Source organism: Melanostigma gelatinosum (genome assembly GCF_949748355.1).
Source record: "Melanostigma gelatinosum genome assembly, chromosome: 13".
NCBI lineage: Eukaryota > Metazoa > Chordata > Actinopteri > Perciformes > Zoarcidae > Melanostigma > Melanostigma gelatinosum.
In genome coordinates this window covers 17250820-17369947 of record NC_136646.1, presented here as the reverse complement: position 1 = coordinate 17369947, position 119128 = coordinate 17250820, and the positions used below count along the sequence as shown (strand labels likewise).

The 119128-nt window shown below is 43.1% G+C and overlaps 8 protein-coding genes across 12 annotated transcripts; 5 read left to right on the top strand and 3 right to left on the bottom strand.

Annotated features, from left to right (window-relative positions):
* Positions 1-1386: 1386 nt before the first annotated feature.
* Positions 1387-13103, top strand: gprc5ba (G protein-coupled receptor, class C, group 5, member Ba). Of its 2 annotated transcripts, none has more exons than XM_079281292.1 (4): positions 1387-1611; positions 9797-10828; positions 11064-11185; positions 11899-13103. In XM_079281292.1, exons 2-4 carry the CDS (start codon positions 9799-9801, stop codon positions 11941-11943), a joined length of 1197 nt encoding a protein of 398 aa, XP_079137418.1. In that variant the 5' UTR covers positions 1387-1611; positions 9797-9798; the 3' UTR covers positions 11944-13103. The 2 variants fall into 2 exon arrangements, with proteins under 2 accessions (XP_079137418.1, XP_079137417.1); XM_079281291.1 differs by having other exon boundaries at positions 1387-2046.
* A 4024-nt stretch (positions 13104-17127) lies between these two features.
* iqck (IQ motif containing K) lies at positions 17128-27776 on the bottom strand (the record flags this gene model as incomplete). The annotated part of the gene is made up of 9 exons (XM_079281544.1): positions 17128-17357; positions 19972-20083; positions 25999-26083; positions 26322-26399; positions 26552-26604; positions 27109-27206; positions 27304-27433; positions 27516-27631; positions 27725-27776. The coding sequence occupies 9 exons, from the start codon at positions 27774-27776 to the stop codon at positions 17128-17130; spliced, it is 954 nt and encodes a 317-aa protein (XP_079137670.1).
* Positions 27777-28880: 1104 nt separating this feature from the next.
* On the bottom strand, positions 28881-53517 carry sun1b (Sad1 and UNC84 domain containing 1b). 4 transcript variants are annotated; one of them, XM_079282393.1, is made up of 23 exons: positions 49371-49504; positions 47184-47281; positions 40024-40218; positions 39397-39665; positions 38836-39108; positions 38571-38705; positions 38144-38272; positions 37382-37465; positions 36449-36559; positions 36189-36308; positions 36018-36111; positions 35452-35510; positions 34665-34849; positions 34115-34390; positions 33918-34010; positions 32973-33061; positions 32703-32847; positions 32312-32614; positions 32106-32190; positions 31376-31491; positions 30921-31088; positions 30758-30850; positions 28881-30664 (listed from the first exon to the last, which is right to left on the bottom strand). In XM_079282393.1, the coding sequence occupies exons 2-23, from the start codon at positions 47264-47266 to the stop codon at positions 30548-30550; spliced, it is 3222 nt and encodes a 1073-aa protein (XP_079138519.1). In that variant the 5' UTR covers positions 47267-47281; positions 49371-49504; the 3' UTR covers positions 28881-30547. The 4 variants fall into 4 exon arrangements, with proteins under 4 accessions (XP_079138519.1, XP_079138518.1, XP_079138521.1 ...); XM_079282392.1 differs by lacking the exon at positions 49371-49504 and adding an exon at positions 47688-47855; XM_079282395.1 differs by lacking the exons at positions 47184-47281; positions 49371-49504 and adding an exon at positions 53399-53517.
* A 1253-nt stretch (positions 53518-54770) lies between these two features.
* Positions 54771-55668, top strand: LOC306786697 (uncharacterized protein; the record flags this gene model as incomplete). The annotated part of the gene is made up of 5 exons (XM_079281543.1): positions 54771-54856; positions 54960-54995; positions 55104-55256; positions 55338-55456; positions 55546-55668. The coding sequence occupies exons 1-5, from the start codon at positions 54787-54789 to the stop codon at positions 55666-55668; spliced, it is 501 nt and encodes a 166-aa protein (XP_079137669.1). The 5' UTR covers positions 54771-54786.
* Positions 55669-57573: 1905 nt separating this feature from the next.
* ccp110 (centriolar coiled-coil protein 110) lies at positions 57574-69948 on the top strand (the record flags this gene model as incomplete). The annotated part of the gene is made up of 13 exons (XM_079281049.1): positions 57574-57738; positions 58564-58696; positions 64943-66139; positions 66278-66399; positions 66596-66764; positions 67031-67140; positions 67995-68111; positions 68253-68354; positions 68435-68551; positions 68962-69035; positions 69162-69227; positions 69311-69370; positions 69873-69948. The coding sequence occupies 13 exons, from the start codon at positions 57574-57576 to the stop codon at positions 69946-69948; spliced, it is 2508 nt and encodes an 835-aa protein (XP_079137175.1).
* Positions 69949-76634: 6686 nt separating this feature from the next.
* LOC306786689 (alpha-2,8-sialyltransferase 8F-like) lies at positions 76635-82868 on the top strand (the record flags this gene model as incomplete). The annotated part of the gene is made up of 7 exons (XM_079281535.1): positions 76635-76771; positions 79479-79553; positions 79678-79752; positions 79966-80110; positions 81998-82110; positions 82220-82312; positions 82391-82868. The coding sequence occupies exons 1-7, from the start codon at positions 76671-76673 to the stop codon at positions 82866-82868; spliced, it is 1080 nt and encodes a 359-aa protein (XP_079137661.1). The 5' UTR covers positions 76635-76670.
* Positions 82869-92830: 9962 nt separating this feature from the next.
* LOC306786696 (alpha-2,8-sialyltransferase 8F-like) lies at positions 92831-97053 on the top strand (the record flags this gene model as incomplete). The annotated part of the gene is made up of 7 exons (XM_079281542.1): positions 92831-92844; positions 93124-93198; positions 93323-93397; positions 93611-93755; positions 95815-95927; positions 96037-96129; positions 96208-97053. 7 exons carry the CDS (start codon positions 92831-92833, stop codon positions 96683-96685), a joined length of 993 nt encoding a protein of 330 aa, XP_079137668.1. The 3' UTR covers positions 96686-97053.
* Positions 97054-105037: 7984 nt separating this feature from the next.
* LOC306787301 (nuclear GTPase SLIP-GC-like) lies at positions 105038-115899 on the bottom strand (the record flags this gene model as incomplete). The annotated part of the gene is made up of 19 exons (XM_079282416.1): positions 105038-105083; positions 105168-105246; positions 105982-106063; positions 106290-106423; positions 106542-106650; positions 106941-107064; positions 107265-107419; positions 107536-107673; positions 107985-108100; positions 109167-109254; positions 109342-109435; positions 110051-110253; positions 110372-110578; positions 111795-112022; positions 112121-112334; positions 112917-113010; positions 113708-113741; positions 114115-114230; positions 115896-115899. 19 exons carry the CDS (start codon positions 115897-115899, stop codon positions 105038-105040), a joined length of 2265 nt encoding a protein of 754 aa, XP_079138542.1.
* Positions 115900-119128: the final 3229 nt, after the last annotated feature.

Sequence of the window (119128 nt, the reverse complement as noted above, 5' to 3'; positions counted from 1 at the left end):
GATAACAAAGATGATGAGAACAAGCATGGTATTGGTGATGTACAGCCTGAGCCTGTCTGCTGAGAAAATGAGAGCCATTCATCTCCTCAGTCGTCCTGTTACGAGTAGAGACCTCTCCCCTCCTCCTCTTCCTCCACCCCCTCCTCCCGTGCTGTCACTCTGAGACTGCACCTGTCAGATTAGTCTCACACCCTCAGCTGCCACTCCATATAATACGCCTCCTTACTGCCCAGAGCCGACATGTCATCTCACTTTGCATGTATTTATGTGTGTGAAAGGGAAATGGGGGGCGGGTGCAGGCAATGAGAGGTCAATCCCATGCAGAGTGTTTGACTGGTCATTGATTCTCAGCTCATATTGCAGCAGGATTTAGCTTTTTACCATTAACAATAAAGAGAAGATTAACACCCACAAGCCACTGGATTATTTCCAATTCGATAAAATGAGCGCTGAGAGAGTGGATGTTTGTATCTCCATTGTCTGATTATATTTTAGACCCGTAGCATCATTAGCAATACCTGGTCAGAGGTGTCATGGCAGCCATGCTTTGCTCCTGATTGCCAAGTTGGTATCAATTTTGGGGCCCACTGCAAATTGTGACAACATTGCCATAGATGACTTCCACTGGCTCACATGCACCATTATAAAGACAGGATGGAAGCCCGGGGTGGGGGTGGGGTGGAGGTAGTGGGGGCCCCACCATTGAAAGCCTCCCTGGTGGATGGACTGAAGCAGCTGAGGCGACAAGCATGTGACGAGGGGGAGAAATAATAGGCACCACAGCGATTTGTGGCTGTGTCAAGTAGCCAGAGATAATCAGAGTAACCCAGAACAAGAGGCTGGAGCACTTTCAAAATAAGAGCATCACTTCGTAAAACGAAAACGCATCAGTTGCAGAAGAAGGGGGCTGGGATTTGTGAGTTGACCTTTTTCAATTCAACAAATAGTAGACTGTAGTAAGGTCCTCACTCCATGAGTATGATGCCGCTGCTCAGCAGGTGGGCCCTCCATGAAGCACATGGTTGTGGTCCCTAGCTCTGTAGGCTATCATAGTAATATATTCACAATAATAATAATCTTAATAACTTTATTCTGAAAGATATTCCCGGAAATAGAGTTGTAATAGTACAACTTGACACTGTATTGGCTTATTTTCTATGATTTAGCGCAGTAAACCAGGCAAAAACAATGCCAATATCTGGAACTTTGCAGGAGTCCAAGCTGTGCGTACAGCCTGTTACACTGACATTATGGTGAAAGATTTAGGAGGTGTGCGTATGCGCGTGTGTGTAAGAGAGAAAGACCCGCTGTGCGCCTCGAGGGGATATTTATCAAGGTCCCCCCCCCCAGTCAGGCACCAACTCATTTATCTCAGAGTAAAGCAGTTAAAGTGAGGGAGAACAGACAGGAGTCAGTGGCGGCTCTGGTGAGCTGTCACTTTCTGTGTGTGCGTATGTGTGTATGTGTGCGGAGAGGGATTATCAGTACGCGCGTTATGCGGAGCGCAGTTTTGGTGATGCACTCAGTCGGGAGATGTGCAGCAGGGAGCAGTGAGCGTCAACTCGGACATTAAGCGGCATATTCAGCGCGGTAGCAGGAGAAAAGGATCCGGTAGGTTTGGTGGCACCGACTCTGCGCATTACAGGATTTCGACTCATTGTGTGTTTTATTTATTTGTGATGAATGCTCCCTTATTGGTGCAATGTGAAAGTCAAAGATGCGCACCGCTGAACAAAGGATTTAGGGGGAAAAGAATCCCTTCCACATTGTAATCCTGAAACTCTGGTGTGTTTGGTCCATGTCCATTCTGCCTCTGAGGACAACAGACACGGGCTGAATACTCGGGTTGCTCTGCTGTAGAGCTGGAGCAAGGGGAATCATCTGGACTTATCGCGTACGAGTCCATGTGGATGGAGAAAGAATACGCAAACACAGCGAGCGGGGCTCATTCCGAAATGTGACATTTTTACTTCCCCAGTCTCCCATCAAACCTGACATCTGTGCATCTGCCTTCGCTCTCGATCGGATTTGTTTACGTCGATTAAGGTACGTGCTGCCCACCATGTAGCCCATGGGGTATTGATTAATGGGGGTCGGGGAGTGTGATACCCTTGTGGAGATGGTGCGCGTGATATATATTCAGTGGTTAGGACTATTTTAGATGAACCCACAGGGGATCGGTTTATTTGAATGCATCGAGTTTTGTTGCAACAAGGCTGTTTCGGGGCTTATTGCCATTGAGGTGGTAAGTTGCACCAATGACAGCCCGGGAAGAAAGTCGATGTCGATGCACCAAATGCATATGTGTGTGAGTCCAAAAGGGCATTTCAGACATAAATGTATATTTACGCACAGGGCATGCTGCAGAAATGTGTATTTACACCCAGGGATTGGCACATATGACCCCAAAGGGCATTCGCAAAAGCCATGTTAACCTTAACTAAAGACATGGAGGACTTTGACCTGTGTGATATTCAAGGACTTGACTGGCTGTGCCACAATTTTCTCACGATTTTGAAAACGTTGGTCTCCTTTAGTAGCTGCGCCTCCATTTGCACCCCACAATACACTGGGATATTTTGGGAGTGTCAATCACTCCACCATTCTTTAGTTTAGAGGTTAGATGTCATTCTTTATATTTGGATCACACACCTCAGTAACAATGGTCTTACTGCTGCTCCCTCAAACAAACACACTCTTCTGGAAGCCCCCAGGGACCCTCCCATGTGGCCAGTATTGTTTAGAGTGAGAGAGGAGGGGGGGGGGGGTGTTTGCATTAAAGTGCTCCTTAGGTCAGCTAAAACCAAGGGTGTCCCTCCCACGCCGGCCTCATAAACAAAAGAAATTACGCTTAAATGGGCACTTGTGTCCAATTAGACGAAGAGAGTTTGTATGGTAATGGGGGTCAATGCGTGGATTGACCTTCTGTTGGTCAATAGATAGATGATACATGAGCCTTGAGTCTCCGCCAGTTCAGTATTTGTGTACTCAGAAAGCTCCCGGGCCTATTTTGGAGTGTTCTGTTTTCCATCATTCATCGATATTCAGCAGAGTGGAGCTGTTTATTCTCAGGCTGAGCTTTCATGAGTTAGTTTGCTTCCTCATGGGGAAAGAGGATGCCAAAGTATCTCCTCAGGGCTGATGCCATATGTAGCTTGTTTCGATGGTTGTGTGTGTGTGTGTGTGTGTGTGTGTGTGTGTGTATGTGCGTGCGGCCTCTTTATGTACGCATGACACGGAAACTATGAGCTGGATTTGCACATACATGGGAGCTTCCCTGGTTCTCCTTTCATGAACATTTGTGTTCACACATCCACCCTCCTCCCCTCACACACACACACACACACACACACACACACACACACACACACACACACACACACACACACACACACACACACACACACACACACACACACACACACACACACACACACACACACACACACACACACACACACACACACACACACACGCTCTAGGCACAAGGCTCACTCCAATTCTTTCTTTGCACATCCGCCTGTTCCTTGTTTCTCCTGCTCCTCTGATTACTATCACACTCTCTAACCAAATCGGATCTCCCTGGGCTCCTGGGCTCACCCCCATCACTGTATCTATAATGAAAGATGCACAGTGACGTCCCAAAGAAGCAAAACACACACGACACCGGAGGTCAGTGGCTCTGTTTCTGGTTGCTTTTTTAGGTTTGGAATGCCTTCGCATCTGACCGATCACACCCCAATCTGTTGATGTAGGAAGAGGAGGGGGAAGAAGAAAAGGGAGGAGAGGGAGGGGTGTACGGCGCTGGCAGTGTTAATTGTTAAGGCAATTAGCATATGGTCTTGCTGTGAGCCTATAGTCACATGGTAATGAGGTCTAATTAGGATGGTGATTGTCTGAAGAGGCTGGGGAAAATGCTTCCACTGTCAGTTTGTTCGTGCTGACACCCAGGAGGCCGGTGAAGTGAATGGACAACCCTTTTTTCAGCCTCGTCACTCAATATGCCTTTCCATTTGGCTCTGCTACTCCTTTGGCTATTTTTTTCCTGAAACTTGTCCTCACTAACTCCTTTTCAATATTTTAGCAAACCAATACGTCACGCCTTGACGTCTACCGCATTGCTCCCCTCTTTCTTTCTCTGCATCCCCTTTTTTTATTCCCATTTTTATCTGCCACACGAGGGATTGGTGACGTCACTCTGCAAGGTTAGAGATTTCGAGAGATTGGAGACTGAAGCCCCTTTCACACATCGCACTGCAACCTTGAAATTATTCAGACATTGGTCCGAGAAATTGTACGAGAGAAGTCAAGACGAATCAGATCCTGCAATGAAATGTATGGTTGTTATGTATTTCATTTGAAGTCGGAGCTGCATGTATTCCTTTGCATTTGTTCCAGAAAAAAAACATCTGATAATCGAAGTTATTGTTTTCAAGCATCTATCTATTCATGCGAAACTATATATTAAAGGTCCAGCTGTGTTGTCAGGTCGGTTTATGTCAGCAAACCTACACGAGAGATTTTTCTTTCTCAAAACGCTGACTTGGAGTTGTTTTGGCTGTGCTCTGCGTAGGAGGTCTCTGACTGGCAAGGAAGGCCGTTACAAGTCACAAGTTCAGGGATCACGACGACAATGTGTCCTGTCAAAGTATCCTTGAGGTAGAAAGAGAGAGCTATCTTTTTTTGGATGAGCATCCAGCCTAAAAGTATGTCCACATAAAGCTCTTTTTCAAATAAAGCTTCTCCAAAACTCCAGGGAGGATAAATGTTAAATGCCAGCTTGGTGACGTCAGAAACTCACATGTAAAAGAAGCAGGAAAGAGATTTGCCAGCCAACCAGCTGGTCAAATTGACACATGAATCAGAGAAGAAGATATATTTCCGTAAATCCGGATCAGTCTGGACTCAAACTCTAGGAGCAACTTAAAGCCAATTATTCTCACGCAAGACACTAGAGAAGGTCAAGAGAGCTTAAGACAGAAGAAACAACAATGAGTAAAAGACGAGTCTTAGATGCCGCCAATGACAAACGCAGCTAGCAGAGCATACAATCTTATTCTGAAGCGCAGATGTGTTTTTAATCCAAAGTAAATCTCGTATAATGAGACAGAACATCCAGACAGCCCGGGTTAATTTAACATGTGTGATATCTAAGGCCTTACGTAATCCCAGCCACTGATGCAAGATGTAAATTGATGCGCTGTCGGAAAAGGAGAGGTCTGTTAGTGTTAGACGAGACGGTGGATAAGGCTGTAGATTCTCACAGAGATCACAAGTCCTGCAAATGTCCTGCTCACCTCAACAGCTGGATCCGTTTGTTCCAAGACACACACACACACACACACACAAACACACACACACACACACAAACACACACACGTTCTCTGTCAGTAGCCTGAATAAAACAAAAGTGGGGCGGAAAAAAAACAACTAAGAATTGAAGCGAGTCGTCAACGCAATAATCCTCCCAATTATCAGCACGGTAATTAGACAGCATCTGCTCGTGTGCTATGTCTGATAATTAGAGGAGAAGGTAATTGCACAGGACGGCTCGCTCGACTCCCCCATGCCTGCCTATTCAAGCCTGGAGCACATTTGAGGGACTGCAGTGCTGCACATTTGCACTCTCACGCCTATATTCCTGCTGTGTGTATAAGGAATGCATGCTGCATACTTGTCACATTCAGCTTTGTGTGAGAATGTGTTGCCTTCAGATGCATAAATACATGCCGCCAAGCTGAATGCTATATTTACATGCAACTAGAGCCAGCGCACATGGGCATCGCGCCAGCTTGAGTGTGTTTTTGTGTGTGAGTGACATGTGCAGCGTGAATGCATGTAACATGTGCACCATACAAAACTGAGATGGACCCCCGAGTGACGGAAGGCTGCTTGGCCGAGAGGAAGATGATGCCTTAGAAACAGCAGCCATGCAGCAGAACTGGCAGGAGCTGGATCCTTACCCAGTTACATAAGATACACAGCAAGAATAAAGACAAGGGGGAGGGAGGGTGGCGAGGAGGAAGGGACACAAGGAGGGAAGAAGAAGAAGCCAAAATGGAAGGAAGAGGGATGTGTTTGAGATTAGATGGTGGTGGGGGGGGTGAAAAGAAGGAGAAAATGTGGGGAGAGGAGGTGTGTGAGGTGCATCTTTCACAGCGCATCTTCACATGTAGCAGAGAGATGAGACCACTCCGGCTGCTCTGGAGGAGAGGTGGCATTGCAACCGACAGAATAGAGGATTTTAAATGGAGGGGAGGACAGAAATGGCTGCACGGAGCGGGAGTGACAGAGAGAGGGAAACATGTCTTGAAAAATGGGACGGAGGGAAAGGGAGGATGAGACGGCGGCAGCATCCTCTGTGCTGAACAAAGCGGAAGGCCAGGGGCTCTCTTTCTCTTTGCACATTACTCATATTAGTGAGAAGCAGGGAAGAGGACTCAAGTGTGTGGCGTGTGTGCTGTTAGGTGTGTGTTATGTACTGTGTTTGTGTGGTCCTCTGTGTGCATCCTTCAGCTCACCAGTCTGCCAAGTCCCACTCAAAAAGCAGCCTGAGCGACCATGTTCACAAGAGGGAGTTTCTGTGTGAGAGCGTGAGTGAATGAAAAAGTGGTCAATCACCAGTGTGCACAAGCTCCTGTCTCTGTGTCGCTTGTCTGCGCTGTGCGGTTTCACAGGCTCTGTCATTAGGAAGTGGGACAAAGAAGACGAACAATGAGCTTTCTCTCTATTCCCGTCATTTAGAGATGGGGCGTAACCATGGTTATCACTAGAAAAACAACATGATAAGGAAAAGAAAGCATGCGTTTATCAGGAGTGCGTCTGTTTTTGTGCAACTTCTTATGGTATGCGTGTCAGTGTGTGTAAAATACTCCAGCAGTGTGTGTTTTGTTTTGGTGTGTTTTGGTGACTCATCCTTCTTTCAGCACTCATTTGATTGATGTTAATGTAGACCAATAATAACCTGCGGCAGTGAGCGGCTGCAACAAGGCGGTGAGGAGACGAAAGGAAACGGCAGGAAACAACGGAGCGAAGAATTCTTGTAATGAGGAAGAATTCGGAGGTTGTAAATCTCTGAAGGATACATGAAAGAGCTCGAGACAAATTAATATGCACAAACACACACACGTGCATCTTTCACTGTTATGCCCTCTCGGGTCTCACAGGAATAAATAATGATATTTCACAAGTGGTAAACAATCCCTGTCTTAAAAATATACATTTTTATATGGATATTAGGACAGAAACATCAAAAGCTTGTAAATAAATAGATGGACCTATAAGGAATATCTGTTTGTGGACATGTTTGTGTTTTTATGTGGAGATTTGGGGAAGAATTTAACCCCTTGATATAAAATTGCCGTAGGGATTCTCTGAACAAATATTGAGAGTTCACTCAGAAATAATTTTAATTGAGTTATTAATAACATACACAACCCTCTTTGTGCAAAGGTACCTGTAATAGAACATCAGTGGTGGAAGTCCAGATCCTGTACTTCAGTAAAAGTACCAACACCACACTGTAAAAATACTCCATCGCAAATAAAAGTCCCGCATTCAAAATGTTACTTTAGTAGGAGTATGTAAGCAGCACTATTCTCATTATTGATTAATATGCTGATTATTCTATCGATTCATCGATTGATTGGTTTGCGATCTTTCAGAAAATAGTGAGAATTGCCCATCACCATCACCAAGAGCACCATTGACACCAAAATGCTTGTTTTGTTTGACCAACAGTCCACAACCTCAACATGTTACTGTAACGTAAGACGGTAAATCCTCACGTTTGAGAAGCTGGGACCATGACATATTTGTTTTCAAAAAAAATGATTAAGCTGTTATAAAAACAGTTTTAACTTTCTATCGAATGACTAATCTGTTAATCGACGAATCGTTTCAGCTTTAAATTCGTAGGTAATTCAATTTATAACAGTGTATCATATTTTATAGGCTCTTAATTTGTAAACTGGTAACTATTGGTGCACTACAAAGTTGCGTGAAAGGAAGATACTTAAAAGTTCTCTATACAGAAGTCAAAGCATTGCCTCTCAACGGCGATCAACATGGAGACAGTTGGGTGGACGGCTCGCAGCAAACAGTGCACGAACAGTGCAATCAATGGCAACAATGCTGACAGAGCTAACAGTGTTAACCCGAGGGGGATCCGGAGGGGTGGGCGCTTGGCTGCAGCGATGGTGACGCCGGTTGAGACGCCGTCATCAGCTGTAACAGTCGTACGAGCACAGTGCAGAAAAGGGGGCCGTCAGCGAGCAAATGGAGCACTGAAAGGCAAGCGCGGCCGGTCAAGAAAGCACAGAGAAGCTCAGATTACAACACAGAGAGAGAGAGAGAGAGAGATCATTCTCTGCTCAGGTAGATATATTCCTCCATGATATCTTTACAGAGCAAAGAGCTGTTATATTCATGCAATGAACATTGAATTTAGCACCTTGAACCTACTACATCAGATTTGCCCTCAAGTACAATACTAGAGTAAATGTACTTCACCACATTCCACCACTGTAGCAAAGGTTGGATGCAGTAAAGTGACAGCTCATACAATCAAAACCAGGTCTGGTCAGAGTATATTTACTGCAAGTCAACCAGTCTTCCGCCCTCTTCTGTCCTTATTTTCCTCATGATAAAATAAATTAGAGTATCTATTCTAAGCGCTCTTTCTCGCTGCCCCATTTAATAAGCTACATGCTGGAAGGGATGTGTGTGACCTGTAGCCCTGGCTGGTGTGTATTTAAATCTAACACTCTCCCCCTGATGGCTAGACCACGCAACTCTCTCTGACTTACTGGCACGGAGAAAGAACATGAAGCCAGTGTCCTTCATGTGGTATGTAAATATTGCGGTAAGGTCTATTTGTAGACCCCGGGAGATTTTTTTAATGTCAAAAACTACAGCTGACATAAACAATCCAAAGAGTAGGAGCGACTAGAAAAGCGTGTTCGTGTTCTTTGTACAAGCCCGATTGTTTGACACACTAATGGATGAGCCAACTTGGAAAGAATTTCTGAAAGCTTGGCGACGAAGTGGAGAGACATGTTGACAGTAACCTGGAAGAATGACGCCTTGTGTGTGTGTGTGTGTGTGTGTGTGTGTGTGTGCGCGTGTGTGTGTGTGCTGCTTCACGGTGGCTTTTATACACAGATCAACTTCTCAAAAGCACACAGCTTGTCAGGTGAAACGACAGCGCCGATCATCCCAGAAAAAGACCTGAATAAAACAACAGAATGCGTATTTGTGTGCATGTGCGCGCGCGCGGCTGTCTGACAGTTGCGTCAGAATAAAGGAATAAGTAGACTGAGACAGCGTTGACTTCACTCACCGAGCGCTGCTGTGCTTTTTACGTTTTCTTTCACCGGAACACAAAAAGTACCCGAGCGTACTTGTGCTGGAGGCGCTGTGTGTTTGTGTGCAGTGCATTATGCATTGTCTCACGCCGCGCTAGATGCCCTTAGATGCCTGATAGTGAGCAGGACTGCTTGTACGCACTGCTTTCCTTCTCTGTATCTCGTTTCTTTTTTTCATAAATGCATGATGTTGCAGCTTTCCTGTCAGTGCCCGGGCAGCCGGTTCACTGGACAAGAAATACACTGTAGGTGCTCTGACTCTGACCTCACTTCTCTGTGGATGATTGTCTGTATCGTCACTCACAGGCGGATGATGACTGTGGGAATGACTGACTGCTCGACTGTGTCGCATTTATGACCAGAATGACTCATTCTCTCTCCTTTCTTTTGACTCTCTCCATTCTCTGTCTTCTGATCTGTCGATCTCTCAGAGATGGCGCCCCTCCCGGTCCTGCTCCTGCTGCTGCTGACTGTTGCTCATCGTGCCACCGGTCAAGACTCTATGAACTCTGAGGATCTCCCAAGAGGCTGCGGATGGGGCCTTGTGCGTCCCTACACACTCCTCTGTGACCTGGACTCCATATGGGGCGTGGCTGTCGAGTCAGCGGCCGCCGGCGGGATGCTGACTGCCATCTTGCTAGCCCTAATCCTGCTGTGCCGCTTACACCACATCAGTGAGGCTGAGAAGCGCAGCGGCGTGGGACCCATCCTCTTGCTGCTCCTCGGCATCCTCGGCTTGTTCGGCCTGAGCTTTGCTTACCTGATCGAGCAGGATGAGTCTTTATGTTTGCTCCGCAGGGCCCTGTGGGGTCTCCTGTTTGCCGTCTGCTTCTCCTGCTTGTTGGTGCAGGGTGTACGCCTACGAAGGATTGGCCGTGAGCGCCGGAGCCCTGGTGGCTGCGTCCTTACAGGCCTCGCGTTGGGTTTGAGTGCCGTACAGGGTATCATCGCTGCCGAGTGGCTTCTTCTCACCGTGCTGAGGGAGGGACGAGCTGCCTGTCAGTATCTGCCACTTGACTTTTCCCTAGCCTGCAGTTACGTGCTAGCCCTCCTTCTAGCCGCGCTGACTGCCGCCACCCTGGCCTTGTGTGGGAAGACACATCAGTGGCGCTGCAATGCCATCTGGCTGCTGGTGACCTGCCTGCTGTCGCTGCTCCTGTGGGTGGCCTGGGTGGGCTTCTATCTGTACGGCAACGCCTGGCTGGGGAGATCCCCAGAATGGAATGACCCGGCACTGGCCATTGCTTTAGTAGCTCAGGGTTGGCTGCTGCTGATCTTCCACGCCATTCCCGAATCCCACATCTGCCTGAGACCCCCTCCACAGCCAACTGCCCCAGATTACTTTGACACCTCCCAGAACTCGACACGGATGAGGGAGACCAGCTTCGACGAAGACATCCCTCTCTCTCACAGGCAGTTTGTGGAGAACCAGGGCTACGGATACAGCGATGAGAACGCTGCAGGTACCGTACAATCCAATATTTTAGAGCAGACAGTAATATGTGCGGACAAGCTGTAGGTGGAATGTAGGCCAAAGTGAGCAATAGAACGGCAGGAAATATTTGCATGCGTGGGTAGAAATAAGTACGGGAGGAAACGCAGGGTTGCACAGCAAGTTTGTCTTTCTTCAAAGGAGCCAGGGAGTTGGTGAGTCACAGTAAGTAATCTCCGTTCGCCTCTCTGTGTATTCAATGCAAGGCTTGAGGAGCGGTGCCGGTGCCGTGCAACATAACAGCAACACCGCCGCCAGGCCCAGCGCTCCTTTTCGCAGCAACGTGTACCAACCCACCGAGATGACCATGATCCTGAACGGGGGAGCGGTGAGTACATCCTCCCAGTCACAGGTACACGCCGCTTACACGCCGCTCTCTCATTCGACCACGCCGACAAGACTGCATGCACATTCGTGCGTTCCAGACCGTACGCCATTGCACACCAATGAGGGAGAGGTGTGAGTATGTGTGTGTGCGCATTGTCAGTTTGCCGGATGCATGGTCATGTGCCTGTGTGTGTGTCACTCATCTGACATTGAGTTTGTGTACGGCTGAGTGTGAGAGAGCTTCCATTTGCTCCTGTGTGTCTAAATAAGCTGCGATTGTATCTGTCCACTGAATGATGCGACTGTCTGCCGGCCTGTCACGCCCTTTGTTATGCAGGACGAATGTGCACTCGGGCTGGCACAGGTGAACTTATTTTCAGCCCCTGTGTTGTGAATTTAGCACAAGAGCCCAACACACCACTGGAGGCTGAAAACGCTGAGGCAACACTTTGAAGAAGATCATTTGTCGTCACTATTCTTAGAGATAGCAGGCGTGCTGCTTTAACGGACAAAGGGAACACAGAGACTCCTTAACTGCCATGCATAAAATATCATCAGTGTCTCTGTGCATTCATCTTAAAGACAGATTATTGATATAGCATGCTTCATACTCAAAATAAGCTGGGGTAAATGTGCAGCTACCGTATGCATGTGTGAGTATTGATGATATCCAAATTGTTCAATCATTTACAAACTTGATTTTTTCTCCGACAGGTGCCCTCTGCCCCTCCAACCTACACAGGGAGGCAGCTGTGGTGAGTCAGAGGATTGGAAAGAAGATGTGTGGTAGAAAATAAAGAAGAGGAAGAAGAGGGTGAGGAGGGGAGGATCCGGAACGAGGGTCCCGTCTGGTTGAATTGGACTTAAAAACATGGATGCCAACAGGGTTGCTTCACTCTGTGTACAGACTTTAACACTGACTGTGTGCCAATCAACTGTTGTATGAGTGTGTGTGCGTCAGAGAGAGAGAGAGTAGGGCATGGAGGACAGAGCTAAAGCTCTTCTAGCACATACATCTCTATAGAAGGGTTCAAACACTCAAAATGTGACCAGCAAGTAGCAAAACAAAACACATGCTGACTCAGATCTGAAAACATCAACACGCAGTATACTTTTCCATTGAGTTTGATTTGCTCCCCTGAGACTATACAGCACTGTAAGCATCCTTGAAAAACTGTGAAATCTATCGCTTTTTCCTGCTCTCCCTCTTTCTGTCAGCCAGGATGTCTTTTCTGCTGCTCTTCACAATGCTGACTCTCACATGGAAACATTTGGCTCTGTCCTCCATCCATGCACAGTGTAGCTGAAGACAGAGCACACGGGCGACTGTACAGCTCAAGCACCGCCCGTTTAAAATAATCAAGCCTCTGTGGGTGTGTATGTACAGAATATGAGAGGGGGGGGGGGGAAAGTGTGCGTATTCCCTACATCTCATCTCCACCGCTCCAATAAACCTTCCCCTGCAGACTGTTACCAGTCCGTGAAAACGTCTTCTTCCTCCCTCCCTATCTCTGTTTCCGGTTTCACTGCAACGTCTGTGAATATAACACATAACTCCTGCCCCATCCTCACACCTGCATGGACACTTTGCAAAATGTGAAACAAACTGAATCCCGAACTGCGGGAAAAGAAGTTCCCATTGACCACGCGGCCTGAAGCACCTGAACGGAAGGATTTCAAGCTGCTGATGAACCGCTGTTAGATACCATGGCGCAGAGTGGATTCTGATTGGATGGGGAGGGCGTCAGTCATCGGTGGGGAGGCACCTCTTCATGAATCTAGGTCAACTGCTCTCCCACATCTCCGGTGGCCACTGGCATTTTGAACCAGCCAGTAGAAACTGTCACTTTATATCAGCAGGAAACGGAGCGAGGAAATGACACGTTCTCCTGTGCTTAGCTCCTCTATCTGTGTTTGTGTGGCCGTTTTTGTGATTTTATGAGTGGTGGGGGGGGGGGGGGGGGGGGGGGTCAAGGTTGTCAGGTTGCTTTCTGGTGCTAAATATCCCTCCACACAACTCCCTAGTGTGGAACTACAAGAACAACGCTGGTGCAGAAACATCAGTCAACGCTATGAGTGACAGGCTATAGATAGAGCTGCGGCTGGTGTGTGGAGATATCCTAGAGCCTTAGAAAGATCCGATTTACAGTGCAAGGTGGAAAGAGGGAGATCAAATGCTAGAGGAGGAAGAAGGGGATGGGAGCGAGGGAGGAGGAAGGAGATCGCGAGTGACGGGCCGAGGGGAGTCTATGCGACAGTGTGAGATCTGTTGGAGAAAATGGCTCCCTGGTCTGTGTGTGTCTGTGTGTGATGTGCGGACCGTGCTGCTCTGATCTATGTGGTTGTGTTCTTTCTCTGGTGAAGCATCTCCCTCCTCCTCTTCCTCTTCCTCCTGGTCGGCTATAGCTCAAGTGCAGCCCCGTGCCAAGAAGGCCTCTTGTTTCACTGGGGTCTCAGTTTCACGCCCTTTTCCTTCATCATGACACCAGCTCTCTCTCGTCACCCGAGAAGCTGTGTACATAGTCGTGCTGTAAAGCTTTGCTTGCTTGTTTACTTCTTTTTTTTTTTAAACTGTAGCCTGAGTTTAGACACCAGTGTCATATGACCCACTGGACAACTGACTACTGCAAACCTATCCGGGGATTTCTTTTTTAAAACTGGTTTGCTTTGTTGTTCATACATTTGCTTGTTACAATATACTTTTATTTCTCTCTTGCTGGTGTCTTTTAGTTTTCAAACTAGCATTCTTGGAAATGTTTTGCCAACACTAGACATGCTTCTTTTGTTTTGGATGAATGTTCAAGGAAGTTATGGGTTGTCATTCATAGGGATCTACTTCGGTTGTCTCTTTGCTGTAACAGTTACGGGGACATAAACCACCGATTTTTTTATTTTTTCAGAAAAATTCCACTGGCTGTGAATAATTTAATGCAGTAAACAATTACTTACTCTTCGATACTTAAGGGATAGTTATTTTTAAAAGAAATTATCGCAGGCAGGGCTGAAAAAATGTCACGCCCCCACCAACAGTCGTCTTGATGACCCCTGATCTTACATCAACCCTCAACTAAGACAAGCCAAAGGGTCAACCCGTCACTGCTGCTGTACATTCACGTCTTGCCCACCGGCTATTCTAAAAATAGGACTGGTTTCAGCAGGCCATCTCGATGCCCAAAGACAGCGTGTCCTGCTCGAGCGTCAGGCTCTGTGGTCAGAAAGAAGAAGAACGGTCCTCAGGGTTTTGGATGGTCAGCATTAACGAGACAAAACACTCAGAGCGGAAGAGGGAGGTTTCTGTTCTTGCGATGTTTTTCACTCAATGTGGAGTACAAAAAAAAACATGTGACTTTGTAGATTTTGCACTTGTCGACTACCTATCTGTGCATGCTTATCACCATTTCTACATGTAAGACCTTTCTCAGACGTACTTTTGAATACTAACTATTTATGTAAAGGTCATGTGACAGCAATCATAATTTCAGTGTATATCAGATGACACACTTAAATGTCTGTGCTTTCCTAAACACAAAAAGAGAGCTGGCTCTTGAGAAGCAAAGAGATTAAAGTCAGGGGAAAATGGTCCAAAATAGTATGATTCCCAAAAAAGGAACAAAATGCCATCATCACTGGACCTAATAATAATAACTTCCTCTGTTAGTTTGAAGACTGGAGGGAAAAAAAAGGAGAATCTTCGGACTGATATTGTCTCTGTGTTTAAAATCAAATCGACTGTGGTGAAATTTGCACAAAACTTCTATATGTTAAGTTTGTCATCCCTGGGCAGCCCACTGAACACCCATCCTCCCTGGGTTTGACATGTCCTTGCCTGTCCTCTCCCGATTTGTCTCGCCTTCAGACTGTTCCAGCGGGGCAGCTGACAGGGGAGATATTTGGTTTCCACAGCTGTGACTGTGCAGTGACGCAGCATGCCTATGTATAGAACTTGATTCCCCTGATTAGAAAAAACAACAACACACACAACAGGTAACTCATGTTTCTGTAACTGAATCAGGAAAAAAAATAAGTACAATAAAGTGTCATGTTTGTAGTTAACTCCTAATTGGATGTGGTGTTTTTTCACAGGTAATGATGCCGTGACATACCCGATTATTAAGTGTCAAAATTAGAGCTCAAAGTTAGAGATATGACATATCGTCCTATATATATATATATACTTATAGAAACACACAATTTTTACATTTTTTTTAAAAGCATACTGTTAATTTTGTTGTTTAAAAATCAAGATATGTATTAAATGGGGCTTGTGCCATTTGAATAAACTTGAAAACAGTCATTCATTTAGGCCTATAACTTCCGACATGTTTTAGGGGTTTGAACAATGTTTGTGGCATACCGTTTGTATTTAAGCACACGGTGTTAATGTAACTTATAATCAGCGTATTCCTAGCTCACACACTCTTGTATTCTACACTTCCATTGCAGCCCAGCACCAGTTGTTTGCTAGCTTAGCTCTGACAGCCATGGTGCCCGCTCCCCTCTGCTGCCGTGTGATTTGGTTTCAGTCGGGCCAGACTCCGTGGAGCTGGCTGCACGATCAGATGTCCCCCAGAATGAAATAGGCTGTTTTATCAACCTCACCCAGTGGCAGCTGTCTCCCAGGCATCCACATACCTGCAAAGAGAGACACATCACCCTGCTCGTGCCTCACTGTGAGGCGGTGTGCATCAGTGACTGGGGCAGTCAAGAAAGCAGTCCATCACAAGACTGCCGCCTCGCTGCTCTGCAGAGACACTGGAGAGGAAACCAGAAGTATCCTCTCAGGTACGTGATGGAAATAAGCCAGGGGTGCACTCTATCCACTCACTTTAATTGACACACAGTCGAGAGAAGACGTTACAGCTCGCACAGTCTTGAGTTGGCATGAAGGAGAGTAAAGCACTGTAGTTGAGCAGCATGCAGTCCTTTTATCCTGAACATTTTTGCTGATCACATTTTATTAACTTTCCATGACGCTTTCGTGACATTTAAGACGACACTACCAGGAACAAAACAAAAAGCTGAAGGAGTCATCAGGGGCAAAATGTGTAGCCTTTAGTTACATCTAGCAAAAGACCAAAAATAAAAGTATTCCAACCCCGAATAACATACAGCATGTACAAACTATACAAATGAACAGACAGACACCATCATACAGTGTCATATTTGTACGATAGTGAAAACGTTTCTTTTCATTGTGATGTCAGTATTTGATGTCATGTGCTCAATGAGTACTACAGGGTTATTATCACTTGTAAAACGATCTCAGGTGAATGTAGGAGATTACTCCTTGCTGCTCTGTCAGGTAGCTGTCAATCACCCACCAGTGATCTCAGTGATGTTTTTAAAGACTTGTTTTTATTCCCCGTTTCCCTGGCAGGATCATTTCCTTTCCTGATAAACAGGATAGAAAGTGCTGCTCTGCACGCTGACTCACTTTTCACTTTGGCCTTAATTGCTGGCTTGAATGGAAATGCTGTAAACTCTTTTGTTGAGTGATATGTATTGCTCAGGAGAAAGGAAATGACAAAGCAAGGACATACAATTTGATTACCTTCGAGTGCGCTATCAGCTGTGCTGCGAGGAAATATTAAGTCTGGGAGGCTTCACCCCGACAGTAATAATATGTGAACCCGACTATATGGTGTTCATTTGTCGGGAGACTCGTGTAGGGAAGTGATCCATCAAAAAAGCAATGAAAGCAATCAACTAATTAGACACGAATTTCAGACCATAAATCCCTGCCAGGCCATATCATATCGGTTACAGGCGTTTTTTATGGCTTGTTTGACTGAGTATTACGTCAGTTTTACGTCAACCTCATAGAGTTTAATAGCCTCTAAAAAACAAAAAAGTTGTTCACGGGAATGAGCTAATGAATTCAGTTCACAGCACCACCAGTCTAGCTCAGGTTATGAGTTCCTAGTAAAGAAGGAGACGCTGCTGTCAGGGACTTGTCACCACGGATACAGCCAGGAAATCGGTCAGGGATGGTGTGGAGGCCATTTTCTCCACGCTGCAGACGCTGGGGGTCAGCCACTCAACACCCTCAGGGGTCATCTGAGGGGTGGGGGTGTGGACCACGGTGCTCTGGGGGGTTGGGGAGACCACCTGGATGGATACATCTGACTCGCCAGGCTGGGGGCTTCCTGGAAGATCTGCCATGGCAGAGCCCACTGGAGACAAACAAGAACTGTATCCTCAATGTGAACACGTTCGTTGTGGTGAAAGCCTTTTTGTTATCTGCCAGTGAAAAGGCAAAGGCTTTGACGTTATGGAAGGGAAGCTATGATGAATAGACTGCTATATTTGGCCATTTAGATCACAACAAGAGCCACAGACAGATTGTAAATGATGCTCGTGAAAGTTGTTTTGCTTTACAAGGTAATGGCTGCACTTGTGGTTTTGAAAACTCTTTGGGGTGCATCAATACAATCTGCAGCATCAACATCTGCATCGATGCAGCTATTTAGTACCCTTTTTATCTTCTAAAGACACGGTGAATCCTACTTTCAATAAAGTGCAATTCATAAACATCGGTGTTTGAAGGTCTTCTTAATAAATGAGGAAGGTAATAGAATTGCAGAATGTAATTTGTGACTCGGGTACAATGAACTGCAATTGACACATTTATATAACCGTTTGATTTCATGCCAAACTATTCACAACAACATGAATTGACATTTTGAGGGGTTACTGTTATCACCATTGGGAGACGCTGTGTTTTCCCAGCCTAGATAGCTACTCTGTTTTAACAGTGCTTGGCCCGATGGTACTCGTCAGGCTACAGTCAAGGACAGACGTGGTGATTCACGAGCTGCTGAGAGCTGCACCTGCCCGATGAACCGTGACCTCTTGACCTTGAAGTATCATCGCGCGTCTTCTCTCTGAGCCGCTTTGCTCTTTCCCCTTTTTGTTTCCGTCTCCGACTAATTCAGATTTCAGGCTGTGAAACGTGAAATGGCAGAAGAGGTATCGCACGCTGGTCTCCTCGGGTGAAATGAGACGAGTGCAGCTGCTGCTGGATCGACTTAAAGTGTAGACAGTGGGGAGAGGGCTTCATTAAATAATTTCTCTTCGTCACTCACCCTCTCTCTACCACAGCCTCCGTCCCAAACATGGGTCATTTATCGGTCAGTGCTGGAGGGGGCAGTGCTTGCTTCATTACATCCAAAACAACAAAACCAGCAAACAAACTGCAACTTCAGCACCAATCTCGTCCCCTCCCCTTCTGCCTCCATCTCACACATATCTGGTTCTATCTCCGACTCGGCCATTTCAGATTCTGTTGAAGAGGTCAGAAAATGGCTTCACTCACACGCTCTCTTACACACACACACACACATACATCCCCAGGCCCCCTGCTTAAATGTCAGGTCAGCAGTTGTGGTGCAGCAGCATGGCAGCAGTTAGCAGCAGCGTACCAGCCAGCCAGGCTGTGGCACCCCAGTTGAAGAATGTTTTGTCGATCCGCTGCAGCTGCAGCGAGCGCCTTTGTTGTGTGGAATGTGTCGGTGTGGAAGAAACCTGTGTTTATGGTGCAGTCATTGTTTGTGGGCGACAAAAACAGAGATGACGGCCAGCTTTAGTGTGCAAGTTGGAGTGTGTGTTAGTCATCACATATATGCACATTCATTTAAAGCGGCTATAGCCAATATTCATCAACATTCTGGATCACGTGACTACTTGAATGTGGACAGGGTCGCTCGCAGCGGCTAACTCTTTGAGAATTGCTACCCGACTCTGCTTTTCCTCTCAGAGTATTTCAGCTGGTTTGGTTCACTCTCACCGCTCTCACAGTGTCGTTCTCGACAAGAGAAGTCCACTTCCTATCTCGTCTCCATGCACTCAATAGACTCCTGTGCAGTTGGCCTCTTGTAGCTGGAGGGTTACTAGCTATTGTGATAATAAATGAACTAAACAGGACTTAAATAAATCAAACCTGATGGTGGGGCCAGAAGAAAAACATTTCATCACAATCCATCCAAAGTGGTGGACTGACGAACTGACATTCCCATCGCTTGAGCAGTTTCTTTTTCTTAACACATTTGCTTTTCGCCACACTCTTTTCATGTACGCTATGGTAACCCCTCGAATAATACTCGCTGGTCAGGAACCACTTGTACAGTGTATCACTGAGTGTGTGTGTGTGTGTGTCCCTGTCATTGAGCTCTAATGCCAGGCAGTCACACTGGGCATGGGCCTGCATTCTCAGCTGCTCTGCACACACATTCAGGTATAGAGACACTTTATCACTTCATACGTCTCTCCGTCATCATGTCCCTCCCTCTTTGCACTGTATCTCGTCTCTCGTGTATCCCCAGTCTCCTTCATCTCTGTCTGTCACTCAAACACACCCTGAGCCCTGCGGACATTTTCTTTCTCTCCTTCACTTTCAATCTTCTCTCTCTTTCTCCGACTCACTCTCCCCGTCTCTTTCTCCATCTCTGTCTCTGGCCTCATTCTCTCTCTGTGTCACTGCTCTACTCATCTCCCTGCTTCAACTTCAAAGCCTTGTTGGGATGAATAGTATCTCTGCAGTTTATATGCGTGTGCGTGAGACTGTACTGTGCGGCGGCTGGTATATGTGTATATTGGTGTGCATGGTGCAGTACGGGTTGATATTCATGCACTGTACCCTGTTTGTGTGAATGCTAACGTGTGTCGGTATCCTGCCTGCCTATCAGCAGCTGTTGTCGGCCACATGAGAAAATTCTAAATCAATGGTATTGTGTTGCCAGTGAGCCTGAGGCCTGGCAATCACTGATTGGAGTGTGTATTTGCTCTCACCTCGGCTCTCTTGTTGGGCCCAGAACTGCTCAACAGTTTTACCAACGTCGCTGTTCTCTCTCAGTTCTTTCTGCCACTGGCGCAGCTCCTGCACATCTGGGCGTGCCCTGATCTATAACACACACAGCACATGCATAAATTCATATTCACAAGCAAACATCATCAATAGCGTAATTAAGTTGCAAGAAAATCAGTGCTAAGCCATCAGTGATGTCCATTTAGAGTGTCCAATATGTATTTTAGTTCATATATCATTCCGTTTACTTGTGTGGTGGTTAAACAGTGGAAGTGGCTCATTTACTGTATTTGGAGACAGCACAACCTCCATACGTGATACTCTGCTATTGTTCGATCACATCTGTCTAAATGACAATGCTTATGCTCTACCTTCATCACCTCTGTAAAGAATATATGATATACTGTGTTGCTTACTACAACAGGGTGAGACATCTTAATAAACATGCCATTAGATGCTCCATCATCTTCTCTGTCAGGGCGCTCAGCGTTGGACCTTCTAAAGATCTGAGGCTTAAAGAACCAGTACCATCTTTATTTGTAGATTTCACTCTTTTCATTCCATTATATTTAGTCTATTTTATTTGCCTCACTTTAATTTCCTTGATATTTTTTAACCGTATAGCACAGACATGTTTCAATCTGTACTTTTCCCTGTAACACATCCTGTAACATTGTTTTCAAAGGTGCTCTATGTGTATAAATAAGCTTTATTTTTATGATTATTTTCTATAGATAGATAGATAGATAGGACTTTATTTCAGACTCGGGGTCCACACAGACAGATACATAAAAAGACAGACACAAACAATAAAAGTACAATTACTATCATTTTGACATGTGGTAAGTTGTGAATTGCAGCTTTAACTTTGATGCTACGCCTGAACAACATCGTTAAAAACCTATCTGCATGTGTCTCAGTATGTGTAAAAGCGTAAATTAATGATATGGCACTCTATAAATATAGCTGTATTGTGGGAACAATGACTCAAAGGTCCCTGCAGAGTAAAAGCTTCTCTTAGTAATGCAGCTTGTTAAGATGTATCGCTGAGTGTCTTTGTGTCCACATCGGTGGGGAAATGGGTCAAATTGTGCTGCAGATTCATGTCAAAAAGATTGATTCTGAATTAGAAAGATTGATTGATTCGTCTCTCCATCCAGTCTGTAGCTGGCATGAGTTATGCTTTTGTTCCTGGAGGTAACCCCTGTAACTGTTGTGTGTGCGCCGCTGGCTTTCCTGAGAGATTACTAAACAGACTTTCTGTTTTTGATGAATAGAAAATGTCCCTGAAGAGCTCACTCTCCTGTATTATCACCCCCTCCTCTTCCTCTACCTACTATTACTACTACTCTGCCTCCTTCTCCTTCCTTTTCCTCCTCGTCTTTCCCCGTCTTCTCCTTCAGTACTAAGTTGTGCCTCTCCCTTTCCTCACTCGACTTCTGGAAATATCTCTCATGCCAACGTCTTATTCTCCCCTCATTCTTCAGCACAGCAATGATTCATCTCTCTCCTCTGTATTCTCTCCCACCGCTCCAATCTTGTTTTCCTCTTACTCCTCCCTCTCCGTTCGTCTGCTTGAAAGGCGACAATAGCGTTGCTATTAGCAGTGCGTATGAAAGTGGGTCTGTTATATAAGCCTGGCGATGGTTTGAGGAATGGGTAAGACTAGCGCGCTCCAATAGTTAATTCACCGGGTGTCACAGTTCTGCAACAGCCTCTCTGCTGATGGGAGCAAACCATAGAAATGGAAATGAGGGTCAGGAGGGATGGGGGGGGGGGGGGGGGGTTGGAGTCTGTCGTGTCTGCTCACCATCGCTTGTGTGTTTATTTGTGCGTGGCCATTTCTACTCTGTCACTTTCCATTGGTGTCATGCAGAAACGGTACAGTTCTTCTTCTGTAGCCTACTGCTAAACAACGGAAATATTTCTCGGCCGGGGGACCCCTGAGACAAAGCTTTACAATGCGCCACACAAAGACAAAATCAAAGTCTCAGTTCTTGGAAAGCTGGCTTTGAATATACATGCTTTCTACCAGCCGCTGCCAGTTTGTGTGCGATAGCGGGAGACAAAAGAGCTGAGTTGAGTGGGTGAGCGTTTTGAAGCCTGTCTGTGTGCATCAGTACAGCTGATTAGCAGGGGTCAGGTATTGTTTTGTGTGTGTGTGTGTGTGTGTCTCTATATGTGTTGTGAGTGCATATACATATGATATACAACACCAAAATCTGTCTTTTTTAAAAATCTATTCTTCCTGATTTGAATCATTAACAATAATACAGTTTGGTGTTGCTATGATCGTCCATGTCACAGCACGCGTGCCTCATGCTGGAAAAAAAATGTAAAACATTGCAGGGCTACATGGAATCACATGCATTACTTGACATGCAAAAGAACAACCACAATAAAACACAGACATATTGAAAATAACTCCAAAGCACAAAAAAAGACGGACTTCTGTCTCCCTAAGGCAGCAGCACAAGCAGAACCCCCCCCCCCCCCCCCCCCCCCGCTCGCCACGTATCCACAAAAATGCCCTCTTTCTCACACGCACTTAATGTCGCTGCACAGCCTTTCAAGCTGCCTTCCCTTTTTGTGCAAAGCTGCCTGTGAGACCGAGCTCCTGTCGCAGTCTCACACTCTGCACAATGGCTTCCGTCATTCAAAACCGGCTGCAGTCACATCCTCAAGCGCACTGACAGGCTGCATAAAGACAGCCACCGCAGCCTGCGCCACCAACCCCCAGCCACCCACCGATCCATCGTGTTTTCGTTGGCCGATGCGTCCATCACGGTTTAACCAGCTGAGCAACCTGTGATTTGATTTGTGCATTTGTAGACTAACGCACAGAAATGAGTTGAACTGTGACCCTACTGTCCTTCATGAGAACACTGCAGGAAGGGAGAAGTGAGGCCAAAGCAGGGCCACTGGACCGCCCGTCCTGAGTGCCTGTGACATATTCTCTGCATGAGTGTCACTGCACGTGGCCCGTCACTGACTAAATACTGGAGCTCAATTCAAACCATTCATCTATCATTGCCCTTGGATCATTCATCTGGAATCGCAGACCTAGTTCTGCTGACTCTACAGCTCTCTGGGTGTGTGTGTGTGTGTGTGTGTGTGTGTGTGTGTGTGTGAGAGAGAGTCTTTCAAACAGCTCTATTAGTTTATGTCATGTGGAATACATTCAGTACTCAGTGTCCTACTTTTAGACAACAACTGCCCAACATGACTTTCTTTAGACATGTATGGACTGGAACAAAATTTCATTCAAATTGACAAATCAAACAATAAGAGATTCTATTCTGTGTGCATCGTAACTCTCAGAAACAAAGCATCCACTTCAGTTGAGAAAATCTACATCAGGATTTCTTGTATTTTGGGAAATAGGCTTATTCACTTTTCCGTTGAGAGTTAGATGAGAACATTCACACCACTCCCTACGTCTCTATGGTTAAGAAAATTGTCATTTTTACATTTTGTTTTGTGTGCAGAACCCGGCTAGCTGGTTCCTTCTGTTTCCAGTCTTTGTGCTAAGTGTTAGTTGTAGCTTTGTAATTACTGGACACAAAGAGTGGTCTTGATTTTCTCATCTGGAGAAGGTGAATAACCGTATTTCTGAAAATGTTGAACCCCATAGAATCAAATGTGACAACGGATCATGGACCTGAACAAGGAAACAAACATCTTGTCTGACCTGCATTAGGCTATGCTTCACAGGTCAGAGCTGTGCTTTAAGCCATGCAAAGGCCAACCTCAGTGAGAAGTCTGAGTGATCAGTGTGTGTGTGCACACACAGTGTGCGTGCATGTACATATGTGTGCATTACTGTAGCAAGCTGAATGGATTAGTGTAAGCACAGTATGAAGACCATTATGTAATATGATTAGACTCAGCAGCTCTTCATAGTTGTGCATTAGACAGGAGACAATCGCATTGTCTGGGTCATAGATGTGAGTTAGTGTGTGCATCTCTACCGCTGCTCTTCTTCACTCCTCAATTTGTTTTGATGAAAGAGATTAATAATGCAGGGATGAAATTCCCAGCTACAAAAATACCCTGCTCCCCGGCCCTCAGTCTGTCTTTCTTTCTTACAAACACACACACATCCCTCTGCAGTCAGCGCTGCGTCAGGCAGGTTATATAACTGCAGAGCGTGAGGGGGAAAGAGAGGGTCTGTGGACAGGGGGTGAAGAGCACAGAGTTCATTGATGTAATAATATTGAATGATAACATGCTATTTAAAACACCTACCAAAAACATAATCATGCCAGAAGACAGACACACACACACACACACACACACAGTTTACAGTGCTTCACAGATGACTCCCCTTCTCTGCTGCCCACCGAGCTGTTAACGGCTGCTCTTCTCATTCCAAGGTAACAGCAGCCGTGACAAAATACAACGCCTGGCAGGACTTTGCCTCAGTGCCGACCCAAAATATCTCCACCCTGTGTACCTTGAATAAGTCATGACCTTAGGACGCAAACCCTCAACTTAAGGAACCTGACTGTGCTGCGTCTACAGGCTCCCCTGTGCTTCTCAGAGGTTTCATCTCTCGCCCTATTCCTATAGCTGCTACAGATGTTGCCAAAGATCCATTTCCTGCCTCCACCATGCTCCATTCCTAATCCAAAGCCACACAGCAACATCATCTTGCCTCTCTCCTCCCTTTTAGAATCCATCCATCCATCCATCTGAAAAATGTTCCTAACATAGCCTGAGCGTCATCCTTCCAGATATATCAACCCATTCCCTCACCACTGTCCCTCTCTGGCTGTGTCTCTCCTCCTCTGAATCCTTTGGGGTGCTGGGCTGCAGCGCTATCAGCGGCCTCGCTGAACTTCTCTTCGTTCAGGGTAAACAAAGTGAGGAGTGACAGGCAGCCCGCTCAATGCTGCCACCTTATGTGAGCAGAGGCTGGTACGATGTTTGTGTTGCTACAGAAATAGGAAAGAGGAAGTGGTGCCCCCTGCTGGTGCATAAGTAGCCCGAACGGGGATACATGCTGCAGGCACATACGCACACATATCTTTTCACGCACGCACACAAATTCAGCTCCATGTTCAGATTGTTCAAACAGAATGTAACTGCACATGACAGCACAGCTGGCATCTTTTCCTCTCAACGGTTTGTGCAGCGACACTGAAGCTAAATCCTCCCACAAGCACGAATGATAGAAATAAATAAAATAAGCGCTTCTGTTGAGAGAAACAAAAACAAGACCCCCTCCTTACATCCCTACAGCATACAAGACTAGGTGTATTTGTGTGGAGAAATTGCTTGCCGCTGGTAGTGTCTGTTTATATCACAGCACAGAGTAGTTCAGACCACAACACCCACACAGGAAGGATTTAAATCCCGGCATCAATGATGACATAATCAAGCTGCTGAATGAAACTGCAGTCCCTGTGGAAGAGGAGCCTTTCAGCGAGATGGGATTATACAACGATATCGCTCTGTGGGCCGGCCACACACACACACACACACACACACACACACACACACACACACACACACACACACACACACACACACACACACACACACACACACACACACACACACACACACACACACACACACACACACACACACACACACACACACACACACACACACACACACACACACACACACACACACACACACACACACACGGTTCTTTCAAGCTTTACTTTTTTCCACTCTGACTTCTTAATCAATCTAGACAGTTTGGGAGCTGGTAATTAGAGTTGGTCAGCCTGACGAGCCCAGCCAAGCATCGCTAAATTGATGTGTAAATATGTCAGTGAAAAGGGTTTTCTCCCAGGCTTTTAATTCAATTTGAAATGTCCCCGACATTCTTAGTTTATGTCTTTATTTTACATATTTTTCAAGGCGTTTAAGTTGGGCCAATCTAACAATTTTTCTTGTACCGCCGTGTGTCTTGCATGCATCATCCCAGTCCTTTAAAATACGTTTGGAAGGAAAGTCTGCAAAGACCGATTTGCTTCTCGCGATATCCAGCGTACCTTATATCCCCTCCAGAAGGCCTGGATGAGCAGAGCAGCCTGATCCTCACTCAGCAGTAGATACAGAGGGATGGGAGACCTGGGGCTGAAGACAGAGAGACAGACAGAGAGAGTTTCAGCATGTATCTGTGAAAGAGCATGTTTGTGTGTCGTCTTAACTTAAACTTAGTTTTTGCAGGGGTTTTTTTCCATGAAATGAATGTTTGTTTCAAACTTGAGACACAGCAACCTGATGAAAATGGAAGTCCAAACGGCAAGAGACAGATTTGCGTCATTTGCTGGTAACAGCTGTAGCGTGCCTGACAGGTTGGGGAGACACTCACTGCATGCTGAGAAAGTCTTTGACAAAAGGGATGTCATGGAAGTTCACTGGGACCTGTTCTCGTCTGCGGGGGTTTTGGCTGAGGAAAAAGGTGAGCGGGAGAGGACAAAAAAAACGTGAGCGGCATTAAGAATACAACATTAAAGGGAATACATTGGGTGAGGTGCACATTATACGGTGAAGAGACGGAGAGAGAGCTATGTGTGTGTGTGTGGGGGGGGGGGGGGTTACTTGTATAGCCACTCAGTCAGGAAGTCACACGGGTTAAAGGCTGTTTTTAGCCTCTGCAACACAAAAGAAAGTAATGCCATCACGCAGAAGCAGTATTCGGCGTTACTTTTACACATCACAGGAGTACAAAATTACTATTGATGATGCGGTAATGTGCAAGTATTTTACTGTCAAAGTGGGTGAAGGTGAAGTGAATTTAAATGACTTCATATACTTCTAATTTAGTACATATCAATGCACTGCATATTATATTATTTGTATGTACATTTTCAATTGGCAAAGTAACTAATAACTACAGCTGGGAAATAAATGTGAAGTAAAAATTGCAATTTTTCCAACTGATTTGTTGCGGATAGTTTAAGTTATGGAGTAGAAAATGGAAATGCCATTCGTAAAGTACAAGTACCTAAAAACTCTACTTGAGTTAATGATGTACATTTGTACCATATTTATCCCAACAGACATCACAAATTGCTTTGATTTCAGGTGAGGTCATTTAAACAACATGGGCCACCTGGAACTTTATTTGTTAGATTATCAGGAGGAGAAATTCCGACCTCGTAACAGCCATGTTTCTGGGCTTCTTTCTGCAAAGCCTCAAGTCCAGGCAACAACACTGGAAACACTCTCTTCTCCAAAAACCGTGCAACAGGACCTGACACACACACACACACACACAACAACTTTACACTATATGTATGCCCTTGGATGGCAGTTGCACTCTGCAGGACAAAGTTAAATCATCATCTCACGCTCATGTAGTTGTGGAGGCGATGTAGTTCCAGCAGCTGACGGGCGCTTCAGGCTTGAACAGAGTTCAGAGGAGTCAGGGTGGCAAAGAAGAGGATCAACGTCTCTCACAGGACCATCGTCCACAAACATCTAATAATGAACCAACAATGATAACATCAGGACATGCCCGGGTGACAGGAGAGTAATCAGACAGAGGGATGAATGAGCTGACCGTGGCTGTGCTGAGTCCATAGGACACAGCAGAGTGTGTGCTGGTGCTGTACTGGGAGAGCTGGGTGCTCATTGAGCCATCAGTCCACACATCACAGCACTGCTCCGCTTCATACTCTCCAAAAACACATCATCCAGAAAATGCTTTTAGTTTACACAGCGTTCACATCACAAAAAAGGTTAATAGCCAATATAATAATATCGCCTTACCTTCACACTCTTGCTGCCAAAGGGATTTTTTGTCACCGATTAACTTCGCCATTATTTTTGACGGTCGCTCCTGTGGTTGCTAGGGACTCGCTCGGTTGTCAAGGAAGTAGTCATGCCTTTGACTTCCGGTGTAAACACAAGCACGGACTACAGGAGCAGAAGGAGACAATAAGGGACAATAAAACAAATGCTGAAGGTTGTTTAAAATAAAAGAATGTCCTAATCAATGACTCAACAGTTTCTCGAATACAACACGATGGCTCACCGGAAATACATATAAATACAAAGACTTCCGTCCGTACACTACAGCTTCAATACGTATGGGATATTAACACTTTTTATCATCAGTGTAACACATCGTGATAACGTTACTAGTTTATATTATAGGGACTAAAACGTAGCCTACCTGAACGCTGCAATTCATGCCAAACAAACGGCACTTCTTTGAGTCGGTTGTTCCACTATTCTCCACTAGAGGGCAGCAGAGGACTTAAAATAAATGATCAAAAGCCTTCATGACTGAAGATCCATAGTGTGATCGTATTTGCCCCTCTATAAAAGACGTTTTTGGAGGCATTATGCTTCATCATATATCATTGCATGTCGGCGTTTCTAGTTGGTTTACTCCGAATGGTATTTTTATTTTAAGACTGCTGTAAATATTTGTGAACTCTATTAATGAACCCTCTTGTAGGCGATTATGCATGTAAAAGCCCATTTCTATCACAATAACGCCATACATTGATAGTTTACACATTCATTTTAAATACCTAAGATGTCATGCACTTAATTGACAGGGATATCTGGCTATCATTGCACCTAATGGTGTGTTTTCAGAAGCACAATTAATTGTTATTTTAAGGTTTTTTGGTTTCATTCCGCTCGTCATCTTGTACATTTTTATCTTTTAGTTAAGATGTTATTACGTTCCCGATGTGTTGCTCTCCTTCAAGGAAAAGTTTCTGTCCTACATGATGATCTATTACCGTTAGCTCTAAATAAAGGATGACCCAAAATTGAAAAATGAATCAAAAATATTGTATAGTAATCAGCATTTTCTCTATGATAATAAATGGGCAAAACATAAAGCTTTTGCTGAAGATAGCATCACAATCTAAACCTTCAGCCATGATTATATTATGACAAGTTCTTCAAAATTAAAGTCTTTATTGGAATATATTCCAAAGCAGTTCAGTCATCTCATGACTGAACAAAAATAGCAATTTATCTTAAAAAAAAAAGTCCCAAGATGGTTCCAAAATGCACTGAACAGCTTTTGACAAAATATACATTGCAGCAACTCAATTCTTGAATTCACTATTTGACTTGTTAATAAATAAGATTGTGCACAAAACATTTTTTATACATACGACTTTAGACTTCCCAATATATGCAACCTAAATCAATCGCTACACTCACCCGCCACTTAAAAAAAAGAAATTTTGTGAAGACCTGTGCCAAAACAATTTCTCTAACAAGCTGTTGCAGTGCATCCTCTGACATAAACAACCCCCAAAAACATACCAAAAAAAGTAAAACACCACAATGAGTAACAGTAGAAATAATGGTAGTTATACAATAATAATTATGACGGGATGATTTTCTTTATAAAGCAACACTGATAAAAGCAGATATAATAAAAAGGACCAACTATCAACAACGAAATATACAAATTACATTCCTTCAGGGTTTCAGAATAGAGGGAGTCCATGTGAGGAGGGCGTTTATAACTGAGCAAGGAGACAGACAGAGTCCCCTCTTTAGAGAAACGGAAAAGAAAAGTCACACTTGTCTATAGGAGTAGTTATATTGTTTAGCCTTCAACGTCAGTCATTAGTAACTTGAGATCCAGGCACAGGAGCCAAAACTTCAAAGAGGACACACGCTCATGTAAATCCACGATGCATGTAAAAGTTAAGTAGCATGGTTTGGGAAGAATCACATGCTAGAATTAATCCTGGAGTCCATCCATAACCACACACATACTTCGTCTAATGTACATAGTGAAGAGCCTCCAAATACTCTGAACACACAGAGCTCAGGTCAGATGAGTACAGTGTTGCTGTGAAGCTAAAGGATGATTTGCATCAAGCCTCCACTCGAGGAAACATTCAGTGTGTCCATAGGCAGCATGTTCTCTTCCAAAAGTTATGGCTATGCGGATGCATGACGCCGAGCCTTTGAATGCAGTGAACCTTGCGTGTCCACTGTACACCCACTGTCCAGTGTGGTCCAGTCCTACAGGCTGCCCAAACAGCTCAAATAAATCCACTGCAGAGACTCGACAGCAACAAAGAGAGTGACATGCCGGGACAGCGCCACAGGCAAAAGATGCAGTGGCTCTGATCCTCAAAATAGTCGACTGACAGGGAATCAAAGTTAAATACAGATGATTACAAAGAGATGGAGCGTGTGAAGAAATGGTGGAGCTGAGTCTGTAATCCCCCATTTCAAGCCTCCACCTCCCTGTAGCGGAAGGTGCCAAGATGGGGATGGATTTGTCCGCCCAGTGGAGCGTGCCACCCCTCACAGGCTGATTCAGTGCAAGAGGCCTTTTTATGAAGAGGGGACTGGGAGTTTTCGCTTCTTCTGTGGTTCTATTCCTCTTCCGCGATCATTTACAGTCCCCATACAGACTTCATTGAGATTCTTCCAATATCACAAAACGCATGTCCATGATTCAGTCTGGGCACATTCCTCAAACAATCCACGACTTCACTGTTTTTGCGTCATTCGTCGAGTCCCCTCCGTTTTAAAGAAGATGGCCAGAGCTATGTACAGATAGGGTGATATGTCATTTGAGCGAGAATGGTAGCGGTTGGTTCACTGAGGCCGAGGTTCTCCATGGACTCGAAAGCGGTACATGCAGGTGTATTCTGGATGACCCCAGTTAGACAGCACCCGCACCTCGATGATCTGGAAGGCCCTGTCATTCTGCTCCTGAAAGAGAAGAAGGGGGAATATTCACAACGCGCTGGCAGACAATGAACTGCTTTGTCCTTCTAATGGGTTTGGAGGTGCGTCTTAAGTTACCATAACAGGAAAGCTTTGCAGTGACTCCCCATCTTCCTCGTATATGTACTGCCCCAGCAGCTTCCCTTCTTCCTGGTACTCGTCATCTAGACCCTGTACAAAAGCAAACAGTCAAAAATGGGCACTCATCAACTATGCCCAGTATGTTCAGTGTGTCTCTTACAAAAACAGTGAAGTTGCGCGGGGCGCTGGTGATGTTTCCCGTCGGGGACATGGCCTTGGGGATGTGCTCCACGCAGAAGGATGTAGGCAGGATCCTCAGGGACAACCGGATCACCAGATAACCCTGAGAGCCTTTGAACGCCCAGCAGTTACCGGGGTACACATCGGGCTGGGGAAGGGAAGTGAGTGGAGAAATGCCTAAATAAGTTTCACAATCGTAGCCAGTGTGAGTGTTCCAACAGGTTTCAGCAGACTGTGTTGTTAAATCAAGGGAATGTCTTCCAAACAACAAAATTCCGTGTTTACAGGAGTGATTACAGCAATAAAAGGCTGTTTCAAAGTCCACATGGCACCTGACTATTGTCTTAAGACAGAAGGGAAACGTATCTATTAACTATCTTTACATAATCAGTAAAACAGACATTTCTCTCATGGATATCTCCTGGGGAGGCTCACCTGGATGACGACACGTGGCGACTGGGAGAAGTACCAGAGCGGCAGGCCGAACAGACTCATGAGGGCCGTCTTGGTCTCATACGTCTCAGAGCAGCGAGTGCTCAGGATGCTGCCACCTGAACCAACACAAAGGGTTAATATCAAATAACCATTAATTCACTTCACTTATCATAAGGAGAGAGACTCAGGAAACAAAGCCTGCATTCAAGCTTTTCTAAGTACCGGTACACTCCGACATAAGATAAGATAGATCTTCCTCGTGTTTGCTGAGGTTTCCTCATCATTAGAATCATGGCCCATATCTGTTAACACATACAGTTACAATGGCCAAGCCTACTATCTTTTAAAAGATGTTTGGCATCTCTGCCTGTATTAATAGTGCGACTAGAGACAGACAGGACATGCAATAAAGGTCACCGGCTCAAAACAAACCAGGGTGGCTGTGATTATACGAGTGTGTCTGAACTACGAGACTACCAGGTCGTCTTAAATCCCACGTGCACTGTGAAGCAACTCTCTCATGTAGGTCAACAGACTGCTCAGTAACACGCCTGACAATGGAGCCTGAGCTTTTGCTGTTAATACCCTGTTGTCCTCTAGCCTGACTAATGTCTGTACAAACATTACAAAACAGAAACACATGAGAGCACAGACCAGCTAGCTGACGTATCGGCCCGTTATAGGGTAAAGACTTTGGTGGACAGGCATCGACGAGAGGCTTCTTTCTTACCTCCAGACTCCAGCGCGTAGTCCACCAGGCCTGTTCGATCCTGGGAGTACAGCCTCAAAGCGTTTTGGACAATCAGCTTCACTTGCTGGAGTAGAGACACGCATCACAAGAGTTAAAGATTAAATAAGGGCCTCAAACACACATTTTAACAGCGCTCAGCCCCCACAGCAATGATGATGTTGACAGACGACGTGTATGCCCATTACCTCTTCTGTCAGTCCCTCAGCGGCAGCGGTGTGTTGGACAGTTCCCGTTACAGTCTTAACGATGGTCTCGGCTTGAAACCCGGCCTCACCCAGGGTTTGGGCGCGGTTAAGCCCCAGCTGCAGGGACACGTTTCTCAGGATGCTCAGCTCAAGTGAGGACAGGGAAGCCTGCAGGTCGGGTGTGGTCACGTAGCGCTGGGACAGCCAGAGGATCAGAGACTCGGGCACCGCTCCCTGCTCACCACTGCCGAAGAACAGGGCCTGCAACTCCTTACGCACCTGGGAGGACACCTGGGCGGATATCTGTGAAAAGAATAAACGTACATAGAAAACTGAATCACAGCAAAGGCAGATTAAAGCCCAAACAGGAGTCAATATTTGTGTTACTTACGGTCTCCTGCAGTGTGTCCAGCTGCTCACACTTGCCGTTACATCCCACAACACCCTGCAGGTCCTGTCGGATTTTGGCCAGCTCCACCTCAAGTCTCTGCACCTCCACGAGCAGAGCATCATGGTCCTCCTGCTTCACACCCACACTGAGTGAAAGACAGAATCGACATGTGAGCGGTCATAATTTTGAAGAACATCAGAAGATATGAGTAGCACGTAGTGAAAAGAAGAAAAAAAAGAAGGTTTTGAATGTTTAGTTATTTCTTTGTACCTGATGGGAACTGTGTCTGCTGCTGACGTGACAATCTCCTTCTCTCTTTCCTGCTTCTCATGTTCATGCTGCTTCTTCTGTTGCATCTCCTTAAACAAATGGCATGTATATGGATTACTGAAAATAGCACAGAAACTATACTCATGACATTTTCCCAGGCACACACTTCCATTAGATATCTGATACAGCACCAGTGCTCTTCTGTATACAGACCTAAACACAACCAGGTCTGCCTTCATATCTGTTCTAGGCTGTCTGAGCTCATCAGGATATTATTTGGTCTTTTTAACGCTGTTGTCTCTCTGTTGTTGTGGTATGCTTCCCATTATCTCATGCTATTACAATCGTTTTTTGTAGCGATGCCCCGATCCTGCTTATAATAGAGCTAACAACTACTTCAAGCTCTACCGGGTAAAACTGAGTATTGGGCGAATGTACATTGTAACACTATCATGTGTTCAAATGTAACCTTGTAAAATGTTGTTTTTTCCGAAAAACTTAAATAAATACAGTAGTTTGAAGGAGATGTTTTCACGGCAATATAAAATAGATATGAGAGGGATTATGACTCGTTTAACGTCTTAACACCAACATTAGCTATAAGCAGCTTTATATAACACGTAATTAAAACTAAAAATGCAATCAGTGCATCTCTAGTTTTTGATCAGTTGATGATTAGACTTTGTATGACAGCCTGTGTTGTATGTTCCTTGTTAATGTTTAATATTTATCTTTTACTCTTACATACTGTACTTTATCATGGATCGCAATCTTGTGCCTGCTTGCTGTTATGATTTATCTACTGGTACTTAGTTTTGCGTCTATTTACAAAGACACAAATTAACAAGTAGTGTGTGCTTAGCGTGTAAAGTAACAAACATCAAAACATGCAAGGTAAATAAGCCATCTTGCAGGTATTTTCGTTTGTGAATCTGCTGACAGTACCTCAGTCTTGGCAGCCAGAGTCTTGAGCAGCAACTCTAAATCTGCCAGCCGTGTAGCCTGACCCTCTTGCTGCTGTTTCCGCTGCTCTGCACTCTACAAGGAGCAGGAATAAAGAAAGAAAGAAAGAGTGAGATGCACGTAAACCTTTCAATAAAAACGTCACCATAGTAAGTCAACACTTTTCTTCATCTCTTTACCTGTGCTCTGGCCGTGTTCTCCTGCTCCAGCTCTCCCCGTAACACAACGAGTCTCTGCTCCAGCAGCGAGGACACCCACAATCCCAGGCTCTCCCTGTCGGTCTGAGTGTGGAGCTTCTCCTTCAGGGTGCTGTAGAGACCCAGAACGTCCCCGTGACGCTGCTCCTGCTTCTGGTCACCCTGCTGGACTCGCTCCCACAGCAGGGCTAGTTGGCGCTCCACGCGCTCCAGTCGCTCCAAGTCCACACTTGAGACCGTCACAGGGGGAAGGAACGGCTGCGGGAGAGAAGGTTATACATATAGAAAAGAAATTACAAATTTGTGGTGACTCCAAAACAGCTTGGGATCGTACCAAACACACAATAGTTTGATGTATCTCTAATATACACAGAATCTGTGTGCAATTAAGTACAGGGCAAAATAACTGTAGTCATTGAAACATTAAACATGCTTGAACCGCAACATACATCATTTAATAATTCATACACACACACGCAGGGCTTTTGCATCGTTATCTAGAGCTAGTCATCGTTTCATCTTTGTGTCTTACTGGTGCCTGTGAGACTGGGGTGGCTGAGGTGAGCTCCATTGGAGTATCTGCTGCAGGAACTGGAGCAGAAGCTGGCACCAAGTTAGACAGCAGGGTGAAGGGAGACGCAGGACGCCACTCGGTTAGGTTTATGGCTGGGAGGTAGGCGAGCAGGACGGCAGTGGACGGACCCCACAACCATAAAGCTATATATATATATATATATATATATATATATATATATATATATATAGACAAAAGACTGGGAAGGTTAACCCACACTCATCTGCAGGTTGGTTACTCATTAACTCACAAAGTGTGGATAAACCTTCAGTAATGTATTTTAAATGATGGTCAATATCACAGATGCCAGACAGGCTAACATACAGACAATGTTGAATGTAAAGCTGCAGCAAAAAAATGGTGTCTTGTGTTCAGTAGCTGCACTTAAGTGTTGGAACAAGCACAAACAGAATTAATATTTGAAAACGGACTTCAAGGAAAATAAAAGTGAGGATTCAAGGGACAAGTATGTAAATTATGGAGTAGTTCCCCAGACAACCAAACAGAATAAAGTAAAAATGACAGTTTGTGTTTTGCTGCAGTGTAAGTATGCAATGCTGATACAGACTGGAGTAACTCAGTAGAAGCCCAGAAAGGCTGACCTGAATCTGATTTGCAGCATACTCAGGGGACGCGTGCTGGTAAGGACATCTCCTGCCTCTCTACCGGCCGACCCGTCTCTGGATGTGCTCACTAAATGGGTTACAACTGCTATAAAAGAAGATAAAGCTTCTTATAAACTCACCGAGGAGGAGCAAAAGGGGCAAAAGGAGCAGCAGGAGCCTCCAGAGTGTGGGAAGGCATCTGAAACACAGAGTCACACACTGGTTAGATAGACACACAACTGAGTGGAGTGTGTGCTGTTAACAACAAAAAAGACAAGGACCCTCATGAATCAAAACGGTCCAAACTCCTCAGAGTAATACAGGCACTGCTCCTCGTGACAAGTTAGCTTGAATTATTCATCAAAATGCAGTATTTCAAGACACCGGGTAAATAAATCCATCATGTTTGCTGCCATAGCTCTGAAAAATGTGGCTTCACTGGAAAATTAGTGGTTTTTACTCTCATTTAAATATTGAACAATCTTATAACTTCATCAACTAACAACTATCTCGTCATTAAATCTTAATGATGATGCAGAAAATGATCTATTTTGAACATTTTAGCCCTCGATGGTCATGTAGGGGCAGCGGACACGACATACCAATGACATAATATCACCGTATAAAGATCACATGGTGAATCTGTTAGCAAACAGTTGCTTATTTACACATGAAAAGGTTAATAAAAGGAGGAACGGGCTCTTACCGTGTCAGAAAGAAGACGTTGAGGAGCGCCATGAGATACACCAGCTGGTACCATCCTGTTGCAAGAAACCACAGAAGCCCTCTGCCTGCCTTCACTGAGAATGAGAACACAATCAGACCACGTTGCAGAAGAAAGACGCAGAGAAGAGGATGAGACCAAAGTACCACCAACCTGGAGCTGCCAAGAGCATCCAGAACAACGAAAGGAGCGTCTGCACCACGGTCCCAACCCCGGATCCCAACACCTGGCCTGCTCTCACCACACAGTAACCAGGCTGGATGAGAAAGTGACCTGGAAGACAAAAACAAAATTCAACCGATTAATTCAAGCAAGAGTGGCCCATATCTACAAAGAGGTTGAGTTATAGACCCATCAGTAATGCAACGGTACATGTACAGGCTGTCATCGACATTAGTGAGGTGCTGGTTGACCTGTGTAAGCTAGGACGCTCCACAGTGCGCCCAACAGGCGTCGAGGCCTGGAGGCCTGTGTGATGAGGACGGTGTGCGTCTCCGAATGCTGCTTCCCTTTACAGTCGTCGCCTGCGTGCCCCGAAATGATGGACGGCAGGCAAACAGAACACACAAACACAAAAAGGATGAATGAATGACTGACATTAAGATGGCTTACAAGCAAAAAAAACACATTAAAAAACAATTCTGAAAATAACCCAATCAACAGAAATGTAACTACAAAATGAAGAAGCAACACTAAATCATACGTTTGTAATAGAAATAAAATACAAGTGGCCCACATGCATGCACGTTGCACAATATGCGATTTACTGTATGTGATGACAACATGAAAAGCTAAACATATATATGAATGAAACTTTCACTACATTGTAACCGTTTCATTATCAGTCCAACTGTACAAATGTGGGGCTATAAGTGGACTTCACTTCTTTTCTATGATCCAAAATTCAGTTTACTGTCAGATGAGTGAAGCTGCATTGCTTTGTTTGTCTCTTATTTTACTTTATTCTTCACATTTGATCCATATTTAGTTGTATATATTATATTATTTATAAATGTAAGAGAAAGGTCCACTACATGACCTTTTCTTTGTCCATGTCTGTTTTTATACTTTTTGTATAAGTGTAAAATAAAAACTTTACACTAAAGACAAGCGGGCTGCTAAAGTTTATAAATGTCTGAAATGATCATTTATGTCAAGTTGGTCCCTCAAACAGATTTGGTTGATTGAAAGAGAAGTATCTGCTGATTGGTTAAAGCAGTTCACACAACCTCTGCTCACTGGTCCTAACACAGGTCACGCATATAATTAACTCTGTCAATGACTGACACCACAAGAAAATACAAAGAAAAAAAAAAAGTGTGTGTGTGGTTTGTGTGTCTGCTTACACAGGGAACCATTGAGTTTGAGATGCGATGCATCTTCAGTCACCAGGTCCTTCACATTCATGCTTCCACAGAAACTTGAGTGAGCTGCAACAAATGCACAACACATTTATTTACATAACAAAAACCACGTCGCGTGAGAAAATAGTGACGAAATCAGCGTTCGATGAAGAAGAAGAGTAAATGCACATGTCGGCAACGTGACGGGCACAGAGGAGCTTGATTTCATCATGAAGAAAATGAGGATAGATCTGCATGAAAATGGTTGAAGAGGATTTATGTTTACAACTGCTGGAAACAAGAATAAAGACATGTGAGCTGATGAAATTAGCCTGCAGCTGTGAAAGAACCAAATTAAATCAGCAGTATACTAGAAATAAACATCAAGGAGGTAGTCAGGGTGTCTTTTTAGCTCTGCTCGAGTTTTCATGAAAGTGTGCATCTTACAATCTCATGTGAGCTAAAGGTGCAACTTGTCATGTGATTGTTTTGTCCGAATTTGGGGGATGTATTTAGTTTCTAGTATACCTTTTCCTTCAGAAATAGAAAGCAACAGTGTGAGAGTGAAGGCCGGATGGACTGAGAAAGAAACAGAGATTATGAAGAGATCCTTCAAAGTCAATTCAACTACATATTTATCCTATTATGAGGCTTCTTACTCCTTAAACAAAAAAGGAAAGATCTTAGGAAGGAGAGAAATAGTGAGTAGAAAGTTTATTAATAGAAGAGGTCAGGGGCTCTGCCCTTTGTAGTCACGGCTGGTACCTTGTCCTTCATAGCCATTAGCTCTGTAGCCCATCATCCTGTGGAGAGTGGTCTGCTTAAACAGCCACAGTTGGGAAAAAGTGGAGGACAAGGCTTGTCTCATCGAGTCCGAAAATGACGCAAGGACACCTGGTGACACACCCGCCCCGCACAATCTCCGTTAGTCAAAACGCACGGTCAAGGCTATGCTAGAGATGCACAGTAATACGAAGAGAAAATGGTGATAAGATAGCCTGCGAGTAAAACGACAGGATGCTATGAAAAGCCCGGTGAGAGGAATGACAATAAGGTTACATGTGAAATAGAAATAGACAATGAAACTGCAAACTCAGGACAAAGTGCCACTGCAAAAGACAGAAGAAGAAAAAACAACAACAAGAGAATGATGGGTGAAGAGAAGAGCAAAGAACATCTCTTGTTTTTATACCTTTTCCTGGAAGGCTCTTGGCCAGTGAACCCAGCCAGAGCACATTGTTGAAGAGCAGGGTGACTAAGGACACTATGTGGGCCAGGGCTCCTTTGCTGTAGCGCACACACGTGTTAGACATGGACACCAGGACACCTGGAGAGAGACGCCACTACTAGTTACATTCTCATCATCACAACATACTGCCGATTCCACCGCCCCGCTCCAATACATTTGCCGAATATGAGGAAGAACGACATTTCAGTCAAACTCAACCATTTCTCACCAGTCTTGTTCCTTCGACTCCTGTCTCTGGAGTATACGCTTGTGAAAGGTGACGAGGAGGAGGAGGAAGAGAAGAGGCCTTCTGAGGAAGCTTGTGCAGCCTGAGATGATGATAATGATGATGATGAAGACTGTGTGATAGGAGAGTCTGTCTTCGGAGAGTCGAAAGAGCAGTCTCTGCAGATGTATCCATTGGCGAGTGAGGTGTGGGACTTTGACGCACTGGCGTCGCCGTTGACATTTGATGACCTGTGGTCACTGCTGGAGCTCTTCCCTGAGAAAGAGTGAGAGAGAGAGAACGAGAGAGCGAGAGCACGTAAAAATAAGACTCAGCTCAATAACACACAGGGAAATGTTCATAGAGTATTAGTAAAGACGGTACTAAGCAAGTACATTGCTTCATTTGTTACATAGTGGAATAGTAAATACATACAGTGGTGGAGGAAGTATTGTGTGAAAGTATAAATTCATAGTAGCATTCATAATTGTATGCAAAAGTCTGCATGAACTATACAGTGAGACTGCTCATTTGTGATGGAATCCACATCTTTCATCAACTGACCCCAGTGTCCATCCACAGAAGTAGAAGTGGTGGTTGTGGTGACGGTGCGTTGTCTCAGGTGGGACTGATCCAGGATGGAGGTGCGCAAAGAGCCATCAGACGCTGTGTTGCCTTCGTGAATGATGCTGATGCTGCTGCTGCTGCCGCCGCCAATCGGGGTATTTGCGGCTGAGAAGGAGAGGGTTTTCCTCGGTGTGTCGGCTTGGCTCAAGGATAAAGACATCGAGCTGGAACTGGACTGCTGCTGCTGCTTTTTACTCCGCAGCGTCCTGGGAGAGCAGAACATGAGCTGTGAGTTTTATCACATGTAAACCAGTGTGGCTACGGAATGTAAACAGGAAGTAGATTGGTTGCTTAGTTTAAAGGTCGGGTTTGATGCGCAAGATCTTCCTTTACAAGTTTTATTATTCAAACTTAGTTACAACGCTGCAGATCTTGCTCTCACACACACACACACACACACACACACATCAAAATTACTTTAAGCTGCTAGCATAGACAAAAAGGCCAGTAACGCCTGCAAGCCGTTATCCATGCTGAATCACTGGTAGACGTGTATTTTCTATACAGCAGAGCTAATTGCTTCATTAGTTGTGTGGGAGTGTTGCCGTCCATTGCTGGTCTCACCGTGTCTCTCTCCTGGTGCTGCTGTAGCTGCTGCTGCTGCTGTGGTTCTGAGAGTAATCGGCCAGGGTCTCGTGGCCATGTTGCCCGGCACCCGTCTGCAGACGCAGGCTCCGCCGTGACATCCTGGGCGACTCGTACACGGCAGGGATCTGGTGCTCCTTCTCAAAATCTAACGCTGCTGTGGAGTAGCTGGAGCTGAGAGAGAGACAGGAGTGGAGCAGAAAGAGCGGGAACGTTAGAAAGTGGAAAATCCTGAAGGAGACAACAAACAGACCTCGAGCAACTCCAACCTCAAATCAATACGGGGATATCCTGCTCTCTTCCTAATTTGTGCACCATCTTCAGAGAGGCTTTCTTTTAAAAGTAAAAACAAACAAAATGCAGGAACAGACAGTCCGGGTAGAGAGCTGTGATGCGGTTTTTCCCCGCAACTGGCAGTGGGCCCAGAAGGAAGTGACTCACTCACAAGGGAGGGAGAAAACAACACAAAATAACAGGCCCAGTGTGCTTCTGAAAGTAAAATTCAAGAAAAAGAAAAAAGCCACATAACCATCCCAAAGTATGCAAGTAGGCTGAAAAAAAAAAAAAAAAGATTCTTCACTCACTGCAATCGAAAGCCAACCGTGAGTGGAAACACACCATTGTAAGTTTCGAGTTTGCCATGCGTTGTACAGCTGTGACTCACAGTGCCACACCCACCTGGCAGAGTCGAGGCAAACATTCAGACACGACTAACAGGCAACGAGTTGCAAAATTCAGTGGAACCATGATAAAAATAGTTTTATATAATCCCTCTTAGCTGGTGCAAACAAACAAACAACGCTGAACTCTACCACGCCTATGCCCTCTTTCTCTGCTGTGGTAAAGCAGGTACAATTTTAGAGGTAAAATAAATAAAATCAAGCTCTTATTTTATAATTGATTTTCGTTCACTGACAGCTTACAATATTTGTATTGTGTGATCAGTTATAACAACAAACTAAAATGACCCTTTGCAGACTGCGTAAACTCCTCAGCATGTGGCTCAACTAGGTCAGGCAGAAATACTCTACAGACATGCACGGGAGGGTGGGTGAAAAAGGAGGGGCAAAGCACTTTATCTGTCGCTGAAGGACAGAGAATAAACTTCCTGTTTGACGCTTGAAAAGGCGGGACCTTTGCTGTACAAACAAGAAGTGTTTGAGTTGAGGCGTATATCGTAACAGAGTCTTGCACACAAGACAAACTACACTGAGCAATACCAACAGTGTGCATGTGTACAAGAACAGTGCCTTTTGCTCTCTGGCCCTACCTCCGGCTCTAAACCTTGAGGATTACACACAGAGAGCCAATTTCTTTCTTAAAGATAAAGATAAAGCTATTAAAGATAAAGCTAGGTTGATTTATAACCTCACAAAACTGTCCAAACAGCGCAATTATGTATGTGTGTTCCTGTAGCTCGAGGGCCATGTGTCTGTGTGTGACACACCCATCTCCTGACACAGTCACTTACCTACAAAAAATAAAAAAATCTCACCCGGAAGGACCGGTAGCGGTATCAAACAGACCATATATCTCGACGTGTACCGAGTTGCCTGAGAGAGATAGTTACACACTGCCAATAATACCAGAGCCAGAGGCCATGCTGCGACAGTTGAGCAGAGAGCTCACTTTCACTGTGGCCTCCTGTTGTAGAGACACACTCTCAGTAGCTGAACACAGGCGGCCAGATATCCACAGAACTGCCAGTCACATTTACGTCACTGCTTGTCCGATTCAAATTTGACATTCAAATCATGGACAATAGCAGCGGGGCTGAGCGGCGGAGCTGAGTTTCCAACATAGAAGACAGCTACATTCATTCCAGTGAATATGACTTCATAACAATATTTCATGAACAAACTTCTCAGTAGCAAAATATAGCTACAGCGCAGAGCAGGGTGTGTTTGAGGAAGAAAACTGTCTGTCTGTCTGTCTGTCTGTGTAGCCTACAGCCAGGAGCAATTGTTAATGTAACCTTTTACTCTACCTGGCTAACCAGGAACAGTCACATAGATTTTTATTTTGAACACAACAATCTGGTTAGCACAAAATTAAGATCTCCATGTGGTGCTGGCGATCACACGGCCCTTAAACAAACTGAAACAATGTTTAACACTTGGCGACTGTTAAGATCCCAGCCTGTGTCATCAGAAGCTGCACACAATATTCAATTAGTTAGCAAACTCTTTTCAGATGTCCTGAAATCTGATCTGTGTGCTGCTCTCCCACGGCCCACATCACTGATAAAAATAGAGACGGACACTGTGCTTTCAGAACCGAGTGAAAAAGACACAGATAGAGAGACAGACCAACAGTATGGAGAGAGGCGGTACTTCCATCGTGACATTCAGCTTCCTGGAATCTCTCCTTACATAACTCTAACGCTTTGATGCTCTTCCCACACTCGGTGGGCACAGCCAGCCTTCTTACAGGACACAACTACACAGAGCATCCGATCAGATAGTATTCTACATTTTAGGAGCTTATGTTGTGCTATTTACCACATGACATTATGGACATAGCATGAAGGATGGGGCTCAATGTTGGCAGGAATCAGCTGCCTGATATCAGACACAATTGTAAACACATTACACTCTGTTTCCATCTTCAGTCTGACATCGGCTCTACTATAATCCATTTCTATGGCTCATCATCATTTCTTTCAGATCAAACCACAAAGCCGCGGAAGACAAGTTCCTCCATGACAAAGAAAACATCACTTCTGGCGAGTCTACACCTCCAGTACCATGTTTGTTCGCTGCCACTAGAAGGGACTTGCCACCCACCCACCTTCTGCCTGCTTCGCATGGTCTATGCTGAAAAAGTGATCACCCATCACAAAGCATAGGACGGCCACAATGAGACATCAGGTTCACACGCAATGATCTTTACCCTCTACAAAGCAGATGTGTTTTGCATTTGAACAGATGATATTTCTGTTTGGTTATTTTCAGCAATAATGCATTACATATTATTCTCTTTATACTGGTGATCGATGATTAATTGTTGGGTAAATAAAATATGTTCCTAAGATCCTGACGTCTTCAAATTGCTTGTTTTGTCTGACCAACAGTCTAAAAAACTTGATTTGTTAATTGAATAAACATTAACCAAATAAAAAAATGAAATGGTTAGTTTCTTTTCTCTGCTAGACTTCCACAGGAAACAAAACACAAAATAAGATCCCCGTTCTACTAACAACAAACAAAGAAACTGATCTTATAACAGGACCTAATCAGCAGCTCTGGGATTTAAGTCTACTATCGAGAGTTCAAATAGTAACACACTTGCAGAAGAAATGCCCAACTATGAAACACTGGCCACCACTTGTGGTCTCAAACATATTTCAGAGATTATAGAAACCACATGAGTTGTAAATCTCAACTTCAAAACCAAAAGTGTAGTTACAAAAGCCCGTCAAAGGCTTGCCAGAAAGCCTGCACACTCACACGCACAAGAAAACTGAGAAAAAAAAAAGAAAAAAAAAATTCTCACAAGACGCATGTTGTTCCCAAAGAAACTTATGGAGGAAAAACGGCCCCTCAAAGCTACTGAAAACATTCGTGAGGTAGCAGTTAGTGTTTACTGTGCATCTCTGGTGAGACCACTCAGAGATTCTTGTCCTACCGTGAGATAAATGAAAAGATAAATACAACTTTATTTTATGCCTGTAAATGTCAACAGCCTGTCTAACAGAGTCGGACATCACATCTTGAAATCAGACTGATGACACTCTCTACTAACGAGTCTGTAATCTCATAAAACATTACTATTTTTTGGTTGTCTATAATACGATCTGGACTACATCAATGTGTTTTTCTCCCCCTGTGATACACAGAACAGATGATATATGATAAGCACAATACTGTAAGCACAAGCAGAGGGAGTCTTCAGTCTTCATGGGTTAGATCACTGCCAGCACCAAATCACTTTAGAGACTTGGGATGCTGTAATTCGGCTGAAGTAAACAGTATTTTGTCACCCATTCCCAACAATTCATTTTAATCTCCTCCCTACTTGTATGATCATGCTGCGTTTACTAAACTTATACTGCACTCATTTTTCCCTCTGGAATTCAGCTAAAAAGAGAAATCTGGGGGAAAATACCAAATCAGGCACAAACGTAGCACACTCTGCCTTTCGCGTTTCCTCAATCCGTTAAGAAAGTCCTTTCCCCTGAGTTGAAGAGGCCTATATTTACCAGAGGCCAGGAACTGGGAGTCTGCAACAGAGCAAAGAGCCTTTGAATTTCCATCCAGCCATCTCTGGGTGGGTAGAATCTGGCACTGTGATTAGGATCGTTCCAGCCCACCCTCATGTTCCCTCCCACGGAAACCACTTTCCTTCTGCCCACTCTCTCTCCCCCATGGTGTCCTTCACTCGCCACGTTACAGCACTATAGTGTGCCGTCTCATGTTGTCTCTAAACAGCTGCCTGGCTCAAGAGAGTCTGATCAGTAGCAGAGGCTGCTGTTAGCATTTCCAACAGACAGATGCTGTGACACAAACGAACACAAGCCTGGCTGATACAGAAACACAAATGCTTCCGACATCTAAAAACACCTCCACGTATGCTTCATGCAAGCGAGGAGACATGGTCGGCTTTTACAATTCGTCATGGATCTGTTCATTGGAGGAGTGACGGTTTGAAAAGCAGGACCAGTTAAAGAAAAGTATTTGTTGTCATTGGCTTGGCCACCAAAAAGGAGCGACTATGGCACAGTTTGGCTCCAGCTGCTGTCATTTGCTTTGTGCAACACTCGACTAGTGTTGCACAAACTGAAAATACACTCAGACCAGATGTCAGAACAACTGTGACAGCAGCGTGAACAGCGCCTGTCCAACTGGCATCCCTGAACCTCGTGCTGTAGAGCGAGGTTCACAACAGAGAAAGCTCCAACTGTATTGTATATGCTCTCTCAGATTTAGAGGACGGGAGGTTGAGTTTGTACGTTTTCTACCGCTTATCTCTCAAACAATGTTTTATCTTTATCATCAGTTATCGGCTGCTGCTGCTCTTCCCAGACGACCACATCCAGAAGCAGATGACTCAATCACTGCTGCTGCTTACTATTGCCACACTTGGAAAAAACATGCCAACCCCCCTGACCCACTTTCACCATCATAAAATATGAATCGTCTGTCTGTGTGCGTCCATACACAGCACACACACACCTGCTTTTAGTGAGGAGACGGGAACAGTCTGTCTTCCAAGAGTTAAAACAGCTAAAACGACAGAGTGTAAAGAACGATTGAACCACTTTCCAGCCGGGATGCAAATCACAAAGCTTTATCGATTATTTTAAATGCAAGAAATACACGTAAAAAAGAGCCCCTCAAATTAAAAGGCTTTCCAAATGTATGTGAATTCTCTAAAGACCTCAATTCAAAGTTAGCTTCAAGACATCGTCGTTCTTTTTCAAAGTCCCTCAGTGCACAAAACATCTTCAATATGACAGATAATGATCAAACAGGATTACAATCTCTCGAAGTGAAATCACAGAATCTGTCCAGTAAAGAGGAGCGTGTGAGGAAGTGAGAGAAGAAAGAAGCCTCCCAATTCACTGAACCTTGTTGGGTTATACATCTGTTAATAAGAGTGTTTCCCTCACTGTATTTACAATATCAATGAAATCAACACACGGTTGGTGGTCCAAGCTGTAATGGTCTTTCTCTATACGTGGATGGAAACAGAGCGTGATTGGGTGGCCTCCTCTCACTCTTCTCTTGGACCATTCAATGGCTTGTCACTGCCCTTTTGAGTTTTGGCAACAGATGGGCCAACGGTCTCGGTCTCCTGACTCTGTCAGTCTTTGAACTGCTCTCTTGTATTCACTGTGGGCCACAGACACGTACAGACACTCACGTCTGAACACAATCGACAACAAAAAAGCAGCAAATACAGCATTTACTTTCTGGCTGTGCTGCTATTTGCTTCGAGGCTGAGACAAAGACGTGCGACTAAACGACTTCAGTTAGATGATTTACATTTCATTAAATTAGTTTCTCGAGAGCTGAGAATCAGTGAACGCTCAGCTGCAGCACACACACAGGCTATTCAAATCCACAGATCGATCAACTAGCTAGTCAAGAAGCATAAACTATTAGTCTAATCCTGGGATCAGGGCCACGGCTGTGACCGTGAGGTTCATTAATAGCTTCTCGTGTTCAAAGGAACACGATTAGCTAGTTTCAGCTTTTCAGTCGCCACAGTTTCAGTCTCCACAGTGTGACTCATAAGACCAGTTTTCACGTTACTGGTGTGCACTGAGCGTGTGACAAAGCTGACCTGAAATCACGAGGATGTTATTAAGGGTTTCTTTTGCCAGTTATGTCACGATACAACATACCAGCTATTCTACATATCAACGTGACATCACCAAACAGTAAATTCCCCAAAGTCAGAAAGTGAGTTAAGCATGGGGCAAGGTGATATTTCATTCCTTGCCCAACACACCCGGCCTCCGTTCTGACAGCACCAAAGACAGCAGCATTCCTCCACATGCACAGACCTTCCTAGTGAAGTGCCGAACCACACATACCTGAGCTGTGATGAGGAGCCCAAGAAACAATGCATGGATGAGTAGCACGACGGGAGAGGTTGGTGTTACAGGAGTGGTACGTGCCGGCTCAAAAGGTGAAAAAAGGTGAAGTTGGCACCTTGAATCTACATTATAGTAAAAGTAAGGACAGAGAAATCTGAGTGCATGCTCTGTTTTTACCCTGTGCAAGGCCCTCAAATTCACCACTAAGCATACAAACACACACCAACTGAATCATGAGGCTGAGTCACAGGATTTCCACAGGAAAAAAAGGCCAACCTTACAAAACCTCTGCAAGTTAAAAAGCAACAACGTAAATACATTTAAACACGTCATACTGTAATTGTAATCAATTTCCATTATAACTGGGAAACAGGGCTGGACTATCAAAGCAAGCCGCTTCCTAAAAACAACATACAGTCGAGCCGACTGTATGCTCCATAGCATCATTTTTAGAGAAAACAAGACAAATGGAACATAGTAGCTGGTTGATATTCTGAATTCATTCTACCTGGAGTCACAAATGAAACTGAAATGCCACAGGCCTGACTGTTTGATGCTGTAACCAGCGTACGGCAGCACAGCACTGAGGTCTCACCTGAGAGAGTAGGTATAGCCGGTGTTTTCAGGAGCACACTGTGGCGGCGTGTATGTGTGCAGTTGTGAAAAATCCATGGTCATTCTTCTTTGTTTAGGCTGCAAGAATCAGGATGCAAGGGACAGGACTCTTTAAGCCAAATCGGACATGGCTTGGGGGAGATGACAACAAGCAAAAACAAACCAAACGTACACACTCACAAAAACACATGCATTGCCTTGTTCAGCCTGTCTCTTGCACACAACTTAGTTTTGCTAATGAGCTCAAGATCTGCCACTGTGTAACCGTCTTTAAAAATAATGGATTCAGAACCGCATCTACACATTAAATACAGCACTGGCACTGGGCTGCTCTCCAACAATCACAACCACTGGTTACCGCTACGCTGTCCAACCGTGTCAGAAAGTCCAGCAGGCCCTAATGAGAGCTGCTGGACATTCCTTTTCCTCAGGAACACAACAACAACGCTACTGTGGTTCGGACAGTGGACGAGCATTGGCCGACCTCTTCCTGCATGTTGGCTCTCGCTGGTTGTTGACAAAGCTGTAATGAATGACTCGTCTCTTCTCCTCCGGTCGGCAACTGACAGCAATGGCTGGCAGAGACGACGACGATCCTCGCTCCAGTTGTATTAAGTGGACTCCTCACCGGGACAGCTACTTCTACAGTGACTGCTCGGGTAAGCTCCGCACAAGAGAATGAGCGGTATGATGAAACAGCAAGGGGTGGGGCTGGATTTTAGGCAATGGGCGGGAAACAACTGCTCCGAGGGCTTCACATAGGGAAACTATCTTTACGGAAACTAGCTGTGCAAATACTGTTCCCATAATACACTCGGCTGCAAGTTCATTGGTGCACATTGGCTAAAACTAATGCAGTCCAATACAAGAGTGCAGGGAAGAGTTATTGGACTGTTGTATTCGAGTGAATTAGTTTTAGTAAGGTGTGCCAAATAAACTGGCAACTGGGTGTATGCTGTCAGCTAAAACTGCAGCGCATATGACGGTTCATGCAAAATGTTTTAACCCTTGCTCTATCCAACAAAAAGATTACGATAACTGTGTGCGACTGTTTGATTCAGCATTTCTGGTCATAACAAGCTCAACCATGCTGTATATCGCTCCACCCATATCCTGAATAAGGAGGGAACTCCTACTCCCAGCATCTGATAATGAAGAAACGAAGCGACAAATAAAACAGATGGCCTTTCCCCTAAAATCCTCCAAATCCTCAACCCATAATCTTAATCATGTTTCAAATCCGCGTCAAAGTCTCCAAGCCAAAAAGACGGATAAACAGAAACAAACATCCAAAAGCCAAGGGGACTACTTTAATTCAGCTGGGATTAGTTTTATTTTGACTCGACAACTGGTGCAATGAATCACGATGCCAGCGCTTACTGTGGGCAAACCAAAATGACACACCAGACGGCTCCTACAGTGCATCAACTGCAGAACCGAGGATAAGGGAGAGTATGGTGTTCTTAATAAAAAAAAGCAATATCTGCGGTTTCTATTCGTATGTGACTGAATCTTTTCAGAAATGTGACATAATTTAATCCTTGAGCTCATAATTTAAGAGACAGGTTCAACAATAACAGAGCATGCGTTCATCCTACACACATACACGCACTAAAACGCTACACAGGGACACCTGTCCCACAGTGCTGCGTGTCTCCTCACACGTTTGTTTTGCTGGCTCCTTTACGCAAACTACGCAGGGTGCGTTAAGTCCAGCTACTGTCACAACAGTGTTTCAGACAGGTGACGTTCAAAACATACGTTCAGTTTATTAATAACTGCACATAGTGTCCGGCCAAATGACATAAGCCCCGTTACGTTCTCACATTGCCCGGTGCTAAATTTAGACGCCATGTATTTCGGCAACGCGAACGCACTGACTTACAGGCTGTAGCAAAGAAGCGCTATTCCCATGTCGTATACTGGTTCTATTTACATTTCTCTAGTCAAATCACGTACTCTTAATGACATACATGAGACATATGTATTGTCTGCTGATGTCGCATATGAAAATCACGCAAGAAAATAAGGCCTAAGATTGCGTTAGTTGTGGGTAAAGGAGCGCAGCAATGACTAAATAAATCTGGATGAAACGAAATGACTCATTCACAGCAGAACATCGTAGTAGGATCAAGGCATAGGATGTTATAGTAGCATGTCAACTTGCCCGCGTGGTTAGAGTCCATGTATATTATTGTTTTAAAGAGCGTAATCCAAAGGGAAACGATCCACGCATTACTATCACGGACGATGCGCAAACTTCTGGCAGCATCCCGACGAACGGAAATCAAAATATGTTCTATTACTGCGCACCCACAGATCCTAAAGCGTATTTTTCTGGTGAAAAAAACAAAAGTTTGCTGGTAGCTTCAGAGTGTTATGCTAGTGCACAACAAGCAGATTTCCAAAATGGCTTCCCGGTCGTAACAAAGCCAGAAGGATCGCTGGCGAGCTGATCCTCCCACTCCCGGGCCAGGGCGCACACTTTAAATCTATTGGAGGAAAGAAGCATCGATGCAACGGCATGCACCGGACAGCTGCTGGAGCTGCGAGCACCGAGAGGGATCACACTATTGTTTAAGTTCACATTGAACCCCTGGAGGAGATTCCAACTGAAAGGAAAGGTCGTTGCATCACATCTGCCACAAAAACAATCTCAAAACACATTTCTGACACCATGAATGGTAGTTAATATACCAATCACAATGTATTATTGTTATGTACTATGTGCATGCACTATTCCCCTACTGTTATTGATCAATCATCATGTAAACAAGTGCAGGATCAAAGATGGCAAGTCAGTGTCATATCCTGCCATGCTTAATTGCAGGAACAGAGTCAGGATTTTTTAAATCCTGAGGGGATGAGGCCCAATCAAGCAAACCTTCCCCAAAAACAAATTGTGGAAAAATGTTCAAGTCATTTGAATTTTTCATATTATGCTGGACAACTTTTAAATGGTTTCTGTAAAACAAAAAATCCCTACATTAAGGTCTGAACGCTAAAACCTGTTTCCCCACCATGTCTACGTGTCAACAAACTGCCCCTATAGTCCCCAAATTCTCCAAACTAAATAGAGAATATGGCCTCAGCGCTGTTGTCTGTCATCGAAAAGGTTTCAACGCTGAAACAAACTGCGACAGCTAATTCTTAGAATGCAGCAAGAGGAAAAGGTTGGCGTCAGTATTGTTGCAGCATTGCTACATTAAAAAATGGGATTTGCTCAATGAACCAGTGTCCCAATGCAATATAAATTAAGTTATTACAATGTTCTCTCTATTCTCTATCAACACTACTCATACAAATGTTAATAGGATTCAATATAGTGTGTTACACTGCTTATATTACTCATAGAAGTCCACAAGTGTAGACCTGTAATCCAAGATTTCTTAAAGTCACTAAAGGGTGTAATGTATACATTAAAATAAATCACCGTAGTATTGCTTGTGAAAGCCGCAACAATAACTTCACATTCATCTTGATACAAATATCATTCGGGACCTTGAAGGCTCTGTAACGTAACAGAAGCATTGATTTTGGAGCGAGTATAATTCAAGTGCAATTTAGCTGCTAGTTATGCACTTTTACTCAACTGACATCTCTGCAGTCACAGCAGGACATTTTCCACAGATATATATATATACACAGAGACAGTGGCGGCTGGTCAATAGAGGGCCATGGGGCATGGCCCCACCATGAGCCACAAAAAAAAAAAAAATTATAATAATCATAAATTATATTATTTGGTGCGAGCACTCCTCCTCCAAGACCCGTTTGAGAGGAGAACTTTGGCGGAGATGCTGCAGCCAAAGAGCTGATATCAGATCAGCCTGACCTCACAATCAGACAGCAAAGGGAAGCAGTACAGCAAAGCTTCTGTATAGCTGTACACCAGACAGGTTTGGCTAGCTGGGTGACGTCATGTTGATAACGTATTTAGCTTTTTAAAACAACGGGGACAGATCCAGCACGGACAGTTACGGGAGTGAGGGATGAGGAGGTAAGGAAACATGAGAACACCAGGACACACATGAGAACTCTGTCAAGCTACATATTAGACAAAGTGAACATCTTTTCTTCTACATAGTTGTCCTCAGTCTCATCTGCTTAACTTGGTCATGGAGGCATCAACATGTAATAGAGATGTTAAATTAACAGTGAAAACTCTCATAGCTTAATTTAACATCAGTATTCATAATTACACTTCATGTTTACTTCTCCTGATCTTTACCTCCTATAACAAGGTCCATAGGGGCATCTCAATAAATAAACATGTTATGTAATAATGCGTGTTTGATTCTTACATTTTTTTTGCAATAAATCATACTGGGATGTTTGCTGAAATTGATAGGATGGCCCTACCTAGAACATTTTCCACCAGCCGCCACTGTACAGAGATATATATATAAATATTATTTATACCTAAATCTGAATCCTAAAAACTGATGAGAGCAATTAAGGTCTGGGGCAAGGCACCATCTGCTGGACAGCAGTCTGTACACTTCATTCAGAAGGACTTTGGATCAGATCTGACTGATCGACCGGCCACACGAAAACGTAACCCGGAGTTTTCAAACTTATCCGTCCTCGGGAGCGTTGTCAAACTCCTCCGTTTTCGGTGCTCGAGTAGTGTGGACATGGCATCAGACCTCGCAGAAGGCGGGCTAGCTCTCTGCCAAAGACTAAACAACGTGGTTGTTCACACCCTGTTTCAGCGTAGATAACAAATTGTGTGCTCTAGATTAACTTGACTGGCATATTGGGTAGTTAAGTCCAGTGGTTCAGGATTAGGCCCCTCTAAACAATAGCTGTAATATATTTAACAATGCGTTCCAACACCCATACTACCATGTTATTTAGTAAGCCAGGAAAACATTCATAGAGTCAAATTCAGTACATTCCTAAACTACCAGGATGTCCTCTGCATCCAGACACATTCTGCTTCTCTGGCTATTCTGACCCACAATCCCCTACGCAGGAGATACATGAGCCATAGGGTCAACGTTCAAGGTGCATCGTTATGGGACAATAGTAGTATGTTGCAATTGCATGCATGCAATTGCACATACCTTGTAAGGGCAGCTGCAAATGTACTAAAAGTAAAAATAAAAAGTATGCGTGTTGGGGGAGCAGCTCAAGTGTCCCAGTGAGAGTAACAGTGAGCAAGCATGCACAATACCGGACCATGACATCAAAAATGCAAGTCAGTCTTCATTCATGTTATTATTTACATGTGCTTCTCCTACTGTGACACATAAAATGTCTTCCACAAAAAACTCCAATACGTCACAAGATAAATCTGAGGGGTCGTGAAGAAAAATAAAAGCATCTTACAAAAATCTGTAGTTATGTGAAAGTTATGACACCATGTGAGAAGTTTCATGGGTAAACGTCTCTTTGGTGGAACTGCTAACAATTCATATAGACATCTGAAAGGTGACACTGGACCCCCAGGCATTTCCTTTCTTGTACAGGGTCAACAAGGTTAACATTACTTGTAAGAAGTTGCACATAAAAGGGGCATACACAAGGAAAGTACCTACAAATAGTGAATTAATGAGTACATGTAGTTGGCTACTTTCAACCTATGACAATATCCCCTCTTCTTCCAGCCATAACTCCACTCCTCTGTGTCTGGAACAGCCATAGGACCAGAGGAACAGTTTAACTAACAACTTTAGCTAAAGAAAGACATGCCAGAAGCTAAAATGACTGTCGCAAAAACAACAGAAGTACAGAAGTGCAGTGCATTGCTTTGAATGGATGCTCTGGCTTTTCTTATGTTGAGTGCGAGGAAATAGTCGGAACAGACTGTGATTTAGTGAAAGCCAATTCAATAAGCCTTCCTGTGATTATCAATGTGAGAAAGTGGCATGTTTAATAAGTCCGTAGACAAACAGTCCAGTGAGCAATAGCCTACGTTAGCCTTCTGCTACTGGTTATTGGTCAGGAAAACCAAAACGCGAGTCAGTCTCCTGGCTTCTTTACGTGCCTCTTCTTTTTCGTTTCTTTTACAGTCAAAACTCTGCAGATACAAACAACGTGTTCCCCAAAAACACAGCACCACAGAGACAAAACGTTAATGGCGCTATCAGCAACTTTAAGATTGGAGCTAAATTGTAGCCTCTCCTGACAGTTCAGGATCGCACGCGTGGATATAATTTACAAAATTATCAACACAGAAGTTATACTCACGTGTAGACTCTGACGACTGTCAAATGTGTTGATCCAGAAGTTAGTAAACACTACAGCTCGTTAGAGCTTATAGAGCAGTTGCACACTTAACGTTACTTCCCTGAAAAAGAGGACCATAGTCCAACGTTCGCCTTTCCCGCACACGGTCATATTTTCCGTTGCGACGGCAACGTCACGTGTGTCACTCCTTATATGGTAAGAATGACCATATAAGGGATCTATCAAACCGCTTCCTGAAACCTGCTAGAATCCCCATGCTGGAAACTGACTTTTAAAATAAAACAGCACCTCTTAGTGGCTGCTGAAAAATTTGAAAATTAATAAAAACTATTGTTGATTTACTGTTACCACAACTGCTTCTAGTAATTTATCTTCAGTAATTTATCTTTAGTAAAGGTCATTAGGTACCCTTTAAGAGTATTGAGACCCTAAACCAAGGTGATGGCTTGATCCTCATCCGTAAATAGTTGAGTCTCAAGGTTTGTTAGATATGTTAATGCAGAACGTGAGACTGGACAGTGAATTAGTAGGAAAATATGTGTTGGTGTTGGCTTTGATGGTGTTGCCATTCTCTCCCGAGGCTGGTCTTAAATAAGGCTCGCGTATGTAGTAAGCTAGCCTACGACATACAACAAATATACCCCACTGTGGGACTAATAAAGGAGTATCTTATCTTATCTTACCAATAGTAATACTGATGATGAGAGGAAGAAGAAGAAGATACATTAAACTGTTTACTAACTTGTCTCTCATGTGAAGCCTGACAGAGAAAATGTTTTGGTCAAACTAAAACTAGTCCTTAGCTCAAACAAAGAAAGCACTGAAGAAAAAAACCCAGATATCTTGACTTAATTGTAAGTCTGCTAATTAAGTTCATAATAGCTAAATATCTCAATGCAACACATGCTCCAACCAATTTCCAGTGATTTACTTTGCTCAATAATACTTTTCCATACAAATATTTACAGTATTATACAGCTATAATATAAATAAATAAATATATAAATAATATATATAGCTGTATATAGCCTTCTTTAAGCCTGTTATTTTCCCCACTCCTATTGCTAAAAAATACCGCCAATCTCTTAAGTCTACTCTTGTATAGTGAATCCATAAAGTACAAGAAAATGTGTGTTTTGAGTTCACAGTACTTTGAGATCACAGTTCAAAGACCAGGAATGATTGCGTCTGTCAGCAGCGAGAAAACCTGAAAAACTGGACCCCTGTCATTCGTGGAATGATGGTGATATGATCCCATTGTCCTTGAGATCACATGACTCCATTATGTGAAAGGGAGGACGATTTAGCCTGAGCACAGTTGTCTGCTCTGTCTTTCCTAGTGTGTAGGGAGCTGTTAGTTGTGTGTGTTTGGTCTACAGTCGCTGACGATGAAAATCATAATTTTTCTAATGTGTATGTGCTACCTTCTTCCTGTGCAGCCTGATAACGTGGACCGCTGTAAGTAAATCAAACACTGCAATTCTGCTGGTGTCCTCAGTCATGATAGGCTATTTGTAGTTTGGCTATCTTGGTTTCTGTTGACTGTTTTTCTTTTAAACAGACGCTTATTGTGAGAGTTGTCTCACAACAGCACAAGGTAGAGTGAACAATTCAACTATATTTCCCTAAACCCAAGAAAACAAAGGTTTCAAATTATAGACACTGAATTATCTCTGCCACTTGTTTTGACTATTTCCTTTGACAGAGATTGAGAAAGCCATGAAGGAAGCCCCAGCTGAAAGCAGACAGACAGTAGTGGAGAACCTCATCAGTGGGGGTGTGTGTGAGAAACTGTTGTCCTACAAACATGATGACGTCTCTATGGACAAAATGACATCCTCCTGCATGCACTTGTTAGGTAAGATCAGGAGGCAATAACAGTGGATTTGCATGTTTTTTACACTCTTAATTAATAATCTATTTTTAATTCCCAATCCAGAGTCTCATTACGACCAGTTCCATGAAGCTTTGGTGAATGAAGAGCCAAAGCATCTGGATATAGTCCTGTGTTATGAGCAGTCCATCGCATGTGTAGGGGTGAAACACCAGTCTTTTGAGGTAGGGTATGCGTCGCATTGTGAACCATTAATGTCCCGTTAATTAGACTAAACTGCTGAGAATTTATACTGTTTCTTTTTTTGTGACAGAGTTCCAAAACCACCTTCACAGAAAGCGACATTGAAGCTCTACTTCGGGACAACAAGGCACATGTGCGCATTGCTCAGCCGGTACATTCAGGTTCACCTGTGCACTCAAAAGATGAGTTGTGAAAACAACAACCTCATTTTGATCATACTGAATGTACGATGGCTTGTTGTCATGATGCTGTGTTTTTAAGTGTCAGAAAAATAAAGACATCACTGACAATTATTGTCCGGGTCTGTTTATTATACCTGACATGGCCTCAGCCTTCAGCAATGTAAAATAATACAAAGAGCTTTAGACCCACCATCATTTATATTATAATTAAATAGGTCACAGATATTAAGCGTATATTAAGAGTCAAAAGATCTTTTGGTTTAATAAACAAACCATTTAAAATTCAAATCAGCACAACATGGCAACAGAGCCACAGGCTGATATAGACACATGGTCCTGCACAGAAGGCTGCTGGGCCCTTATTGACCCCCCAAACCCACCTATTGCTCTCTGTGCATTGTGTATCCTGCACCAGTAACCCTGTGCAGGAATGCTACGATTGTCTGTGTGATGGTGAGCAAGTGGTTACTTGAATAAACAACCTATATTTAGGAATATGTTTCTACTCATCTTGAGACCCATCTCAAGGTACAGTGTATGTAAAAAATATCTTCACTATCAATTATCATTATTTCATCTTGAACTGTGCACATTCCAAAATTGATTTATAATAACATTGCCACACAGCAAACAAAAGGGCCGTGTCAAATTCCACAAATTTAACAAATTAGGTGATTTAGGATCTAAATGATGAGGTAATCCTAAACGACAAAGATCTCGTTCCATATTTCTAACAGTTTCACCCGTTACTTTCCGCTGCTACCTCTTTGTGACCAAAAATAATCCATAAAACATTCTAAAACCATTCAAGTGTTGGCGCGTGCTTAAAATTGTTGACAGTGGAACGAAGTGATTAATAATAGCAACATGAACATATTGGAACGCGGCCGTTGCGCTGTTGTCAGGAGGCGCTGTTGGAGCCCGGAAGAGTTGAAACTGATGACCCGAGATTGAAGGAGAAGCACAAGGTTCATGTTGTAGCCGCACATTGTTGTTTCCATGCGACATTTGTGCGAGTCTAACACTCCCGTCATCAGGAGAAAAGAAAAAGAGATATCACTCCCCAATCTTTTTTGAAGGTAAGAATCGAGCAATACGCACCGGTGTAACCTTATCAACTGTCACTCTGCCGGGCACATCTGGACTAAAACGTCTTCATGGTTTTTTAAAGATGCCGTAAAATCGAGTATCATTTAGATTACATTAAAAACCGACGATAGCAAGCTTGCTCTGTAATAGCTGGGCAACGTTCCCAAAAGGACACATCCCCACCTCTACCGCGCTGTCACGGCTGTAATGAATCTGTGTGCGGTGACGTTACTGTAATTAGGCGACCGAAGACCACGAGGTTACTCACAGCATCGTAAGGACCCCAGGATGAATTGAAACCTAATCGAGGGATGGTAATGTTACTGGATAATATAAAGATTAAACGATAATAGCGTTAATTTCATTGAAATTCTGTTTTCATCCATACAGCTGTGCGCTAACGCCCTGTGTGCGCTACCTGACGGTCTGTCCTATCCATTTGCTCACAGGCATTTCACAAATGGAAACTGTATTGATAAGACACACGATGCCATGGAAACTGTATTGATAAGACACACGATGCCATGGAAACTGTATTGATAAGACACACGATGCCACATGCATTTCCATGGCATACGGAAATGGAAATCGGTCACCAGCGAGGTCCGATAGAAAGGAATGACAGGAATGTGATGAGTGTGATCAAACCATTAAGGGCAGACAGACCCTCTTTTGTTGCAGGCTATCTGCCCTGTTCTTCCACATATGATTCCAGCTGATTTCCTCTTAGTGATTCACACCCAGTGCAGTCAAAGCTCACATGTCCACCGACTAATTCCGCACTCTCTTATTTAATTTAACAGCTGGGTTTCCTATTCAGAGTGTGGATGTGTGGGTGTCCAGAGATGGAAGGCTACGAGCAGTTCTGTCTGCGGAGTTTGGCCATACTGCAGGAGGAGGCGAAATTCAAGAAGACGACTCGTGAGCCACTGTGGTCCCTGAAGGCTCTCTCTGTCATCCGCTTCCATGGAAGAGCTGTGCTTTCGCCACTGGTGAGGAAGAAATAAACAGACACGGGAACTTATCGGGGAACAAAAACAAGATGTAATAATAATAATAATTACAGTTTCTAAAGTTTCTTCCTGAAAAGTAGACAGAAATCGGAGCTAATGTATGCTTCTGTTATGAGTGTAAATAGTTCTGTTTAATATCAGGCAATGTTTGTTATCCAGAGCAAGTACTATTGTTGACCGTCTGCTTTTTAATGATACAATGTTTGGTTGGTTTCCCTAGAAAGTATGTTTATCCATCACTGTCCTACTGTGGCTGTGTTTTTCATAGTAACAGAAAACATTGCGTACACTGTTCAGTCACAGTAAAATGAGAAGGATGTGATGATACATATTTTAGACATAAACTACAGATGTACACAGAGGTACATTATCACTGAAGTAGAGTTAAACATTAAGGGTAAAACACGTTTATTTTTGAGACCTAGATAATATATCTGAAGCACACGGGCTGAGTAGTTCCAATTAGATCAGCAGTTGGCAGGGGAAAGAGAGTGGACATAATTGATTACGAGGAACATCAAGGCTGTTTGATGTTAGTCAGGAGAATCCATCTGCTAGTGGCTGCTGACAAAGCAAGTTCTCAGGAATAGCCACACGATGGAGAGGCTAATGTGAGGCTGAGGATTCAAACAAAGGAGACACAAACATACGTATAGTGGAAGAAGAGTGATTGTGTTATCAGCAATAACTGAAAATAGATCACAAACAAACCTCATGAAATACATTTTGTGTATTGGAAACCTTGTCATAACGAGTTACTGAATAATCTTTCCTCATGTGTTTGTTTGTATTTTCTTTTTCCAGTTGAGTGCAGAGCAGCGTAGTGAGATGCGTGACCACAGACAGAAGGCGGTCCAGCTGGAGGTGGACAGGCAGAACATGCAGAAGAAGAACCTTCTGGCCCGGGTTCAGTGCATACTGGACCAAGCTCAGGTCAGTAGCACAGTATGGTCCTGGTTACAGACCTGGGTGTTTTCTGCAACAGGATTCAGTGGGCTATGGAAGATGTTTTGTGAAATGAATGTGATATTGTGTACAGTGTGCACTGAATAGGCTAAGTTAAATAACAAAATCCATATGCCACATCCAAATGCTTACGAAAGTAATACAATATAGATTTCAGTGTTCAGAACATTAAACATGAAGCCACTTTGTTTATTTCATGAACACACTTCATCTACATTTCTTAAACATGCCCATATGTGAAATAGGACTGTGTGTCAGTCCCACGATGTCGCACAAACACTAAAGTACAGTCTGTCCCAGAATCTCTTGAGGCATTTGCAGACTTGGATACAGGTTGTCTGACTCAACACTGTCTCTGGTAGGCTGGGCTATTTATTAAGAGAGCTGGATCAAATGTGTCACTAAAATAGTTTCAGGTGATTCTGAAGTCCACAACCAACACTGGACTATCTGATATTTCTTTACATTTAATTGTTTTTACGTCAGTGATAAATTAACTACTTTAAACCAATGCGGTTTGGGGCATATAATTCCTTCATGGTTGCTTTTGATTTGAACAATTGTTTGATGTTGGTCATCATGACTTATTGTCTCTGCACAGGCACATAAAGTACTGTGGCAGCCGGAGGGGCAACCTCAGAGGAGAAGTGGTAGAGGGACGATATTGCCGGACATGGAGGCGGAGCCCCATGTCAGGGAGTGGAAAAGAGCGCCAAACCACCATCAGCCCAAACAAGCAACACCTGAGGAGGAGAGCCGAGGGAGCGACCACACCCTATCGGAGGAGGAGGAGGGGACTATAAAAGGGCCCCGGACACAGGAAACTAGGAGAGAGTAGGAGTGGAAAGAGACGGAGACACAGCAAACGCATTGGAGACAACTGGCTTACCCCTTGATCACCCTGGAACGTCTGACTACCCGCCCGGCTCCCGACCCCTGCCTGTACGACTACCCTGCTCCTGCCCGCGCCCTGGACCGTATGAGGAATACCCGTTGTGCACCGAACCGTGGAAGTGAACCCCGACCATCCCTCTGGAAAGCGGACAGTGTATTGTTGAGTGTCTATCCTACCTCTATCCACTCTCTATCTTCAGTAAAAACCTCACTTGCACCATTTATCTACCGACTGGTTGTGTTTATTGGTCCGTGTTGTCGTGAAACCCCCTTGCCACCCCGGGGGCTGTCACAATTTGGTGGAGAATGTGGGCACAGTCCGGTTCTGGCAACACTGACCGATAGACCGACCAACCCAGTAAGCATGGCCACCCCGGTGCCATTTCAAGAGCTGCTAGCGGGGCTAATCGCTAGCAACCAGGAAACCCAAAAACGCCACGAACAAGCCATGCAAGTACAAATGCAAATCCTCCAAGCACAGCAGCAACAACAATACCAACAGCAAGTACACATGGAGCAGTATATGGCGGTACAAACCGAACGCGCGGAGGCGATGCAAAGCGACATCAAGGGCATGTTACAGACACAACAGGAGCAACGTACCGTGGAGAAAGCCAACCCAGCGCGCTTCCTTCTCAAGCAGACGGCAGCTGACGATGTGGAAATATTTTTTCAGATATTCCAGACAACGGCACTCCGGGAAAAATGGCCAGAAGAGCACTGGGCTGAGTTGATAGCCCCCTTTTTGATCAACGAAACGCAAGTAACGTATCAGGACTTAGAGCGCGCTGGAAAAGTTGACTTCCGGGTGTTGAAAGCGGAAGCGTTACAGCGATGCGGGGTCACGCTGGTACTAAAGGCACAACGATTTCATGAATGGACATATGACACCTCCCTTTCTCCGCGAGCCCAGATGCATGAGATCAAGAGGATTACGACGGCCTGGCTGCACGCAGAGCCCACCGAGGTGTCGCCCACCGATCGTGTCGTCATGGACAAATTCCTCAGATCCCTCCCGTATGAGGCAAAAAAAATTGGCCGGCCAGAGAAACCCCCGCAACCTCGAGGAACTGGTAGAGATCATGGAGGGTTACCACGCAGCACAAGCGTTAGTGCGTGGGGGAAGAAACCCGAAAGTGGAGGGGTCCACCCGCAAAGAAAAGATGAGAACGGAGGAAACTACCTATGTGTCTCCCTCCTTTCCCCCAGGCTTTCCCCGACGTCGGCCGGCGGGTGGACCGGAAGAGAGGAGGTGCTACCACTGCGGCGAGATCGGGCACATCGCCTGGGAATGTCCTCACCGCCAGGACGCACCCATGCCCACGGCCAGTGAGGGGAGTCGCCCATGCGGACTGATTACCGGATGCTGGGCCACTCACGAGGACCTCATGCCCCTCACCCCGGTCAAAGTAAACGGCCGCGACGCCTCCGCGATGGTGGATTCCGGGAGCGCGATTACCTTGGTGAGACCTACGTTTGCTCAGTACCCGCTCCTAACCGGCACCCGAGCGGTCACGTGCATCCATGGGGAGACCCGCGAATACCCCACCACCGCCCTCGAAATATACACGACGAGGGGTAGATACGTCGGCACTGCAGGAGTAGTGGAAGGACTCCCCGTAGAGGTGCTGGTCGGCCGAGACCTGCCCGTGTTCCAGGAGCTGTGGCGCAGCCTGGTGGTGAAACCAGGTACGACCCCTCACCGAAAGTCCAAGAAGAAAGCCATCTGTGGGCTGGGGGAGGAGATCTCCACCGATCCCCTATCAGAAGGAGTCGCCAGTGCCGTGGCCCGGGCGTTGGTGGAGGCCACCCAACCCAACCCCGAGGACGTATATGCCACAGCCGTCGAGAACGACGGACCCTCCAGCCCCAGTGAGCCCGAAGGAGAGGCGCCACCCATCCCCGAGGAGGCAGATACCCCCTCCCTCGAAGAAGAGGAGCTGGCCGGGCTGTTCCCCCAGGACCCGGAGGAGCCCATCTTACCCGGGCCCCTCACAGGGAGGTTTGGGACGGCCCAGTTGGAGGACCCCAACCTAGCCCACGCCCTTCGGCAGGTGGCCGCCGTAGACGGACGACCACTGGACGGGGTAAGAGACCTCCCTCCCACACATTTCTCCATTTATAACGGGCTCCTCTACCAGGTAGTAATAAAGGACGGGGCCCCCCTCAGGTTGTTACTGGTACCACGTCCTTTCATACCCTCTGTCCTCCAGTTAGCCCACTCCCATATCTTAGGTGCCCATCTAGGAGTGGAGAAAACCCTGGAAAGGGTGAGGGCCAGGTTCCACTGGCCCGGAATAAAAAAAGCCGTGGAGGATTACTGCCGGAGCTGCCCCGAGTGTCAACAAGTGGCCCCACAACCCCATCACAGAAACCCGCTGGTGCCCCTGCCGATCATCACCGTCCCCTTCAGCAGGATCGGGATGGACCTAGTGGGGCCCCTACCCAAGACCAACCGGGGACACAGGTACATCCTGGTGATAGTGGATTACGCCACCCGGTATCCCGAAGCCATCCCCCTACGCTCTATGGCCACCAAGGGCATTGCAAGGGAGCTGGTGATGTTGTTTTCCAGGGTCGGAATACCGGAGGAGATTCTCACCGACCAAGGAACCCCGTTCATGTCTAGGATCATGAAGGATCTGTGTGGCATGCTGAAGGTGACCCAACTGAGGACGTCGGTGTATCACCCCCAAACGGACGGACTAGTAGAACGATTCAACCAGACACTGAAGAAAATGTTGAAAAAAACCATGGACCAGGACGGGAAGAATTGGGACCAACTGCTACCCTTCCTGATGTTCTCCATCAGAGAGGTGCCCCAGGCATCTACCGGATTCTCGCCCTTCGAGCTCCTGTACGGTCGACGACCCCGGGGGCTACTCGACCTGGCCAAAGAAGCCTGGGAACACCAACCCTCCCCCTACCGCACCATGGTGGACCACGTCGAGGAGATGAGGGTGAGGATGGCATCCCTCTGGCCCATCGTCCGAGAACACATGGCCGAGGCACAGGCGGCCCAAGCCCGCGTGTACAACCGGGGAACCCAACCCCGAGTGTTTAACCCAGGGGATCGGGTGTTGGTCCTGGTACCCACGGCGGAATGTAAGTTTCTAGCCCGATGGAGGGGGCCGTATGAAGTAATGGAGAAAGTGGGGCCGGTAAACTACCGAGTCCGGCAACCAGGTCGGAGGCACCCGACGAAGGTTTATCATGTGAACCTGCTCAAGAAATGGGTGCGTAGGGATGCCATGCTCTGTTTCTCTCTCTCTACCCTCCCAGGAAAAACGGAGCCAGTCGAGGTACCCGTGGGAGAAGAGTTGACCCCCCGGCAGAAGCAGGACGTCCGGGAAATGGTGGATCGGTTCCGGGACGTGTTCTCCCCGGACCCCGGATACACCACACTGGTGCAACACCGGATAATCACCGAGCCCGGGAAGAAGGTGAAGCTAAGGCCGTACCGCATCCCCGAAGCCCGCCGGGGGGCGATAGAGAGGGAGGTACAGAGTATGCTGGAGGCCGACATCATCGAACCCTCGACGAGCGAGTGGTGCAGCCCTATAGTGTTGGTTCCGAAACCCGATGGCTCGGTCAGGTTCTGCAATGACTTTAGGCAGCTCAACGCCATCTCAAAATTCGATGCCTACCCGATGCCCCGGGTGGACGAGATGATAGAGCGCATCGGGAGGGCCAGATACATCACCACCCTCGACTTGACTAAAGGCTACTGGCAAGTGGCAGTAGCCCCCGAAGACAGGGAAAAAACGGCCTTCACTACGCCCATGGGACTGTACCACTATAAGAGGCTGCCGTTCGGTCTCCACGGAGCCCCCCCCACGTACCAGAGACTGATGGACCAGGTACTACGTCCCCATCGAGAATACGCGGCAGCCTATCTGGACGACATCGTCGTGCACGGGGAGGAATGGGGGGCTCACCTCCAAAGACTGGAAGCCGTCCTGAAAGCTCTGCGAGGGGCGGGGCTGACAGCCAACCCCAAGAAATGTCGCCTCGGCCTCCGGGAAGCTGACTACCTGGGGTACACCATCGGCCGCGGCTGCGTCAAGCCCCAGGTAGGGAAAGTCGAGGCGATCCGGGAATGGCCCCGCCCCCGCACAAAGAAACAGGTACGAGCATTCATTGGGCTAGCTAGCTACTATCGACGGTTTGTTCCCCAGTTCTCTGCTCTTGCAGCACCCCTGACGGACCTAACAAAAAACCGGCTGCCAGATCGGATCGTATGGACGGCAGAGACCGAGGACGCCTTCGAGAAGCTGAAGGAAGTACTCTGTTCTGAACCAGTGCTGGTGACCCCGGACTTTACGCAACCATTGGTGGTACAGACAGATGCCTCCGAGACCGGGGTGGGTGCCGTCCTGTCCCAGCTGAGGGATGGAGAGGAGCACCCGATCACATACGTAAGCAGAAAATTATTACCGAGAGAAACGAGATACGCCACGGTCGAGAAGGAATGTTTGGCCATCAAATGGGCTCTGGGGGAGTTGAAATATTATCTGCTGGGACGACACTTTACCCTGGTCACGGACCACGCCCCCCTGGTATGGATGTCCCGTTCAAAAGACAATAACGCCCGGGTCACACGCTGGTTTTTATCCCTTCAACCATATGCTTTCTCTGTTGTCCACAGATCCGGGGCCGCTCATGGAAACGCGGACGCCCTGTCTAGACGGGACGCCCTAGGTTCCTGGAGCAGTCCTCCCCCCAGGTCGGATTTAAGGGGGGGGGTATGTGGCAGCCGGAGGGGCAACCTCAGAGGAGAAGTGGTAGAGGGACGATATTGCCGGACATGGAGGCGGAGCCCCATGTCAGGGAGTGGAAAAGAGCGCCAAACCACCATCAGCCCAAACAAGCAACACCTGAGGAGGAGAGCCGAGGGAGCGACCACACCCTATCGGAGGAGGAGGAGGGGACTATAAAAGGGCCCCGGACACAGGAAACTAGGAGAGAGTAGGAGTGGAAAGAGACGGAGACACAGCAAACGCATTGGAGACAACTGGCTTACCCCTTGATCACCCTGGAACGTCTGACTACCCGCCCGGCTCCCGACCCCTGCCTGTACGACTACCCTGCTCCTGCCCGCGCCCTGGACCGTATGAGGAATACCCGTTGTGCACCGAACCGTGGAAGTGAACCCCGACCATCCCTCTGGAAAGCGGACAGTGTATTGTTGAGTGTCTATCCTACCTCTATCCACTCTCTATCTTCAGTAAAAACCTCACTTGCACCATTTATCTACCGACTGGTTGTGTTTATTGGTCCGTGTTGTCGTGAAACCCCCTTGCCACCCCGGGGGCTGTCACAGTACCAAGTGAAGATGTTGAAATGCCAGTTCCTAAATCTGCGGCAGTCAGCGGCTACACCCTGGTCACTGACTCTCCTGGACTTCCCAGAGACCCTGGATTTGGGCTTCAGACAAATGAACAGCCATGCTCTGAGACCCCCATCCTCAACAGCTACAAGGCAGTGGAGGAAGTGATGGTGAAGAGGGAAGAGAAGAGTGAGGAGGAGGAGGAGGAGGAGGAGGAGGAGGAAGAGGATGAGGAGGATATTAGTTTGGACAGCCTTCTTAAGAGATCAAGGGAGTATGTGAAGAGAGAGCAGACTCAGCAGGAGTCAACCGTTGTCCACACAGTCACCAGGACTCCCCTGCCTGAGACTATCTCTGACAAGGAGAAGAAGAGCTGCAGTCCCATGGGGGACATGGGTTTTGAGTTTGGATTCAGTCTGCACCATAGCCCTATTGGCCAATCTCAGACCCAAATCCAGTATAAGACTCTGTGCGACCCAATTCCCCAACAGTCTGGCTGCCTCTCACCTAGTCTACCCGACAGGTATGCTCGTCTCCCCAGTCCACAGTCCAGCATTAGCCCCCGTGCACAAAAACGCAAACCACGCCCAGTTTCTACAGGGAACATCCATATTTATTTTCCCATCGGCCCAACAGACCTTATACCCCGAAGTCCAGTACGGTCAGGGGAAGTTGCTGGCATGGCAGATTGGGGAGAATCTCTCTCAGGGGCCATGATGTCCCCCAGTTACGGGGGCTCAGTGGGTAGTGAAAGTGGCAATCGTCGATCCAGCCACTGTGGTACCAGTCCATTGCAGGAGCCCTGTAGTCCCATTAGTGCCTCAGGGTTTAGCCCAAAGGGACCCCTTGACCATCTGGCTGCAGGATTTCGCCGGCGCTGCCACACTTTGGACAGCCAACTGCATAGCTGCCACTCTGGAGGTGAGCACATAGACCGCAGCCAGGAAAGGGTTCCTCGCTTCATGGCAGGAGTTACACGGATGGCTCCAAGTTGGCGCACCCCTGCAGCCCCCTTACACCAGTCGTGTGAGGTAGATAATCCCTCACCGTCTCTGCTGAGGCCCTCCATGACTTCTGACTTTGCTCAGGTCCCGCTCAGAATGGAGCCTGATGACCCTCAGGGGACACACAATGGAAGGACCACACCAACTGTCCTCAGAAATGCAGCTGAGGCACAAGCCAACAAGACAGGTGAGTTTCTCTTCAACAGTTCCTGTAATGCACACTGTAATATGTCATTTCCACTGAGATCACAGTTTCTTCCATTGCACTTTTAAGGTAAAAAATAAGCATTTTTTTTGCTGTGTATTTATTTGTGCAAATCAACAGAGCAGACCCAGAGGCGAGCGCTGGCTCTGGAGGATATGCAACGGTGTCTGGAGGAGGAGCATGCCTTGCAGATGTCTCTCCTCCTGGCTGAGCAGGAGAAAGAGCAACAGCACCTCTGTCTGGTCAGCACAAGGAATCACACATTATCTATTCTAAATAGAAGTAGATACAAAAAGATTATTTGTTGTGCGGTACTTTATCAGTTATTTTACAGATTGGCAAGAATTATTTAGTTGCAATGTTGAAGTGTAAATGTATTCTCTTTTGCTTAAGGTGAAAGCACTGAAGTGTTTGTCTCCTGTCTACGCATGTGTTCAGGAGCTCGAGGAGACAGATAGAAGACTGAAGGAGCAGGGGTGTGTGCGGCCTTTGAGTGGGGATGCTTGTGGGTGGAATTGTAGGTCCGTGAGTGACAGCCGTCCTGTTGTGAGCCCTTCCTGCCCAGGACTAAGCCTTGTGCACACACCATCTGAGCTATCACCCATAGGTACCACTTCACCATGCTCACTTATTACTCTGTTAGAGTTTGTTAAACAGTGTTGACACAAGACAAAAATAGTGTTGTGGTCTATTAACTCTTATTATTATTATTACTTCTATTCAGACAACTCTTCATTCACCTTTTAAACAATATGAATTGAAGAAAGAGCTGCATGTAAAGTCTGCGTGTGAGGAAGCCGCAAGATGCAATTGCATACAGCTCAAAATAGAGAAGTTCAAACACCTAAATTGAAAGTATGTTTCTTTTTCCAGGTGTTCCCAGTCCTGTAAGTTCCAGTGTGTCCTCTCCCTCTGTCCAGCCTCCCGTTTATCTGTGGGGACCCACATGGGCAGTGAGCAAACCTCGAGCGAGGCTAAGTCTGGTATGTATGCACAAGTAGACAAGAGGGTGTGTGTGATTGCATAAGTTACACATGTTGGGATCTGCCTGGAGCGGGTTTGGTTTTTGTCAAATATACAAATGAATTTTCGTATTTTTCAAAAGTATTAATATCAATGGGATTATTAACATAGATTAATAATAACGTGGCACCAATAACCAAATTGTGGATTAAGTTAGGGTTAGGGTGAAAATTTGTGTTCACTCAAAAAATGTAAAAGTACTATTCCACATTTAGAGTGAACAGTGAAGGATTGAATCAGCACTGACCATAAAAACCAGCTGTTGTCAATAACAATACTCGTCAAAAATCAATAATATTATAAATCAACAAACATCTATTATACAATTGCAAGCATACTAAACCTAAAAGCAACAAACTGGCATGTGGCGAGGGGAGTGTGGGTGTCTGTATGTATGTGTGTGGGTGTAGGAGGGGGAGAGAGAGAAAGAGAGAGCAAGGTGGTGTAGGTGACATCACCTTGACGTAGTCACATGAGTGATTACTCCACGCAAGGCTCCACAATGGCAGCGTGGCCGTGATTATTTAAAGAGGGAATGAGACACTCAATGGAGGCCGCGCTTATGAGCGTAACGACACGTGTGTGTGTGTGTGTATGTATGTATGTGTGTGGGTGTAGGAGAAAATAAGAGAAAAACTCTCGAAGTGAAGTAGATCCTCACCGCAGCAGTAAAATACAGTAACTGCAACTTTATCACACAGAAGCCTGACTGGCGAACTCAGGTTTAGCAGCCGTGTCACAGGGACTCCCTGGGGTTCACGTGGGACTTTTCTATCTTCACGTTCCCGTCTTCTCGTATCTTCTTGTCGTCCAGGTTATGACAGCAGGGCAGCAGAGAGCCTTCTGTCGACTTGGCGCCATCATTCGTGGCTTCCTCACTCGCAGACTGCTGAAAACAGAGAAGGTCAAACACCTGCGACAGACCATCCTGGTGAGATTACACGTTTAACACAAATAATAATGTGCACAACTAATTGATTTTAATAAGAGTTAATCAATACATCTATCATCATGTTAGTGACTGGGAACAACTGTATGTTTAGGAATGTGTTGAGTGTATATGTGTGCTTAGGATACACAGGAGTTCATCCGCTCCTTCCAGACAGAAGGTCCACAGAAGAGAGGCCCCTGCTCTGCACAAGATCGCTCCCTGCAGGAGAGAGTGCGAGCCCAGGTATGAACGTGCAGTTACTGTCTACAGACAGCAGAGGTCCATCTTACTCTGTGTTTATGTGTGCCTCGTTTGTCCCGCAGTTACGTGCAGCCCTTTATGACATCCATGACATCTTCTTTGAAATGCCTCTCTGGGATCGATTAGCATTGCTGCAGCAGGACAGGGAGCTCCGAGCAGAGAGGAAGCTGCGAGACATGGTAACCTGTCAACCAATCGATCACACATCCATGTGTTGCTCCTCTTTGAAAGGAAGAAGTGAAGGAGAAGTTCAGATATCTTTTCACTCTCAGTATGAACTTGGAAACTAACTTGAGTTTGTACTCGTGCTTGGTGAGCAGTGAAGCATTTGTCTGGACAACTTGTGTGATGTTTACCAAAGTATAAATCAAGACATGGCTTGATGAATTATAATTGTTCTACCTGCTGATAGCTGGTGGTACTTGAAAAGCATATCATGATGAACTGTATCTATATGACACCTTGATTACCACACGGACAAAGTGTCTTACAGGGAAGAAACACTGTTTGGTGGCAACGTGCCTCGTCTTATACCGTCAGTGTCAGTGCTTCAGTCATAAACTATGATCCTGACTGACTGTTTCAAAAGGAGAAAGCCAAGGGCCCCAAGGAGAGAGTGGTTCTGTCTGCTGCCACACAGAGGTCTCTGGACAGGAAAAAGAGGTACGATGGGAAAGAGGAACACGGCCTTACATTGCAGATGAGATCTGGTTTTAGACGCGAATGTTTTTGATGATGGGCTCCAGGGATCAGCAGTGTTTTTATTGTATGTGTTTGGTGCTCCTCCAGGGTCGGTGAATCCCCATCAATGGCTAGAAAGAAGCAGCAGAAGCCAAAGAGCCCCACTACTAACAGGTGCTCTAGACTGAACTACAATTCCCTGTGTTTAATGTCCGCAGAAGATTAGTTCTCTAAACACATCCTTTCTTCATTTCCAGAGTCCTGAAGCCGAGCCAAGGCCAAAATTCTCCTGTGCCAGGCCAGCTGAACTGCCAGGGGTGAGACTTGTTTCACCATAATCACAGAGTGCCTTATCTTGCTATCATAAATCACATAAACTGCCATATGTCATTTCTTAGGAGATTTGTCACTCCACATCACCCCACGACTGAGAAAATGCTGATATGCTTTTTGGGTTGCTAGTGTCCTAATTAACAAGCATTACACTTTGTCTGACTCTGATGAAGACGCACTTGGCTTCAGAACGGTAGTCTTCTAATAAAGTGTGTTGCCTTAAATCCGTGTGCTCCAGTATACTTTGGACCTAAGCTCTGAAGTCTCTCCTGATTGGACATTTCATATTTTATATGCTGACCTAATCTATTTTGCATAGCAGCAAAAATCCAGAAGTGGATGTCATGCTTGGCTAACCAATGAACTGTAATTCCAATACTTTATTTGCCTCTTGCTGAAGGCAACAGTGTACATAAATGTTTGGATTTCAGCTTTTACAGATGACTTTAAAGTTAGTAAAGTATGACAGTGGCTTTTTCTTCTCAGGAGCTGGTACAGAAAGACCCCAGAGGAGAGAGTGAGGCGCTCAGAGAGCCTGAAGAAGCAGCACTCTCTGGGTTAACAGATGACTCAACTTCCCCCGACCTGTCAACTTTGATTTTTTAGTCTTTGAATACAAACCTTGCCCCACCGTAAGTCCAGTCTGAGCTGCTAATATGATTGTACCATCTGAAACTCAAATGATTGTATTCACCACCATACTTGAGCTCACTGGTATACATCATCACCATGTCATTGTGTTTTACTGTTGTAGCTGAAAAGAGCTGAACTGAGCACAAATCTCACAGGGAGCTTGAAGTGAAAAGAAAGTAAGTCTATTTAAATGCAAGCTAGAAGAAGGTCAGAGTTAAAGGAAATTAATTTGTATCCGTGCAGAAGAACATTGCCTTTGCTATCTGCAGCATGTTAGCATGCATATATTTACCATTGTTGTGTTCATAAACATCTAGTGCTTATTGCTGGAAGAGAATTTACAAAATAACTTTCATGCTGACAATCACGTGAAAGTATTTAAGTGAGTATAATACATCAATTAGAATTGTTTTGTTCAAGGCCTTTAAGTACCTGTTTGTGCTTTGTTTCTGTATTAAATGGTGCTGAGTTTACATTACTCTGAGGCATTTCAGTGTGTTTCAACATTGGTGATATTTTATTTACACAGTGGCGCACTGTTACATTAATGTAGCTTCACACAACAGGAGATGCACAGCAACACTGAGTGAAACTAAATTACTGAGACGATTGAGTCAAATTCTCTGTACGTTTTCCCTCATTGTCAACTGCCATGTCAACACTGAGGGTCAGACTCTAAATATAAGAATATATTGTTAAGGAATTGGTACACCCACGAGTTCACTGTGATACCACACAGACATCATTTCTACATCAAAAGTATTCAGTGTCTTGATGTTGTTTGATGATATTGCTGTACTCTCTCTTTAAAAAAGAAAAAGGACTTTTTAATGTTTTTTATTACCAGAATAAATTCTGAAATTTTTTGAATTTTCTGGTCTCTGATTATAAAATAAAAATAAAATGTTTACAGTGAAACTGGATTGACCCAACAAGCAACGCAGGGAGAAACTGTCATGATGCGGTGTGGTCGGTAGTTAAGTTCAGCCACTTGTTAAAAAAAGAAGGTTTTAGTGGTGGCCTGACGTAATGCCACTGATGTAATTGCCTCAATTATCCCTCTTTCATTTCTACTTTTTTCAATTATTATTGCATTAAGTTATTATTTTTCTTGGACGGTAATAAGAAAGGAACTGATAATTGTGCAAAAATGATGCTCGTCCCTATTGATAGCCCATCTGTGTGTCGGCATGTTTCATGTTCTTGCATCAGTAAGTGGCACTTAGAAGCAAGAACAAGTATAATACATTCCACTACCATCAATCGTTAATGAATAACAACACGGGTGAGACTTGTTTCATCATAATCGCAAAGTCCCTTATCTATTAAAATAATCACCTTCATGATTATTTTACAATATAGCTAAAAAAGTGAATCTGTTTGTGTGCTGAAATTCTTCCTATCGTGTGTACACGTCATTTATAACTTCCTGGTATCAACAGTAGATTACTCACCAAAGCACACACCCAAAACCAACAAGCTCATGTTTGAACGCGTACAAGGTCAGACACTTGTTAACAAAAGGTTTACTGGAGGCCTGATATAATGACACTGATGCTATTGTCTCTGTGATCCCTCAAGTTCATATAGTGACTTAAGTTGTATGAAGTTATTATTTTTCTTGGAGAGTAATTAGAAAGGAAGTGATAAGAGTTGTGATAAACCTCTGGACCAAAAAGCAATATTAATGATGTCCGTCCCTACATGTGTGTCTGCATGTTCCATGTTCTTGCATCAGTAAGTGGCACTTTGAAGCATGACCAAGCATAATACATTCCACGACCATGAACCCTGAATGAATAACAACACACCTTTACTAAACCTGTTTGTACATGAAGAGCGATCATTATCAGGACAAACTGACAAATGGTTTGGAAATTTACAGCATCTGGATTGTGGAGATAAGTTTTATTTAATTTCCTACCTGTTTAAAGTTTCACGAACATAATGCTCCTGTGAGAACGCACCTCACAGATCGTAACTCCTATGTTATAATTGATCACACATTTATAATATTTATAGTATTTGTGGTGTGTGTTACTAAACATCCTTGGGAACTGTCATGTAGATTTGTGTCAGGAAATTTTAATTTGAGGTCAAATCTAAGACGAGAAGTTTTAAGGAAGAAGAATTTGAAAAAATCATTTGTTCATCTCACAATAAAAACTGATGTTCGTGGGAACATAAAGAAGCTTTTAGAGCATTTCACAACATCAATGATAACGTATCTCTTCTTTCAGGCTAACGTCGGCCTTTCTGACTACCGGATATCAACGGATTTAGGTGTGTGTGTGTGTGTGTGCAATCGGTGTGGGCCGGATGTACTCCATGATGGACCCGCTCTAAAGGGCCACCGCTGGAGGAGGAACCCCGTGTGATTGGGAACCTCGCTCGGTTATTAAGGGCAGCTTCAGGACCCCAGCCCTAACACCCCCAATTTAGATGCCAATCTGACCCCTTTTGCTTCCTAATACACAACATCTAACGTCTAAACATGATAATCAACACTGCAGCATCACATATGATACATTAGCAGCGCTTCAAAATCAATCTGAGCCAAGCAAGTTAGTAAATCACAACAATATTGAACACCACCATCTTAACCTTAGCTTGTAACAGGAAAGTCATTCAAATTTATTGTGTAATTAATTTACGACTGTCAGCCTATCCCAGGGGAAGAGCACTCTGACCTTTAGGAGACTAGAGGACCCCACCAGAGATGAACACTGGACTTTGGTTGGAATGCACAAAATACAAACCAGTTTTATTTGTTTTTTACAGAAAGGAAAGAAAAAGATTAAGAAAAATGAATGCCAAAAAAATCGATGTGAAAGTTAAAACAAAATGTCAAATGTCAAGATTATGAACCCTCCAGAAGTCATCTAAAAAAGGCCAAAAAGTCTCGATCCTTTGCTGTCTCCTATATATAGATGTAGATATAAGATGAGTTGACAAAAATGGTTGCGACCAAATCCAGAGGCCTGACGTCTCTAACCAGCGTGCATGCAGGGCTCTTCAGTTGGTTATCAGCGGTGCAGCTGCCGGGCTGGGCGGACCAGCACTAGTGTAATAAAAAGCATCGTCAGCATTATTCAGAACAGCTCAATCTGGAGGCATTATGTAGATATTTTAACAACAGTTTTACCAAATTAGTGTTTCTTCATCTGGGCTTCCCTTCAGTACTTCGTAGCGGTTCTTCACCATCTCAAGCTCCGATGTAACGTCTAACAAAAAACCCCCATAAAGTTAACATCAAGTTCACTATTAATCACACTCAGGGGCATTTTGATTTTGAGCTTAGCTCCAAGGGGAGTGGCATGTTTGCGCACAATTTGTTTTGGGGTCCATTTGGGGCCGTGGATATCCATTGTTTCAGACCGTTCATAGATTGGTTCAATCAGAAAGAGTGTGATTTTGCGCTGTAGTTTTGCTTGCATTCAGTATGTGATAACACAAGATACAGAATTTCAGGGTCATAGTGAAATTTGACAATACAAATATGAACTTTTCTCAAATAAAGAGAGAAATAATTTTCCTGCTTGTAAAGGAAAGACGGATAAACTAGCTTTCATATCCGTGTCACTCCCAAATCCTAATTCTTAAAGAGACCGCACACAATGGATGGAGAATGGACCTGACCTGACAGTGTCAACTTTATATCGTTAAGTATGATGATAGGCTATTGGATTGTAATTTGATTATATACATATAAATATATAATTATATATTTTATTTTGAAATGGGGTGTGGGGGAGAAGGGGAGAGGAGACAGAATCATAATGTTCGATAAACACAAACCGGTTATTAAATGACAGGCTCATCATTGCCACTGTGTCCACAATCTTCACTCTTCATGCATAATTTCTGGATGTAGAAGTAGCTAATATTGTCCTTGTCGTAGAAAAATGACTGTGGAATCCCACAGATTTCCACATTTGACACCGAAGCCGTTAATTGAGAGGAAAACCAACATTCTGCTCCATAGAGACCAATGTTAAATTTTGCTTCTGTTATGTGGGAGTTCGCAGGTAGGACCCAAACGCAAGACCACATGAGACAGAAGTTACTATGAACAGGTTTTATTTCGAATGTGTGAAGGTGTGGAGCCCGTGGTCCGACACCAGAGTGGCAGAGCGACGGTGTGAGGCCCGTGGCTCGACACCGGAGGGCTGGCAGCTTGACGGCGAGAGTAGTCCGTGTCACACACAGGGGCGGACTGGCCATCGGGGATACCGGGGGAATCCCCGGTAGGCCGACGGGGTTTGGGCCGGTCTCTGACATCGCCGGCCCCGACTATATAATATGCTTCACAGAACACGTTCAATTGACTCTAATACCGAAAGTCAATAATCAGTGAAAACTGCATCAACAGTATAAACTGACATTATACTACTCCTCGCGATCTGAGGACGCCATAGCACGGCTGGACACTACGGTGCTTTTAAAAACTTTTCTCCATAACTGCAGTCTGCGCCGTGCGCTCGTGCCGGGCGACGGTCGGGGCGGAGGTGCGAATGGCCGGCGAAATACAGGGGCGGCTCGACTGTCACGGCGTCCATGAATCGAGAAGGACTTCTTACTGGAACTGAAATGATGTACTGGGATTCAATTCTTTGTCAACAAAGAATTTGGTAAGTGACAAACTGCGTTTGTTTTTTTACATCTGCAGTAACGTTTTTATGAATAATATTTGATGGCTCGTGCTCTTGTGTGGTGGAATGCGTGGATCCGCTGCAGGTCTGCTGGATTGATGTGCTTTGTTGTCATATGAATATATGTGACTGGTTCTTATGACTTTGTGGCTGTCCTTGTGTTAATTACGTTGATTTGACTATGCGAGTTACAAAGCGAGCTCAAACGTCTGGCACGACAGTGGGATAGGCTGAATGCATCAGTATTTGAGGAGTACACAACCAAGACAACAGAAGCCGGCCGGAGGATGCTGAAGATGAGGCTGAAGATGAGGCAGAGATGGTTTACAAAAAGTGCTCATCTTGCAAGGACTGTCCAATCTGTTGCTACCGAGTTCTGAAGCAGTACAACCTCCTGACAGATGCATACCACATCATAGGCCTTGCATACAGGTTCCTGATTATCCTCTCTGTCACACAGGTAGCATGCGAGCGAAGCTTTTCGACGCTGAAATATATCAAAAACAGGCTCAGGAGCTCGCTCTCTCAACAGCACCTGGAGGCTTTTATGTTGATGGCTACTCAGACAGATGTTTTGCAGATGCTGGACAGTGAGAAAATCATAGACGGTGTTGCAGAAAAGAGTGAGCTGCTGCAAAAACCGTGCATTGAGTGGGCAGCGTGCCGTGTATTGAGTGGGCCGGTCTGACAGTAACTCCCGGGCCACTTTTTCCCCCCAGTCCGCCCCTGGTCACACAAGGAGGGCAGAGCGGCGGCATGTAATCCGTACACACAAGGAGGGCAGAGGATGCCACGGGGTTTCAGCGGGTGAAAGACGGTACGACCTGACAACCCCAGACTGCAGGGCCAGAGTTTATATAGAGACAGGAGACTCATTAGTGGGCCCTGAGTCTGGTGTGTCAGGCAGCAGGAGGTGATCGGCTGGAGTGTCCTCAGCTGTGCACACTCAAGGGTGTGGCCATGGGAGGCGTCTGGAGGCAGAGGACAAACAGAGAGCACATGGCACACAATAACAAATGGGGGAATGACAGAACACATGAGGAGAGGAGATCAGGGGAAACAGAGGTAACACCGAACAGGTCAGACAGGGATCCTGGATCCTGACAGCTTCGAAAACATCTTTTTAGGCGAGCCAGGAAGTTGGCATCCACTGGATCCCTCCCTGTACAAGAAGACAATGGATTGTTACCAGAAAGTAAAACGCCTAAAACGTTTTCAACAAACTACATGCTTGTTGTACTACATGAGTGTACACAAGGAAGCGAACAAGTCGGCGTGATGACATTCTTTTGTTTCATTTTGCTTTTATTTTGAAATGGGGTGTGGGGGAGAAGGGGAGAGGAGACAGGATCATAATGTTAGATAAACACAAACCGGTTATTAAATGACAGGCTCATCACAAGCATTTCAGTTCGGATTCATTCTGTGGGGCTTTTATTTTAAAATGGTGTGTGTGTGTATGTGTGTGTGTGTGGGGGGGGGGGGGGGGGAAAGACCTCTAAAGATCCCTAAGACCTGAATGACTGTATGAGAGACACAGCGAGATAGAGGGAGAGGAGTGTATGTGCGCGTGTGTCTGTGAGTCTGTGTTTATCAACATCACTAAGACTGGTGTAAAAAGTGTCAGCAAGTGTCAGCATACCTATCCTTGCTGCTGCTCCAGTACAAACTCAATCTGTGTATGTTCCAAGAGATGGAAAGTGTCCAAAATTGTTTGGTAAATTGTCTGTTGATTTTACAACTGTTGAAAATGCACAAGACTGTCACATATAATGTCTAAAGATATAATGTTAAGCCACATAGAGTGGCCATGGGTTATAAAGAGCGCTCAATCAGGAGTCACTCTGATTGGGAGGAGCTTTATCTTTGGCACTGGTGGAATGTATCCGGTGTGCTTGGATCTTAACCGACTTACCTACAAATATAACAGCTCTTGAGTGCGAGAGAGAGTGTAGGAACAGATGGTGAGGGAATTTGTGGGTGAAGTTAGTGAAGAAGCATGAGTGGACAGCCCTTGAAGTCACTCTTCCTTTTTATGATTACATTCTGCTTTTTGGGGAGCCTGCTTAACACTGTCATCTGGTCCATGTTCGACGACAAGTAAGACTAATTACTTTTTACAACCACCTATACAACACTCACACGCACGCACACACACACACACACACACACACACACACACACACACACACTTTGAGTGCTGGATGTGTGTTCGTGGAGGCAAAAGATAAAGAGGCATGCTGGGGTTTTACAAGACTCCAAGAAAAGAGTGAAGCAGTTTGTTAGATCCTGGGATACTTCTGGCCCGATACGGGGATACTTACTGACTCAGCTCTCTATTAAAAGATTGTCGAGCTGGTGTTCTTGCGAGGGAACTCGCCTGGCTCCGCTAACTGCCGTTACTCCCGACGTCTACCCTGCTTCCTCCGGTCTGAGCGCGCTCGGCCGAGAGACCAGTCCTGACCCCGGGCGCTCCTACCAGTCGCGTCGGTTATGGCAGCTTCCCTCTTATGGATCCGTGCTCTTGGTAAATGCCAGGTTAGGTTTTAACGGCTAGGATTACTTCTTTCTAAAACCGTAAGGGGTTGTTAAGTGGATTCGGTCGCTAGGATAACCTTACAGAACTCAGTTGTTAGACATACAATGTCTTTAACTTTTTCCCGCCACGAGAAACTTTTTACTACTTGAGCAAATGAATGCACTTGAGAATTTTACTTTAAATGCAGATTAGATATTTATTGCAGGTTATATTTAGTTAGTTTGCAAGGGTTAAGATACAGCTCACATATAATGTCACTACACTTGATTCTTTAATTTTCTTCTTCGATTATACTCATTAGATTTAGATGCCCTTGGACGGCGCCCGTGTAGAAATCCCAGTTTGCTGTTTGCAAGTTACTTCTTTTATAACACTTTTGGGCTGCCTCTCGCGTCTCTCCCCCCTCTTCCGCAACACGGGGTCCCTCAGCCCATGATTAACATGACATCATTGATCTGGTGCCTGTGCTTCGAAAGGTACCTAACTTTTGTGTGTGTGTACATGAGGAAATCACCCCAACTTCCCTGTCTGGGTGTTCAACATCTGTTGCACTTCCCCTTTTCCTACACTCACACATTTCTAACACAGATTAGTTATCACAATCACAGTTTTTACATTTGTTAAATCAGTTTACTTAGTACACATTTGCTTATAAAATACTTGTTGATCTCATCCTTCATCATTATTGTGCTTTGTGTCTTTTCTTCTCAACCATCATTATTTCCCCATCCCTTGAAGCCAACACCCTGCTTACTTCCTCTTTCTCCGTACTTTCTACACAAAGACTGCACTATACTCAGATACACTTATTGTTATTATCAGGTTTACATTTGTTAAATCACTCGATGTATTAAACATTCGTTATGGAACGATCATACACTTTATCTTTCGATTACACTTTAACTATTGATTTCTGAGTATATGCGTCGTGCTTTTATATCCTGACTTTCCCCTGATCGTGTATGCATGTTTTCGAGGCAGCTCTCGTGAGCTCAACTCTTCTCGACAAGTTGAAGTATTTTGCAGTGTGTCCTCTTATTTATCATCATCATCATATCACCCCAGTTCTGAGGTCTTTGCACTGGCTTCCTGTCCAACAAAGAATTGACTTTAAAATCCTGCTGTTGGTTTACAAAGCACTGAATGGTTTGGGACCAAAATACATCTCTGATCTGCTGCTACCTTATGAACCATCCCGACCCCTCAGGTCGTCTGGGACCGGTCTACTTTCTGTTCCCAGAGTCAGAACTAAACATGGAGAAGCAGCGTTCAGTTTTTCTGCTCCACATATCTGGAACAAAGTCCCAGAAAGCTGCAGGTCTGCTGAGACCCTCAGCTCATTTAAATCAAGATTGAAGACTTTTCTGTTTGCTGCTGCCGTTAATTGAACCACATTCAATTAATATATTAATCAATTTCCTGCATTTCTGCATTTTACTACTGCATTTTATTTCTTACACTGTTCTTAATTGCTGTTAAATCTCCTTTTCTTTTGCCTTATGTTTTGATGCTTTTAATGGTTTTAAAAGGACTGCACAATATGTCGCCATTTCCTCCGGGACCGAGTTCGTGCAAGGCGTACACTATAAAACGCAGATCGGCAGAGATCTTTTCCAGACGTGGTTTGTGTGCGAGTAATTGCAGAATTGCGGCAGTGTATGGTTGATTGCGTGCAGCGTAATGTCTCAGGGAGACATCGATTATTGTTTCAATGTATGTTTTAAATCTCCTTTACATTTTACTACTGAATTTTATTTCTTACACTGTTTCTTTAATTGTTTTTAAATCTCCTTTTCTTTTGCCTTATGTTTTGATGCTTTTAATGGTTTTATGTGAAGCACTTTGAATTACCTTGTTGTTGAAATGTGCTATACAAATAAACTTGCCTTGCCTTGCCTTATTTCATGTTCTTTGTTAAGAGACACGAATTGGCCAATAAACTTATTCTGAAATCTAATAAAAATGTGAGATATGATGGACCGGGAATGGTGAGGGACTAAAACTTGGGATGATTGCTTTGTCACGTGAGTCAAGAAACACGATTTTATTAATCAGCTGCATGTTTTTTAACTGGCATTGTCAATACAATCTTTATTTTGGTATAGTAGTCTATGGTTCCAGTTTATTCTGCGTCTTGTGCATTGATTATCACCGGGTCACATAAAGCAAAGGCAAATGGGGTTCAGAGACAGTAAGGTTTATATCTGTATTATCTCTGGCATCAGTATTTTACTCACCTGTCCTGTTTCGGTGTTGTTTGCTCCACAGTAATGTGGAACCTCACAGACCGCCTCCTCACAAGCAGAGACCCCCTTGGAACGGTGAACTCTGTAAAGGCTGCAGGTGCGAGCAAACATGTCACTGCTTCTCCTTAAGGGATTGTTTTGTTTATCGCTTCATCAGATCATCAGTGCTACAGGGCTACAGGACAAACCTAACTGTATATTTGGATGTGTGTTTTTCACAGGGAGGTCATCAATAAAGTTAAAGAGCGTTACTCTCAAACCTGGAAGAAGCAGGAGGACAATTACCAACGATTAGGGTAATTTATTTTGAAATTATTCTGTTCTTAAATTTACAAATAAACACAGAATCAAAAAACTGAATAGTTGCCAGAATTGTTAGAAATAATTAGTATCCATACATGAGAAAAAACATTTCAAACAAACTGCCGATGAGAATTATGAAGCTTTCTGTTCTATAACATTCCCGACCGTCTTGTATGTTACGTAACAAATTCATTGTGGTTCCTCAGATCTCAGCTGAGAAACGAGTGCCATGGTTTTGACAAGGCCATCATTACCCAGGCCAACACTCCAGTGGGAACAAAGCTTGTGTACGACGGAGAAAAGAAGAGGACCCTACAGGTGACCCCGGAGCTTTTCAGCACCTTTGCAAAGGTATGTTGCTTGTCATTCATGAATATATATATATACCACAACATCTGCTGCTTCTTGTGATGTTCACAGTAGAACCCCGCCACCTGTTGGGCGGAACAGGATATACACAGTCAGTCAGCAATACCGCATGAACAGCGTGTATATGAAGCTCGGAATAAAAGCCTGTTGCAGTGCATCAAGTCGTTGTTCGTCTGGGTCATAATTACAATACAGAAACATTACATTTCTGTGGTGTCTTTGATTCCTCAAATGATTTACCACAGACATTATTTCACTGCTTTGCACTTGAAAGTTCTGCCAAAGGTCATGTGTCGACTCACATGTTGGCTCTTTGACACACACACAACTGCTGGGTTCTGCACTTTTTAAAAATTTGCCGTGACCAGTAAGCACATTTTGGACCCGGTTCAAAACACCGTAAAGGCACGTACACACAAGAGGCAGTGTTATGAAATATATCAATCTTTTATTGGTACAAATATAAGGTGTAACCAGTGACAGCTGGTTTAGCGGGCAGGAGGAGTTCACAGACCGTGTGCCAAGAAAAGCATCACAAACAACGTAAAGCAAAAGAAAAGAAACAAAAGACAGAGGCAGCGTCCCACTAACCAGAAGAGAAATGAATAGAGTTATCTGGACTTTGACCTCAGCTATATCAAACTCTACATCTCACACAAGACAAAATAGTTTTTGAAGCAAAGCAGGCTAACAGGACTGGGGCAGCAATAAGAGTGCAGTGCAGGCAGGTGCAGATTCAGAAACAGGTACAAGTTCCAGGTAACAGGCTACAGGATACAGGGTATAGGATTCAAAGGTTGGAGAGCAACATTGATAACTTGGCGGGGAATGAGTGGAAATGACTCGAGGAATGAGAGAATGGCAATGGAGGAGTGAGAATTTGGCTGAAGGGGCAAAGAGGCAGAATGGAGAAAAGAGCAGTACTATAATGATCTGGTAAAGTGGAAGTGAGATTTCTTTAATTGTTGAGTCTCAGGAAGTGAGCATCACATCACGATATGACCACAGACTTAAAGTATGCCGTGAATCATTTTCATGAAGTTGACTGACAACAACTATGCAAGTTTAAAGCTGCTGGTGTGCTTCATGAGAGCTTGTGGGATTCAGGATGTTTATGAAACAATCAAAGATATTCGACAAGCATTCGAGCATTCCAGGATATGTCACATTCAGTTTGATGTTTTCATCAGGCGGCAACCTCTAGGTCTGAAAGTGAAGTCAATGTGGAAGTGCCTTAAACTTGCATTCTTTCTATTAGGAAAGCCATCGGGAGGCGACTCCTCTGGTTGCTAAAAGAAGTCAGATTGTATAGAAGTCTATGAGAAAATACTTGATTTATTACCTCAGTAAACATTGTAAACTTTAGTTTATGGTCTCAATCACAAGTTTCTAGTCTTCTTCAATACAGCATGACATTCATTTGGTAAATCATGGTCCCATTTAGACCATGTGGACCACAATAACTTATAATATACAGTGTCACACTGTTAATACCCTAAGGTTTACCAAGGGCACCCATTTGAACTAGGAATCTCTTGATCTGCAGTCAAGATCATATAAAAAAATGTATACCACCTAAGACGTTTCACTGATAATGCGGCGTGCAGGTTCATAGTTGCCTTCATATTTGCCAAAAGTCAAATTGTATTTCAAATGTAAGGCTGTTTTTATACCTTTTTAGATCCCAAGAGATAATAGAAAGTCCAAGACTCGGATGCGACTCCGGCAGAGAAGGAAGGAGCCTTGATCTTGTACTTTGCAAATGAGAGCCAGCTATATTCCCCTCCCCTAAAATGGCTCTTTCACACAGTATATCAGTATAATTGTTGTTGTTTTTTGTAACACATTTCCCGTTGGTGCTGATTCCAGCAGCATCCGTTGTCAAACAAAATATGGGACACGTGTGCTGTTGTTGGGAACGGTGGGATCCTCACCAACAGCAGCTGTGGAAAGATGATCGATTCAGCTCAGTTTGTTATGAGGTGAGAAAGGTGTCCAGTGTAGTGGACAATCTTAACCAACAGAATTAAACTCATCTCTGTGGGAATTCTATATATAACAATTCCTACATCTTCTTTGTTGCTTGTTCAGGTGCAACCTACCTCCCTTGAATGAAGGCTATGGGAAGGATGTGGGCATCAAGACAGACCTTGTGACAGCAAATCCAACCATCCTCTTCGAGAAGTGAGCGAAAGGATGAATCACTGCCCCTTTAAATGTTCCCTTTTGTCATGTTGCTTGATATCTGCTGTTTATTTTCAGGTATGGGTCTCTGATGGGGCGTCGCCGTCCGTTTGTGGAGAGTCTGCGTCGCTATGGCAGCTCCCTGCTGCTCCTTCCCGCCTTCTCCTTCGGCTTCTGCACTCCCCTTTGCATGCGGGCCGTCTACAGCATTGAGGACTTTGAAAGCCCCATCCGGCCCGTCTTCTTCAACCCTGAGTACCTCCAGAGTCTGGCCCTCTTCTGGCGCTCCCAAGGCCTGAAAGCAGTACGGCCCAGCACCGGAATAATGATGGCTACTCTGGCACTGGAACATTGTGCCAATGTGCATCTGTATGGGTTCTGGCCCTTCAGCAATCACCCCTATGGACTCTATGCCTTGGCTAACCACTACTACGATGACAGACAAACTCAAAAGAACTTTCACTCCATGCCGACTGAGTTTGACATCTTGTTGCGGCTGCACAGTCAGGGGGTGCTCAGGCTTCACCTGGGAGATTGTCGACCAGGTGAAAAGTAATTCCCAGACCCCGGGGCAGCTGACAGGATAGGAGCAAAGTGCCTTGTTTGCCTTTTGAATGAATTGCAAGATCTCTTTTGGCTAAAAGAAGAAAATGTTTTTCCAGCTGGAGTCTGAAGGGGGTTATTTTGATTTGAATAGGAATCCTTTGTGAGACATGTTTTGGGGTTTACACTGTAGTGTCTTGTGTTAATCAATTACTAATGACAGTTATATAACTGACCACTTAGCACTTATTGTATCCATACTAGTTTGTTGCACTTATTGTATTCGTATTTGTTTGTTGCACTTCTTGTATTTGTTTGTTTCTGCACTGTACGTTTTCTCTGGTTTATGCTCTTAGATGGTTGTTTCAAAAAGGAAATGCACTTATGACTTCTGGTGACGAGTAGTTCTCTTGAATACCTATGTTGAATACACTTATTGTAAGTCGCTTCGGATAAAAGCGTCTGCTAAATGACTGTAATGTAATGTAATGACCATGGGCGCTTTTGCATTTGCAACACGTTTTTTTATCAGGGGATCTTAGCTTTTGTCCTCTTTTATGCTGTGATAATTCATGATAGAAACACATAATAGATTAGCTTATAAATCAAGAATAAAACGTTGTAAATTGTATACTAATGAGTGTTAATGTAGGAACAATGCTTTACAAATGATGAATTAAGTGTTTACTCATACAACCACTTCAGCCCGAGCGCCCCCTTTTTCGGGGGATGTGTAGTCTCCCATTGTAGTGGATAGACCAACAGGCTCCGTAGTTGACAATTACCAGAGTGCTGATCTGTCATCTCGGTTGCCTAAAGTCCTTACTGCTTGCATTGTAACTCGTGCCCAGTCAAGAAAGTATGAAGATGTGGTGAATTTATCTGAAGTGGCTCCACCTGTTGACAGTCTAGAGGCTGATCCTGATCCTTCTGTAACTTCTGAGTTGCCTCTAGATAAGCTGTCCACTAACTCTGTTGGAAATGAGTCTACTGAAGTTAAATTGACCTGTCCTGTCACTGTGCCTGCTGGCCCTGACACACAGTTGAAGGTTGGCAAGGAACGGAGCGGACGTTTGAAGTCGAGGACTTTCCTTTTGTTATCAATGCTTATTTTGTTCTGCACAACGATTGTGAAGTCCACAAAGAAACTAAACGAACAAAAGGATAACTTCTCTCCAGTACGACTTCCTGTGGAAATCAAACTTTACCACTCAACTGGATCATGTTGAGAGATGGACTTGTAGCGTGAGCGGATCCTGCCCCGGGAAAGCGGGGCAGGCTCGCACCTAACACGGTGGTAACTCCGTCGGTAGTTCGACCAATCTTCGTGGGTTTTAGTGTCCCACAGAAGTGCCAGAAAAATACCTTTTATCGCACCCCAAAGCTGAGTCGTTAGGATTTTGGAATCATTGTCTTTCTGAGAGTCTTGTACGGCTACACCATAGGCGCTCTCAGTAGGATGTAACACTAACACCCAGTATCCGTACCTTTATATTTTTGGCACTGTGTATATTTTGGACAAGTGGATTTTGGATCTCTGTTTCTTGATATCAGAGCCTGATGAGTGATGAGATGCAGGTGTGTTCAATCAGCCAGCAGGAGCAGGATGGAGGGGGAAAGCTGCCACGCCCACAGCCACTGGCACTCACTCACACACACACACACACACACACAGGGAGACAGACAAAACATGGAATCGACAGAGAGCGGGAAAGACATAGGGAAAACACGGAGAAAGCCCCAGAGTCGTGACAGTCTTTCTGATTGGTCTGTTCACCACTTGGCTCCACATGTCTGTTCAACAAGCCAGCCTGCAGCAGACAGTCATCCATCACCAGCAGTATTTCAGTCAGCTGCTCCCCAGAGCAGCGATTGACACTGACGCCACTCCCTCCCAATAAGCCACGGGTGATTTATTGAGTTTCCCAATCAGTGACAGTGTCCTACCCTGGAGGCCAATCAGCCCTCATTGAATTTATTCCCATTGAACAAATTTTCTCAACTCAAGTATTTACTGTGTTTTGTTGTAGAGAAAGACAAAAACTGTAGTGCAATGGATGACAGGTGGCTGGTGATGCTTTGCAGTTAGAGCCAGCAGGAGCCACTAGAGGGCGACTTCCTGTCAAAGGAGGGAGCACCTAACGAGTGAGGAAGGGGCATTTTGAGGCGATATGCCCAGAGTCTGACTGGCAGCTTGGCCTCACATTTCCCAAACTATTCTAGGTTATGTGACTCAGACGTTCTTCTTTTTTAGGGGAAAGAAGGGATGTCAGCTATCCAGGTCAACAGAGTTACCCCGTGGCAAGGTAATATATTTGTGTTGCCCCGTTCTCTTTTGTCTCCCCGTAAAAGCATCATCCAGATGTTTGTATCTTTGGTCCGTAACTGTGGGATGCCATGCAGCAGGACACATAGAAGAAACTTAGTGAAGTGCAGAAATGAATAGGCCGCTGATGTGCCTGCTGCATCAAATATGGAAAAATATTCGGCTTAATAATAAACAGAAATATTATAGATTCATGTATTTGCAAATGCACTACACCGCCATATGTCTTACACGAGCTATGTAAGGTCTAAAAAAAAGAGAATCAATCTTTCCACAGCTGCTGTTGGTCAGGATCCCACCGTTCCCAACAACAGCACACGTGTCCCATATTTAGTTTGAGAACGGATGCTCCTGGAATCAGCACCAACGGGAAATGTGTTACAAAAAACAACAACAATTATACTGATATACTGTGTGAAAGAGCCATTTTAGGGGAGGGGAATATAGCTGGCTCTCATTTGCAAAGTACAAGATCAAGGCTCCTTCCTTCTCTGCCGGAGTCGCATCCGAGTCTTGGACTTTCTATTATCTCTTGGGATCTAAAAAGGTATAAAAACAGCCTTACATTTGAAATACAATTTGACTTTTGGCAAATATGAAGGTAACTATGAACCTGCACGCCGCATTATCAGTGAAACTTCTTAGGTGGTATACATTTTTTTATATGATCTTGACTGCAGATCAAGAGATTCCTAGTTCAAATGGGTGCCCTTGGTAAACCTTAGGGTATTAACAGTGTGACACTGTATATTATAAGTTATTGTGGTCCACATGACCTTACCCATTGGTTTGTGGACTATGGTATTGATCAAAATGTTAATCTTAACTTTTGTGAAAGGGTTATAGTTGTAAACTGAAAACACAGACCTGACGACACCTTGGTAGCAACCTGTCTATCACAAGGTAGCCACACCCTAAAGCATACCCTGCTTTATGGTCTGTTTTACTCTAAATGGGACCATGATTTACCAAATGAATGGCATGCTGTATTGAAGAAGACTAGAAACTTGTGATTGAGACCATAAACTAAAGTTTACAATGTTTACTGAGGTAATAAATCAAGTATTTTCTCATAGACTTCTATACAATCTGACTTCTTTTAGCAACCAGAGGAGTCGCCTCCCGATGGCTTTCCTAACAGAAAGAATGCAAGTTTAAGGCACTTCCACATTGACTTCACTTTCAGACCTAGAGGTTGCCGCCTGATGAAAACATCAAACTGAATGTGACATATCCTGGAATGCTCGAATGCTTGTCGAATATCTTTGATTGTTTCATAAACATCCTGAATCCCACAAGCTCTCATGAAGCACACCAGCAGCTTTAAACTTGCATAGTTGTTGTCAGTCAACTTCATGAAAATGATTCACGGCATACTTTAAGTCTGTGGTCATATCGTGATGTGATGCTCACTTCCTGAGACTCAACAGTTTAAGAAATCTCACTTCCACTTTACCAGATCATTATAGTACTGCTTTTTTCTCCATTCTGCCTCTTTGCCCCTTCAGCCAAATTCTCACTCCTCCATTGCCATTCTCTCATTCCCCGAGTCATTTCCACTCATTCCCCGCCAAGTTATCAATGTTGCTCTCCAACCTTTGAATCCTATACCCTGTATCCTGTAGCCTGTTACCTGGAACTTGTACCTGTTTCTGAATCTGCACCTGCCTGCACTGCACTCTTATTGCTGCCCCAGTCCTGTTAGCCTGCTTTGCTTCAAAAACTATTTGGTCTTGTGTGAGATGTAGAGTTTGATACAGCTGAGGTCAAAGTCCAGATAACTCTATTCATTTCTCTTCTGGTTAGTGGGACGCTGCCTCTGTCTTTTGTTTCTTTTCTTTTGCTTTACGTTGTTTGTGATGCTTTTCTTGGCACACGGTCTGTGAACTCCTCCTGCCCGCCAAACCAGCTGTCACTGGTTACACCTTATATTTGTACCAATAAAAGATTGATATTTTCATAACACTGCCTCTTGTGTGTACGTGCCTTTACGGTGTTTTGAACCGGGTCCAAAATGTTTGGCTAACTGTCTGTCTGCGGTTTAGTGCTGAGCAGGTAGTGTGCAGTGGGTTTCAAGAGCTATTTATCTGAAAACAGCTGCCTGCTGCAGCCGAAGATGATGCTCTGAGAGCGCTGAGAGTGAACCACAGCAGTAGAGTTGTGGTCGGACAGATGAAGAATGAGCTGAAACTCACTGCAAAGCTCAAAGGATAGAAGGCTGAAATACAAAATCTTTCAATTTGACTGTGACACGAGCCTGCGCCCACATTTATTGTACTGCTAGTGCACATTTTGCAGAATGTATTTTACCATGAGTATGACTGTATCTGATACGGCTGTGACGCTTGTGTTTTAATATCTTTAGGAATTTGTGCTTTATCAATCATTGCTTGATAAAATAAAATAACGCAATCAGTTGTGTTTGTTGTGCATGCATGTGGACACCCATAATAACCCACTATAAGTTGTTCTTGCTGTGAACACCAGAGGGCAGTAGAGTCTATGTTTTGCTGAACAGATGTTTTGATTTATCTCCACAGTATGCAAGTATTATTGAACAATCTTACATTTAGTTTTTCACTTTTGAACTCTATGTATTCCACTCCTCTGGTGCTCTGGGTACTTTGGACTCTTTTATACTAACTGTCCCCTCCCTGCACTGACAGAGATCACATGGTTTGGTGAGATTAACAGTTGCTGCAACAGAAAGACGAGAACAAATGACAAAGGCATGAACAGGTTAGACATGGTTCATATGAGGAAGTAAGAGTCAATGGTTATTTTAATATTTTATCAGGAAGCTTTAGGGTCGTTGTTTTTTTCCGGAGGAGTCGTTTGTGTGTTGCAATTCTTCTTATTGTGTGCACATCATTTGTAACTTACTGGTGCTCGTACAGATAATCAACGAAAGATGAAGAATGCTGATGCGTGACAATAACAATTATGATATAGAATTTGTAACCTTCAAATTTTAACTGATAAACTTCTTCCAGAAACTGTTTGCATGACCTCCAGGGCACTAATGGTGCTGAGTGACAAACCCTCAATTTACCTCAAGGCCAAGATGAACTCACAGAGGAGAAAAACAACCTGATTAATTACCCATCCTGACCATTTGAGCTCGTTTATTGATGCCTGATACCTGGTTTCCTTCAACAGACTCAGAGGAAAACACTGAGTTTATGAGAACCACAAAAGAAACGTATTTGTTGTTGAAATGTAGATGAATTAAGAGGTCATGTTTAATATGTGAACAACCTGAAAAGTACCTTGACAAAGTCATAAACAGGTTATACATGGTTCATAATGGTAAATAGACTTGTATTTGTAGAGGTGCCACCTGATCCATTGTCATTCACACCCATTCATCACATTCATTTATTTCGGGTTATTTAGGACATGGACTGGAGGATCCGATCCAACCGCTGATCTTTTGATTGAAAGACAACCAGCTTTAACTCTGAGCCACAGCACCAGGTTAGAAATATTACAGTTCATAAATAGTTAAAAGTCAAAGTCAGCGCTTATTACTAAATGTGCAAATACATAATCCACTTCTGTGATTACAGTTGTTTTCAATGCTAACACACTAACATGACACATAAAGCACAATTACTGAGACTAACACTGTGAGAGCAAAACCTAAGGTCAAGTCTCCAAAACTCTGAACACATTTCTGCTTTGCATCCAATTTGCAATTCAAAGTGACTCTTTTTGTAACACACTGCACACAGGTCACTGCATGAGACACAGGACTCTGACATGAAGTCACTTGTCTTTTCAAAACACTGCCAATCAAAAAGCCACAGCCATGGACCAATTGGCCAATATGTGCCACCTGGTCAAACACCTAATAGCTTGATTGTCAACTCATCAATCAGGATGTAAGCGCTGTACAGTTATTTTATGATTGCTGAAGCACAGTTTTAAAAATAGGGCTAATTTTGCCAAAACATAATTGTTCAGTAAATAATGAGAAACCAGATCGGCTGGTTTATTACTATCATCTAGTTCTATCACATTTTTTATATATGAATTAACACACTTAGAAAACATTATTTTGCAGTAAGAAAATGTTGTCCTTGAAAGTAAATAATCACCATAATGATTATTATATACAGTACAGCTAAAAAGTGAATCTGTTTGTTTGCTGATATTCTTCCTATCGTGTGTACAAATCATTTATAACTCCCTTAGATCAACAGTAGATTACTCACCAAAGCACACACCCAAAACAAACAAACTCACAAACAAACAGTTTATCCTGAAGAGGAACTAACCTGAAGGCATAGAAGGTCAGCTACTGTTAGAAGGTTGACTTACTGGTGGCCTGATATACTGACACTGATGTTATTGTTGGAATGCTGTTAAGCACTATTTCTTCCGTCCCCCCCTGTTTCGTCACAACGCTTCTTCTTCTTCATTTTTTAAGCTACAGAAACCGTTCAACTATCAAAATGTTCAGCTCCATCAGCTCATCTCTGCTATGACTTTTTATATTTCTAACCTTTAAACTTTTTGAATTATTAAGCTTTTAGCAACTTTATTTTTGAATGGGATGTCTATGGAGAATATTTTCAAATCCTCTTAAACTTCTTCAACTTTCAAATCCTTCAACTTCCTTATACTTTCAGCTAAAGACACCATTTCAACTTTCAAATGTTGAGAAAACTCTGAACTATTGCCGCATAATTCAGCTTTCCGATATCTTTTAAAATTTTTGAACTGCAGCAATTTAACTTTTATGATTTTTCAGCCCTTTTCTGACTTTATAATGGGTGTGTATTGCGCAGCTTAGAGTGCGTGATGTCACCGCTAGAGTGAAGAGCAGCTTGAGATTCTTGTGAAAAAAACATTTGTGTTTTGCCACTGTGTCCACAATCTTCACTCTTCATGCATAATTTCTGGATGTAGAAGTAGCTAATATTGTCCTTGTCGTAGAAAAATTACTGTGGAATCCCACAGATTTCCACATTTGACACCGAAGCCGTTAATTGAGAGGAAAACCAACTTTCTGCTCCATAGAGACCAATGTTAAATTTTTCATTTTTTTTTGCGAGTCAGGAAGTTGGCATCCACTGGATCCCTCCCTGTACAAGAAGACAATGGATTTTTACCAGAAAGTAAAACGCCTAAAACGTTTTCAACAAACTACATGCTTGTTGCATGAGTGTACACAAGGAAGCGAACAAGTCGGCGTGATGACATTCTTTTGTTTCATTTCGATTTTATTTTGAAATGGGGTGTGGGGGAGAAGGGGAGAGGAGACAGAATCATAATGTTAGATAAACACAAACCGGTTATTAAATGACAGGCTCATCACAAGCATTTCAGTTCGGATTCATTCTGTGGGGCTTTTATTTTAAAATGGCGTGTGTGTGTATGTGTGTGTGTGTGTGTGGGGGGGGGGAAGACCTCTAAGGATCCCTAAGACCTGAATGATTGTATGAGAGACACAGAGAGATAGAGGGAGAGGAGTGTATGTGCGCGTGTGTCTGTGAGTCTGTGTTTATCAACATCACTAAGACTGGTGTAAAAATCATTCATCAATGGACATTTATTCTTTGCAAAGAAGGAGACAGGGTTGATTCACATACAGGATGTACATCAAGACCGCTCGGACATCTGTCTCTGAGCCTCTGGTATTTACACGAAGTAAACAACATGCAGTGGGCTGGCACAGGGTAACACTCACACATTGAGTGCGAGAGAGAGTGTAGGAACAGATGGTGAGGGAATTTGTGGGTGAAGTCAGTGATGAAGCATGAGGGGACAGCTCTTGAAGTCACTCTTCTTTTTTATGATCACATTCTTCTTTTTGGGGAGCCTGCTTAACACTGTCATCTGGTCCATGTTCGACGACAAGTAAGACTAATTACTTTTTACAACAACCTATACAACACTCACACGCACACGCTCACACACACACACACACACACGCACACACACACACACTTTGAGTGCTGGATAGCACTCTCTCCCCCCTCTTCCGCAACACGGGGTCCCTCAGCCCATGATTAACATGACATCATTGATCTGGTGCCTGTGCTTCGAAAGGTACCTAATTTTTGTGTGTGTGTGCATGAGGAAATCACCCCAACTTCCCTGTCTGGGTGTTCAACATCTGTTGCACTTCCCCTTTTCCTACACTCACACATTTCTAACACAGATTAGTTATCATAATCATAGTTTTTACATTTGTTAAATCAGTTTACTTCGTACACATTTGCTTATAAAATACTTGTTGATCTCATCCTTCGTCATTATTGTGCTTTGTGTCTTTTCTTCTCAACCATCATTATTTCCCCATCCCTTGAAGCCAACACCCTGCTTACTTCCTCTTTCTCCGTACTTTCTACACAAAGACTGCACTATACTCAGATACACTTATTATTATTATCAGGTTTACATTTGTTAAATCACTCTATGTATTAAACATTCGTTATGTAACGATCATACACTTTATCTTTCGATTACACTTTAACTATTGATTTCTGAGTATATGCTTCGTGCTTTTATATCCTGACTTTCCCCTGATCGTGTATGCATGTTTTCGAGGCAGCTCTCGTGAGCTCAACTCTTCTCGACAAGTTGAAGTATTTTGCAGTGTGTCCTCTTATTTATCATCATCATCATATCACCCCAGTTCTGATGTCTTTGCACTGGCTTCCTGTCCAACAAAGAATTGACTTTAAAATCCTGCTGTTGGTTTACAAAGCACTGAATGGTTTAGGACCAAAATACATCTCTGATCTGCTGCTACCTTATGAACCATCCCGACCCCTCAGGTCGTCTGGGACCGGTCTACTTTCTGTTCCCAGAGTCAGAACTAAACATGGAGAAGCAGCGTTCAGTTTTTCTGCTCCACATATCTGGAACAAAGTCCCAGAAAGCTGCAGGTCTGCTGAGACCCTCAGCTCATTTAAATCAAGATTGAAGACTTTTCTGTTTGCTGCTGCCTTTAATTGAACCACATTCAATTAATATATTAATCAATTTCCTGCATTTCTGCATTTTACTACTGCATTTTATTTCTTACACTGTTCTTAATTGCTGTTAAATCTCCTTTTCTTTTGCCTTATGTTTTGATGCTTTTAATGGTTTTAAAAGGACTGCACAATATATCGCCATTTCCTCCGGGACCGAGTTCGTGCAAGGCGTACACTATAAAACGCAGATCGGCAGAGATCTTTTCCAGACGTGGTTTGTGTGCGAGTAATTGCAGAATTGCGGCAGTGTATGGTTGATTGCGTGCAGCGTAATGTCTCAGGGAGACATTGATTATTGTTTCAATGTATGTTTTAAATCTCCTTTACTTTTTACTACTGAATTTTATTTCTTACACTGTTTCTTTAATTGTTTTTAGATCTCCTTTTCTTTTGCCTTATGTTTTGATGCTTTTAATGGTTTTATGTGAAGCACTTTGGACGGCCAGTCCGCACCTTTACTTGAAGAGTTTAGCAATGTTTATTGTGTAAACGGTGTCACAGCACTTTTGTCATTCAGTTGTATTTGTCTTTTTGAAATGTGCCATACAAATAAACTTGCCTTGCCTTATTTCCTATGTTTCCTATGCCTTATGTTCTTTGTTAAGAGACACGAATTGGCCAATAAACTGATTCTGAAATCTAATAAAAATGTGAGATATGATGGACCGGGAATGGTGAGGGACTAAAACTTGGGATGATTGCTTTGTCACGTGAGTCAAGAAACACGATTTTATGAATCAGCTGCATGTTTTTAACTGGCATTGTCAATACAATCTTTATTTTGGTATAGTAGTCTATGGTTCCAGTTTATTCTGCGTCTTGTGCATTGATTATCACCGGGTCACATAAAGCAAAGGCAAATGGGGTTCAGAGACAGTAAGGTTTATATCTGTATTATCTCTGGCATCAGTATTTTACTCACCTGTCCTGTTTCGGTGTTGTTTGCTCCACAGTAATGTGGAACCTCACAGACCGCCTCCTCACAAGCAGAGACCCCCTTGGAACGGTGAACTCTGTAAAGGCTGCAGGTGCGAGCAAACATGTCACTGCTTCTCCTTAAGGGATTGTTTTGTTTATCGCTTCATCAGATCATCAGTGCTACAGGGCTACAGGACAAACCTAACTGTATATTTGGATGTGTGTTTTTCACAGGGAGGTCATCAATAAAGTTAAAGAGCGTTACTCTCAAACCTGGAAGAAGCAGGAGGACAATTACCAACGATTAGGGTAATTTATTTTGAAATTATTCTGTTCTTAAATTTACAAATAAACACAGAATCAAAAAACTGAATAGTTGCCAGAATTGTTAGAAATAATTAGTATCCATACATGAGAAAAAACATTTCAAACAAACTGCAGATGAAAATTATGAAGCTTTCTGTTCTATAACATTCCCGACCGTCTTGTATGTTACGTAACAAATTCATTGTGGTTCCTCAGATCTCAGCTGAGAAACGAGTGCCATGGTTTTGACAAGGCCATCATTACCCAGGCCAACACTCCAGTGGGAACAAAGCTTGTGTACGACGGAGAAAAGAAGAGGACCCTACAGGTGACCCCGGAGCTTTTCAGCACCTTTGCAAAGGTATGTTGCTTGTCATTCATGAATATATATATATACCACAACATCTGCTGCTTCTTGTGATGTTCACAGTAGAACCCCGCCACCTGGTGGGCGGAACAGGATATACACAGTCAGTCAGCAAGACCGCATGAACAGCGTGTATATGAAGTTCGGAATAAAAGCCTGTTGCAGTGCATCAAGTCGTTGTTCGTCTGGGTCATAATTACAATACAGAAACATTACATTTCTGTGGTGTCTTTGATTCTTCAAATGATTTACCACAGACATTATTTCACTGCTTTGCACTTGAAAGTTCTGCCAAAGGTCATGTGTCTACTCACATGTTGGCTCTTTGACACACACACACCTGCTGGGTTCTGCACTTTTTAAAAATTTGCCGTGACCAGTAAGCACATTTTGGACCCGGTTCAAAACACCGTAAAGGCACGTACACACAAGAGGCAGTGTTATGAAAATATCAATCTTTTATTGGTACAAATATAAGGTGTAACCAGTGACAGCTGGTTTAGCGGGCAGGAGGAGTTCACAGACCGTGTGCCAAGAAAAGCATCACAAACAACGTAAAGCAAAAGAAAAGAAACAAAAGACCGAGGCAGCGTCCCACTAACCAGAAGAGAAATGAATAGAGTTATCTGGACTTTGACCTCAGCTATATCAAACTCTACATCTCACACAAGACAAAATAGTTTTTGAAGCAAAGCAGGCTAACAGGACTGGGGCAGCAATAAGAGTGCAGTGCAGGCAGGTGCAGATTCAGAAACAGGTACAAGTTCCAGGTAACAGGCTACAGGATACAGGGTATAGGATTCAAAGGTTGGAGAGCAACATTGATAACTTGGCGGGGAATGAGTGGAAATGACTCGGGAAATGAGAGAATGGCAATGGAGGAGTGAGAATTTGGCTGAAGGGGCAAAGAGGCAGAATGGAGAAAAAAGCAGTACTATAATGATCTGGTAAAGTGGAAGTGAGATTTCTTAAACTGTTGAGTCTCAGGAAGTGAGCATCACATCACGATATGACCACAGACTTAAAGTATGCCGTGAATCATGTTCATGAAGTTGACTGACAACAACTATGCAAGTTTAAAGCTGCTGGTGTGCTTCATGAGAGCTTGTGGGATTCAGGATGTTTATGAAACAATCAAAGATATTCGACAAGCATTCGAGCATTCCAGGATATGTCACATTCAGTTTGTTGTTTTCATCAGGCGGCAACCTCTAGGTCTGAAAAGTGAAGTCAATGTGGAAGTGCCTTAAACTTGCATTCTTTCTATTAGGAAAGCCATCGGGAGGCGACTCCTCTGGTTGCTAAAAGAAGTCAGATTGTATAGAAGTCTATGAGAAAATACTTGATTTATTACCTCAGTAAACATTGTAAACTTTAGTTTATGGTCTCAATCACAAGTTTCTAGTCTTCTTCAATACAGCATGACATTCATTTGGTAAATCATGGTCCCATTTAGAGTAAAACAGACCATAAAGCAGGGTATGCTTTAGGGTGTGGCTACCTTGTGATAGACAGGTTGCTACCAAGGTGTCGTCAGGTCTGTGTTTTCAGTTTACAACTATAACCCTTTCACAAAAGTTAAGATTAACATTTTGGTCAATACCATAGTCCACAAACCAATGGGTAAGGTCATGTGGACCACTATAACTTATAATATACAGTGTCACACTGTTAATACCCTAAGGTTTACCAAGGGCACCCATTTGAACTAGGAATCTCTTGATCTGCAGTCAAGATTATATAAAAAAATGTATACCACCTAAGAAGTTTCACTGATAATGCGGCGTGCAGGTTCATAGTTGCCTTCATATTTGCCAAAAGTCAAATTGTATTTCAAATGTAAGGCTGTTTTTATACCTTTTTAGATCCCAAGAGATAATAGAAAGTCCAAGACTCGGATGCGACTCCGGCAGAGAAGGAAGGAGCCTTGATCTTGTACTTTGCAAATGAGAGCCAGCTATATTCCCCTCCCCTAAAATGGCTCTTTCACACAGTATATCAGTATAATTGTTGTTGTTTTTTGTAACACATTTCCCGTTGGTGCTGATTCCAGGAGCATCCGTTCTCAAACAAAATATGGGACACGTGTGCTGTTGTTGGGAACGGTGGGATCCTGACCAACAGCAGCTGTGGAAAGATGATCGATTCAGCTCAGTTTGTTATGAGGTGAGAAAGGTGTCCAGTGTAGTGGACAATCTTAACCAACAGAATTAAACTCATCTCTGTGGGAATTCTACAGATAACAATTCCTAGATCTTCTTTGTTGCTTGTTCAGGTGCAACCTAGCTCCCTTGAATGAAGGCTATGGGAAGGATGTGGGCATCAAGACAGACCTTGTGACAGCAAATCCAAGCATCCTCTTCGAGAAGTGAGCGAAAGGATGAATCACTGCCCCTTTAAATGTTCCCTTTTGTCATGTTGCTTGACATCTGCTGTTTATTTTCAGGTATGGGTCTCTGATGGGGCGTCGCCGTCCGTTTGTGGAGAGTCTGCGTCGCTATGGCAGCTCCCTGCTGCTCCTTCCCGCCTTCTCCTACGGCTCCAACACTCCCCTGTGCATGCGGGCCATCTACAGCATTGAGGACTTTGAAAGCCCCATCCGGCCCGTCTTCTTCAACCCTGAGTACCTCCAGAGTCTGGCCCTCTTCTGGCGCTCCCAAGGCCTGAAAGCAGAACGGCCCAGCACCGGAATAATGATGGCTAGTCTGGCACTGGAACATTGTGCCAATGTGCATCTGTATGGGTTCTGGCCCTTCAGTAATCACCCCTATGGACTCTATGCCTTGGCTAACCACTACTACGATGACAGACAAACTGAAAAGAACGTTCACTCCATGCCGACTGAGTTTGACATCTTGTTGCGGCTGCATAGTCAGGGGGTGCTCAGGCTTCACCTGGGAGATTGTCGACCAGGTGAAAAGTAATTCCCAGACCCCGGGGCAGCTGACAGGATAGGAGCAAAGTGCCTTGTTTGCCTTTTGAATGAATTGCAAGATCTCTTTTGGCTAAAAGAAGAAAATGTTTTTCCAGCTTGAGTCTGAAGGGGGTTATTTTGATTTGAATAGGAATCCTTTGTCAGACATGTTTTGGGGTTTACACTGTAGTGTCTTGTGTTAATCAATTACTAATGACAGTTATATAACTGACCACTTAGCACTTATTGTATCCATACTAGTTTGTTGCACTTATTGTATTCGTATTTGTTTGTTGCACTTCTTGTATTTGTTTGTTTCTGCACTGTACGCTTTCTCTGGTTTATGCTCTTAGATGCTTGTTTCAAAAAGGAAATGCACTTATGACTTCTGGTGACCAGTAGTTCTCTTGAATACCTATGTTGAATACACTTATTGTAAGTCGCTTCGGATAAAAGCGTCTGCTAAATGACTGTAATGTAATGTAATGACCATGGGAGCTTTTGCATTTGCAACACGTTTTTTTTATCAGGGGATCTTAGCTTTTGTCCTCTTTTATGCTGTCATTATTCATGATAGAAACACATAATAGATTAGCTTATGAATCAAGAATAAAACATTTCTAACTGTTGTTATGAATTGTATACTAATGAGTGTTAATGTAGGAACAATGCTTTACAAATGATGAATTAAGTGTTTACTCATACAACCACTTCAGCCCGAGCGCCCCCCTTTTCGGGGGATGTGTAGTCTCCCATTGTAGTGGATAGACCAACAGGCTCCGTAGTTGACAATTACCAGAGTGCTGATCTGTCATCTCGGTTGCCTAAAGTCCTTACTGCTTGCATTGTAACTCGTGCCCAGTCAAGAAAGTATGAAGATGTGGTGAATTTATCTGAAGTGGCTCCACCTGTTGACAGTCTAGAGGCTGATCCTGATCCTTCTGTAACTTCTGAGTTGCCTCTAGATAAGCTGTCCACTAACTCTGTTGGAAATGAGTCTACTGAAGTTAAATTGACCTGTCCTGTCACTGTGCCTGCTGGCCCTGACACACAGTTGAAGGTTGGCAAGGAACGGAGCGGACGTTTGAAGTCGAGGACTTTCCTTTTGTTATCAATGCTCCAGGTCAACAGAGTTACAGGTCAACAGAGTTACCCCGTGGCAAGGTAATATATTTGTGTTGCCCCGTTCTCTTTTGTCTCCCCGTAAAAGCATCATCCAGATGTTTGTATCTTTGGTCCGTAACTGTGGGATGCCATGCAGCAGGACACATAGAAGAAACTTAGTGAAGTGCAGAAATGAATAGGCCGCTGATGTGCCTGCTGCATCAAATATGGAAAAATATTCGGCTTAATAATAAACAGAAATATTATAGATTCATGTATTTGCAAATGCACTACACCGCCATATGTCTTACACGAGCTATGTAAGGTCTAAAAAAAAGAGAATCAATCTTTCCACAGCTGCTGTTGGTCAGGATCCCACCGTTCCCAACAACAGCACACGTGTCCCATATTTAGTTTGAGAACGGATGCTCCTGGAATCAGTACCAACGGGAAATGTGTTACAAAAAACAACAACAATTATACTGATATACTGTGTGAAAGAGCCATTTTAGGGGAGGGGAATATAGCTGGATCTCATTTGCAAAGTACAAGATCAAGGCTCCTTCCTTCTCTGCCGGAGTCGCATCCGAGTCTTGGACTTTCTATTATCTCTTGGGATCTAAAAAGGTATAAAAACAGCCTTACATTTGAAATACAATTTGACTTTTGGCAAATATGAAGGCAACTATGAACCTGCACGCCGCATTATCAGTGAAACTTCTTAGGTGGTATACATTTTTTTATATGATCTTGACTGCAGATCAAGAGATTCCTAGTTCAAATGGGTGCCCTTGGTAAACCTTAGGGTATTAACAGTGTGACACTGTATATTATAAGTTATTGTGGTCCACATGACCTTACCCATTGGTTTGTGGACTATGGTATTGACCAAAATGTTAATCTTAACCTTTGTGAAAGGGTTATAGTTGTAAACTGAAAACACAGACCTGACGACACCTTGGTAGCAACCTGTCTATCACAAGGTAGCCACACCCTAAAGCATACCCTGCTTTATGGTCTGTTTTACTCTAAATGGGACCATGATTTACCAAATGAATGTCATGCTGTATTGAAGAAGACTAGAAACTTGTGATTGAGACCATAAACTAAAGTTTACAATGTTTACTGAGGTAATAAATCAAGTATTTTCTCATAGACTTCTATACAATCTGACTTCTTTTAGCAACCAGAGGATTCGCCTCCCGATGGCTTTCCTAACAGAAAGAATGCAAGTTTAAGGCACTTCCACATTGACTTCACTTTTCAGACCTAGAGGTTGCCGCCTGATGAAAACATCAAACTGAATGTGACATATCCTGGAATGCTCGAATGCTTGTCGAATATCTTTGATTGTTTCATAAACATCCTGAATCCCACAAGCTCTCATGAAGCACACCAGCAGCTTTAAACTTGCATAGTTGTTGTCAGTCAACTTCATGAAAATGATTCACGGCATACTTTAAGTCTGTGGTCATATCGTGATGTGATGCTCACTTCCTGAGACTCAACAATTTAAGAAATCTCACTTCCACTTTACCAGATCATTATAGTACTGCTTTTTTCTCCATTCTGCCTCTTTGCCCCTTCAGCCAAATTCTCACTCCTCCATTGCCATTCTCTCATTCCCCGAGTCATTTCCACTCATTCCCCGCCAAGTTATCAATGTTGCTCTCCAACCTTTGAATCCTATACCCTGTATCCTGTAGCCTGTTACCTGGAACTTGTACCTGTTTCTGAATCTGCACCTGCCTGCACTGCACTCTTATTGCTGCCCCAGTCCTGTTAGCCTGCTTTGCTTCAAAAACTATTTTGTCTTGTGTGAGATGTGGAGTTTGATATAGCTGAGGTCAAAGTCCAGATAACTCTATTAATTTCTCTTCTGGTTAGTGGGACGCTGCCTCGGTCTTTTGTTTCTTTTCTTTTGCTTTACGTTGTTTGTGATGCTTTTCTTGGCACACGGTCTGTGAACTCCTCCTGCCCGCTAAACCAGCTGTCACTGGTTACACCTTATATTTGTACCAATAAAAGATTGATATTTTCATAACACTGCCTCTTGTGTGTACGTGCCTTTACGGTGTTTTTAACCGCGTCCAAAATGTTTGGCTAACTGTCTGTCTGCGGTTTGGTGCTGAGCATGTAGTGTACAGTGGGTTTCAAGAGCTATTTATCTGAAAACAGCTGCCTGCTGCAGCCGAAGATGATGCTCTGAGAGCGCTGAGAGTGAACCACAGCAGTAGAGTTGTGGTCGGACAGATGAAGAATGAGCTGAAACTCACTGCAAAGCTCAAAGGATAGAAGGCTGAAATACAAAATCCTTCAATTTGACTGTGACACGAGCCTGCACCCACATTTATTGTACTGCTAGTGCACATTTTGCAGAATGTATTTTACCATGAGTATGACTGTATCTGATACTGCTGTGACGCTTGTGTTTTAATATCTTTAGGAATTTGTGCTTTATTAATCATTGCTTGATACAATAAAATAACACAATCAGTTGTGTTTGTTGTGCATGCATGTGGACACCCATAATACACCCACTATAAGTTGTTCTTGCTGTGAACACCAGAGGGCAGTAGAGTCTATGTTTTGCTGAACAGATGTTTTGATTTATCTCCACAGTATGCAAGTATTATTGAACAATCTTACATTTAGTTATTCACTTTTGAACTCTATGTATTCCACTCCTCTGGTGCTCTGGGTACTTTGGACTCTTTTATACTAACTGTCCCCTCCCTGCACTGACAGAGATCACATGGTTTGGTGAGATTAACAGTTGCTGCAACAGAAAGACGAGAACAACGACAAAGGCATGAACAGGTTAGACATGGTTCATATGAGGAAGTAAGAGTCAATGGTTATTTTAATATTTTATCAGGAAGCTTTAGGGTCGTTGTTTTTTTCCGGATGAGTCGTTTGTGTGTTGCAATTCTTCTTATTGTGTGCACATCATTTGTAACTTACTGGTGCTCGTACAGATAATCAACGAAAGATGAAGAATGCTGATGCGTGACAATAACAATTATGATATAGAATTTGTAACCTTAAAATTTTAACTGATAAACTTCTTCCAGAAACTGTTTGCATGACCTCCAGGGCACTAATGGTGCTGAGTGACAAACCCTCAATTTACCTCAAGGCCAAGATCAACTCACAGAGGAGAAAAACAACCTGATTAATTACCCATCCTGACCATTTGAGCTTGTTTATTGATGCCTGATACCTGGTTTCCTTCAACAGACTCAGAGGAAAACACTGAGTTTATGAGAACCACAAAAGAAACGTATTTGTTGTTGAAATGTAGATGAATTAAGAGGTCATGTTTAATATGTGAACAACCTGAAAAGTACCTTGACAAAGTCATAAACAGGTTAGACATGGTTCATAATGGTAAATAGACTTGTATTTGTACAGGTGCGACCTGATCCATTGTCATTCACACCCATTCATCACATTCATTTATTTCGGGTTATTTAGGACATGGACTGGAGGATCCGATCCAACCGCTGATCTTTTGATTGAAAGACAACCAGCTTTAACTCTGAGCCACAGCACCAGGTTAGAAATATTACAGTTCATAAATAGTTAAAAGTCAAAGTCAGCGCTTATTACTAAATGTGCAAATACATAATCCACTTCTGTGATTACAGTTGTTTTCAATGCCAACACACTAACATGACACATAAAGCACAATTACTGAGACTAACACCGTGAGAGCAAAACCTAAGGTCAAGTCCCCAAAACTCTGAACACATTTCTGCTTTGCATCCAATTTGCAATTCAAAGTGACTCTTTTTGTAACACACTGCACACAGGTCACTGCATGAGACACAGGACTCTGACATGAAGTCACTTGTCTTTTCAAAACACTGCCAATCAAAAAGCCACAGCCATGGACCAATTGGCCAATATGTGCCACCTGGTCAAACACTGAATAGCTTGATTGTCAACTCATCACTCAGGATGTAAGCGCTGTACAGTTATTTTATGATTGCTGAAGCACAGTTTTAAAAATAGGGCTAATTTTGCCAAAACATAATTGTTCAGTAAATAATGAGAAACTAGATAAGCTGGTTTATTACTATCATCTAGTTCTATCCAATTTTTTATATATGAATTAACACACTTAGAAAACATTTACACTGACCTTTCCACATTCAAATCACAAATCAAAACTCACCGGTTCAAAACTGCTTTTAATGTGTGACTATTATTGTGTACTTTGTTTTTAGTGTATTGTTTTTATATATGATGATTTTAATGTAAAGTGTCTTTGAGTGTCATGAAAAGCGCTATATAAACAAAATAAAGTACTATTATTTTGCAGTAAGAAAGTTTTGTACTTGAAAGTAAATAATAACCGTAATGATTATTATATACAGTACAGCTAAAAAGTGAATCTGTTTGTGTACAAATTATTTATAATAACTGACAAATGGATTGGAAATTAACAGCATCTGGGTTGTGGAGATAATCGTCAGGTGTGACGTATCTGGCCTTAGGCTCAGAAGGCAGGATTTCATACAGAACAAAGGTATCATTAGGTTGAGTGGGTCCATCCACAGAGACATAACCAGTTTGGACACACCCAGTAGAACAGAGTGCAGGTACTCAGGTACAAATGCAAAAACAATGTCAAACAAGGCAAGTATGGAAAGCAAGGGCAACTCTTTTACTCCATACTTTGAGTTTTGCATTATGCTTCAACATTTCGTCTGACCCAGCTGCTTGTTTCTCTTCAACGATGCTGTTTTGCGTGTTGAAATTTAAATTGTTATAACTTGCTGGAGCAGCTTACTCAGCAATGCACACATACAAAGCGAACAGACTTGTGCAGCAATAATGCAAACCATTTATCCTGAAGAGAAACTAACCTTAAGGCATACGAGTAGATCCGAGGAGAACTGAGAGCAAGTACTCTTGACAAAAGAGAACTCGCAAATGTCATAAAAACACTAAGATTAAGGAAATGAACAGCATCTGGATTGTGTAGATTCGTTTTTTCCTTGTTTCAAGAACACAAGGCTCCTGTGTGAACACACCTACTAACAGGTCTTAACTACTATTGTTAGAATTGATCACACATTTATAATATAGTGTTTGTGGTGTGTGTGTGCAATAGGTGTGGGAGGACCGGATGTACTCCATGATGGACCCGCTCTAAAGGGCCACCGCTGGAGGAGGAACCCCGTGTGATTGGAACCTCGCTCGGTTATTAAGGGCAGCTTCAGGACCCTAGCCCTAACACCCCCAATTTAGATGCCAATCTGACCCCTTTTGCTTCCTAATACACAACATCTAACGTCTAAACATGATAATCAACACTGCAGCATCACATATGATACATTAGCAGAGCTTCAAAATCAATCTGAGCCAAGCAAGTTAGTAAATCACAACAACATTGAACACCACCATCTTAACCTTAGCTTGTAACAGGAAAGTCATTCAAATTTATTGTGTAATTAATTTACGACTGTCAGCCTAACCCAGGGGAAGAGCACTCTGACCTTTAGGAGACTAGAGGACCCCACCAGAGATGAACAACACTGGACTTTGGTTGGAATGCACAAAATACAAACAAGTTTTATTTGTTTTTTACAGAAAGGAAAGAAAACGATGCACAACAATTTATACCAACAAATCAATGTAAATTTTAAAACAAAATGTCAAATGTCAAGAGTATGAACGCTCCAGAAGTCATCCAAAAAAGGCCAAAAAGCCTCGATCCTTTGCTGTCTCCTCCTATATATATACGCTCCTCCTTGGCGCTTCCTGCAACCTCCAGGTCCATATATGGCAGACAACAGATCATTCTCAAATCATTGGACGGAACAGTCCTAATCGTCTTATCACTTCTGACAGACCTATTTTTTAGGGTAAACAACCCCCACTTTGTGGAAGGTGTGTAATGGGAACTTGTGATCATGCAGCTGACTGCCTGCACCTCTGTCCTCTTCTTCTGAGACGTTGAGAACAAGTATTATTGTATATTCCCATGTTCTACGCTTAAGGATAAAATGTATATGTCGGTGTGTCTGTTGTTACACAGATGAAGCACTTCTTATGCTTCTCTAACTTTACGGCCTGAGGCAGGATGTTCCAGTACACAGGCCCCATTGAACAGGATGTCTCTCTAACTAACTGATTAGTTTCCTGAGTTTACAGCCTTTCTCTCCTGGTGACTGTCAATCATCCTGTCAGAGTGGATTCACTAAAAGTTCACTTATTTCATTCGCTTTAACATACAGTCAACACATTAAGCACGCATGATTATATTTTGATAAATGATAGAAAGTCACACATGAAATCAAAATCATTGAATCATCCCTAAACAATATGGGATTACATGTAACGAGTATATTGATATCTGATGTTATAACATTCTTAGCTTGATAATAAACAATAGATCGTAACTCATCATAGACAATGGAAAGACAATAGAGGATAAACAACTTGTATGAAATACAAACAACACCTTAAGATGGGACCTCCTGTCTGGCTCGAGGTCACAGGGGTCATGTTTCATACATGCCAGTTAGGTGTGAATCTACAACACGCCTAGAAGACTAAATTGTGTAAGTATCAGCCAGATGCTCAAACCACAGGATGCTGCCTGAACGCTTTTTGGGGTCTCGCCTCTCGCTCCTCAGGCAGAGAGGTGTTAATCATTTGGTGTGTCAATTATTTGAATAGCAGAATAGAGAAATGGGTTTCTAGGGTGTAGTGTGTCTCGGACATTCTTGGTGGACACCTCAACAATAGAAAGAAGGTCAGATCATTCTTTGAAAATTAAACATACAGAACGTACTGTGATAAAGGTTCAGGATTTATGTTAAACACCCATAAAATCATTGGAATGTCAATTACAAATTGGACAAAAAATGTAAATATAGAAATCAAGAAGAAAAAAATGTTAAATCATTGAAACAAAGTGGATTTGGGACATCATGGTGGACTGGTGACGAAGACCTGTACAGTGTAAACCACAATGTACCTGGTTTGAATCAGACTGGGGACCTTTGCTGCATGAAATTCCGCTCTCACCCCCCACACATGTTCTGTCTGCATCTCATCAAAAATCATTTAAAAGCAAAAATGTCCTACAAAACATAGAAAATATAAAATCTCTCTGCATATCTGTCACATCAAGCTAATTCAAAGTACATTTCAAAACAAGACTCAAAGAGAACCTGGATAAGATGAGTTGAGACCAAATCCAGAGGCCTGACGTCTCTAACCAGCGTGCATGCAGGGCTCTTCAGTTGGTTATCAGCGGTGCAGCTGCCGGGCTGGGCGGACCAGCACTAGTGTAATAAAAAGCATCGTCAGCATTATTCAGAACAGCTCAATCTGGAGGCATTATGTAGATATTTTAACAACAGTTTTACCAAATTAGTGTTTCTTCATCTGGGCTTCCCTTCAGTACTTCGTAGTGGTTCTTCACCATCTCAAGCTCCAATGTAACGTCTAAAAAAAACCCCCATAAAGTTAACATCAAGTTCACTATTAATCACACTCAGGGGCATTTGAATTCAAAGAAAGGGGGGGCTTAGCTCCAAGGGGAGTGGCATGTTTGTGCACAATTTGTTTTGGGGCCCATTTGGGGCCGTGGATATCCATTGTTTCAGACCGTTCATAGATTGGTTCAATCAGAAAGAGTGTGATTTTGCTCTGTAGTTTTGCTTGCATTCAGTATGTGATAACACAAGAGACAGAATTTCAGGGTCATAGTGAAATTTGACAACACAAATATGAACTTTTCTCAAATAAAGAGAGAAATAATTTTCCTGCTTGTAAAGGAAAGACGGATAAACTAGCTTTCATATCCGTGTCACTCCCAAATCCTAATTCTTAAAGAGACCGCACACAATGGATGGAGAATGGACCTGACAGTGTCAACTTTATATCGTTAAGTATGATGATAGACTATTGGATTGTAATTTGAAGGGGGAGAAAACATACAAACCAGAACGCATGCACATATGTAGCATGTTAGAGTTATAAATAACTTGTCCATGTGAGAAACAATAGTTTAATTTAATGAAATGACATCACCAAAAAAAACACAATTTTTTTCTTTTTCTTTTTTTTAATCCAATAATGCCAAATTATTTGGGGGGGCTGACGAACATTTTAGGGGGGCTTCATATTTTGAGTATTCTTGGTGATTATCATGTTATTATTTTGTAACGTTGTCTTTACCTGGGATTGAGGCACCATGTGTCTTGAGCGACAGCTCGATTGATTCCTGCATTGATTCTTCCAGATCGTCCAGGATGTCCCTCTAAATTAGCATAAACATCTTTATCACTCACAGACAAAATGTGTCTTATAACAGTATGAATGTTTGTGAAAGAGCCTGCAGTGTGTGAGTAGCAAAAGCAGCATTCAAAAAGAGGCATATTCCACTTGATTATATATATGATGATTTAGAATTGTAGATAAAGATTAGCAGCACAACATGTTTTACTATATCCTCATCATGCGACGTATTACGAAATGTTACAAACCGTCAAGTCCTTCAGCTGTTTCAACATAACATCTGTAGCTTCCTGAAACATGACGTCTTTTAACCCATGTACGTGCTTCACCATAGTTTCTCTCATTTTACTCAGCGTGCCCGGTCCTTTAATTTCTTTTGCTTCTGCAATAAAACAGAAAACTTTCGTCAATGAAATGTTATTATAATTACATTCTGCACAATTATGATGAATAATGTGCATTTTTACAGTGTCAGGTTTTAAATGTCATCTTTATCGTACCGTCATAGCATTTCTGCATCTTTCTCTCAATTGTTGTCGTCAGACTGCTGTAGATCGTTTTCTTACGGTCGCGGATGGTTTTGTTGAGTTTTGTCTTAATCTGTTCTTCCTAAGAGAGAGAATATGAATCGTAGTCAGACCACCTCAGAATCTCCAGTACGTTGTCATGAATATGGTCAGGGTCATCAGCTTTGCAGCAGGAGTTCATTTTTCAAAGGGCGTCTCCAGTTTTTACTGACATTTACTGTATTGATAGACTTCTTCATAACAGTGTATATATGTTAACAGCTAAAAAAATCTATTTCATTTATTCTCTCATGTTTAGTCTTCATGTCTGAAGCCTTTCTGACCTGGACTAATAGCTTTATATAGACTAACGGTCCTATTCTCTTCTTTTACCTCTGTATTGAGAAATATCAGTTGCAGTTCGACATCTTTGTACTCGGTCTTCTCTTTCATCATCTTCGTGTCAAGTAAAAATGAATTCAGGACTCCGTTGAAAGGTTCACCTTTTCCTTCATTTCTGAAACATGTTAACAAGTTGAAATGTTTCATGAACGCATCATTCACAAGTTTGTATTTCAATAATGTAATTAGTATGTTTGCATTATATCACATAACTTGTATAACTGTATAATGTACAATTTGTTATTTCTAGACATTCTCCATAGTTTGTACAATTAGCCTGCTCAGGGTTTATGTCTTTATTCAGTCATTTCTTACGGGAAGGTCTTCTTGAATTCCTCATCAATGCTCTCAGTCAGGCATGAAGATAACTTCATATTGAGGTTTATTTGTTCCCCCTTCTTTGGTTTGTAGTTGCCATCATGCTGTACAATACACTTCAGTGTCCCGTGGAAAGCACTACCTGACGTATTCTGAAAAAAACAGAAACATTTTCAAGACATTCATATAAAGTGCAAAATCAATTGTAATGATGTAATAATTCAAATACGTACAGGAGGATTTATCACCGACTCCAAGATGTTTTCACATGAACTTTTAGATTCTTCAACCCCCTGAGGCACTTTTTAAAAGCCAGATAAGTCTCTCTCATTGGTTTCCTGACTTTATCAAGTTCAACCCTCATCTTTTGTTGAAGGTCTGTGTACACAGCTGTCTTCATGTCATCCTGAAATCAACAACAACACATTCAGTATTCAAAGCAGTGAAACCATTCTGCTACTTGACTCAGTTTTCTTGAGTTATTCACATTTATTAAAAATGTTGTTGATTTTGAGTGAGACCATCCTTCAATTACTGTTGTTATGCAGCCTCTCTGAAGCAACACAAAACCAGGAAAACAACTAACTTTATTGATAAAATGTATGTATGGATGACATTACATGTAAGTAGTGTGTCTTTGACTTTATGTTTTCACATTATTTTCTGTCAATATTAATGATGAAAGACAAAGAAAGAGATTATATTTCTTGATCTCACCCCTTCTCCACGGCTGGCCCCTTGAATCAGAGAGAGAATCCCACGAGCTCCAGACACATAGTTTAACATCTCTGAGTGATTGAGATCCTGCAGACATTTCTGAAGTTCGGGTATTTCTGTAAAAAATGTTTTACATCTTACATAGTTACAAAACATACTTACATTTGATTGCCATAATCCAATTAGTCATTCTTGTTTAGTAAAAAGTATTTGAACCCTTCCTGGTTTCTTATGTTTTTGCACATTTGTCACACTTTAATGTTTCAGATCAAACTAATTTTAATGTGAGACAAAGATAACCAGAGTAAATACAAAATGCAGTTTTTAAATGATGATTTAATTTATTAAGAGAAAAAAGCTCTCCAAACTATGCCCTATGTGAAAAAGTAATTGCTTCTGTCACAGCTCTGCCACCATTATCCTGTTTTTTCCATCTCTCACTTACCTAATCAGTTTAGTCAGTGCACCTGCCAGTCACACCCACCTCGTCAGCTCATGACTCTCACCTGCTCACTCTGCTGCATCACTATTTAAACCCCAGTCACACACGCACTCACTGCCAGATCATTTTCATGTCTACCCGCCCGTTTGGCTCGTCCTGTTCCCGGTTTCCGCCTCCGAGCCGCAGCGGGTTCCCCGGAGCCCCGTCTCAAAGAGTCTGAATCCTGTTCCCCTCTTGATCCCCAGCCTCTAGTCCCGTTGTCTGTCTCCCCAGTCCGGTTCCCCTAGTCAAAGTCCGGTCTTAAATCCGATTGAAATGCTGTGGCATGACCTTAAACAAGCGGTTTCTGCTCGAAAACCATACAATGTGGCTGAATTAAAACAATTCTGCAAAGAAGAGTGGGCCAACATTCCTCCACAGCGATGTGAAAGACTCATTGCCAGTTATCGCAAATGCTTGATTGCAATTGTTGCCGCCAAGGGGGACAATACCAGTTATTAGGTTTAGCGGGCAATTACTTTTTCACATAGGGCCAGGTAGGTTTGGAGAGCTTTTCTCCCTTAATAAATTAAATCATCATTTAAAAACTGCATTTTGTATTTACTCGGGTTATCTTTGTCTAATATTAAAATTAGTTTGATGATCTGAAACATTTAAGTGTGACAAATGTGCAAAAAAATACGGAACCAGGAAGGGGGTAAATACTTTTTCACAGCACTGTATGTGAAGACTTCACCTACCAGTGTCGTCTGGATCTAGACGTTTCTTTTTTAGAAACTCGTTGGAGCTCACTGTGAACACTTTGAAACTTTCATCACTGATATGTTTCTAAAAAGAAAAAGTTTTGGTTTTAAGGCATGCCTGCAGAAGTAGACAATCTTTATGTTCTACTTTCTGTCAGTCTATAAAACTCACCTTAACCTTGTTTAGTTTGCTGAATTCTTCTCTCATTTCTTTCTTGGCTCGATCGTTTGTTTTCAATATAAAAGCACGAACACCAGCTGCTGAACTAAATGAAAATATTTGCATTAATTTGCACCTCAAACAGTATTTGGAGAACTGAAACCTCAAATTCCAACTTTTTTTGCATCCAGAATAAAAGTCTAAATGATCTCTTTTAAACCTGAAGCTGGAACAATCGAATCCACAATTTATACTGAAATGATCACTTTATTTTACAGGTCCGTGATCTAATAGGAAGTTTTCTGGAAATAACTGTCATTTGTAACCATATATATATATATATATATATATATATATATATATATATATATATATATATATATATATATATATATATATATATATATATATATATATATATATATATATATATATATATATATATATATATGGAGACAAAGTTAGACTACTATTTCAGTTTAGTTAGTTGTGTTGAGTGTGTGAGCAGTTATTGATTTCTAAAGGAATTTCTTTGAAAGAACTGATAACAAGCATTAAGAATGACTCTATAGAAATAGATATCTACTTGCTGGTGGTCTCGTTTTCTCATGTAGGTCATACATAGACATCAGTATTATTATTGAGACTGTTTCATCAACACTTCAAAAGTCCTCACAGTTCTTTTAATATATATCTAGTTTTTGCATCTTAAATCACTTACTGATCTTCTGCATCTTCTGCATCTTCTGAATCTTCTGAATCTTGCATGAGGTCAGATTTGGTGCAGATTAAGTGAATGTGCTCACACTGGCCAGCATTTCCCATGAAGCTAGAGGCATTTTCCAGGATCTCCCAGGCTTCGTTCTCTGATGCAGCTCGACTCATGTCAGTTACGAGCCACACAGTGGAACAACTTCCAACGACCTGAAGGGACATGACAGCAAGTTAATTATGATGGTTATCAGTATTTTGTAATAACATGATGTCACAGTTTGCAGATAACACAGTAATACACTAAACAGCATTGCATGTGATGAATTACCGTTTTCCACATGTTGTCCCTGCTCTTGTTACGATCCCCATTTCCAGGAAGATCCATAAGTGTGACGTGCTTCAGAAGATCATTATTTGGCACCTTGATGGTCACACACTTCACTAGTGGCCAATACCACCTCTTTACGACTTTACCATCTCCATCTTTTGTGTCACTTCTTGTGTATCTGAGTAATATTGCAGATAGCTCTTTAGCCTGCAATAAATAATAAAATGAGATTAATGCAACGTAAGAGATTTCATTCATAAGCACAGACTCCAACTTCAAACTGCTTTACGAATTGCACAAAATAATTAAAACAGGACAATATATAAAATAGTAATTAAGTTACCCCATCACAGTCAGCAGACCCCGGTCTGATGATTACGTTTACATGAAGGTTCTTATGGATAGAGCATGTAAGAAACATAATGTGGTCCTAAAAAATATTTTAAAATCAATCAGACGAAGATTCAAGGTGTGCAATAATTCTATATATTTCATTCATGGCACCAAAGACAATCACCTCAGTTCTGTCTGTATTTAGCAAGAGAACAATTTCTAGCCATTGACATTTTCAATGCAGTGACAAAGTGAGTCGATGGTACCACGGCCTACCAGTGAAAGAGAAATATAGATTTGAGCATAGTCAGCATTAAGTGTCCCTGTATAAAAAGGGATCATGAATAGACTGAACAGAAGGGGGTCAAGTACTGATCCTTGTGGTTGCATTATTACAGTCATTTAGCAGATATTTTCATCCAAAGCAACTTATAATTCAGATTCTATCACATTTCTACACTGTAGGCACAGCTACAGGAGAAATTTTGGGGTTAAGTGTCTTGCTCAAGGACGCATCAACATGCGATGGGGTTCGAATCATCGATCATCTGATTGAAGGACGGCCCTGCTATCCACTTAGCCACAGTCACCCACTGTTTAGTTACTGGTTCTCCAAAGGTCATGCTTACCTGCTGGGAAGTTGGGTTGCTGATTAAGATAAAATAATTACTGTTACTATTACCAGCTGAACTAAAGTGTGAACAAAAGCAGTGTTGACATTTAATAATACAAGATGTAATTTAATCTTAATGTAAAATGTTTTGGCACAAAGATGGCGGTAAAATCCTGATTGGATGTTGTTTAAACAGTTATTAATATATTTAGTTACTGGTATACAAACTTCTTTATGATTTTTCTATAAAGTGTACATTTTCATGGGTTTGTAGTTATCGAGGACAGGTGCATCAAGGCCACTCTGTTTTTAAGTAGAAAGTTTCACAAACTGATTTTACTTTTACATTTGTTGAACTAAACCAACCTGGAATGGGTAGGCATCATGCATATGACATAAACCTCAAAAACATTTCCCTCTGTCAGACAGACAAGAAGGCTTCTTATGCAGTGATACAAGATTTTTACTCTTACTCACTGTTTCAACTGTCAAAGTCTTCCCCTTGGAAAAGAGAAATTCTGGGATCTCTTCGAAATATTTGTCATTCATGAGGTCATCAGGAAATGTGTCTTTCCAGTCTTCTCCATACAGCGCTGACAGCTTTTCAACTATGTCCAGACGATCATCGTCATCTTTCTGATCACTTTCCTGATCCGCATTATCCCCAGGGAAATTTTTAGAGTAACACATTTCATTTTTCCACTCCTAAATAGAATAAAAAAAAATACCTTTAACTTGGTTCAATTACCTGGCATACCTTTTTAAATAGCTTCAAGTAAACAAACATATTCAGCTCATTTTACCTCTTTTGTAATGAACTCAATGTTTGCCTCATACTTTGAGTTCTGCATGTTAGCCTCCACTTTAATCATGACTGAGGTACATGCTCTGAATTTTCCAGAGGGCAAGAGTTTCTTTACTCCAATGACGGCATTTATCAAAGAGCTCTTTCCAGCCCCGGTTTTGCCAAAGACACCGACCACCATCTTGTCCATCTTCAAATCCTTGATTTTTTCCCTGTTGTACAAGAGTTTATGTGTGGGTTAATTCATTTGTTTCAAAAACATAAAAACACTGACAGAATGTGTCAATCCGTCGATGAACAGCCCTCTTCATCATATTGTACTATCTTCAGTAGAAGTAATTTGCTGTAAATTTGGGGTAAATTAAGATTTATTTTCAAACAAAACTAGAATTATCGCCTCACGACTGTATCCCTCAGACAAACATGTCTTTCCAAAATGTCATCATTTCATCATTTTATCCGATTAGACAATTGTGTGAAATTGCCATAACAAACTGAATTCTTCAGTTATGATCAAAAACGTGTTTTGTGAGGTCACACTGACCTTGATCTGTGCCACCAAATTCTAATCAGTTCATCCTTGAGTCCAAGCGGATGTTTGTGCAGAATTTGAAAAAGATTACTTCAAGACGTTGGTGAGAAATGGACATGTACGGGCGGACAGACTGACAAACCCATGATGTCTGGCTCAACACTATCGGTCTTAAATCTCTTAGTGAAACTGGCCCCTGGTCAGCAGTGGAACCAGGCCCGTATAACATATTAATATGGAAAATGTAAAACTTTATATTTACCTCAGGAACTTGTTGAGCTTGTTGTTGTTTTCGTCAGGTATTTTCTGATGGACACATTCCATGATGGTTTTCACATCAGACAGTATGATTTCTTCTGTCAGAGTGAAAGTAAAGAACTGTTCAGCAGGAACCATGAACCAGTGAATCAAGTAAGCGGTAATGCACAATGAGGAGAGCGTGAGAGGAACTTTCTCTGCCAGGTCCATGTAGGATGCTTCAGAGTGTATCATCAGGCTTCTACTGTGGCAGATTAGTAAAGGATAACCCATGGTCTGGATTTAAAACATCATACAGTTAAAGGCCACGGTTACGTTATTTACTTTGAAGCATACGCATTGTTGCTATGGATACCTGCATATGCTGTTGACTGATTGGGGTTGTCTGATAAGATTACATACGGCAGCAAATGAGAGTATTTTCTGTGGCCAAGATATAGAAACAGACATGTAAGTAAACATGTTATTACATAAAAGTTAACCCTCTAGTAAGTTGTAGGTTGCCATTGTTTGGAAAGTATTATAAATACCTGAGTCTGATCCTGGTTTGATGGCAAGTCGTTGTTTTTTAGTTGGTGATTGCCATTGGCTGGACTCGCCCTGAAGATCTGACTCTCTCTTTCCTTTTTGGATATTTTTTGTTGAAAAAAAAAAGCAAAAAGAAAGGTTTGTTGCATCTGCCTCTCAAAATATTAAACATTGTCTCGATATAGTTTCTTAGTCAAAGTAAGATATTACCTCCTTAAAAACTTCAATAAACACTACATATAACCAATAAGATAAAGTGTGTCTCACCTCTATCACTTGTGTCACTGGTGGACGGACGACCCTGAGGGTGAACATGAACATTTGTGTCTTAAATTAATACTAAGTATAACATGTAAAAGTTTGAGCAGACAATGAAAATATGATCTATATAATTATAATAAATGCCTTATGATGCCTGAGTGCTTGAAACTTTATTCAACTTACTTGAGCAGACGATTCAACTGTTTCTGGATTTGCTGTGTTTTGTTCCTTTTGGTGACGAAAGACAATAGTTTCAAATCCATGACAGTAAATAAATGTTAAAATTCTAGCACATGCTATTATTGTTAATGAGATATTATTATCAATTATGTGTCATGAAAACAGAAGTCTGTGCTCCTTTAAATTATAAATACAGTTTTCGTCTAAATTGTGTTCACAGTACAGAACGTTACCTTTAACAACTTGAGTCTCTTCTTGAATTTCATCCTTGGTCCCATTTTTAGGATCAACTTGTCGATTTCTTGATCATCGAGAAGGTCGAGAAGACTTTCCTTGTCAATGCCTTGTTCTGCGATTAAAATATACGGATTTGAATCTCAGTCATCCAAAAATACATTTCAAAATGCTGCATAACTCTATTATATAAGGAGTGAAATAAGTGTTGGTTCAGCTGTTAATTAAATATTTTAAAGAGTATTACAGCTTGAATATCATGAATGATTGTATTTAAATTATTTTTCACTCTTCAGTCTTGATTTCAGCACCGCTGAGAATCTTATCTCAATAACAAGATACAGAACAGCGGTTACTCAAGTGACTCAAGTCAGTGAATGTGTCTCTTTAACGGTGTGAAAATGTCCAAGGTCTTTTACCTTTAAAGCTTTTATAATCTCTGAACAGAAAAAAAGGCCAGGATTAATTAACACTGATCTCTCCCATTGTATTAAAACTACGTCTGTAAAGAATATGTCAGCATTGTACTGAAGAACACCATTGCAGCATTTTTCATAGTTCTTTAAGTTCTGTAGATGCTTATACGTTTCAGTATTGTTAAGTCATATAAACACTGTGTAGAAAATCTGTGCCAAAAAAAGAGGCATGGTAATACTTCACCTTCAAATCTTGGTATCAACTGGCTGAGACCCCATTCAGTTAATTTATTACCAACAAATTCATCCATGACCACGAACGGCAACTGGAAGGTAGACAAATAATCATGTTTTAAATCAACCACTGCAACTTTGGAGAATTACATTTCACTGAAGGAAAAGAAGTTATGAAACTTATATTATCAGACTCAAGGAAATAGCAAAGACTGAGAAAACATGAGTCACATCACAAGGAACGGTACAGCTCATATACAGTTTATACAACAACTGAAACGATTCATCAATTCATCAACTAGTCAATTGCCAGAAAAATAATTTGCAACTATGTTGATGAAGTCAATTTTCATGATAAAACATTTTATGGCTCCAGCTTCTCGAATATAAATATTTGCTTTCATTGTTCAGTATCTCAATTTATTTTTTATTTAATATTTTTAGGTTTGGCAACAGTCCAAACTTAAAAATATTAAATAAAAAAGAATGCTTGTTGGACCAACAAGCAATGTGAAGCTTTGGGCATCTGGGTAATTGTGACAGCATTTCACACAATTTACAGTTTTTTTACAAACAAAACAATCAAATGATTAAAAGAGAAAATGTCAAGAAAAGTAATCCGCGGTGTTTGATTTCCTTAAAATCATAATATTAATTTCAACGGTTACCTGTAGCGAGTCGGCCATAGATGTAGATCAATGTGGGTGCTGCAGGCTTCAAGCGGGCGGAGGAGTGCTTTGCTCTCAATAGTTGTCCGACTCCACACTATAAACAAAACCTCAAGTGTTTTTGATTCCTGGTTCTGAAACTCCTCCCATGATGAATTTCCCTTCTTAATTATGTATTCATTTTATTCCTTCTTATGAAAGTTGTCGACACAAGATCGTGTCCGGCTCCACAAATTTGTATTTGTATGTACTTTTCTCGAATCATGTGGGTAAAATGATGTATAATTTACCTTTTTGAGGCTCAAACTACACGACATATGTTTGAAGAGAAACGTCTCTTCGGTTGAACGAACAACTGACAACTGAAACATTAAAGGGAGGGCATGGTGCTGAGTGATGAACCTTCAATTTACCTCATGGCCAAGATCAACTCACAGAGCAGAAAACAACCAGATGAATTACCCATCCTGACTATTTGAGCTAGTTTATTGATGTCTGATACCTGGTTTCTTTCATCAGACTCAGAGGAAAACACTGAACTCATGAGAACCACAAAAGAAACGTATTTGTTATTGAAATGTAGATAATTTAGAAGTCATGTTTAGCATGCAAACTACCTTGAAAGTATTACAAAAGTATTCTCATTCCAGTTGTTTTCAATGCCAACACACTAACATGACACATACAGCACAATTACTGAGACGAACACCGTGAGAGCAAAACCTAAGGTCAAGTCCCCAAAACTCTGAACACATTTCTGCTTTGCATTCAATTTGCAATTCAAAGTGACTCTTTTTGTAACACACTGCACACAGGTCACTGCATGAGACACAGGACTCTGACATGAAGTCACTTGTCTTTTCAAAACACTGCCAATCAAAAAGCCACAGCCATGGACCAATTGGCCAATATGTGCCACCTGGTCAAACACCTAATAGCTTGATTGTCAACTCATCAATCAGGATGTAAGCGCTGTACAGTTATTTTATGATTGCTGAAGCACAGTTTTAAAAATAGGGCTCATTTTGCCAAAACATAATTGTTCAGTAAATCATGAGAAACTAGATAAGCTGGTTTATTACTATCATCTAGTTCTATCCAATTTTTTTATATATGAATTAACACACTTAAAAACACACTTAAAAACATTTACACTGACCTTTCCACATTCAAATCACAAATGAAAACTCACCTGTTCAAAACTGCTTTTAATGTGTGACTATTATTGTGTACTTTGTGTTTAGTGTATTGTTTTTATATATGATGATTTTAATGTAAAGTGTCTTTGAGTGTCATGAAAAGCGCTATATAAACAAAAAAAAGTACTATTATTTTGCAGTAAGAAAGTTTTGTCCTTGAAAGTAAATAATAACCGTAATGATTATTATATACAGTACAGCTAAAAAGTGAATCTGTTTGTGTACTGATATTCTTCCTATCGTGTGTACAAATCATTTATAACTCCCTTAGATCAACAGCAGATTACTCACCAAAGCACACAAACAAACTCATGCAAACAGTTTATCCTGAAGAGAACCTGAAGGCATACAAGGTCAGCTACTGTTAGAAGAAGGTTTACTGGTGGCCTGATATAATGACACTGATGCTATTGTCTTTTTTCTATTTTTTTAAGTTCATATCGTGACTTAAGTTGTATTAAGTTATTATTTTCAGAAAGGAAGTGATAAGAGTTGTGATAAACCTCTGGACCAAAAAGCAGTATTAATGATGTCCGTCCCTACATGTGTGTGTCTGCATGTTCCATGTTCTTGCATCAGTAAGTGGCACTTTGAAGCATGAACAAGCATAATACATAATATTACCATGAATCATTAATGAATAACAACACACCTTTACTAAACCTGTTGTACGTGAAGAGCAATCATTATCAGGACTAACTGACAAATGGTTTGGAAATTAACAGCATCTGGGTTGTGGAGATAATTGGCAGGTGTGACGTATCTGGTTAATTTTAATTGCGGCCTAGGCGTAGAAGGCAGGATTCCATTTGTGGAATCTCTTGAACTACACACAAAGGTATCATTAGGTTGAGTGGGTCCATCCACAGAGACATAACCAGTTTGGACACACCCAGTAGAACAGAGTGCAGGTACTCGGGTACAAATGCAAAAACAATGTCAAACAAGGGAAGTATGGAAAGCAAGGGCAACTCTTTTACTCCATACTTTGAGTTTTGCATTATGCTTCAACATTTCGTCTGACCCAGCTGCTTGTTTCTCTTCAACGATGCTGTTTTGCGTGTTGAAATTGAAATTGTTATAACTTGCTGGAGCAGCTTACTCAGCAATGCACACATACAAAGCGGACAGACTTGTGCAGCAATAATGCAAACCATTTATCCTGAAGAGAAACTAACCTTAAGGCATACGAGTAGATCCGAGGAGAACTGAGAGCAAGTACTCTTGACAAAAGAGAACTCGCAAATGTCATAAAAACACTAAGATTAAGGAAATGAACAGCATCTGGATTGTGTAGATTCGTTTTTTCCTTGTTTCAAGAACACAAGGCTCCTGTGTGAACACACCTACTAACAGGTCTTAACTACTATTGTTAGAATTGATCACACATTTATAATATAGTGTTTGTGGTGTGTGTGTGCAATAGGTGTGGGAGGACCGGATGTACTCCATGATGGACCCGCTCTAAAGGGCCACCGCTGGAGGAGGAACCCCGTGTGATTGGGAACCTCGCTCGGTTATTAAGGGCAGCTTCAGGACCCTAGCCCTAACACCCCCAATTTAGATGCCAATCTGACCCCTTTTGCTTCCTAATACACAACATCTAACGTCTAAACATGATAATCAACACTGCAGCATCACATATGATACATTAGCAGAGCTTCAAAATCAATCTGAGCCAAGCAAGTTAGTAAATCACAACAACATTGAACACCACCATCTTAACCTTAGCTTGTAACAGGAAAGTCATTCAAATTTATTGTGTAATTAATTTACGACTGTCAGCCTAACCCAGGGGAAGAGCACTCTGACCTTTAGGAGACTAGAGGACCCCACCAGAGATGAACAACACTGGACTTTGGTTGGAATGCACAAAATACAAACAAGTTTTATTTGTTTTTTACAGAAAGGAAAGAAAACGATGCACAACAATTTATACCAACAAATCAATGTAAATTTTAAAACAAAATGTCAAATGTCAAGAGTATGAACGCTCCAGAAGTCATCCAAAAAAGGCCAAAAAGCCTCGATCCTTTGCTGTCTCCTCCTATATATATACGCTCCTCCTTGGCGCTTCCTGCAACCTCCAGGTCCATATATGGCAGACAACAGATCATTCTCAAATCATTGGACGGAACAGTCCTAATCGTCTTATCACTTCTGACAGACCTATTTTTTAGGGTAAACAACCCCCCCTTTGTGGAAGGTGTGTAATGGGAACTTGTGATCATGCAGCTGACTGCCTGCACCTCTGTCCTCTTCTTCTGAGACGTTGAGAACAAGTATTATTGTATATTCCCATGTTCTACGCTTAAGGATAAAATGTATATGTCGGTGTGTCTGTTGTTACACAGATGAAGCACTTCTTATGCTTCTCTAACTTTACGGCCTGAGGCAGGATGTTCCAGTACACAGGCCCCATTGAACAGGATGTCTCTCTAACTAACTGATTAGTTTCCTGAGTTTACAGCCTTTCTCTCCTGGTGACTGTCAATC

Bases quoted from the DNA above. Each gene is read 5' to 3' on its own strand.
- gprc5ba (XM_079281292.1), top strand. From the start codon at position 9,799: ATGGCGCCCCTCCCGGTCCTGCTCCTGCTGCTGCTGACTGTTGCTCAT. The intron at 10,829-11,063 runs GTACCGTACAAT...ATTCAATGCAAG, and splicing joins CAGCGATGAGAACGCTGCAG to GCTTGAGGAGCGGTGCCGGT. The intron at 11,186-11,898 runs GTGAGTACATCC...TTTCTCCGACAG, and splicing joins TGATCCTGAACGGGGGAGCG to GTGCCCTCTGCCCCTCCAAC.
- sun1b (XM_079282392.1), bottom strand. The intron at 38,273-38,570 runs GTATAAAAACAA...GTGTGTCACCAG, and splicing joins CAAGAGCCTTCCAGGAAAAG to GTGTCCTTGCGTCATTTTCG. The intron at 34,391-34,664 runs GTAAGACACAAA...TCTCTCCCGCAG, and splicing joins CCCCAGTCTCACAGGCACCA to CCGTTCCTTCCCCCTGTGAC.